This window comes from Amblyraja radiata, chromosome 20, assembly GCF_010909765.2.
Source record: "Amblyraja radiata isolate CabotCenter1 chromosome 20, sAmbRad1.1.pri, whole genome shotgun sequence".
Taxonomy (NCBI): domain Eukaryota; kingdom Metazoa; phylum Chordata; class Chondrichthyes; order Rajiformes; family Rajidae; genus Amblyraja; species Amblyraja radiata.
This window is the reverse complement of record NC_045975.1, coordinates 24,155,911-24,267,965: the sequence shown is the minus strand read 5'-3', so window position 1 is coordinate 24,267,965 and position 112,055 is coordinate 24,155,911. Positions and strand designations below refer to the sequence as shown.

The window sequence follows — 112,055 nt, the reverse complement described above, 5'->3', positions numbered from 1 at the left end:
ACGCAGACAGAAAATACATAGAATACAATGTGGACACTACCTGAGAGCAATAAATACTTAAAAAGACCAATAATTAACAGTTAAAAATTAATAATTGCAAAATGCATCCCCCTACAGCCTAGCGGTCCGAATTATAAAATCTAATGGCTGCAGGGGTGAAGGATCTCCTGAACCGCTCCATTCTACAGGGCAGTGAGAGGAGCCGGTTGTTGTTCAGAGTGCTCTTTTGACTCTCCAGAATTATATGGAGGGGCTGCCCGGGGTTTTTCAGGATGACCTGCACCTTGTGCCTCATACGCCTCTCAAGCACCTCCATCCCAGAGTTTACTCTCCCCTCCAGCACTGAGCTAGCTCGTTTAACCAGTTTGACCAGCTTCCTATTGTTTTTTGCACTAATGCTGTTGCCCCAGCAGACAACAGCGTAGAAAATAACGCTTGCGACCACTGTGTTGTAAAACATGTGCAGCATATCCTTACACGTAAATAGGAAATAGTTAGCCATCTTGTCCCTGCCTGGGTAACATTGAACCTCAGTATAACGAATCCAATCACCTTATGCTACTCTGAAATGACACAGCAAGATAATCAGTTGTTAATGATCAGAATAAACTTTGATAAGAAAAAGACAAGTAAACAGACCTTGTGGTGACAATTGGAGCTCAGCCCTGAAACCCTGTTAAACCTGTGCAAGCTGTTTCTTGGCAACCAAGCAATTAAAAGAGGGAGAAGAGTAGAACTTCTTCTTGCGTATGCCGTGCACAGCCTAAAGTTGTAGGACAACTTGTTCTATTTGATCTTATTTGATTGCGCACACCGGATTGATTGCATTCGGCGAAACAGGGCGGACCACGTGAAGATTGCAATCTTCCACCTCAGAAGAGTAGATGATATCTCCTCCAGGCAACCGTGATGCATCCCAGAACACAAACTCAAGAGGCAGCTATTTTTGAACAGGTGTCAAAACTTATTCATTCAAGTGGTTGGGTTAAAGCCATATTCTCTCGCCCCCCCCACCCCCCCCCACCCCACCCTTCCCCTCTATTCCCTGTGTCCCACGTGGACTCGCACCCATTTCTCCCTTCTCCCTACCCTTCCATAATGACGTCCTTCCTCTGGCTTCACAATTCGCACCTCTAGTTTAGTTTATTAGTTTAGGTTAGGGATTCAGCGCGGAAACAGGCCCTTCGGCCCACCACGCGCCGACCAGCGATCCCCGCAGACTAACACTATACTACACACACATTATACATACACCAAGCCAATTAACCTACAAACTTACACGTCTTTGGAGGGTGAGAGGAAACCGAGATCTCGGAGAAAACCCACGCAGGTCATGGGGAGAACGTACAAACTACATACAGACAGCACCCGTAGTCGGGATCGAACCCGGGTCTCCAGCGTTACAAGCTCTGTGAGGCAGCAACTCTACCGCTGTGCCACCGTGCCGCATTACACCTTTAGTCGTTTCATCTCTGGCCTTTATCCAACCATCTGTCTATCAAACAATCACCCCTCTCGACTGTATCCTGTTATCACTTGCCGGGCTTTGTCCTGCCCCTCCTCTCTTCCAGGTTTCTTTCCCACCTCACACCCCACCATACTGAGTCTGAAGAAGGGACCCAAAAGTCACTTATCCATGTTCTCCAGAGAAGATGCCTGACCCGCTGAGTTACTCCAACTCTTTGTGTCTTTTTTTGTAATCAAGCATCTGCAGTTCCTTGTCTCTACATTTTGATCTTTCATGTGCTAAGGATGCTGTCCCAATTTCCCCAATCCATCTGTACGTTCTCTGTGCCTGTAACATTATATTCTGCACTCTTTTTCTTTTCTCTTTTTACACTACTAGTTTAGTTTAATTTAGTTTAGTTTAGTTTAGCTTAGTTTAGCCTCTTCTTCTTGCGTGTGGCGTGCACAGCTTAAAATTGTAGGACAACTTGTTCTATTTGATCTTATTGAATTGTGCACACCAGGTTGATTGCATTCGTCGAAACAGGGCAGACCACGTGAAGGTTGCAATCTCACACCCCTTTGTTTAGCTTATTTTAGCTTATTTTAGCTCAATTTAATTTAGTTTAGTTTAGTTTCGTTTAGTTACAGCGTGGAGACAGGTCCTTCAGCCCACCGAGTCCACGCTGACCAGCAATCACCCCATACACTAGTTTTATCTTACACCGCAGGGTCAATTTACCTAAGCTGATTAACCTACAAACCAGCATGTCTTAGGAGTGTGGGAGGAAACCGGAGCACCCAGAGAAAGCCCACACGGTCACAGGGAGAACTTACAAACTCCGTACAGACAGCACCTGTAGTCAGGATTAAACCCGAGTCTCTGGCACTGTAAGGCAGCAACTCTACCGCTGCGCTACTGTGCCACCCATGTTTTACTCGTGTATGGCATGATTTACCTAGATAACCCTCTGTCCCAGTAGCAGCACCAAAGAAGCTTGTCAAAAGTATTCATTAATAGTGAAAGGTAGAAGCAATGATCAAGTTGCTGGGGAAGAGGGAAGAGGAGAAAGAACGGGCAGGTGTTGTGTAAACAGCTTTTTCTTGTAATCTTCACAGGATTTGGCTGCTTTGAGAAAATAAATTCACACATTTGACGTTTGCTACAGCTTAGACCAAAGGTCAAATAGTTCCAATATTGTTAACAGTGGTGAGAGGTGCAATAATCTTAGTCACAGCAATGTAGCTGGAGATTGCAGCCACAACCTGTGAACTACATGGAAATCTCACACAGGTTCTTTTTCACACCAGTTGAATCGGTGGCTTGGTCAAGCAATGTATGATCACTGGAATATGACATGAGGAAGGTGTTGGCTGCCCCTCCATATAGCACACAGATTGAACAAGATTCCCAACTCGCAGACGCCCCATTAAGGTGTTTGAGGCAAAGCTGCTTAAGAAATGGGAAAAAAAGGTAAAAAAACAGAGGGTTTATTTTAGTTGGTGTAACGGGTATAGCTTGGACCCAATGGCAGCACAGAATCAGGCAGGTATAGTTGGTAACAAACTTTATTACGATACTGTAACACAGAGTAGTAACACAGGAATGGGTACACCATACTCACACAGAGGCTCAGGATTGAGCGAGGGTTCCGAAGAGGGGCAGGCAGGAGACGTAGTCGGGGTAGCGGAAGGTCCGGTCACCAGGAAATCCAACACACGATGCAAACAAACCAGCGAGGGACAGACGAAAGGAGAGTCGAAGCCAGGCAGGAAGTCAGGAAATCGCTGGAGAGTCTTGCATGAAAGCTGAGAACAATCTGGCACTGTGTGAACGGTGAGGAGAGTCTATATACCGGGTTAATTGGTGATCAGAGGCAACTGAGTGCAACAGGTGAGGAGAGTTGGGCTGATGAGAGGGGAGTGGCAGGCAGGCAGGTGAGGAAAAGGAGGGACCGGTGGAAAAGTACTGGGAGGTGAAGTGGATGAGAATGAGGAGAGGGCAGACTGTGACAGTTGGGAGATAGGGCGACACAGTTAGAGTTGCTGCCTTTCAGCGCCAGAGGCCCAGGTTCGATCCTGACCATGGGTTCCGTCTGCACATAGTTTGTACGTTCTCCTTGTGACCGCGTGGGGGTTTTTCTGGGTGCTCCGGATTCCTCCCACACTCCAAAGATCAGTCTGAAGATGGGTCTCGACCCGAAACGTCACCCATTCTTTCCAGAGATGCTGCTTGTCCTGTTGAGTTACTCCAGCATTTTGTGTCTACCTCCAAAGACATATAGTTTTGTAGGTTAATTGACTTTAGTAAAATTGTAAAAGTCTAAAGATAGAGTGTGGCAACAGGCCCTTTGGCCCATTGACTTCACACTGACCATCGAGCACCTGTTCACACTAATTCTACATGAGCCCACTTTTGCATCCACTCCCTACACACGAGTGGCATTTGTTTAAACAGAGGCCAATTAATCCACAAACCTCTAAGTCCTTGGGATGTGGGAGGAAACCGAAGCAACCGAAGGGAATCCACGCGATCACAGGGAGAACATGCTAACTCCACACAGACAGCACCCGAGGTCAGGATTGAATCCGGGTCTCTGGCGCTGTGAGGCAGCAGCTCTTACCAGCTGTGGAAAGAAAGACGGAATGAAACGCAGGAAAATAAAATGAAAAATCACAGCGTGACTAAAAAGATAAAGTGAGAGACTGAACGAGGCAGACATCATTTCACACAAGTCCGATGGGGACAGAATGAATATAGGAATCAGACATAAAGGGTGAAAAGCAAAGGAGGGGAAGGAAAGAATGAAATGGAAACATAACCTGGCAGAGACTGAGATCTTGGTCAGAGAGAATGAGAAAGAAGGTTAGATAGAAAGACTGACAGATACCGAACAAACACTGTAAGCAAATGATAGATTGACCAAAAAATGTAAAAGGAAAGGAAGTCATGCTGTTAGAACGAGGGTTTAGGTTTAGGCTTATTATTGTAGTGCTGTTCCTGTGCTGTAAGGCTCTATGACTGTGAGTAGAGTGACCACAACATGTGCTCAGGCAGAGCAAATTGTCAACACCAGCCCCACATCCCTCCAAACCTTTCTTATCTATGACCCTGTCCATTAGACCTGCCACATCCACTTCCTCTGGCAGTAGTTCTCATGGAGCAATGCAGTTGGTAGATAATTGCTTAAATCTCCAATTTCATATCAGTCTCTGCAGGAAAACGTAACCCTTCAAAAGGAGGAACCACCTCACCAAAGAAGTTTGTACTAATCACTGACAAATGGGCAAATTTAGTTTAGTTTAGTTTAGATTAGAGATACAGTGCGACGACAGGCCCTTCGGCCCACCGAATCCGTGCCGTTCAGCGATCCCCGTACACTAGCACTATCCTTCACATTAGGGACAATTTACAATCTTTACCAAAGCCAATTAACCTACAAACTTGTACGTCTTTGGAGTGTGGAAGGAAACTGGAGCACCTGGGGAAAACCCTTGCAGTCACGGGGATCAAACCCGTGTCGCTGGTGCTGTAAGGCAGCAACTCTACTGCTGCGCCACCATGCCATCCTACATATTGGAAACTTGTCAATGACTTGTTCAATGCAGACTCTAAATTTAATTTTGCTGAGCTATTTTTACAGCATTCAATAGAGCTGCGTTGTATTTAATGAAATAAAGCTAAGCTAATATAATCGTGATACGCCTGAATTAGATTTGAGCCTCTGCTTTTAATTGGACAGAAGAAAATCCATCACCTAATGCTCACACTTAACTTGGTGATGATGTCAGTCATTTTATGATGGCTTTCATTAAGTTGGTCTTATTTAATGTGTAACTGGATGTGATTCATCCACCATGACTCCGACAAGAGGATTTAATCACACTTCACAACATCTAACCATATTCCACATATGGTGGGTTAGCTTTCGACAAAGATTAATAGCATTCAGCCTGTGGGCAGTCCAAATTATATTAAGCATCTTCTAAACCTCAGTGATAGATCCCAATCAAGTTACAAAGAGTAGAACATATTCACCTGATATACTTGGACTGAAAATTATTACTTATTTAGATTTAGATTCAAGAGCCCAGGATTTCCAATTGTAATGTCAATTGCAGAGTATTGTGTTAAGTTTAATTTAGTATATTGTCATGTGTACTGAGGTACAGTGAAAAGCTTTTGTTGCATGCTAACCAGTCAGCGGAAAGACAATACACAATTACAATCAAGCCATCCACAGTGTATAGATCCAGGAATAGAATAGAATACAGATATAGAAAGGGAATAACGTTTAGTGCAATTTAAAGTTCAGTAAAGTAGTTAAAAAATAGCCTAAAGGTCTCCAGTGTTCAGGACCACTCTCTAGTTGGTGATAGGATGGTTCAGTTGCCTGATAACAGCTGGGAAGAAACTGTCCCTGAATCTGGAGCTGAATCACACTTCCATACCTCTTGCCTGATGGGAGAGTGGAGAAGAGGGAGTGTCCGGGTTGAGACTCATCCATGATTATGCTGGTGGCCTTGCCGAGGCAGCGTGAAGTGTAATTGGTCAATGAAAGGGAGGTTGGTTTGTTTGATGGTCTGGGTTTCGTTCACAATTCTATGCAGTTAACATGGTTTACTGTCTGAATTACAAGCAGAAAACTAAGGCCAATATTTCTCACATGTTTTATGAAATGTTTACGTCCTTGCATTGTAAACTCCACTGCATGTTATCTCAGCATTCCTGCCTTTGTAATTAGGTATATTCACAGCACCATAAATGTGCTGGCTTTTGTGGGTTCAGGGAACACATATTCCCTATGGCTGATATGTGCTAATATGTCCATAAACTCAGATTCTTTTTTTGTATAGAACACAAAGCGCTGGAGTAACTCAGAGGTTCAGGCAGCATCTCTGGACAGTTTACATTAGCACCATCCCATACACTAGTGATAATTTACAATTTTACCAAAGCCAACTAACATACAAGGCTGTATGTCTTGGGAATGTGTGAGGAAACCAGAGCACCCAGAGAAAACCCACGCAGTCACAGGGAGAATGTGCAAACTCTGTACAGACAACACCCATAGTCAGGATCGAACCCAGGTCTCTGGCATGTCTGAAGAAGGGTCTCGACCCAAAACGTCACCCGTTCCTTCTATCCAAAGATGCTGCCTGTCCCATTGAGGTACTCCAGCATTTTGTGTCTATCTATGGCATGTAAGACAGCAACTCTACTGCTGTGCCAATGTGCCACCAGTCTCTTCAAAAGCCACATCCAGTGTTGTCCTCCTCTCACCCTGGTTTCAAAAGCAAGTTCTAAAGAGCATGGAAATTGCTGCCCACAAAAACCCCTGTCCCACGGTACGAGTTCATTCCAAGAGTTCTCCCGAGTTTGCCCTGATTCGAACTTGGAGATTTACGGTAATGGCCACTCATCAGTACTCGGGAATCTCGTGGACATTTTTCATCATGTTGAAAAATATTCACGAGTCTTCCCGTGCTTACCTGCCATTAGAGAGTCTTCCCGAGTACCTGTCGTTAGCGCTAAGAGACGTCCCCAAGCTCCGACGTACCCGCTACGTCCATTCTCCGTGCTTACCATGAGTGATTTTTTTTTAAAACTCGGGAGAGCTCTTGAATGAACTCGCACTGTGGGACAGGGCTATTATTTAGTTAAAGTGGCAACTTCTCAAGTACTCTTCACGAGCGAGTGCAGCACTAAAAATACCACCCACCTCGCCCAGATGACCTTTCCACCCACGGTCCAGTGCATTTGTTTTATTACGGGGGATTAGTGGGCTGTTTCCCATATGCCCTTTACATTTAGTGCATTTAATCTCCTCGTCTCTGCAAATCCACACGCTCGCAAGAGTTGCGGCGGGAGAATTAGAGACACATTGGGTGAGGGAAAATCTGTGAGGTAGAAATGAAAGACAGAATGAAAAATGAAAGGCTCTATCTTTCCTTGGCCATCGGTGCCGGCTTTGATTTATTCTGAACCCTTTTATACCTCCATACTTAAGAAAGGATGTACTAGCCCTGGAGGCAGTGCAGCGAAGGTTTACAAGATTAATTCCTGCAATGAGGGGATTGACATATGAGGAAAGGTTAAGTAGGCTGGAACTCTACTCTTTGGAGTTTAGAAGAATGAGAGGCGATCTCATTGAAACATATAAGATCGTGAGGGGCCTTGATCGGGTGGATGCACCGAGGATGTTCCCAATGATCGGGGAAACTAGAACTAGGGGACATAGTTGCAGAATAAGGGGGGGCTCTTTTAAAACTGAGATGAGGAAGAACTTCTTCACCCAGAGGGTGGTTAATTTATGGAATTCACTGCCCCAGGGAGCAGTGGAAGCAGAAACGTTAAATATATTTAAGTCTAAAATAGATGGTTTTTTAGCTGCCAAGGGGATAAGGGGCTACGGGGAGAGGGCAGGGATATGGACCTAGGTATGGTTAGTATAGTAAGACCTGAGTGATCTCCTGGACAAGTGTCGATCGCCTGGATTGGGGTCGGAGAGGAATTTCCCGGATTTTTTTCCCGAATTGGACCTGGGTTTTTATCCGGTTTTTTGCCTCCCCCAGGAGATCACGAGGTTCTTGGGGTGGAGAGGGGTGATAGCGGTATAAAGGGGAGGGTAGTGTCTTGTGTTCTGTGTCTTGTGTCTACTGTTTGTGGGTAAGTGTGTCTGTTTAGTGTTCAGCCATGAGCGAATGGCGGTGCGGGCTCGACGGACCTGGTGGTCTACTCTCGCACCTACTTTCTATGTTTCTATGTTTCTATGTTTCTATTCAATTCAATTCAATTCAACTTTATTGTCATTGCACAAATACAAGTATAGGTACAACTAAATGCAGTTTAGCGTCTGGTCATAGTCATAGTGCAAGATAGTAGAAGTCAAAATAAAAATACAAAGTTGGCATACAATAAAAGTAAAAAAAATACTGGTTAACAATGTGTGGATTGTGGATGAATTAAAACTGGTACATAGGCAGTTAACTGTATACAAGTGGGAGAGTCTAAGGATGGCTAGCGTTGGGACTCCGAGTTCAGCAGTGTAATGGTGTTGTTGAAAAAGCTGTTCCTCAGCCTGCTTGTGCGAGACCTGAGGCTCCTGTACTGCCTCCCTGATGGGAGGAGGGCAAACAGTCCATGGTTAGGGTGAGAGGGGTCCTTGATGATTTTCCCGGCCCGTCTCAGACACCGTTTTTCGGTGGAGGGCATCCATGGCAGGGAGGGGGGCACCGATGATGTGCTGAGCGGTTTTCACCACCCGTTGCAGTGCCTTCCTGTCAGCTGCGGTGCAGCTGCTGTACCATACCGTGAAGCAGGTGGTCAGGATGCTTTTGATGGTACAGCGGTAAAGGTTGGTCAGGATCTGGGGGGACAGGTGAGCTTTCTTGAGCCTCCTCAGAAAGTAAAGGCGCTGCTGCGCCTTTTTGATCAATTTGGTGGTATTGAGGGACCAGGACAGATCCTCTGAGATGTGTACCCAGAGGAATTTGTAGTTGGAGACGCGCTCCACCTCAGTCCCGTTTATGTGGATGGGGGTATGTCTGCCCCCTCTGTTCTTCCTGAAGTCAACAATTATTTATTTTGTCTTCTTAGAGTTGAGGACGAGGTTATTATTGGCACACCAGGCTGCCAGGTTCTGGACCTCCTCCCTATAGGCTGATTCATTGTTGTCGCTGATCAGTCCTACCTCTAGTTTCCCTCTCCCCTGAATCTCAGTCTGAAGAAGGGTATTTAAATAACTAGAAATAACAGAAGTATTTTCAGTCTGAAGGGAGTCTGAAGAAGGCAGTCTAAAGACGGCTCCTGACCCGAAATGTCACCTATTCCTTTTCTCCAGATATGCTGCCTGACCCACTGAGTTACTCCAGCATTTTGTGTCCATGTTCTGTGTAAACCAGGATCTGCAGTTCCTTCCTACTCAATGAAGAAGTAGATGCACCAAAATATAAAGGCAGAGGAAAACCAAAGATAGAATTGATTAGAATACAATGGTTCAATGGTACTTTATTGTCACATGTACCGAGGGACAGTGAAATTCATTACTCAGCTTTGTTTGGTGAGAGAAACAAATTAAACGTTTCAGGTCCTGACCCAAAACGTCAGTATCCATGTTCCCCAAAGATGAGTTACGCCAGCACTTTGTGTCTGTTTTTTGTAAGTCAGCTCCTGTAGTTCCTTGTGTCTAAAGTTTCAGGTTGACAAACCAGATCATCCTCCACTGGATGTTGCCTCACCTTTCTCTTTTTATTGTCTTTAAAGGACTTCACACTGTAAAATGGAAGTACTCACCATGACTTGTCAGTTCCAGATCTGCGTATGTGTGTGGTGTGTACGTTCATGTAAACAGAACCTCTTGAAGATCAGATTTCAATCTCCTTACAGATTTCTCTTTTTTTCTGCCATCTCAAACCCAGAATAGAAACAAACAAACTCCACCCTTCCTGAGGTTACCTGTTGCTGGCTCGAATTGGTTTGGCCTTTTCTCACCTCCAATTTATTTTCCCCCACATCTACTTCTAGTCTGAAGAAGGGTTCCAACCCGAAAATCTTTTTTCTCCAGAGATGCTGCCTGACCCATTGAGTCACTCCAGCATTTTGTGTGTCTATCTTTGATATAAACCAGAATCTGCAGTTCCTTCCTATACAATCTCTGCTAAGTGTCACTGTTTAGTGTTGTTACATAGAAACGGAAAATGTACTACCCCCGCAACTCTGCGGTGAACTGGGTATAGAGGGAGCTTCACTCCCACTCACAAACCACTTTGTCATTAGTTGGACAAGATCTGCTTCAGCATCCAGGACTGACCTCAGCACTCAGTGAGACCCATTGTTGCAGAGACCAGAAAGCACCTGTGATATAAAAATGTCACTTTTTTTTTCTTTCTCTCTTACGTATGTATAAAAAAAACTAGAAGCAGAATCAATCCACAACTGATAAAATTAATAATATACATGAAATGTTTTACCATAATATGTGTTTGCTTCTAATAAAAAAATAAAAATAAATAAAAAATGTCAGCCAATATTTCAACCCTATCCAACCTTACCTGAAGTTGAAAAGTTCTGAAGTGAGGTACAGAATTAGTTTGATGCACTTGGATAATACACCAGGGCCACAAACATGGGCCATTTACACACTTAAGAATCTTACAATCTTATAGAAACCAATTAACCTACAAACACACATGTCTTTATGATTTGGGGTGGAAACTGGAACACCCGGAGGAAACCCACGCGGTCACAGGGGGAACGTGCAAACTCCACACAGACAGCACTGGAGGTCGGGTCTCTGGCGATGTGAGGCAGCAGCTCTACCAGTTGCCACACAATGCTGCCCTAGTAACTCAAATCTTTGCAGGGACAAAAGTATATTCTAAAAGTAGACCACAGTTGAATCTGAGGAAAAGTTATGATCACATGAATTGAAAATATCTGTTAGCTTCTTATTAGAAGCTATTCCTTTGAGTCATCAAAGATCTGTTTTAAACATTTGCATCGTTAGGAAGGAACAACTATTATTTCCAATTTACTGCTTGGTGGCTCCAGCAATGATCTAATGCGAAGGCTGGAGAGGGTGCAGAGAGGATTTATGAGGATGTTGTCAGGAATCGAGGGCCTGAACTATAGGGAGAGGTTGAGCAGGCTAGGGCTTTATTCCTTGGAGCGCAGGAGGCTGAGGGGTGATCTTATAGATACAGGACCACGAGAGGAATAGATCAGGTGAATGCTTTTGTCCAGACTAGGGGAATTGAGAACACGAGGACATAGGTTTTAGGTGAGGGGGGAAAGATTTAATAGGAATTTTACACATATGTTTGTGGGTATATGGAATGTGCTGCTAAAGGAGATAGTTGAAGCAGGTACTATCATAACGTTTAAAATACATTTGGTCAGGTACATGATTGGATAGGTTTAGAGGGTTATAGGCCAAGGGTTATAGGCAGGTGGGACTAGTGTAGATAGGGTATGTTGGTCGGTGTGGGCAAGTTGGGCTGAAGGGCCTGTTTCCATGCCGTATGACTCTATAACTAGCACTGAAAAATAGTAGGACATTTTCCACTGTGTCCTGGTCATTTTTCCTATCAAAGGGCAGAAAACTTTAGTGGTTTGGGGTCCCACTATACACAATAGATTGCCAAGATTCATTACATTACTGTGGTGACCACACATCAGGAACGTTTTATTACTTTGAATATACTTTGTGAAGTCTCAATCTAATTTGACTCCTCTGCTGAATACATACAGTAAAAATTACAATAGTTTGATAGGACAAATGTTAACTGCAAAGTTATCTTCCAATTCTGTCTCTGTCTCATCCCGATATTTAATACAGTCCAATGAAGCATGGGTAGATATGCCATTGCATTTGTAAATTGATTAGCAAAGATCAGATTCTGAAACCATCATTGTTCCTTAAATCAAATCCTACATCGATTAGCTAACGTGATGAATTTATCAATCGTTGCACAACTTTTCGCTTCCCCTTGCACTGCATGAAATGGTATCTAATACAAATGGTCTACAATCTTGTGTTATAAACCTTATAAACAGGGGCTTCTGACAATGAACGGCGCAAGAGACAATATATCTACTTATCGCTATATTCGAAGCTGTACCTTTATCCAATCTAATTGTAATCTGTGCCAATTTACATTCGACCAACGAGTTATCGTATCCTTTAACACCATCACCCATGTCATTTCATCTGGTGACCTCACCAATATTTTAACCGAATTTTCTCCCCCCACGCCTGTCCATTGGTCTGCTAATCTTTGATCTATGGTAAGATACTTCAATGTACTCATCTGTCAGCCCATGTATTCAAATGGACACTAACATGATCATGTTTCGCCGAGATTTGTGGCAACCCCCCAATAAATTAAATCAACCCCTATTGCATTCGCACGACGCGGTGTGTGTCATTTAGCAGGTAGGGCGAGGAGTGACGTCCGTACACTGAAGTTGAGTTAGTTCGCTATTCCCTGCACGGGCGAGGATACCCCTGTGATAAGAGGGCGAGAGAGGAGCAGGCGATGTGTGCGTGAGACATCAGTGAATGCAACGCCGTCTTCAGGAGGACAACTGGTGAGGGAGGACCGCTTAAAGACAACTGCAATATGATGGTAAGATAATTAGATTTATTTTTAAACGAAGGGACACGGGTAGGAAAGTTTAAGTCAAAGGAATGGTTACTTTCAAACAGTTTCCCTCAATTGTCACAGAGTCATACAGCACGGAAAACAGACCCTTCGGTCCAACTTGCCCATGCCGACCAAGATGCCCCATCTACACTAGTCCCACCTGCTCGCGTTTGGCTCATCTTCCTCTGCGTTGGATCTATCTTCGGTATAAACCAGCATCTGCAGTTCCTTCCTACACATTCCCTCTAAACCTTTCCTATCCACGTACCTGTCCAAATGTATTTGGACATTTGTTGGATTCTGTTGGTTGGATTCCAGCCTATGAGGTGGTTACTGGTAGATGATTCCTGCCTTAAACTGGGGGGGGGGATGCTGATTAAGTCCCCAACACGCGTCCACCAATACAGAAGCCTCCTGGAAAAATATTTTACTTAGGCTGTGAAAACTTCGTGGAAATTCAAAAAAGATTTGAGATTCATCCCATTAAATGATTTCCCTCCAGTAACATGAACACAATCACATCAATGCGTCGCCTTGTTATGCATTGGAAATGTATTAAAAGCATCACCGTGCGGGGATGTTTACAGTAACTCGGCACTTGGTGCATGTAATTTAAAATAAATGCTCGCCTCAACAAGACTTTTCGTTATCATACCCTCCACCAATGCGGAGTAGAAAATTGGAGGTGACACGAGGCATGTGGCGCTGTGCCAGCCCCGAGTGAGACGTGACCAATGGGAATGGTATAGTAGAGAGAACACAGTGCTGGAGGAACTCAGCGGGTCAGGCAGCATCTGGGGAGGGAATGGATAAGGGACGTTTCTGGTCGGGATCCCTCTGCCTGATTCCTGTCCATTCCCTCCACAGATGCTGACTGACCTGCTGAGTTCATCCATATAACCATATAACAATTACAGCACGGAAACAGGCCATCTCGGCCCTTCTAGTCCGTGCCGAACACTTATTCTCACCTAGTCCCATCTACCTGCACTCAGACCATAATCCTCCATTCTTTTCCCGTCCATATACCTATCCAATTTATTTTTAAATGATAAAATCGAACCTGCCTCCACCACTTCCACTGGAAGCTCATTCTACACAGCTACCACTCTCTGAGTAAAGAAGTTCCCCCTCATGTTACCCCTAAACTTCTGTCCCTTAATTCTCAAATCAAATCCAGCACTTTGTATTTTGGACAAGATTCCAGCATCTGCAGTTCTCTTGTATCTCCAGATAGAGGGGAACTGGTATCTAAATGTACCTGAAATGTACTGTACCGCAGTTGTAACGATGAAATAGTGAGGCCGATAGCTCTGTGGGATGAAATAATGTAGAAAATTATCACTTCGTTCACTTTTACTGCTTTCCAAAGCAATTCGGCACGTGTTATCTGTTTTAAGGTAACTCTGGGAACAAAATGTGTTTTCTTTGCCAAAAGGAGAGCGTTTAGAGCAGAACAAAGTTTCAGCCTGGTATTCAACCTTGCATCACACGGTGCAGGCGGATCAACATCCAACCCCGTCAGTCGGAATTTAGCTTGTCCTAGTGATATAACACTTTAAAAAAATGAGGAATGTGCATTAACCACACGTTGAACTTTGAAGTTATTTAGTAAAAGTTCACGCGTTCAAATCCAATGATTCCACTCGTAACTACAGCATTGGCGAGTTAAGTCAATAGAGTTAAGTCAAGAGTGTTTTATTGTCATATGTCCCGAAACGGAACATTGACATTACTTGCAGCAGCACAGCATGTAAAACCCGTCATAAACAACAAAAAGTTGTATTATGTAAATATATCTATATACTGTATATATATATATATATATATATATAGATAGATAGAGAGAGAGAGAGAGAGAGAGAGAGGGAGGGAAGGAAGGAATGGGTGACGTTTCGGGTCGAGCCCCTTCAGATATATTTGTTACACACACACACACACACACACACACACACACACACACACACACACACGCGAAACAAATAAATAAACAATAATAGTGGCAGCTGGCTGAGCCAAGAACAAGACAGCATCCACTGCAGCGATTTAAAAATGAAAAGTAAACTTATTTTTGGATGGAGGCAATTGATGCAAATATGCACAACATGAATCACAGGTTACGGGGGAAACTTGCGGGGAAATAGATATTAGAGACTTAAGCATGAAGATAGACCATTTGGTCCAACTGCTCCATGCTGACCAAGTGCCCATTTAAACTGGACACATACGACCCATATCTGGAACAGTGCCACTCAAAACATGAACCTAACTTTCTCTCCATTGACAAAGTGCTGCAGGAACTCAGCAGGTCAGTCAGTATCTGTGGAGGGAATAGTCAGGGGACCTTCCTCAGACTGACAGACGCATGGCTGTGGTAGCCGATCTGGGTCAGAACATCGTCAGAAAGCAGTTGGAATCACATGAGTGGGAGCAGTGAGAGAGGGTTTCCCAGAACTCCCATGAGAGAGAGGAGGAAAACGTCTTCAAAGTAGCCATTCTTCGAGGAGATTTCTCAGTCGAGCAATAAAATGGAGACAGCAGATCCTGGAATCTTGAGCAAAACACAAAGTGCCGGAGGAACTCAGCGAGCTAGGCAGCATCTGTGGAGGGAATGGACAGGTGACATCTTGGGTTGGGACCTTTCTTCAGACTTAATCCATGGTGTAGTCTGGGAATTTGTCATTTTTAGGATGATAACTGCGCTCTATCTACCCGGATATAGTGGGGGCAACACAGTGTCGCAGCGCTAGAGTTGCTGCCTTAAGTGCCAGAGACATGGGTTCGATCCTGACCACGGGTGCTGCCTGGACGGAGTTTGTCCATTCTCCCTGTGACCGTGTGGGTCTTTGTCCCAGGTGCTCCGGTTTGTAGGTTTGTTTGCTTTGGTAAGTTGTAAAAAAATGTCCCCAGTACAGGATACTGAGTACAGGGTACTGATCATTGGTGGACGCGGACTCAGTGGGCCGAAAGGCCTGTTTCTGCGTTGTATCTCTAAAGTCTAAAGGGTGGCAATCTTTAGAACACATAACAATGCACTGTGTACACTATCTCATACTATTCTCTTCAATTCTCTGACCACAGAAAGCCAAGATGACAATAACCTGTGCTATTTTAATTACCTTTCTGGTGGTGGAGTCCTGTTGCACTCCGAAGGTAAGATCCTAAAACAGATCTCTTTTGTAAGATACTGTTGTGATCTGTATTTATACTTACGATTTTTTTTCTCTCTTCTTTAGAACAAAGTTACTCCAAGAATCTGGGGTCCACAGTCTATGCTATATCTTAAAGGAAGATGTAAGTGGGAAAAATAAGCAACGTTCATTGATTATTAAATGACACAGATCGAAGGGCAAAGTTCAAATGAGATGTGCGGGTTTTTTTACACAGAGGGTGGTGGGTGTCTAGAGTGCGCTGCCTGGGGGTGGTGGTGGAGGCAGATACCACAGTGGCATTTAAAAGACCTATTTCTCCCTTCCACTCACCCCCTTTCTTCCCATACCCCAAAGACATGCAGGTCTGTAGGTTAATTGGCATCTGTAAAATTGCCTATAGTGTGTCGAGTGGATGAGGAAGTTGGACAAGTGATCGATGTTTGGCGTGGAATCAGTGGGTTGAAGTGTCTGTTTCTATGCGGTATCTCTAAATTAAACCAATCTACGGCTGCGATCAGGGTGGCCCGGTGGCGCAGCGGTAGTTTTGCTGCCTTACAGCGTCAGAGATCCGGGTTCGAGACTGACTACAGGTGCTGGCTGGACGGAGTTTGTACATTCTCCCTTTGACCGTCTGGGTTTTCTCTTGTTTCCTCCTACAAAGACGTAAAAGGTTGTAGGTTAATTGGCTTCGATTAAAAAAAAAAGAAAATTGTCCTTTGTGTGTCGGATAGTGCTAGTTTATGGGGGTGATCGCTAATCGGCGCGGAGTCTATGGGCCGAAGGGCTTGTTTTCTTTTTGTATCTCTAAAGTCTAGATTAAACTCAAAGTCTACCCAACGGGTCTCCCTTGGTCTAGTTTATATTAAAAACAAAGGGCATTATATTTGTATTTGGTTATCACTTTGACCATCACATATGCTACCTGATAAAGTCACTGATGGTTAAAATGATGAAATATTAAAATTAAAATTTAATAGGTATTGTTTTCCAGATGGAAGGGGATCTACTGAGAACAATGGTTCTGAAAACCCTGAAATAAACACCTGGAACCTTCTCCTTGGAGGTAATGCACAATTTCTGCACTTCAGTCCATTAATCAGTTTGCTTTGTCTGGTAGCCTAAAGACAGGAAGCACAGCAACAGAAAAGCACACACACTAAAAGCTGCAGTGAGGCAGAGTCAGTGAATTGTACTCTGCAAATAACTTGGGCAGCTGTTTGAGCACCTGCCTCGCTGCTCCAGAGATCAGGGTTCGATCCTGCCCTCAGATGCTGTTTATGTGGAGTTAGCACATTTTCCCTGTGACCACCTGGGTTTTCTTCCGGTGCTCTGGTTTCCTCCTACATCCCAAATAAATGTAGGTTAATAGGTCCTCAGTAAATTGCCCCTAGTGTATAGTGAGTGGATGAGAAAGTGGAATATGATACATAGAATAACATTTAGAATATTGTATTCAGTTTTGGGCACCATGCTATAGGAAAGATTTTGTTGAACTGAAAAGGGCGCAGAGAAGATTTACAAGGTTATTGCCAGGACTCGATGGCCTGAGCTATAAGGAGAGGTTGAGCAGGCTAAGACTCTATTCCTTGGAGCACAATAAGATGAGGGGTGATCTCATAGAGGTGTACAAAATCATGAGAGGAATATATCAGGTAAACACATAGAGTCTCTTGCCCAGAGTAGGGGAATTGAGAACCAGAGGACATAGGTTTAAGGTGAAGTGGGAAAGATTTAATTGGAACCTGAGGGGTAAATTTTTTCACACAAAGGACAGTGGGTGTATGAAACGATCAGCCGAAGGAGGTAGTTGAGGCAGGTACATTTGCAATGTTCAAGAAACATTTAGACAGGAACATGGATAGGAAAGGTTTAGAGGGATATGGGACAAATGCAGGCAGGTGGGACTAGTGTAGGTGGGACCTGTTGGTCAGTTTGGGCAAGTTGGGCCAAAGGGCCTGTTTCCACGCTGTATGACTGTAACTAATTGATAAACGCTGCAGTTGCTGCATTCAAAACAGTTTCAATGTTTTCCCCCTTTTCCAGATGACAAAAGGACACGAGCTCTCGGAATCCGGGATCACTGGAAGCTAGTGAATACCAAAAATATCAACCCCATAAATATGAAATAGGAGTGATTCCTGAATAACCTATCGCAATACATGGACAAAAATTCATTTTATTCTAGTTAAACTTCATGAAGCATTCGTAAGAGATGGGTGGGGAAAAAATCCAAAGGTTTTATCTACAACATTGTGAGTGTATAAACATTGTATGATAAAAGTATAAATCTTCAGTTCTAAGGAACACCGGTGGTTGTAACACAACAAATCAAACTTTGACATTTATTGGGCCTGCAGTGTTATTTATTTATTTCCTTCTCATTTTATTTCATTTCGAACATAGTACATATCATTAATGTTTGGCAGTGTCTTCTTGGGTGATTCACGCTAACATTGTTATTGCTCAGAAGGTATCCAGTCAGTGACAATGGGGAAAAAATTAATGAGCAAGGGATGGTAAACATTTTTCTCTTCAAGTTTATGCCGTAATTGCAGAAGCTGATAGTAAAGTATGTAGTATTAGAGAATAGAACAGAATTAATTCCAGAAATCTGGTATAGTTTAAATGACAATAGGGCAATTTTCAAATGTATTACATTTAATATGTGGAATTAATATCTGGGGGTGGGATATTGAGGCAGGGAAGCTAAACTTTCACAAGATTGTACTGGACACGTTGATGGGGATTAAGTTTCTAGATGATGCATGAACGAAGATAGATGAGGGAGGTGAGTTAATCGATGTAATTTGTGACTTTGATCTGCAATGGGGTGGTGTCACCACAGTTGAGTTGGCAATATGTTTCCAGAATTTCACAGGCCTTTGAAACGTTCTACTCAATTCAACCAAACTGCCTCTTAAGCACCATTTCTGTGAAAATCACTGTTGTTCCATTTTCCACCAAGTGCCACAGAAAAGAAAGGTTTTGGATTACTGTACCTGGGGACTTGCTATAATGCATTGAATTTGAATTTTTGTTCGTTTAATTTCAAACAGTAGACTGCAGTATCTAGGGTGTGATTCTGGTTCATCGCTTATAACCGAGTAGAGATGGATCAACCAATTGTTGTTCATCACCAAAATGTCTGTAAAGTTGATTTCTGAAAAATTATTGTTCCTGCCTCTTCTCCAAAAAAACATTCAGGGCTTGTTGATGGTGCTGACCCACACTGTCTCACCAATGGCCAATTTAACCAACATCTCAAAAATAATGGGATATCCACTTTCAATACATGTGGAGAATTTTATTGCCATTGTATTACATTTATGAGAGCATCTCGCAAGCCGTTTATAATCACGGGGTTAATTATAATAAATGATCATATTTACAGCACTGCATGTGTTGGGTTTTATTTAACACCAAAGATTTCCTGTAATTCAGTAGGTAGTTTAGTTTAGCTTAGTTTAATTTATTGCTACGTGTATTGAGGTACAGTGAAAAGCTATTTGTTGCATGCTATCTAGTCAGCTGAAAGTCTATACATGAATACAATTGAACCGTCTAGTCAAGTCAAGTCAAGTTTATTTGTCACATACACATACGAGATGTGCAGTGAAATGAAAGTGGCAATGCTCGCGGACTTTTGTGCAAAAGGACAAACAACCAAACAAACTATAAACACAATCATAACACACATATATCTTTACATAATAAATAATGGAAGGAAAAACGTTCAGTAGAGTTAGTCCCTGGTGAGATAGGCGTTTACACTCCGAATGGCCTCTGGGAAGAAACTCCTTCTTAGCCTCTCTGTTCTCACCGCATGGCAACGGAGGCGTTTGCCTGACCGTAGCAGCTGGAACAGTGCGTTGCAGGGGTGGAAGGGGTCTCTCATGATATTGTTGGCTCTGGAGTTGCACCTCCTGATGTATAGTTCCTGCAGGGGGGCAAGTGAAGTTCCCATAGTGTGTTCGGCCGAACACACTACTCTCTGCAGAGCCTTCTTGTCCTTGGCAGAGCAATTCCCAAACCAGATGGTAATGTTCCCGGACAAGATGCTTTCCACCGCCGCTGCGTAGAAGCACTGGAGGATCCTCGGAGACACTCTGAATTTCCTCAATTGCCTGAGGTGGTAAAGGCGCTGCCTTGCCTTACTCACGAGTGCTGAGGGGTGTGATGCCCATGTCATATCCTCTGAGATGTGGACTCCCAGATATTTAAAACAGTTCACCCTATCCACAGGATCCCCATTTATCCTCAATGGAGTGTACGTCCTCGGATGATGTGCCATCCTAAAGTCCATGATCAGCTCCTTCGTTTTTTTGATGTTCAAGAGGAGGCTGTTATCCTGACACCAGAGTGCTAGATCAGCCACCTCCTCCCGGTAGGCCTTCTCATCGTTGTCTGAGATCAGGCCCACCACCACAGTGTCATCAGCAAACTTAATTATTGAGTTGGAGCTGAACCTAGCCACACGGTCATGTGTGTACAGGGAGTACAATAGGGGGCTGAGGACGCAACCCTGGGGCGATCCTGTGCTCAGGGTGAGGGACTTCGATGTATTCCCTCCCATCTTGACTACCTGGGGCCTGGCGGTGAGAAAGTCCAGGACCCAGGCACACAGGGAGGTGTTGAGCCCCAATTCCATTAGCTTCCCGGCCAGTCTGGTGGGGACTATCGTGTTGAAGGCTGAACTGTAGTCTATGAACAGCATCCTCACGTAGCCCCCCTTCTGGCTGTCCAGATGGGAGAGAGCGATGTGCAAGACCTGGGAGACCGCATCGTCCGTGGATCTGTTCGGACGGTATGCGAACTGCAACGGGTCCATGTTCCGAGGGAGGAAGGCGCAGATGTGTTTCTTCACCAGCCTCTCAAAGCATTTCATGACTACCGAGGTAAGGGCCACCGGACGGTAGTCATTCAGACAGGCTGGGGAGGCATTTTTTGGTACCAGTACAATGATAGATTTTTTGAAGCAGGCAGGGACCACTCTACAGTGTACAGATACACAACAAAGGGAATAACTTGCGGCACAAGATAGAGTCCAATAAAGTCCGATTAACGATAGTCCAAGGGTCTCTAGTGAGGTAGATAGTAACTCAGCACTGCTCTCTAGTTGTGAATAGGAACGTTCAGTTCCCTGATAACAGCTGGGAAGAAACTGTCCCTGAATCTGGAGATGTGCGTTTTCACACTTCTGTAGCTCTTGCTTAATGGGAGAGAGGAGAAGAGGAAATGTCCGGGGTGAGACTCATCCTAGATTATGCTGGTGGCCTTACTGAAACAGCGTAAAGTATAGATGGAGTCAATGGAAGGGAGGTTGGTTTGTGTGATGGTATGGGCTGCGTTTATTTTAGTTTAGAGATACAGCGCGGAAACAGGCTCTTCGGCCCACTGAGTCTGTGCCAACCAGCGATCCCCGCACACTAACACTATCCTACACATATTAGGGACAATTTACAATTAAACCAAGCCAATGAACCTACAAGCCTATACGTCTTTGGAGTGTGTGAGACAACTGGAGCACCCAGAGAAAACCTATGTAGGTCACGGGGAGAACATACAAACTCTACAGACAAGCACCCGTAGTCAGGATCGAACTCGGGTCTCTGGAGCTGTGAGGCAGCAACTCTACTGCTGGACACCGTGCTGCCCCAATTCTCGGCAATTTCTTGCAGTCTTGGATGGAGCCGTTCCCAAACCATGTATCCCGATAAAATGCTTTCTATGGGGCATCTGTAAATACCCTGCCCAAGGTAGCACACTGTCATTTGTCCAGAAAACGTCAAGGTTTGCCATTAGACTGCCGCACCTAATTCACAACGTTCCTAATTCACTACCACTCCTAATTCACACGTACACAACATTCATTCAACATCACACAAACTAGTTACCTGGTCATGTAGAAACAACAAACTTCAGATGCTGGGTTACAAAATAAGACAGAGTGATGGAGTAACTCAGTGGGTCAGGCAGCATATCTGGAGAATATGCATAGATGACCTTTCTTCAGACTGATGTCAGGCTTTGTCTTGCCTCTCCTCTCTTCCAATTTTCTCCCCTCCACATCCACCAGTGTGAAGAAGGGTCTCGATTTGAAACCCAACATAAAAAGTCATCTATCCATTCTCTCCACTGATGCTGCCTGACCCACAGAGTTCCTCCAGCACTTTGTGTTTCATTCAATGACCTAATGCTAATAGGTAGCATCTGTGGAGAACATGGATCGGGGACGTTTGCATTGGGATCCTTCTTCCTGACCAGAAACCGTGCCTATCCATGTTCGCCACAGATGCTGCCTGACCCACTGATCTGATCCAGCACTTTGTGTCTTCATCCACTTACCTGGTAATATCTACGTGCAGTTTCACTTCTACCTTTTATTGCATAACATCAAAAGTGCTTTAAGATGCCCTGAGATTGTGAAGCCAACAAATATCTAAGAGCTCTTTGCTGCTTCAACCTGAGCTGTGAGTTTGTGCAACTGAATGTCTGAGCATTGTGATAAAGGAAGTGTGATGAAACGATATCAAGTAAACATTTAGAGTTTGTGAGATGAAGTTTGTGATATTAAGCTATACCAAGTAAATACTTACATAAGATTGAATGTGATACAGCCAGGTATTTTGAGTCATTGCTTTAGTGCGGAATGGGACATGAAAAAAAGAGATTTACCCCTTATTTAAAAAAGTAACTCGTTTATTTGCATGCCCTTACAATAACTTTCTCACACTCTTTCACTTGTCACTGCCAATTAATTACCAATACATTTAAGTTCAAGTTTATCCTCAACGGTGAACAGCCACCAGAATGAGCAGCAGCAAAAGTCAGCGTAAACGGCGGAAGGAAGGTACAGCGAGATCCTCAACAAATGAACTGGGGGTTCACAATGAGAAAAAATCATCAACCGTAAATTTCACAATTTGCTTTCGGAGCAGAAATGGAGTTGTATTCCCGTTGTTTGTTTAAAGTGCCACATTCAACTCAAAAATAGCTTTTGCGTTCCACTATTCCATGGCAACACTGGCCCATGCTGTAAGTGGCTTCACACACCACCCATGCCTGAACCCAAATGGTCATTCTCCTTATGAGCACCCAAAGTGTTGGATGGTTTGTCTGTGTTGAGACTTGAGGAGTAGGTGCTTCATTTCCTGTGTTAGATATTTCATGCCAGTCCAGTGTTACAGCCCCCACTATCAAATATGAGGGTAATCCAGGCTGGAAATGGCCCTACTGGAAGGAGATACAACTACCTCCCCCACTTCTCAGTCCTCATTTACTAAACATTCACACATGATCATTGTGGGCTCATCTTTTTGCTTAATGCTTTGAACAAAGTACTTCCCTAATCACATACCTGATTATTGTATTAAAATAGAAAACAAGGAACACAGCTTTTCTTAAAAATCATAAGAGATATTCTTCAATCAACAAATTTGCATATTTCCCATTTGATGATAATGTCTACCAGATCCTTATAACAGGAGGGTGATTATTGGAGAGCTTTACAGGTTGTTGTCTGTACATCTGGAGTGCTTCTAATGGTTATTAATTGATTCAACTGAATTCATATATTTAGTGTGCAAAGCTTTAAATTCCTGTACAAATAATCTCAGCTGTGCAAACCACTGAAAATAATCTAGTTTCTCTACATCCAGTTTTGAATGCTGAATTATCTATTTCAAATGTACCCTCTACCATAAACTGATAGAAGAAATGTGAAGATAAACACAAAGTGCTGGAGTAACTCAGCAGGTCTGGAGAAAAAGGATGGGAGACGTTTCAGGTCGGAACCCTTCTTTAGAGTCACTCTGACCCAAAAGGTCACCTATCCATTTCCTCTAGAGATGTTGCCTGAGCAGCTGAGTTACTCTGTGTCTGTGTGCCTGGAGCACGTTGTGTCTATCTTTGGCATAAACTAGCATCTGCAATTCCTTTCTACACAGAAGAAATGTGAAGATGTGTTAATTTGTGGAGAGAAGCATGCAAGTGGCATACATACAGATTCTGTTCAATCTAACTTGCAGTGTAGGTTTACAATCTCATGTAAATCAGTCCGACTATTCTGGTTCACCTCCCAACCCGTTTTATTTTAGTTTGTTGGGTTTAGAGATTTCCCAGAAATGTCTTGCAACAATCTCAGTGATGTGGGGCTGAAATTCCAATTTGTTACTGTGTCTCGTGACTTGGAAGCGTGAATGGAGGTATATCGGTGTTTGGAGATTTAACTGTAACAACCTGCACTCATTTAAAGACAGCTCACCTTCTCACCCTCTGTTTACTCCTCACTGTAGACTTGGTATAACGTGGCAGCTTTGTAGTTGTAAACATTGTAGCTTGAGGCTCTAGTTTCTTTCCTCTGCCCCCAGGTCACTATGGTTTTCGGGGTCACTCGAGCTGTAGCTAAGGCTTCCTGGGGAACTAGGCTCATTGGCCTGGCTCTTTTTCTTCACCCTCCTTTTCTCCAACTTTGAACTGATCATAGCGATCGGTTTTATATTCATTCGGTCTTTCTCCGCTTCTTCCTCTTCATTGTATCTTTCTTCATCTTCCTCGGTCTCGCTGTGGTAGGGACTGGAATGGAGGGATGTGGCTGGTGATGGGGGTTTGGAGGCTGGTCTAGGGTAACAGAAACCTTCACTCTGTAATTTAAAAACAGGTTTGTTAATACAGCACTGGAAAGTAGGACCAACATACTGTGAATTCATATTTCTACATGAATGACATTGAGTGCAGGAGGATGAGGGGTGATCTTATAGAGGTGTACAAAATCATAAGAGGAATAGTTCTGGGAAATGCACAGAGTCTCTTGCATAAAGTAGGGGAATCGAGAATCAGAGGACATAGGTTTAAGGTGAGGGGGGAAAGATTTGACAAGGTCCAATTTTCTTTTACACAAAGGATGGTGGATGTATGGAATAAGTTGCCGGAGAAGGTAGTTCAGGCAGGTACTATTGCAAAGTTTAAGAAACATTTAGACAGGTACATGGATAGACTAGATTTAGGGGGATATGAGCCAAACGCAGGTAGGTGGGACATGTTGGTCGACGTGCGTAAGTTGGGCTGAAGGGCCCCTTTTTTCATGACTCTATGACAAGGGTCCCAACCCTAAATATCAACTGTCCATTCCCTCCAGAGATGCTGCCTGACCTGCCGACTTTCTCCAGCACTTTGTGTTTCCTTCAATTATCTAATGCTAATAGGTAGCATCTGTGGAGGACATGGATCAGGGACCTTTTGTGTCAAGAAGGAAAAATTGGAAGTGTCGGTGTTACAGTTGAGCAAAGGCGACTATGGAGGCATGAGGAAGGTGCTGGCCAAAGTTGACCTGAAAGAGACCATAGCAGGGATGACAGTGGAACAACAATGGCAGGTATTTCTGGGAATAATACAGAAGGTGTAGGATCAGTTCAATCCAAAGAGGAAAAAAGATTCTAAGGGGAGTAAGAGGCGAGAAGCAAAGTCAAGGACAGTAGAAAAATAAAATATAAGTATAATATAGCAAAGATGAGCAGGAAGCCAGAGGATTGGGAAACTTTTAAAGCGCAACAGAAGATAACTAAAAAGGCAATATGGGGAGAAAAGATGAGGTCCGAAGGTAATCTAGCCAAGAATAGAAAGGCGGATAGTAAAAGCTTCTCTAGGTATGTGAAGAGGAAAAAAAATAGTTAAAACAAATGTGGGTCCCTTGAAAATAGAAACAGGTGAATTTAATTTGGGGAACAAGGAAATGGCAGACGAGTTGAACAGGTACTTTGGATCTGTCTTCACTAAGGAAGACACAAATAATCTCCCAGAAGTACTAGTAGCCAGAGGACCTAGGGTGACAGAGGAACTGAAGGAAATTCACATTAGGCAGGAAATGGTGTTGGATAGACTGATGTGACTGAAGGCTGATAAGTCCCCAGGGCTTGATGGTCTACATCCCAGGGTGCTTAAGGAAGTGGCTCTAAAAATTGTGGACGCATTGATGATCATTTTCCAATGTTCTATAGATTTAGGATCAGTTCCTGTGGATTGGAGGGGAGCTAATGTTATCCCACTTTTTAAGAAAGGACGAAGAGAGAAAACAGGGAATTATAGACCAGTTAGCCTGACGTCGGTGGTGGGGAAGATGCTGGAGTCAATTATAAAAAACTAAATAGCGGCACATTTGGATAGCAGTAACAGGATTGGTCTGAGTCAGCATGGATTTACAAAGGGGAAATCATGCTTGACTAATCTTCTGGAATTTTTTGAGGATGTAACTAGGAAAATGGACAAGGGAAAATAGACAAGTGGATGTAGTATATCTAGACTTTCAGAAAGCCTTTGATAAGGTCTCACACAGGAGTTTAGTGGGCAAAATTAGAACACGTGGTATTGGGGGTAAGGTATTGACATGGATAGAAATTTGGTTGGCAGACAGGAAGAGTAGGGATCAACGGGTCCCTTTCAGAAGGGCAGGCAGTGACTAGTGTAGTACCGCAAAGCTCGGTGCTGGGACCACAGATGACACCAAGCTGGGTGGCAGTGTGAAATGTGAGGAGGATGCTATGATGCATGGCAGATGCAGTTTAATGTGGATAAATGTGAGGTTATCCACTTTGGTGGCAAGAACAGGAAGGCAGATTATTATCTGAATGGTGTCAAGTTAGGAAAAGGGGAAGTACAATGAGATCTGGGGGTCCTTGTACATCAGTCACTGAAAGTAAGCAAGCAGGTACAGCAGGCAGTGAAGAAAGCGAATGGCATGTTGGCCTTCATAACAAGAGGTGTTGGGTATAGGAGCAAAGAGTTCCTTCAGCAGTTGTACAGGGCCCTGGTGAGACCAAATTTGAGGAAGGACATTCCTATTGAGGGAGTGCAGCGTAGGTTCAGAAGGTTAATTCCCGGGATGGCGGGACTGTCATATGTTGAAAGAATGGAGCGACTGGGCTTGTATACACTGGAATTTAGAATGATGAGGGAATCTTATTGAAACATATAAGATTATTAAGGGATTGGACACGCTAGAGGCAGGAAACATGTTCGCGATGTTGGGGGAGTGCAGAACCAGGGGCCACAGTTTAAGAATAAGCAGTAGGCCATTTAGAACAGAGATGAGGTAAAAATGTTTGACCCAGAGAGTTGTGAATCCATGGAATTCTCTGCATCAGAAGGCAGTGGAGGCCGATTCTCTGGATGCTTTCAAGAAAGAGTTATGCCCCAGTCCCACTTAGGAAACCTGAACGGAAACCTCTGGAGACTTTGCGCCCCACCCAAGGTTTCTGTGCGGTTCATGGAGATTGCAGGTGGTTGCCGGAGGTTGCAAGTAGTGGAAGCAGGTAGGGAGACTGACAAAAACCTCCGGGAAATTTTATACATCTGAATATTCCTTGAAGAGACAAAAATGCTGATGCGGGAATCTTGAGCATAACACACGGTGCTGGAGAAACTCAGTGGGTCAGGCAGCATCAGTGGAGGCGCTTCGGGTTGGGACCCTTCTTCCAATCAAATTCTGTCTCGCTGAGTTACTCCAGCTTTTTGTGTCTATCTTCGGTTTAAACCAGCATCTGCAGTTCCTTCTTACAGAGTTCTTTCAGCACTTTTGTTTTCTGCCCAAGATTCCGGCGTCTGTAGTTGCAGTTTTAGGTCCCACAGACCCATCTAAAGAAGGGACCCGACTCGAAACATCACCTATCCATGTTCTCCAGAGATATTGCCTGACCCGCTGAGTTACTCCAGCACTGTGTCTATCTTTTTCACACATGGTTTTTGCTTCCTTCCTCTCTCTCCAATATTTATTAGTAATTTGCTTCGAAGTAGCTAGTCACTTGAATTATACTACAATGTACTCTGAAAGGACATTAAGTAGTGTAAAGTTTAGCACAAGGGTTCCCAACCTGGGGTAAATGTACCCCTACCCGGGGGTAAATTTCGCCTACTAAGGGGGTAAATTTGTTGATTCTGGATTTGTGCATATTTTTTCTCATTGACTGACTGTGTTTGGTTCTGGTATATCTGTTTATCTTTAGTTGTTCATAAATAAGTGAAATAACATTGTTATGTGCTATTAAAGTTGCCGGGGGTAAACGGGATGAAAAGGTTTGGCAACCCCTGGTTTAGAACAAGCAAATCTTGATTTTAGTACTAACTGCCAACATTATGAACAATAGGACAGTCACTTACCACTTCAGGCTCCCAGAGACTTGAAGTGAAGGAATCCGGAAAAGCTTTGGCTAAGGCCAGTTGTCTTGCATGGACATAATACTGAAAAGTCAATTAAAAAACTCCATTACAAAGGGACCGACTCTCCCAACGCATTTTGCTCACAATTTCATGACATTTAAGTTTAGTTTAGTTTAGTTTAGAGATACAACTTGGAAATAGCCCTTATGCCCACTGAGTCTGGGCCGACCAGTGATCACCCCATATACCAGCAATATCCAACACACCAGGGACAATTTTATAATTACCAAAACCAAATAACCTACAAACCTGTACACCTTTGGAGTGTAGGAGGAAACTGGAGCAACCCCATGCGGTCACGGGGAGAATGTACAAACTCCATAGAATCACTAGAGCCGTGAGGCGGCATATCTTCTGGCGGCATCTGCAGTTCCTTCTTAAACCTGCAAACTTGGGATAGACACAAAAAGCTGGTGTAACTCAACGAGACAGGCAGCATCTCTGGAGAGAAGGAATGGGTGACGTTTCGAGACCAGAAATGCCACCCATTCCTTCTCTCCAGAGATGCTGCCTGTCCCGCTGAGTTACTACAGCTTTTTGTGTCTATCTTTGGTTTAAACCAGCATCTGTAGTTCCTTCCTACACAACCTACAAACCTGCACGCCTTTGGGATGTGGGCAGAAACCGGAGCACCCCGGAGGAATCCCACACGGTTACAGGGAGAATGTGCAAATTCCACACAGGCATCGCCTGAAGTCAGGATCAAACCTGGGTCTCTGGTGCTGTGAGACAGCAGCTCTACCAGCTGCACTGATAGTGCCGCCCTTACAGTGTGGAGATGATGGCACAAGGAACTTCTCGTTTTAAAGGTTTTGTGATAAGTGACAATGTAGCATTGGAACTCGAGTTAAATATCTATTCCACTGAAGTTTAATCAATGTGATGATTTAGCACAGAGCCTTACCCTTCCCAGGTATTTCCAATCCAGTAGGTCGGAGAGCCGCTCTGTACGATTCCTCTGAATGATACGCTGCCGACGAGACTGTTGACAGAAGCTGTACATATAGGAGGTCAGCTGATTGCACGAGTCATCCAGTGATCTAAACCGACGGTCAAGGATGTAAATCCCTGAAGGAAAAATAGAACATGGACTGAGTTCTGACCGACAAGACAGGTCTGAGATTTGAGATTAGTTTATTGTCACGTGCAACGAGGTGACAGTGAAAAGCTTTTGTTGCGTGCTAACCAGTCAGCGGGAAAGACTATACATGATTACAATCGAGCATTCACACTGTGTACAGATACATATAAAGGGAAAGAACATGGATAATGTTTAGCGCAAAAGTCCAATAAAGTTCGATCAAAGATAGTCCGAGGGTCTCCAAAGAGGAAGATAGTAGCTCGCGACAGTTCTCTGGTTGTTGGCAGGGCAACATTAAATGTTATCCTGCAAATTAAACAACAAGTTGCTGGATAATATTAAATCAGAGAGTAGCCACAAAAATGTGCTCTTTACCATCAGCTTCTAGAATTACAATAAAGATAATGATGGGACTGAGTCTGATGAAGGGTCCTGACCTGAAACTTCACCTATCAATGTACTCCAGAGGTGCTGTCTGACCTGCTAAGTTACTCCAGCACATTTTGTTCAATACAAGATTCCAGCATGTGACTCCACACCAGTATGAAATATACATCTTCTAGATGCGCTGGCCTCTTCAATACGCTCTTCCCAGGGCACTGTCAGCTCCAGAATGATCAACTGTTTTGTCACTTTAGAGGTGATGAACATGTCTGGCAGGAGTGGTGTTGTTGTGATGTGCTGTGGAAATTTCAGTTGTTTGCCCAGATCGACGTGCAGCTGCCAGTCAGTGGCTGTGTAGAGGAGGCCAGTCCTTGTTATTGGTTGTGGTCGGGGCTTCTCTCCAGCTTTGACAAAAGTGATTGATTTATGTTGGTCACGTCTTTGTCAAACTGCAGCCATTCATTCTGGTTGCTGGCTGGGGGCCATTCAATCCGTTGCTGTGGACCTACTCTGCAGGGGTTGGGAGACTCTAGTGCGTTGAGGGACGGGGCTCTATGGGGTGAGTCCAGGCCGGGCTCCTCCTGCGTCTCACCAGGTTCAAGGCCTGTGCGCTGCACCTCTTTCTCCTTCTCCGAGCATTTCATTCTTGCCTGATGGACTTTTAGGCCACGGAGTTTTACACAGCTTTCCGCAAATGCATCTTATACAAAGGTTATGTTGGCTATGTGGTAAATGATGCATGGAAATAGTTGAGAGCTTCAAGTTCCTTGGCATTAATATTACCAACAATCTGTCGTGGACCAACCACATTGTTCTGACAGCCAAGAAGGCCTTTACTTCATGAGGAGCCTGGGGAAATTTGGCATGTCTCCAATGACTCTTACACATGTCTACTGATGCAACATAGAAAGCATGCTGTTGGGCTGTATCACAGCATTGTTTGGGAACAGCTCTGCCCAAGACAGTAACAAGTTGCAGAATTGTGGATGCAGCTCAGTCCGTCACACAGGCAAGATATCCCACCATTAGCTCCACTTCTACTTCACACTGCCTCACAAAAGCAACTAACATAATCAAACATGTCCTGAGCTGGCCAGTCCTTTCTCTTCCTGCTCCCGTCGGGCAATAGGTACAGAAGGTTGAAAGCACGCACCACTAGACTCTGGAACAGCTTTTCCCGCTGTTATCAGGCATCTAAACGTTCCTTCCATAAGTTGGGATATTGTCTGAATCGCCACTACCCGATTGCAGACATTGAACTCTGTCTCTAGAGCTCTGTTGTAAAGCACCCGTATTTTTCAGTGTAAACCTGCTTCTATTTAACTACCAGATGGAAGGTGGAGAACAAATTGTGAGCATTGCCACAGTCGAATCTTGAAGAAGCAAACTATCATAGTCATACAGCATGGAAACAGGCCCTACGGCCCAATAGGCTGGCGAAGATGCCCCATCTATGCGAGTCCCACCTGCGCACATTTGGCCCATATCCTTCTAACCCTTTTCTATCCATGTACCTGTCTAAAGATCTTCACATTTTGTCCGTTCTTCTTTATGATGACTGTATCTGCTATTGTCTCTAAAATTGAGTCCACGCGATTCCCAATGACACTATATTCATCAAAGCTCCAAAGAAGCCTTCATTGTAATTTAGCTCTTGTTAGTTTTTAATAACAATGAATCTTAGTGTGGTTGAACAATTATTCACTGGGAGGAAATGCAAGGTGTTATCCAATTTGCTCATGGCATTAGCACCATTGTGGGTAATTTTATTAACACAGATCTGGACTCTGCTGGTCCTCTCCCTAATGTCATTACACAAGCAACACGTCCCTTTTGGGCACTGCTTGCTTTCAAACTGGGCCAGATTTGATGGTGCACAGCATGTTATAAAGACCAGAGCCGTTTTTAAGTACATTAATTATATTATTGAAAGCAATGGCCTAAAAAACGGCTACACGCAGCAATCATTAATATGATTACCTCACAGAAGGAGATACCAGATAAAAGGAGCCGAGTTGAGCCAGCATTACGTACAAAAGACCAATCCGTTTTATTTCCGTGTTTTATTCAGTTAGCGAGGTGCAAGGTAGAGTGCGTCAATTCTTCTGTGCCGATTGCTCAATCTAATGACATTTTGAACAGATCATTCTTGTCAATCCAATCCATCAGTTTGTTACAACTGAAAAGGGAATTTACTTTAATTAAAGCAACTCAGTTAAGGTCATGGTGGTGGTGGTGATGGGGGGGGGGGGGGGGGGGGGGGGGGGGGGGGGGGTGGTGTAGAAAGTGCAGTTTCCCTTCTTCACACATTTCCAAATTATTGTTTCCCTGGTTCGGGTTTACTTTTTTTTTTTTAATTAGAGAAAAGACATACTTCAGAATGTTTCAGTAGTACAATGATTGCATTGTATAATGAACACTTAAACACAGTGCAGATTTATTCAGGCAGATTTTGCTTTCTTGGGGAAAACACAGAGTGCTGGAGGAACTTTGCAGGTCAGACAGCATCTATGGAGGAAATGAACATGCGATGTTTCGGGTTGGGACTCTTTTTCAGACTGATTGCAGTAGGGGGTAAGGATAAAGCTGGAAAAGAGAGGAAGGGGTGGGACAAAGCCTTGCAAGTGATACTGTAGGTGGATACAGGAGAGGAGGATTAGTTTAAGTTTAGTTTAGAGATACAGCACAGAAGCAGGCCCTTTGGCCGACTGAGTCCGAGCTGACCAGCTTACATTAATTCTATCTTACACACTAAGGACAATTTATCAAAGCCAATTAACCTACAAACCGTCGTTGGTCTGTGGGAGGAAACCGGAGTACCCAGAGAAAACCCACGCAGTCACAGGGAGAACATACACATTCTGTACACACTGCACCAGTAGTCTTGATTGAACCCAGCGCTTTGGCGCTGTAATGGCAGGAGCTCTACCGCATGCCACTGTGCCACCAATTTTGAAGCTCGAGGATAGAAATTGTGAAGCTGGAGGAAGGAACGCAGGTGGAGGGGGAGGTTTAGAGGAGAAACTGGTTCAAGGTTAGCCAGGGTTGAGGCGAGGGGAATGAGGATGAAGGTGTTTTGTGGGACATAGGGGAGGGGGAAGAGGGATATCTGTGAGTTAGTTACCTAAAATTAAAGTATTAGCATTCTCTTACTGCATGAATCTTGTTTCTCTTCTCCAATTTGCTCCAAACTGACGTATTCACTCTGGGAACTTATCATCAAGTTGCACTTGTTGAGACCGCCAAGGGGTGTGACTATAATACTGCGTCCCGTCAGGGTAAGGATGCAGGGGGTGGAAGGGAGGGAGGGGTGGAGGGAAGGAGGAGGGAGGATAGGAGGGAGGGAGGGAAGGAGGGATTGAAGGATGGAGGGAGGGAGGGAGGCAGGGACCTACCGTACGCAGCTGGATCAGCGATGTGCTGTTGCATAAAGCATCCAAAGCCGGAGAGGTTGGTGGTGATGCTGGGAATACCCATCACGGTGCACTCCGCTGTGGGGAAGACAAAGGGTCAGTCCGCGTTACACCCACACATTCCAGCCAGCAAACCGATGAAACTTCCCGGACAGTTTGATGTTTTGGTGGAGGACTTTAGACTTTAGAGATATAGCATGGAAACAGGCCCTTCGCTTACCCAGTCTGCACCGGCCCAGCGATTACCCCGTACACGAGCACCATCCTACACACTAGGGACAATTTTACCGAAGCCAATTAACCTACAAGCCCGTACATCTTTGGAGTGTGGGAGGAAACCGGAGCACTCGGAAAAAACCCATACGGTCACAGGGAGCAGGTGCAAAATCGGCACAGACAGTATCTGTAGGACCTGAAACATTACTTCAGCATTTTGTGTCCTTTTATGCCCAACTTTTAATGCTGTCGACTCCAATATCTTCCAGCTGTTATCGGGCAACTGACCAATCCTAGCACCAACTGGAAAGCAGTCCTGACCTACCATCTACCTCAAAGGACCCTTGGACTATCTTTAATCCAACTTTATTGGACTTTTTCATGCACTAAACGTTATTCCCTTTATCCAGATGTGTCATCACTGAATCAGAGACAGTGAATCAGTACGTTAAAAAATGCTTGAAGCTGTTTGAGTTAACCAAGCTGTTTAAACTACCTGACGTGGTATAATTATGCAAAGAGTAGCAATGAAATTAGTTGTTTTCATTGTATTCCATGTATAATAGAAGTAAATAATGGAATTAGTGATGATAATTTAATACAAACCATTTACATGGTGAGATTAATTGTACCCACGAAAAAGCTTTGTTTCTATTACTGGGTTCTCTCTTATATTCCCTTTCTTTATTACAACCTTCTGTCTTGTACAACGACAATAAAGATTATTATTATTATTATTCCTCTGCCTCATCATCCATTCACAGAACCTCTGAGTATGCGGTACTCGTTATTTTATTCAGTATTTTTTGCATCTGAGTAACTTGTTCATTTGGCGCTAAACTATGATGGGATATTAATAGACGAGTGAGATCTAGTCGCAGTTGAAAGTGATCTTAACTTTTTATAACTTTGATTGATGGACCTTATTGATGAACAACATTTATCTTTTGTATAAAGATGTGCCTGGATGTACCACTATACGATGCAATACAATTACCCCTCGTTATAACAGACCATAGGGAGGGGAATTGTGTCTGTTATTCCCGACTGTCGGCGATAATTGAGTAAGGAATTCTCTCCGGCACCCTCTGACAACGAGGCAGTTTCAAATACAAAGTTCTTCTTATCAGCTAAAAATGTACTTTTGTTACAGCAAGCTAAAAATACAAAAGGCTGTTTGCTTCATTGTTTAACAAAGTATCATTGAATAAGTGTCTTGTCAATTTCAAAGTCCTCCCGCAGAGTAACCAGCAGCCTGTTTTCTTAAGGAGACCGTCCTTGTTATTGAGGGAGGGCAGCGTAGGTTCACCAGGTTAATTCCCGGGATGTCGGGACTGACATATGATGATAGAATGGATCGACTGGACTTATACTTTTTGGAATTTAGAAAGATGAGAGGGGATCTTACAGAAACATATAAAATACTTTCGGGATTGGCCAGAGTAGATGCAGGAAAAATGTTCCCCATGTTGGGGGAGTCCAGAACCAGAGGTCACAGTTTAAGAATAAGGGGTAGGCCATTTAGGACTGAGATGAGGAAAAACCTTTTCACCCAGAGAGTTGTGAATCTGTGGAATTCGCTGCCACAGAAGGCAGTGGCAGTGGAAGATCACTGGATGTTTTCAAGAGAGAGTTAGATAAAGCTCTTAGGGCTAACAGAATCAAGGAATATGGGGAGAAAGCAGGAACGGGGTACTGATTTTGGATGATCAGCCATGAACATATTGAATGGCAGAGCTGGCTTGAAGGGCCGAATGGCCTACTGCAACAATTTTCTATGTTTCTATGTCAGTGATGCCTGATTACTGTGGGGGCACTCTGACCACTAGAACCAAAATCTGTTATAAAGAGGTCCATAATAACGAGGGTTGACTGGAGTCACTAAAATACTGTACACTTAATCCTCTGCTAGCAATTGAGAAGCTGCTCATTATATCATTTAGGTATTTCACTGGTATATGTCAAAGTATTTCATTCATAGCAAAACGTACTCTGTACCAATGCACTAGTGACTGTAGACAATGGAGTCATAATCACGATTTTGCATATTATATTTTATACCACACATACAGCAATGAGGAGAAGTGTTTCCCAAAGTTGAGTCATTAAGGAGGATTCACACCATTCTCCTCTCAATTACTGGTTAGGTATTGTTAGAAAAGCTGGTATGCTGTCGCCCTTCACAGGTTTGTAAGTGTGAATAATTGGGGGAGTTTTTGGTGAATAATCTGGAGAACAATAATAGGTGATGTTTCGGGTCGATCCGAAATGTCGTCTGTCTATGATCTCCAAAGATGATGCCTGACCCGTTGAGTTACTCCAGCACTCTGTGTATTTTTTTTGTAAAGCAGCACCCGCAGTTTCCTGTTTCTCGGAAGATAATTAACTCTTCTTTACAAAAATAAACCTGCCTTATACTGTTTGATAGAAAGATGGAATCATAGAATTATACAGCACAGAAACAGGCCCTTCAGCACAATGTGTACAAATGGACCTACAATTATGTCAAATTGGGTAGAGGCTGGAGGTTTCTATTCCTGAAGGATATTAGGGAGACATTTGGATTTTTTTAAACGGGCTGCCATGTCCCAGTGCTAAACTGACCAAAATGCCCCATTTATACTTGTCCATCTGCATTTGACCCATGTCCCTCTAAACCTTTCTAATCCATGTACCTGTGCAAATGTCTTTTAAATATTATAGTACATGCCTCGACTACCTCCTCTGGCAGCCTGTTCCAAATACCCACCACCCTTTGTGTGAAAATACTTTAAAGTAGAACCAAGGAACTGCAGATGCTTATTCACATCAAAGGATATAAAGGACTGGAATAACTCAGCGGGTCAGGCAGCATCTCTGGAGAAAAGGAATAGGTGACATTTCAGGTCTGGATCCTTTAGACTGCCTTCTTCAGACTGAACATACTGCTGATGTTTCTAGTTATTTAAGAACCTCTTAAATATAAAAGCTTGGTTAATTTTGTAACCTAGGCGTAGGTTGATTTACTCCACACGTCAAGGTCAGTGATAGCTCAGATAGACATGACTAAAGATTTCTCTGCTATAGAGAGTCATAGAATGATACAGCGTGAAAACAGGCCCTTCGGTCCAAATTGCCCATGCTGACTAACATGCCCCATCTACACTAGTCCCACCTGCCTGTGTTTGGCCCATATCCTTCTAAACCTATCCTATCCATGTACCTGTCTAAATATTTCTGAAACATTGCGATAGTACCTGCTTCAACAACCTCCTCCAGCAGTTCGTTCCATACACCCACCACCCTTTGTGTAAATAAGTTACCCCTTAGGTTCCTATTAAATCTTTCCCCCCTCACCTTAAACCTATTTCCTCCAGTTTTTGATTCCCATACTCTGGACAAAAGACTCTGTGCATTTACTCGATCTATTCCTCTCATGAGTTTATACGCTTCTATAAGATCACCTCTCATCGTCCTGCGCTCCAAGGAATAAATCACTAGTCTGCACAACCTCTCCCTATAGCTCAAGCCCTCGAGTCCTGGCAACATCCTCATAAATCTTCTCTGCACCCTTTCCAGCTTGACAACATCTTTCCGATAACATGGTGACCAAAACTGAACACAATACTTTAAATGTGGCCTCATCAATGTCTTATATAACTGCAACATGCCTCCCAATTTCTATACTCAATATTCAGACTGATGAAGGCCAATGTGCCGAAAATTACCCTGATCCAACTATCAACCTCAGAATAATATCCCCTTATTTTTCCATTTACCAGTTTAGTCTTTTTGTCCCATTTCTGAGCAGGATTGCCAATCAGAAGCAGATTGGTACCATAAAGCCCCAAGATAAAAAATCACTTAATCACTGTGTCAATTTTAACCAGAACTCACTGTCAAGAGGCATTGTGTGTTAATGGCTCAGAGTTTGGTAACAGGCTAATTACTCTTCTATCCTGTTTAGCACTGGGACATGGCCGCCTGTCTTATCCTCCTAAATGGCGCACTAATATCCTTCAGGCATGCAAAACTCCAACCTCCACCCAATTTTGCCTACATGTAGCTCCATGCGAACTTGTGATTTTCTCTCACTGGCTTATGAGTAAGAAATAAATGTTGACGAGGGGGAGCAAAGAACTGCAGATGCTAGTTTACAGCAAGTCACAGAGTGCTGAAGTAGCTCAGCGGGTCTGGAGAACATGGATGGGCAACGTTTCGGGTCAGGACTCTTCTTCAGACTGTTTGAGGATTGTGTTCTCACCAGTCACAACTCAAGGGGGATGTTAATTTCCTCAAAAAGACGGAACAAATACATAAGAACATGACTCAAGGCTTGGCCATTCTGCCTACACAAGCTGTAACTCACCGGGAGTGTATCCCCAAGGCTCGTAATAGGAAGGAAACACCCCCAAATGGCAACCACGCACAAACTCCTCATAATCCAAAGGAAGTAATGGGCTGGTGGACGACAGGAACTCTGGGTGAAAGATAACCTGATAAAAGACAAATGAGATCCATAAAAACACTCTTCAGAAACAAAAGATTGAATGGTTATGAGCTGGACCAGTGATTTTCTTTTCTGTTTGGTTATTTCTTGTTTGTGGACTGTTCAACAGATTTTGGGTCCATTTGTTCCCATTATTCTGTTTTTCCATGAAAATGTATAGAAAATAAGAGGGGGTAGGACCAGAAAAGTTTTTGATCTTCTTCTTACCCCTTTTGAACATGAACGATATTATTTGTATTACTTGAGTTACTTATTTGTTTGTTTTCCTTTGTGTTTTATTTTCTTTTTTTATTGCTTACAAGTTTATTTGTGTTTGTATTTTTTAACATGTTCAATAAATTAATAATAAAATTAAAAAAATGTAAAAAAATGTAGATTTAGTTTTAGAGTGGGAGAGAGAAAGAGAAATGAAATATGACAATTAAATTTACCATTTTGTCCTACTAAATGTTATCTGTGGACTTCCTGCAAGCACATCAGATGAGTGCAGAATCTGAAGAGCGACAGATTTTAACCTTTACTCTTGTTTTCTAACAGAACCCAATTTAGTGTGAGGACAATATATGTTTTTTAACTGGCGTAAAGTGTAAGGAGAGTAAGAACACATTCAGACCAGTAAGGAATTGTTGATTGCTAATGACAATTTCTACATCTAGCCAACAGGTTAATGAACGTTATGAGCTAACAACCATCTACACTTGGTACTTGAATTACAACCATCGGTCCAGTTTTATAAGCCACTCCAACTATGTTTAAAATTTGTTGAAAAATTTAACATGCGAATGAAGGAAAAAAATGTCCAGACCTTAACCCTGTCGGTTGAGCTGTTAAATAATCCAATTCTGCGGATTGCCTTCAGGATTTGATCATTGGAATCATCCAGCATGTTGTGGGTGCAGATTGGAGGCAATGAGCGGCGCTGTTAAACAAAAAAAGTATTTACATCAAGGAAGAAAAAAGAGTAACACCACTGTCAAATATATTGTACTTAGTTAATAGAGAGATTAGATTGGTCATACAGCGTGGAAACAAAGCCTTCGGCTCGCTTAGTCCGCACCAACCAGTGATCACCCCGTACAAGTAGTCATGTTTAGTATTTTGTTGCATACCCTTTGCATGCAATGACTGCTTGAAGTCTGCGATTCATGGACATCACCAGTTGCTGGGTGTCTTCTCTGATGATGCTCTGCCAGGCCTGTATTGCAGCCATCTTTAGTTTACGCTTGTTTTGGGGGCTAATCCCCTTCAGTTTTCTCTTCAGCATATAAAAGGCATGCTCAATTGGGTTCAGATCAGGTGATTGACGGCCACTCAAGAATTGAACATTTTTTAGCTTTAGCTTTGGAAAACTCCTTTGTTGCTTTGGCAGTATATTTGGGATCATTGTCTTGCTGTAGAATGAACCGCTGGCCAATGAGTTTAGAGGCATTTGTTTGAACCTGAGCAGATAGGATGTGTCCACACACTTCAGAATTCATTATACTACTACCATCAGCAGTTGTATCATCATTGAAGATAAGCGAGCCAGTACCTTCAGCAGCCATACATGCCCAGGCCAATTACCCCCACAACCATGTTTCACAGATGAGGTGGTATGCTTTGGATCTTGGGCAGTTTCTTATCTCATTCTTTGCTCTTGCCATCACTCTGATATAAGTTAATCTTCATCTCATCTGTCCACAAGACCGTTTTGCAGAACTGTAGTTGCTCTTTTAAGTACTTCTTGGCAAACTGTAACCTGGCCAACCTATTTTTGCAGCTAACCAGTAGTTTGCATCTTGCAGTGTAGCCTCTGTATTTCTGTTCATGAAGTCTTCTGTGGAGAGTGGTCATTGATATATCCACACCTGACTCTTGAAGAGTGTTTCTGATCTGTCGGACAGATGTTTGGGGGTTTTCTTTATTATAGAGAGAATTCTTCTGTCATCAGATGTCTTCCTTGGCCTGCCAGTCCCTTTGCAATTAGTAAGCGCATCAGTGCTCTCTTTCGTTTTAATGATGTTCCAAACAGTTGATTTTGGTAAGCCTAAGGTTTGGCTGATGTCTCTAACAGTTTTATTCTTGTTTCTCAGTCTCATAATGGCTTGTTTGACTTTCATTGGCACAACTTTGGTCCTCATGCTGATAAACAGCAATACAAGTTTCCAAAGGTGATGGAAAGACTGGAGGAAAGGCCGCGTGCTGAGAGCTCTCTTATACCTGCATTAAGGAGGCATTACAAACAACTGTGAAGCCATGTGTCCCAAATATTATGGTGCCCTGAAATGGGGGGACTATGTATAAACACAGTTGGAATTTCTACATGGTGAAACCAAAATGTATAAAAATACCCTTTAATAAAATCTGACTATGTGCACTTTAACCACGTGTCATTTTTTAAATTCCAAATCTCAAATTATGGAGTACAGGCAAATAAATAAACGATGAGTCTTTGTCCCAAACAGGGAGGGCACTGAATATTTTGGGCAGGAGAATTTGCGAGCTTATACCTGAAGCAGATTTTGTTTCTACCTGATGTATTGCCCACCAGTTTCCAGCAGCAGTCCTGTTTGAGACAGGTAGTTGAAAGCACCAATCATTTTCATAAGATGCCTAATCTGCGTTGAGGTTCATAGCTGTCAAATGTTTATTAAGGGATGGCGTGAAATCTAGTAAGTCTAAAGTGAATTACAATCAAATGATACTGCAGTGCAAAGGCCAGTACTGACATAAAAGTTACATATAAAAAGCTAGGAAAATTATTAGTGGAAAGTTTGCATGTGATAGCCACAACTTCCTGTAACAGTTAGAAAGGGTGCCAACTGCTGTTGGGTGAAGCATGTCTTGATACAAAATTAGATCCCTTGTACTAAAAGTTGCAAATGCGACCATATGACTGGTACAACTTCCCAAATTTTACTGAGTAACATCTCGAGAAGGAGAATTAAAAATGTATCTATTTTTGATTGACAGCAATTGATTTGAAAAAAAATTAAAAATTAAAAATAATTAAAATGTAAAGGGCAGCACAGTGGTGCAGTGGTAGAGTTGCTGCCCATGCTAAAGACCTGGGTTCAATCCTGACAATAGGTGCTGGCTGTACAGAGTTTATACAATTATCCCTGTGACCGTGTGGGATTTCTCCAGGTGCTCCGGTTTCCTCCCACCCGCCAAAGACGTGCAGGTTTGTAGCGTGTACAATAGAACTAGTGTACGATGGGGTGATCGTTGGTTGGCGCAGACTCAATGACTGAAGGGCCTGTTTCCACGCTCTACCTCTGAACTAAACTAAAAATAATTATTTTTTACATTTAAATTTTAAATTAAAAGTTTAAAATATTTTTTTTTAATTAAAAACTTAAAAGTGTACACATTGAAAAACGAAAAGTAAATTAATTTTGTTTGATTGAAAAATATATATATTTGTTTGGCAGCACATCAGTCCATTTCTGAAGCAAACAGAAAAGGGAGCAGTTAAAAACTGCCCATCAATGATCTCAACAACACTAAAGGGCCTGTCCCACCAGCATGCGATTGCATGCGTCTAGCGCGACCATACGAGGTCGCTTGAGGCGTATGGCCTCGCGGGGCCGGTCTCACTTCCAACCGTGGAGGCATCTGGAGTTGTGCGGGGTTGGTCCCGACAGTGGGATCGGCCCCGCGAGGCCGTACGCCTCAAGCGACCACGTTTGGTCGCGCTAGAAGCATGCTATCTTATGCTGGTGGGACAGGCCCTTAACTCTAGTCGGGACATTTGTGATGTTAATGTATCCATATTTCCTGGCTGTAAGTCTCTATCTCTTTCTACTGAATTATTGCCGAGCACTATCTTGCAAAAGTAACAACAGCTTATCTTATCTGTTTGCTGATTTCTAGATCAGTTAAAGTCTTAAGAATGGTAACTGTAAAGGAGAAATCCAAGTGTTCCCTCTTTCCCGAGAGTTTCTTGAGGAAGAGTTTACCTGGGTGGCATATATGGCTCTCTTCATCATAGTGAAGTCCTCACGATCTAGCATTGAGTTTATATCGGGCATCTCTCCTCTGAAAACAAATGAACACGGCTTGATTTCACACCCCATTTCCCCAACAGAAAATACCACATTTTTCTTCCTTTATTTTTGTTGTGTGGGAAGAGGAATTGAGATGCCTATTAAGGGTGGCTACCAGAGCTGGAGTACAGAAACACTTCCTTCCAATCCTGTTCAAACACAGGTAGGGTTGGTGCACATAAACATTCTCTACACTGAAAAAAAGGACACAAAGTACTGGAGTAACTCAGCGAGTCAGCAGTATCCCTGCAGACATGGTTAGGTGACGTTTAGTTTAGTTTAGAGATACAGTGCGGAAACAGGCCCTTTCTCCCTTGGGTCTGCGCCAACCAGCGATCCCCGCACATTAACACTATCCCACTAGGGACAATTTTTACATTTACCAAGCCAATTAACTTATAAACCTGTATGTCTTTGGAGTGTGGGAGGAAACCGAAGATCTCGGAGAAAACCCACGCAGGTCACGGGGAGAACGTACAAACTCCGTAGAGACAGCACCCATAGTCGGGATAGAACCCGGGTCTCCTGCGCTGCATTTGCTGTAAGGTAGCAACTCTACCGCTGCGCCACTGTGACCGCCCTGTTGGGTCTGAAGTCTGAAGAAGGGTTCCGACCTGAAATGCCACCCATCCACGTTCTCCAGGAATGCTGCCTGACCCGCTGAGTGCCCTCCAGAAGTTGAAGAGTAACTCCAGTACTTTGTTTTGTTTTGTAAACCAGTATCTGCAGTTCCTTGTTTCTCCAATCTCTTTTGCGATTTAATCTAAAAGCACAGATCTAATGGAGACATGAGAAACTGACGATGCTGCAACCTTGAATAAAAAAAGGTAGACAAAAGTGCTGGAGAAACTCAGCGGATGAGGCAGCATCTATGGAGCGAAGGAAATAGGCAACATTTCGGGCCCAAAACCCTTCTTCAGACTGATGTAGGGTGGGGTGGGGGGGGGGGGGGGGGGGGGCGGGAAGAAGAAAGGACGAGGAGCCAGAGGGCTGAGGGAGAGCTGAGAAAGGGAGGAGACAGCAAGGGCTACCGGAAATTGGAGAAGTCAATGTTCAAGCCGCTGGGGTGCAGACTGCCCAATATGAGGTGCTGCTCCTCCAATTTCCAGTGGTGCTCACTCTGGCCATGGAGGAGGCCCAGGACAGAAAGGTCGGATTCGGAATGGGAGGAGGAGTTGAAGTGCTGAGCCACAGGGAGATCAGGTTGGTTAATGCTGGAAAAGTGCTGGAGGAACTCAACAGGTCAGGCAGCAACTGTGGAGGGATGTGGAGTTCCTCCAGAACTTTGTTTTTTTGCAAAACACAAATCTCATTGTCATTTGCCAGGTGCCACACTGAATATTTTTACAACACCATTTGTGAAGTTATAAATGTTTGGTGCATTTCTTAAGATCCAAACTTTCAGTTCATTAGTGTTAACTGGAGTAAATACAATCAAAGGGTTAATCAACTGTCTCCACTTTTAAACAATATTAATTTCTAATTGACTCTGAAGCCTGTATCCACATAGCACATATGCACAAAAACAAAAATCCCAATTATTAATAATCCTTCTCATTGAAACCTACCAAATGACAAAAGGCCTGGATAGAGTGGATGTGAAGTTGATGTTTCTAGTAGTGGGAGAGTCTAGGACCAGAAGGCACAGCCTCAGAATAAAGGGACATACTTTTAGAATGGAGAAGAGGAGGAATTTCTTTAACTAGAGGCTGTTGAATCTGTGGAATTCATTGCCCCGGGCAGCTGTAGAGGCCCAGTCATTGAGTATATTTAAAGCCAAGATTTATAGTCTCTTGATTAATAAGGGCATCAAAGGTTACAGGGAGAAGATTGGAGAATGGGGTTGAGAGGGAAAAACAGATCAGCAATGATCAGATGGTGGATCAGACTCGATGGGCCAAATGGACTAATTCTGCTCCTATGACTTTTGATCTTCTATCATAGCTGTTGAATGAAGCTTGACTGCGCAATCTACCAGCATAGTAGGCAATGGGAGTATTTGAGATCAAGTGGGGAATAAGACGTGATCCTGTCTTATTCTCAGAAGTGGGGAGTGTGAGAATTTGAGATCAAAGTAGGGAATAAGAATACTTGGGGTCAAGGAGGGAAAGAGAGTCATTGGGAGGCATTATCTATGAGCTGGTTTACTTCTGCAGTTTTCCACTGCTCACAGTTTGTTTATATAATATGGAGTTCACATGTCAATCACAGGTACTTACTCCAAGAGCAACTCATAAAGCTTTTTGCCAAACTTCTCTTTGATCACATTGGCAGTGTCCCTGAAACAAAATACAGAAAATACAGATCTCAGATAATGTGGACTCCTCTCTTTCCAGCTCAGCCAGGCCTGCAGATGAGGCCACATGATAGCTTAGTTTGTTATTGTCATGTCATCGAGTCATGCCGTGTAGAATGAGGTCCATCGGCCCAACTTGCCCACCTTGACCAACATGTCCCATCTACACCAGTCTCATCTGCCTGTGTTTGGCACATATCCCTCTGACAGTATCATAGAAACATAGAAAATAGGTGCAGGAGTAGGCCATTCAGCCCTTCGAGCCTGCACTGCCATTCAATATGATCATGGCTGATCATCCAACTCAGTATCCTGTACCTGCCTTCTCTCCATACCCCCTCATCCCTTTAGCCACAAGGGCCACATCTAACTCCCTCTTAAATATAGCCAATGAACTGGCCTCAACTACCTTCTGTGGCAGAGAATTCCAGAGATTCACCACTCTCTGTGTGAAAAATGTTTTCCTCATCTCGGTCCTAAAAGATTTCCCCTTTATCCTTAAACTGTGGCCCCTTGTTCTGGACTTCCCCACTGTGGCCCCTTGTTCTGGACTTCCCCAACATCGGGAACAATCTTCCTGCATCTAGCCTGTCTAACCCCTTAAGAATGTTGTAAGTTTCTATAAGATCCCCCCTCAATCTTCTAAATTCTAGCCATGTACTTGTCTAAATATTTCTTAAACATTGTGATAATACCTGCCTCTACTACTGTACCTCCTCCGGAAGCTCGTTCCTTACACCCACAACCCTTTGTGTTAAAATGTTGTCCCTCAGGTTCGCCCCCTCACCTTAAATCTATGTCCTCTGGTTCTCAATTCCCATACTCTGTGGACAAGACTAGCCCTCTCATGATTTTATACACCTCTATCAGATCATCCCTCATCCTCCTGCGCTCAAGGTATTGAGTCCTAGCCTGCTCAAGCTCTCCTTCTAGCTCAGGCCCTCGAGTCCTGGCAACATCCTCATAAATCTTTTCTGTACCTTTTCCAGCTTGACAACATTGTACCGAGGTACAGCAAAAACCTTCTGTTTGTGTGCTATCCAAAAGAGAAAAGACTGTACATGAATAAAATCAAGCTGTCCACAGATAATGGGGCCAACATTCAGTGCAATATCTAAAATTGATAAATTAATATATCATTAATATAATACAAATCACATTTAGCAATTATCAAAATAAAGATGCAACGGAGTTCACTGAATTAATAGGTCTATAACATTAATTTGCCTGTGATACCAGTATCCTCAATCTTGACATTATTGTTATTGGTTTATTTTTTGACATACAATGAAAACAATTGTTTTGCAAGCTATCCAGGCAAATCAGACCATACACAAATTTAACGGATAGTGCAAAAGATAAATAGATTGCAGAATATAGTGTTACAGTTATAGAGAAAGTGCAGATAAAAAAGTGGGATGAAAGTGTTACAAAATGTAGCAAACTATTGACCAGACCTCTCACATGCCATGGGTTTGTCCTGAACTCTCAATCTATTTCAATGAGGTAGATTGTGAGGTTGGGAATTCACCCTAAGCATGTGAGAGTTCCGTCCATTACTCTACTAACAGCGGAGGAGAAGCTGTTCCTGAATAAGTGCTTTCAACCTATCTTCTTCCAACAGGACAGGGGAGAGGAAGGGCAGGTATGATGTGAGTCGATGGTATCTGTATTAGGTATTTACAGGCCCGTTATACTTCTGCAAGTAAGAATTTAATTGTACCATTGTCGCTACATAAGATAATTGTACACATGACAAGTGGTCTCTTATACATCAGCGAGACCAAACGTATACAGGGCGATCGTTTCACTGAACACATTTGGTCAGTCCACCTGGACCTACCTGACCTCTTGGTTGCTAAACACTTTAATTCTCCTTCCTATTCCCACATTGACCTTTCTGTCCTAGGCCTCCTCCATTGTCGGAGTGAGGCTAAACACCAATTGGAGGAACAGCATCTTTATTTTGCTCGGGCAGCTTACAGCCCAGTGGTTTGAATATCGATTTCTCTAACTTCAAGTAACATTCCCTCTCTCTCCCCCACCCTTCGCACCAGCTTCTCGTTCTCACCCAACAAACAGCTAACAATGTCCTGTTTCCTTTATCATCATTACTATTTTTGCATATCTTTCATTCATTGTTCTATATCTCTCTCCATCATCGTCTATATCTCTCGTTTCCCTTTCCTGTGACTCTCAGTCTGAAGAAATGATCTCGACCCGAAACGTCACCATTCCTTCTCTCCAGAGATGCTGCCTGTACCGCTGAGTTACTTCAGCTTTTTGTGCCTATTGACAATTAAACACTCTTGATATGGTTGATAGTCATGGGGTCATACAGCGCAGGAACAGGCCCAAAGAAGACAGCCGGTCTGGCAGCAGATCTGGAGAACATGGATAGGTGACGTTTCTGGGTTGGGATCCTCCTTAATTTGATTGAAATGTTATAATAAATTAACTTAAAAATATAAATAGAGATTTTATAGAGGGTTTGGTCTGTCAGAAGTTCAGATTACTTTGAATGTTGGAGATATTGGAGAGAATAAAACAGAAAGCGAAGAGACAAAATGACAGACCCCCTAGCTTGCTATTTCCAATACCGACCACTGCTTCTGGTGATGCCAATAATGATCTTTCCCACATTGCGACCTGAAACATCACCTATCCATGTTATTCAGTGACCCGCTGAGTTACTCCAGCATTTTATGTGCTGTGCTGTATAACTCCATGACCATATCAACCTTATCTTGTTTAATTGTACTGAAAACAGAACAATGAAATTCTTATTTGCAGCACTTGGGCGGCACGGTGGTGCAGCTGTAGAGTTGCTGCTTTACAGCGCCACAGACCAGAGTTCGATCCTGACCACGGCTGCCATCTGTACAGAGTTTGCACGTTCTCCCTGTGACCGCATGGGTTTTTTCCGGGTGCTCCGGTTTCCTCCCACACTCCAAAGATATACAAGTTTGTAAGTTAATTTGACTCAGTTTAAAAATTGTAAATTGTCTCAAGTGTGTAGGATAGTGCTAGTGTGCGGGGATCGCTGGTCGACGTGGACTCAATGGGCTGAAGGGCCTGTTTCTGTACTGTATCTTGAAACTAAACTAAGCTAAACTAAGTAGTATAACAGGCCTGTAAACATAATACAGGCTTTCAACTTTCAACACGAGGCAGAGAGCCGCGGAGGAGTAGGTGGCAATGAGTGTTTGCTGACGACTCACCACAGGAAGTGGGGAAGGAAACATGAATGTGCGGAGGCTGAGACGAGGTTTGCTGCAACTGTAGAAGCAACGAGAAATGTGAAGCGTTGCTCGTGCATGGTGATCACAATGAAGTCATCGCATTTCTTCCTTGTCACGGCCAATTTCTGGAAATAAGGTGCTGATGCCCCTGATCATGATTCTCCAGAACTTGCCTTAGCATCTGCCGCCAAACCGGATAGAAACTATATCCCCAGGTTTAGCTGTGATAGAAAACCACAGGGCTTTGGGAAATGCCTCCTTCCCACAGGCACCTTCCTGGAATTCCACATTGCTACAGTCACAGGATGATTTCAATAATAGACACAGAGTGTTGGAGTAACTCAGTGGGTCAGCAGCATCTCAGGAAAACATGGATAGGAGGCATTTCAGTTTGGGACCGGGGGGGAAGAAAGCTGGAAGAGAGGTGAGGCAGGACAAAGTCTGTGAGGTACTAAGCTGATACAGGCGAGGAGGGTTATTTGACAGGTAGATGGTTGGACAAAGGGCAGAGATGAAAAGACAGAAGGTGTGAGACAAAAGGATTGAAGAGTTATGAATTGTGAAGCTAGAGGAAGGAATACAGGTGGAAGGGGAGGAGGAGGGGAGATATAGGTGCAGGTCCAGGTTTTGTACAGGGGACGGTGAAAACAGGGGGTGGGTTATATTTTGGGAGATGAGAGAGGGGGAGGATTATGTAGTTACCTAAAATTGGAGAATTCAATGTTCATACCATTGGGTTGTTTGCTACCCAAACAGAATACGATGTGTTGCTCCTCCAGTTTGGGTGTGTCCTCCCTCTGGCAATGGAGGAGGCCAAGGACAGAAAGGTCTGTGTGGGAATGGGAGGAGGACTAAAATGGTTGGCAACCAGGAGATCCTGTAGACCTTGGCGGACCGAGGGTTTGGCAAAATGGCCGCTGTGTCTACGCTTGGTCTCGCTGATGTACAGGAGCCCACATTGGGAACACCGAATGCAGTTCTCCCTGTGACCGCGTGGGTTTTCTCCAGGTGCTCCGATTTCCTCCCACACTCCAAAGATATACAGGTTTGTAGGTTAATTGGCTTTGGTAAAAACTATAGACTGTTCCTAGTGTGTAGGATAGTGCTAATGTACAGAATAATCGCTGGTCGGAGCGGACTCGGTAGGCCGAAGAGCCTGTTTCTGCACTATATCTCTAAAGTCTCCAAAAAAAAATGAAGTACATGCATATTCATGTTTATTGTACCCTTTTATTTCCACCTTCAACGTGCTGAAGTACTGTGATAAAGTGATGATTGTAATCTAAAACGTTGACTCTGTTTTTCTCTCCCCGAACGCTTTCTGACATGCTGGGTATTTGCAGCATTTTCTGGATTAAGGCTCAAATGTCACAATGAAGTTTTTTTATGACGTTGCCCCATCCTTTGGTCAGGATTTGCATGAGTTTTTACAAGAAACATCGCTTTTTGACCAATGGGAAAATATACTTTGCTCACCACAGCTGTTTCCGAACTGCTTGGCCCTTGAGGGTTTCAACATTGAAGTTGTTGGTCTTCGCCGGCATGATGAAGAACGCAACGACGGTGACATCACTCCGGTTTGCCTGGGTGCAGATAAGCAGAAACATTCAGTATGCCATTTCCCCGTTTGCTGCGTTAGGTTATTATGTTTCCATCATAAACTCATGGACTCCACAGCTGAACTTGATTACAGTTTTGACAGACACAAAGTGCAGGAGTAACTCGGCAGGTCAAGAAGCATCTCTGAAGAGAAAGGATGGGTGACGTTTCGGGTCGGGACACTACTTCTGTCTTATGACCCGCCATGCTCTGTCCTGCCACTCCTCCTCTCTTCTAACTGTCTTTCCAACCTCCCCCTGCCAACCCTGAACTTCACCCATCCTTTTTCCTCAGGCATGCTGCCTGACCCGCTGAATTATTCCAGCACTTTGTGTCCATCTTTGGTATATACCAGCATCTGCAGTTTCTTTCCACACATAGATAATAATTTGTCCATCTCTATACCCATCATGATTTTATGTATCGGATTCCTTTGCAACCTAGAACAGACCCAACTGAAGTTCTTCATCTTTGGAATCAATCTCTTCTCCACCCTCTGTAGAAACATTGCAACTTTCCTAAAGTTTGGAGCCCAGAACTGTTCACGATACTCCAGTTGCATTGACCCATATACCTCAGAGTTATTCTGGACCGCACCCTAAGCTACAAAGACCATGTTATCAAGACAAAGGCAAAGATAGGAGCCAGAAACAACATCCTGAGAAAGCTGGCCAACTCTAAATGAGGATCAGATGCAGGAACCATCCAGAGTACTGCCCTTGCACTGTGCTATTCAGCAGCCGAATATGCCTGCCCAGTCTGGGGACGTTCTTCACATGCCAAGAAGTTGGATCCGCTGCTAAACGCAGCATGCAGAACCATCTCTGGTTGCCTCAAACCCACACGAGTTGATGACCTGTACCTGCTGTGTGGTATTGCACCCCCTCCAATCAGAAGAGCAGTGTCCTCAAAAGTGGAACGTACCAAGCAGGAGGATGACCCTCGTCACCCACTCTTCCAACACGTCCAGGCACCAAAGAGGTTAAAATCCAGAAATAGCTTCCTACATGCAGTTCAACCCCTGAGTGATAACCCCCGCACCTGTAGGATTGATGCTTGGGTGACACACCTACAATCAAAACCCCACACACTGACACTATACCCTGAGGAGTCCCTTCCATTGGGAGGGAAAGAGACATGGCCAGTGTGGCTCTGCCTCAATCGTCTCAGAACACAGGTCGGACGGGGCAAAGCCCTCATGCAGAAGTGGGGGTACAACAATGATGGATCAACCAAATGTGATTGTGGGGAGGCAACCCCAAACTATGGAGCACTTACTTACCTGCCCCCTCCTCCCAGAGCCCTGCAAACCAGAAGATCTCAAGGTCTTCAACCCATGTGCCAGAGCCTGCGTTATGCAATGGCTTGGACAAGTGTAGCGACACGACAAGAAGTGAACTGCTGTTCTGCCACATTCCTTGGTTCCTTGCTCTTGTACTCTGTTTTATAAAGCTTGGCATCATACATCCCTTTTCAATCTATGGAACTGACGCACTATAACACTGAGAATTATATTCTGCACTCTGTCATCTTCTCCTTTGCTCTATCTATTGTACTTGAGTTTGACTTGATTGTATTTATGTATAGTAATATCTGTTCTGTGTAGGAAGGAAGTGCAGATGTTGGTTGATACCAAAGGTAGACACAAAGCGTTGGAGTAACTCAGTGGGTCAGGCAGCATCTCTGGAGAAAAGGAACAGGTAATGTTTCAGGTCGAGACCCTTTTTCAGACTGAGAGTGAGGGGAGAAACTATAGGTGCAAGTTTGGTTCTGTTTGGATAGCTTGCAAAACTTTTCACTGCACCTTAATGCACAATAATGCAGAAGACAATAATTAACTGAAACCTAAACAATACTGGATGGGAATCCTTGACAGCAGACAGTCAATTATGAGGATCAGGATGACAATGGGGTAAGTGAGGTTGAGTTGTGAGAAGATTGAGAAAGTAACCCAGCCTTGTTTAACTTCACTGTGATGGCAACAGGAACATGGGGGCAGTTTGATCATGCAGGAGGCTCAGGATATTGATGAGCTTTGTGGGCAGCGAAATGTCAGCAGCAATTGCCACACGGCTTCACGGTGAACAGAGGCCGAGGCCTTGGAAGGGGTCAATGAAAGCCACAAACAGTTCCTGTTGTTGATCTGAACATTTTCACAGATTCTGCTAGTCACAAGTGTCACGCTGGCTGTTCCTCTCAATCTAAAGCCACAGTGAGGCTTCAGAAGCATTTAAAGAGAAATGTGTAGAGGTCAGTCTAAGAGAATTCAGGCAAGTAACTTCCTAGAGGTTGGGGCATGTCATGGTGGTCCTTGGAGACCGATCCCTCCTGCTGAAGGTGTGGATTTTGGCGTTCTTCAGATTAGCAGGATATTTTTAATAATTCCAGAACTGAATCATGAGGTGTAGAATTAACTCAAAATATTTCCACCTGAATTGAAGATTAGACGAGAATGGTGTACATACATTGCCTTTGATGTTTTTATTTATCAATGGCATTTAAAACGGCATATCGTGATGAATATTTGGAGATTAGCTTTGGCTGGGTGATGTGGTGGATGGAGAGAGGGGTGGAATGGTGTCACAGCGGTAGAGTTGCTGCTGTACAGTGCCAGAGATCCGGGTTCGATCCTGACCAAGGGTGCTGTCTGTATGGAGTTTGTACGTTCTCCCTGTGACTGCGTGTTTTCTCCAGTTGCTCCAGTTTCCTCCCACACTCTAAAGATGTACAGATTTGTAGGTTAATTGGCTTCTGTAAATTGTCCCTAATGTGTAAGATAGTGCTAGTTTATGGCACGATCGCTGGTCAGCGCAGACTCGGTGGGCGGAAGGGCCTGTTTCCACGCTGTATCTCTAAAGTCTGAAGTAAAGTCTAAAGATTCAATGGTGCCATCTATTCCCCACTGCTCCCTGCTTAGGACCAGTTGGAACCGCTCTTACCATTATGTGTTGATGGGCCCATTATTAACGAGGGCATCATTCTGGGGTCATAAGGGAGTTTAACGTGGAGGCTTGGTCATAGTAAGACTCTTTAGCACAAAATCAGTTCTGCACGCCATGCCTCTCCACAGACCGTTGGATTTCCCTCAATTCATCACTACACCATTTGTGATATATACATGGAAAGTTGGCAACAAGTAAGGAGGGCATTTGGACCGTCAGGTCTATGCTGGTTGAAAAAATTCTCTCAAGCTACATCCCACCTATCACATCTAGATCGTTCCTCCATCAGTACTTACTACAAGCACTGTTCAGGCATGAGAATGGTTTCTGGTTCTCCACCCATTCAGGTTGAGAGTTCCAAATCTTGATCATATTCTGGGCAAAAAAGCGTTCCTACATCCCTCGCTAATTCCTCCATTCATAACTTTAAATTTGTGCCCCTATTTTTTGACTCTACGACTGAGGGATATAGACTCTTTCTCTATACTCCATCTAGGCCCCTCATGATTTTATCCGTCCAAATTAAATCTTCCCTCAGCCTCCTCAGTCCAAAAAAACAGTTCCAGTTTATCAATTTTTTCTCATAGCTACAATTTTCAATTCTGACAACATACAAAGAATCTCCTCTGCGTTCTCTCCAGGACAAACACATCTTTCTCATCACGTCTTGACAATAGGGGGGCACGGTGGTGCGGCGTAGAGTTGCTTCCTCACAGCACCAGAGACCCGTTGAATCCTGACTACAGGTGCTGTCTGTACGGTGTTCGTACGTTCTCCCTGTAACCACATGGGTTTCCTCCAGGTGCACCGGTTTCCTACGACATTCCAAGGACGTTCAGATTTGTAGGTTCATTGGCTTTTGTAAATTGTCTGTAGAGTGCGGGATTGTGCTAGCATATGCATTGATCGCTGGTTGGCACGGACTTGGTGGGCCGAAGGGCCTATTTCTGTGCTGAATATCTAAAGTATTATTAAAGTATATAACTGAATGTGGTATTAAGTGTGGTCTAACATGCAATAAACAGATAGCTGGAGGAACACCAGGCAGCATCCGTGGAGGGAAATGGACAGACAAAGTTCCAGCATCTGTAGTCACTTCGATGTAACCAGTGTTGGATGTAGTTTGATCCAAACCTCCCCTCACTAATGAAGGAAAGCACTTTGTTCCGAGTGACAGATCCTGCCACCTTCAAGAGTTGGTTTATGCTCATTACAAGGCCCTTCATACTTCTACAGGACTCAATATTCTGCCATTTATTGTGTTCTCCATTACCCCTTCACACCACCAAATGCATCATCTAACACATCTCTTACAACAAGAACAGCTTCTTCCTTTCTGTTATCAGGCTTCTGAACAGTCCTTCCATAAGCGAAGGTACTGTTCGATTGTTCGATTCACCTCTACCCTATTGCGGACATTGGACATTGTCTCTGCAACTGATGTGCTACCACGTTGAAAATGAAATTCTGCACTCTGTAACTCCTTGGCTTTGCCTATTGTATTTGAGTTAGGCCTGATTGTATTTATGTACGGTATTATCTGATCTGTTTGGGTGGCACGCAAACAAAGTTTTTCACTGTACCTCTGACAATAATAAACCTACACCTAAACATTCGGCGCTATTGAGCTGTGAAGATGACAAAATATCTATTGCCGTCAATGTTGGACGCTTGGTTTCAAGTCGTAGATCAATCATGCCAGACTTACTAGTGAATCCACCGGAAGTGAGTAGGAGTTGGTGCTAACAATTAATTATTTTTCATGTATCAGAGGACTGTGGTGATGAGGAGGCAGCGGGGGATGTGGATAAGGGTGTGGATTTTGTCATCAGAGAGAAAGAGAGACATTGGAAACATTGAGTGTATGTGGGGATCAGGATGTAAACCATTCAGCCAGGTCACTGGATATCTGATGAACTTTAGTTCTGGTCTACAATTACTGAAATAGCCTTTTTTTTTGTCACAGGAATTCTTGCTCATTAAATTTAAAAAAGGTCAGAGTTTCAAAGACGGCTTATCTCAATAATCTAAAGAAAGATCTCCGAAGTCTGTTTTGGGCTGAGAGAATATGTAATTTTTCCATTAGTATCTGATGGAATTTGATTGAATCTTTCTCAGCACAGTCCAATCTTCTCAGTATCTGCATAAAACGATATAGTATTCATCATCGCAGGACGGAGAGTAGATGAAAGGGAAATGCAACTGTGACAGACACAAAAGCTACTTGACTGGTCTTGCCATCATATAGGTCACCGCGCTGTATGGTAGGGCGGCACAGTGGTGCAGTTGGTAAGGCTGCTGCTTCACAGCACCAGAGACCCGGGTTCTGTTCACAGTGGGTCAGGCAGCATCTCTGGAGAACATGGATAGGTGATGTTTCTTCAGACTCCACTTCCAGTGTGTGTATGTGAACAGATTGAGATGATTGACAATGCTGCCATCCTGTGGCCATGCACTGCACTGCTGGGCAATATTTGGAGCTCCTCAGACCACAGGGAAGAAGATAGTGACGAGGCTGAAGTCCAGAGTGTTTTATTTTCGTATGTGCCACCCAAGAACAATGAATTTCTCACTGGCGGTCGGATTTGCCCCCCTGTGGTTGGGGCTCTGGAACTCTGGCCCTGCAGAGCCGGCAGATCCACTGCCATAGCTGACTTTTGAGGCCAACTTTGCTGGTCGGTATTTCCTACTTTGTGGGTCTAGGCAGACTGTTCTGGTACTATAGGACTCCTTGCACAGACCATGACCTCCGTTGGTCTGGCAAAACAGATAATCCAGAAAGGGTTTAGAACCAAGGGTGGTGGAAAATTGGCGGTGGACCCGTCCTTCCAGCCCAAGCTACTGCAGAGCTGAGAGGGCTTTGTGGAGGTCTGGCACACAATGTGTGGGGTTTGATACTTTCAACACTGAGATGAGATGAGCTCTGAACCCAAATTCACACCATCAACAAATCGTTTCAGACTGAAAACAATAGGCTTTGGCCTCTCACCTTGAGCAGGTAATTCAGACGAGACAGAGATTCTAGGAATACATCAGCTCCCTTGTTTGTGAACTCGTATCTTCCCGCAATGAAAACGAAAAGGGTTTTATCCAGATCAAAGTTCAGGCATCTGCAGGAAGAAGAATGACAATTCTTTCAACGTATGATGGTGATGAAATGGGGCTTTCTCTGGTGATCCAGTGGTTTGGTCATTGACATTTCACCTCTGGTACCTGGGTGCAACTAAAACCACCTTGGCAGGTCTCTTCTTTGTGCCACACACAAACTGTGTCAGGACCCTTCTTTGGAGCGATTATAGTTGAGGTTGAAGATTTGGGGGTGGTGGGGGGGGGGGGGGGGGGGGGGGGGGGGGCAACCCATCCAGACATGCACCAATTGATTCCACTTAAGGTCTTGTTCCAGGGAATGCATCATGAACATCGTATGTGGTACCAGAGCTGAATCTAGGTTGGGTTAGCTTGACCAATACAAAAGGCTGAGTAGGTTAGATATAAATAAGTTATGCACAAACACTTGTTCATGCTTTCCCTGATCTTTTACAGACTCATACTGAAAACTAAAAAAATAGGTCCATCTTACAAACTGGCTCTGCCACCGTCAAAATTGCAAGATTGAGTATAGAAGTTGGGAGGTCATGTTGCAGTTGTATAAGACGTCGGTGAGGCCGCAATTAGAGTATTGTGTTCAGTTCTGGGCACCGTGTTATAGGAAAAATGTTGTCAAGCTGGAAAGGGTACAGAGAAGATTTATGATAAAGTTGCCAAGACTAGAGGATGTGATCTATAGGGAAAAAGTTGAGTAGGCTGGGACTCTATTCCCTGGAGTACAGGAGGATGAGGGGGTATCTTATAGAGATGTAAACGATCATGAGAGGAATAGATCATGGAAGGAAGCCATTAAGTGCATTTGTCGGCACTGGGGATAAATAAAGTTCTATCGTATCATATTGTACTTGCTGGAGTTTAGCAGAATGAGGGGTGACCTCTTTGAAACATACAGAATAGTGACAGGCTTGGATAGTGCATGTGGAGAGGATGTTTACACTAGTGGGAGAGTCTCTTTAGTCTGAGGGTGGTGAATCTGTGGAATACTTTGACACAGTAGGCTGTGAAGGCCAAGTGAGTGGATATTTTTAAGGCAGAGATAGTTAGGGATCTTGATTAGTACGAGTGTGTCAGAGATTATGAGAAGAAGGCAGCAGAATGGGGTTAGGAGGGACAGATAGATCAACATTGATTATAACCATATAACCATATAACAATTACAGCACGGAAACAGGCCATCTCGGCCCTACAAGTCCGTGCCGAACAACTTTTTTCCCTTAGTCCCACCTGCCTGCACTCATACCATAACCCTCCATTCCCTTCTCATCCATATGCCTATCCAATTTATTTTAAAATGATACCAACGAACCTGCCACCACCACTTCCACTGGAAGCTCATTCCACACCGCTACCACTCTCCGAGTAAAGAAGTTCCCCCTCATGTTACCCCTAAACTTCTGTCCCTTAATTCTGAAGTCATGTCCTCTTGTTTGAATTTTCCCTATTCTCAAAGGGAAAAGCTTGTCCACATCAACTCTGTCTATCCCTCTCATCATTTTAAAGACCTCTATCAAGTCCCCCCTTAACCTTCTGCGCTCCAGAGAATAAAGACCTAACTTATTCAACCTATCTCTGTAACTTAGTTGTTGAAACCCAGGCAACATTCTAGTAAATCTCCTCTGTACTCTCTCTATTTTGTTGACATCCTTCCTATAATTGGGCGACCAAAATTGTACACCATACTCCAGATTTGGTCTCACCAATGCCTTGTACAATTTTAACATTACATCCCAGCTTCAAACAGTTGATTGATTGGCCAAATGGCCTAATTCTACTCCTATTCCTTATGACCTTATGTGATCGGGTAGATGCACATAGTCTCTTGCCCAGAGTAGGTGAATTGAGGATCAGAGAACATAAGTTTAAGGTGAAGGGAAAACAATTTAATAGGAATCTGAGGGGTAACTTTTTCACACAAAGGATGGTGAATGTATGGAACAAGCTGCCAGAGGAGATAGTTGAGGCAGGGACTACCCAAACATTTCAGAAACAGTTGAACAGGTGCATGGATAGGACAGGTTTGGAGGGATATGGACCATCTGCGGGCAGGTGGGACTAGTGTAGCTGGAACATGTTGGCCGGTGTTGGCAAGTTGGGCTGAAAGGCCTGTTTCCACACCATATCACTCCATGACAATGACTCTATGATTCTATTGAATCTGCTACTTTGAGAAGACTCCACAAACTACGATCATTTTCCTGGGTGTACGGATACTGAGACTCATAAAAAAGAATCAGAGCAAGATTTTGCATGGACACAGTCTCTTGCAAAGAAAAATTAGCCTTGCCTTTAATTGCAGCCCACTAGTCCGGTAGGCGGCGCGACTCTCGTCAGCAGCGGCCTCTGCAGTCCGTCTGCGTTTTTATTATTTTATGTCTATGTTTTTATGTAGTTTTTGTTATTTTTTGTTGGGGTATGTGTGTGGGGGGGTGGGGGTGGTGTGGGGGGGAGGGGGTAACTTTTAAATCTCTCCCTGCACGGGAGACCCGACCTTTTCTTTGTCGGGTCTCCGTTGTCGTTGGGGCTGCAACGAGGAGCGGCCTCCAACAGGAAGACCGGGGCTGTGGTGCCGACTACTCACCTCACCGTTGCGGAGCTGGCCGAGTCCAGAGCGGGTGGAGCTGTGGTGGACGCTGCTGCGACCCGACCCCCGGAGATTCGGTGGCTGCAACTGCGGGTTTGGCGGACAGTGACACCGGGAGCCCGCGGGTCCCTGGAGGGAGACCGCTTTTCCGGGCTTCCGCAACGGCGACTTCTCCCGCCCGAGTTGCGGGGTTGAAGAGCTCCTGGAGCGGGGCCTTACAGCACCGCCCCGCGCGGCTTGGAATGGCTGCGGGTCTCTGCGAGCGCGCGCCGGGGGCTCTAACACCAAGACCCGGTGCGCAACCTTGCATCACCCGGCGTGGCTTAATGGCCACGGGACAATTCGCCATCGCCCGCCGGGGGCTTTGAATTTGACTCTGACATGGGGGGGGGGGGGGAGTGCAGTGGAGAGAAAAGTTTTTTGGCCTTCCATCACAGCAATGTGATGGATGTTTATGTAAATTATGTTGTGTCTTGGGTCTATTTGTTTGTAATGTATGGCTGCAGAAACGGCATTTCGTTTGGACCTCAAAGGGTCCAAATGACAATAAATTGAATTGAATTGAATTGAATATTGCAATGTCTATTTGGATATCTGGAGCCATTTCTCTCATGCACTTAGAGCAGAAAATAATTCCCTGGAGTGCAGGAGGATGAGGGCGATCTTATAGAGGTGTATAAAATCATGAGTGGAATAGATCATGGGAGAAACCTATGATGTGCATTTGTCAGCACTGGGGATAAATAAAGTTATATCGTAACGTATCGAACTTGCTGGAGTTTAGAAGAATGAGGGGGGTGGGGGGGGAACCCTCATTGAAACATACAGAATAGTGACAGGCTTGGATCGAGTGGATGTGGAGAGGATATTTCCACTAGTGGGAGAGTCCAGGACTAGAGGTCATAGCCCCAGAATTAAAGGGCGTTCTTTTAGGAAGGAGATGAGGAGAATTTTCTTTAGTCAGAGGGTGATGAATCTGTGAAATTCTTTGTCACAGAAGGCTGTGGAGGCCAAGTCAGTGGACATTTTAAAGGCAAAGATAGAAAGATTCTTCATTTCTCTCATGCACTCAAAGCATGCACTCTGCTTCTCCAATGATTCCACCAGTTAAAAAACTGGTATCAACTCTCCATGTTCCATGTTTCTAAATTTTGAACTTACCCATAGAAGTGCCCTCTGACAAACTCCATGATGTGACTTTTACTACGGGCATGCAGGTTTTGAAATTCGTGCATGGCGGAGAACTTCTTTATGTTGAGACCATTCGGAGTGACCACGTCTGAGTGACAGAGAAACATAATGTTTAGAATGTGCAGTAACGTTAGAATGTGCCCAGAAAATTAGGCCAGCATCTGTTAGGTACAGTGAGATCCGGGTTCGATCCTGACTACGGGTGCTATCTGTACAGAGTTTGTAGGTTCTCCCCATGACCGTGTGGGTTTTCTCCGGGTGCTCCGTTTCTTACCACGTACCAAAGACATGCAGGTTTGTAGGTTAATCGTCTTCTGTAAATTGTCCCTTGTGTGTAGGAGAAAGCTAGTGTACGGGGTGATCGTTGGTTGGCGCAGACTCAGTGGGCCAAAGGGCCTGTTTCCACTCTGTATCTCTAAAGTTCAAAGATAAGCAAAAAAACTAAGTGTTGGACGAACTCAGTGGGTCAGGCAGCATCTGTGAAGGGATGTGGGTAGTTGGCATTTCAAATCAAGACTTCTATCAGGACTGAGAGTGTAAAGGGGAGCTGGTACGCCAGCCCTCTATGTACCACCTCACCTCTTTACACTGGCTATCTCCTGTTGCAGGGTCTCAACCCGAGATTCCACTGTCCCTTTGCCTCCACAGATGCTGCCTGACCCGCCGAGTTCCTCCAGGAGTTTGTTTTTTCTATAAGCTAGGATATTGTCCAATTCATCTCTACCCCATTGCGAGTTGAAAAAGGCACAACAGAGAATGTACTTCCTGCGGCAGCTGAGGAAGCACAATCTGCCACAGGCAATGATGGTCCAATTCTACACGGCCATCGTAGAGTCTGTTCTCACCTTCTCCATCATGGCCTGGTTTGGCTCAGCCACCAAGCACGACACCTGGAGGCTGCTGCGAATCGTCCGATCACCTGAAAAGGTTATTGGCTGCAACCTTCCCTCCATTGACGAACTGTACACTGCAAGGGTCAGGAAGCGAGCGGGCAAGATCATCTCTGACCCCTCTCACCCTGGCCACAAACTCTTTGAATCACTTCCCTCTGGAAGGCGACTCCGGATTGTCAAAGCTGCCACAGCCAGACATAAAAACAGCTTTTATCCACGAGTAGTTGCTCTACTCAACAGCCAAAAATCTGTAGCCTCCCTTTGATCTGGTATTTTGTTGGTTCAAATGCTTGATCAATGGTGTTTTATCATTAATGTTTTATTATTATTATTATTATTATTATTATTATTATTATTATTATTATTATTATTAATGTTTAGTGTTTTCTGAGTCATTCGTAACTGTCACTGTATGTCATGTTGTTACATGTGGGCGGAGCACCAAGGCAAATTCCTTGTATGTGAATACTTGCCAATAAACTTACTTACTTACTTGTTTCTGTAACTGATGCACTACAATGCTGAGAACTATATTCTGCGCTCGTATCTTCCCCCTATGGTACCTGAGTTTGACCTGATTATATTTACGTGTAGTATCATCTGATTTGGTGGGATTGAATACAAAACAAATTATTTCATTGTATCATGGTACACGTCACAATAAGAAGCACTAGAAACCCAGGTTTAATCCCAGCCTCGGGTGCTGTCTGTGTGGAGTTTGCTCATTCTCCCTGTGACCACGTGGGTTTCCTACGGGTGTTCCGGTTTCATCCCACATCCCAAAGACGTGCGGGTTTGTAGGTTAATTTACTTCTGTAATTTAATTGGCCTCTGTAAATTGCCCCTAGTGTATGGGAAGTGGATGAGAAAATGGGATAGCATAGAACGAATGTGAATGAGTGATCGATGGGCTCGGTGGGGCCCAATCTCATGCTGTGTCTCTGAACTAAACGCACCAGGCTTGCGATTGAGGAGATGCTCGGCCTCCATGGCGGTGATCTCCGAGACGGTGGTGAAGACATGAGCGCAGTGAACAGCAGCTCGCTCCATACAGTAGCGGTGGTAAATCTGCCTGCTGCCCGCTTCCTTGTCAACGTCAAACTGGACCAAGAGAGGAGACAAGTTAGAAAGTAGACACACAGCTACTAGTTCGGGGAATCAGGGAATCGTTAAAAAAATGAATCACAGAGCAAGGAGGAACTGCAGAGGCTGGAATCATGGGCAAAACACAAAGTCCTGGACGGACGCGAGGAGAGGGAGAGTATAGCCTCCATCACCTTCAAGGTCGTCTGTAGGAGGCACACCCCCGAGACACAGAGGCAGACGGGCGAGGAGAAGGATGTCGGGTCACGGGCCTACAACAGCCTGGGGCTTACCTGGATCAGTGGTGCTCCAATAATTCCAACATGGGGACTTTGGACTGTTACTTTTTCTTTGTAAACAACATATGGCGACTGTGCATTTGTGGGTCATGCAAAAGAATTTCACTGTGCTGTGCATACGTGCATGGGCGGAAATCCTGGGGGGGGGGGGGGACACACACACATCCCACCCATGTTTTGAGAGGTGGGGACAATCCACCCCCCCATGTTTTAGAATCCGGATTTTGAAATTCGATGAAAACAAACTATTAAAATCTCCGCTTTCCGCAAGACAGTGGGGGTGTACTGTTCAGCGCTTGTTAAATGTCTCTATTAACATCATATTAACACGATGTGTCACCAATTGTGTTTTGACCTTCAAGTATTACGAGAATTTCTTAAAGCTGTCTGATGCGGGTACAATTACCATTTGAACTAATTGAATGTATTGGTGGATGGGAACGATTTAAACGGGTATCGGATTTAAACAGGGGGGGGGGGAGAATTTAAATAGAACTATTGAACTAAGTGGGCCAATTTATTTATCATATTATTAGTTTGTATAATATTATTTATTATATTATTATTTAATATATTATATATTATTATTTATATATAGTGCTAATTTGTCCAGTTTGGATTTACAACTACATTTATAAAGTGAAAACAAATTGTTCCACTTTAGAATATTAATGTCCAAGTTGTGTTCTTGCATTTTTATTCTCTTTAGCCTGTGAAACTCATTTTATATATAGCATTATTATATTATTTAATATCATTATTTTTTTATTACATTATTCTTTTATATATTATTATTTATATAATGTGCTAATTTGTAATTGGATTTGGATTGGATCAGATGTAAATCAGATTGGATTTACAACCACATTTATGAAGTAAAAACAAATTTCTCCATTTTAGAACATCAATTTCCAAATAATAATAATAATAATGGATGGGATTTATATAGCGCCTTTCTAATACTCAAGGCACTTTACATCGCATTATTCATTCACTCCTCAGTCACACTCGGTGGTGGTAAGCTACTTCTGTAGCCACAGCTGCCCTGGGGCAAACTGACGGAAGCGTGGCTGCCAATCTGCGCCTACGGCCCCTCCGACCACCACCAATCACTCACACACATTCACACACAGGCAAAGGTGGGTGAAGTGTCTTGCCCAAGGACACAACGACAGTATTCATGTAGTTTTATTCTCTTTAGCCTTTGAAACTCTCATTAGGACAATCAACAGAGAAAGAAGAAAGAGTAGCGGGGACTGAAGAGACAGACGTACATTTTTCAGGGTGTTGTAAAAGTCCACGTTCCCAGCGCAGAGGTAGCGTCCCAGCAGAGTTGCGTGCGTGGTGAAGATTGTTGCCACAGGTATCTTACGAATCCGGCTCAACACCAGGCCGATGCCTGACAGCCACTCATGGAAATGTGCAAGGAGAAAGATGTCCTTCTCACACTGGGCAGCAAACTAGAGAAGAAAATATGGTTTAAAATGAAAAACTGAACACGTTGCAATATGACGTCAACAACTAGAGAGCGGTCCTGAGCTACTACCTACTTCATTGGATACGCTCAGACCATCTTTAATCAGACATTACCATGCACTATACGTTATTCCCTTTATTGTGAATCTGCCCATTGTGGATGTCTCGACAGTAAACATGTATTGTCTTTCAACAGACTGGTTAGCATGCAACTATATTTTTCTCTGTACTTCGGTACACGTGACAATAAACTAAACTAAATTATTATCTATTGTAAAAACGTACATCTCTAGATTGATTGCACAGACAGGTCTAAAATTACAAACAATAGTGAGAGGATGAAGACTATGGAACAGATGTGCCACAATGCTGAGAATTATATTCTGCATTTCACCTTTACTCTAACTATTATAAAAAAATATATAGTTCTGGAGTAACTCAACAGATGAGGCAGCATTCCTAGAGAACATGGATAGGTGACGTTTCAGGTTGGGACCCTTCTACAAAGACAATACCTTCTACAAGGAATACCTTCCAGGACAAGGGGTCACAGTTTAAGGATAGAGGGGAAATCCTTTAGGACCGAGATGAGAAAAACATTTTTCACACAGAGAGTGGTGAATCTCTGGAACTCTCTGCCACAGAAGGTAGTTGAGGCCAGTTCATTGGCTATATTTAAGAGGGAGTTAAATGTGGCCCTTGTGGCTAAAGGGATCAGGGGGTATGGAGAGAAGGCAGGTACGGGATACTGAGTTGGATGATCAGCCATGATCAGATTGAATGGCGGTGCAGGCTTGAAGGGCCGAATGGCTTACTCCTGCACCTATGTTTCTACAGCTGGTAGAGCTACTGCCTCACAGCCCCAGAGGCCCTGATTCGATCCTAACCACCCCGGTACTTTTGGTGTGGAGTTTGCGCATTCTCCCTGGGACTATGTGGGTTTCCTCTGGGTGCTTTGGTTTCCTCCCACATCCCAAAGACGTGTGGCTTAATGGGTTAACTGATCAGCCGGAAGAAGGGTCCTGACCTGAAACATCACCTATCCATGTTCTCCAGAGATGCTGCCTCATCTGCTGAGTTACTCCAGCACTTTGTGTCCTTTGTTTGTTAAGCAGTGTCTGCAGTTCCATGTTTCGACTATCAATTTTACTTGAGTTTGACATGATTGTATTCATGTATGGTACATCTGATCTGTTTGGATAACATGCAAAACAGAGCTCTAGGGGCTAGCAGAATCAAGGGATATGGGGAGAAGGCCGGCACGGGTTGCTGATTGTGGATAATCAGCCATGATCACAATGAATAGCGGTACTGGCTCAAAGGGCCAAATGGCCTCTTCCTGCACCTATTTTCTATGTTTCTAAAACAATGCTTTTCACTGTACCTCGATACATGTGACTATAATAAACCTAAACCTAATGAAGTGAGCAAAACTACTGATGAGAGTTATAACAATAGAGTTCTATCATGCATGGTTTCAGGAGCACTAAATATTCCTGATGAACAGTAACCTCCTTCAGTTCTCAATGTTAGCTTTGTTCTCCAAGATGGTGTCAATGCACAGATGTTCTCTTTTTCAAAATCTCTAAACAAAATGTAGATTGTTGACTGTATTTGGTCATTTTCGGTTATGTTCTGCACTCTATTTCCAATAACAATCTACTTTGCCCCTTGGGAGTGTTGAAAACCTCAACCAATTTGCTTTATTGAATGCATTGGAAGGAACTGTAGATGCTGGTTTACACTGAAGATGGACACAAAAAAGCTGGCGTTACTCAGCGGGTCAGGCAGCATCTCTGGCAAAACGGAATAGGTGAAAAGCAATAGTCTGAAACGTCACCAATTCCTTTTCTCCAGCGATGCTGCCTGACCCGCGGAGTTACTCCAGCTTTTTGCGTCTTTCTTTGCTTCATTGAATGCTCCCTTTAATTAAGCAGAAATCAGAGTGCTGGAGGAACAGAGTGCTGTAGGCCAGGCAACATCTGTGGAGGGAGATGGACAGGCAACGTTCTGGGTAGGAATCCTTCTTCAGCAACTGCAGGCTCTTGTGCTTCTATTTTATTGAGCTTATCTACTATAAAGTTGTATTCATTTTACCCTCTGATTGTGTTCCACATGAAATCCACGTGAACATCCAAGACCGCAAGAAATTGCAGAAAATTGGAGACACAGCCCCAGACCATCACACAAACCAACCTCCCTTCCACTGAATCCATTTACACCTCACGCTGCCTCGGCAAGCCCATCAGCATAACCTAGGATAAGTCGCACCCAAACCACTCCCTCTTCTCCCCTCTCCCACGAGGTATTAGAAGTGTGAAAACGTACACCTCCAGATTCAGGGACGGTTTCTTCCCAGCTGTTATCGGGCAAGTGAACCATCCTACCAACAACTAAACAGCAGTCCTGAACTACTATCCACCTCATTGGTGACCCTTAGACCATCTATGATCGGACTTTATCTTGCACTAATGTTATTCACATTATTCCCTCTACCATGTGTCTGTACGCTGTGGATGGCTCAACTGTAATCATGTATAGTCTTTCTGCTGACTGGTTAGCACGCAACAAAAGCATTTCACTGTACCTCGGGCCACGTAACAATAAACCAACTCAAACTCAAACTTCCCAATATATAAGAGTGTTTTACCGCTCGATCTCTCCCCACCGCCACCTTTCCGCAGCAACCCGCCAAACTTCACCACCAATGAACACCTCAGTCCACTGTAACCAAAATCTGTTATATAGAGATCCGTAAATGTGAGTATTTACTGTATTTGTAACAGAATGATACTGGGGTTGCCATGGTGATAAGCTTTCTTAAATTCCATGCACTAACAACACAGCTTCCTCTCTCCCCCCCAGATCTGTCACAGGCAGTTTGAAGAAGGGTCTCGACCCGAAACGTCACACATTCCTTCTCTCCAGAGATGCTGCCTGTCCCCCCGAGTTACTCTAGCATTTTGTGTCTACAGGCAGTTATTACACGCACAGCTTCTAATGGCTAACCTAACAGGAAATGTAACTCCTCAGTGATAGCAGCCCGCAATGTACTTTTGCAATTTTGACTGCTTACCAAATTAACGACCCATAAGAGAAATCTAAGGAACTTTTACATGGCACATAGCCATTATATTTTGCAACAACGATTATGGTAAATCAGAGAAGAGTGTTTAGTTTGCTCAAGAGTTGTGTCGATAGACAGACAGACAGACAGAGAGAGATACTGTGCCAGAACAGGCCCTTCAGCCCTCCAGTTTCCTCCCACACTCCAAAGGTCTACAGGTTTGTAGTTTAGTCGGCTTTGGCAATCTTTTTTAATTGTTCCTAGTGTGTTGGATAATGTTAGTGTAAGTGGATCGTCGGTTGCCACGGAATCGGTGGGCCGAAGGGCCTGTTTCTGTACTGTATCTCTAAAGTCTATGAGGGTGCTGTATCTTTAAACAAAACTAAAATGGGAAAGATGAGCAAATACACAGAGCACGGCACAAATATGAACACAGACGACATTCACAGATTACATCACCCACTGATCATGTTCATATTTACGCCAGTGATCTAGCTTTACCATATAAAGTAAAATATATAACTATTACATAAAATAATTTGTGCCCAAAGAAATTGAAAATATTTGAGGTTAAATAACCACGAGATAGATGGAACTGCAGATGCTGGAATCTTGCAGAGAACACAAAGTGCTGGAGTCACTCAGTGGGTTAAGCAGCATCTCTGGAGGAGATGTTTAGACAATGTTTCGGGATGGGACCCTTCCATAGACTCGAGAATGGTTGCTGTTAAAGTGTTTTGACCCAAAATGTCATCTCTCCATGTCCTCCAGAGAAACCACCTGACCCACTGAGTTACTCCAGCACTGTGTTCTAATTAAAACATCTACATTGTAAAGTAGCCTGACATTTGGCTGTTTGCAAATAAAACTGATACCGAGATAAAGAAATCACAGACAAAAGATAGCCCGACTGTTTGCTGAAAATAACATTCTCAGCAGTAAAGCAAAACTGCGATAAAGCATCTGTACATTGGAACTAAGGGGCTAACTGTAAATGACTTTTTCATTGTAAATGACTTTTTCATTGTAAATGACTTTTTCATTGTAAACTTCAGAACCAGCTGGAAAGAGAAGATTTACCAGGATTTTACCAGGACTCGAGGACCTGAGCTATAGGGAGAGGTTGAGCAGGCTAGACTCTATTCCAGAAGGATGAGGGGGTAATCTTATAGAGGTGTAATCTTATGGAGGTTTGAGAAGGCTCCACTCCTTCAACATCTGCAGTATGTTAGTGTAAGTGGATCGCTGAGATGCTGCAGATGTTCTATCAATTGGCGGTAGCCAGTGCCATCTGCTTCGCTGCTGCGTGTCAGGGCAGCAGGGTGAAGAGTGCAGACGCCAATGCGATCAACAAACTCATCAGGAAGGCTGGCTCTGTCCTGGAGGTGGAGTTGGATTCATGGGAGGTGGTCATCTCAAACTGCGGAGCATCCTAGACAATACAGCTCACCCCCTCCATGACACACTGGTCAACCTGAGGAGTACCTTCAGCAACAGACTGGTTCCACCAAGATGCAGGACAGAACGCCACAGGAGATCCTTCTTCCCTGTGGCTATCAAACTTTACAGCTCCTCCCCCTTCTGTCGTGGGGTAGACTGAGACTGACTCTTCCCCCTCCCCACCCCCAATCTTTACACATCCACAAAGCCTTTTCACTCGTCACTTTAATTTGTCTATTTTATGTCTACCTTCGATTGTTCCAGCATCTGCAGTACTTTCTTAATATTTTGATTGTGTCCTCTACCTCCAACAACCCACCTGGCATCACATTCCAGGCACCCACCACCCTCTGTGTAAAATGTTCTTTAAACCTTGCCCTTCTCAATTTAAAACTATACCTTTCATTCTTTGATATTTCCACCCTGGGAGAAATATCCCGTCTACCTTACCTATGCCTCTCATCATTTTATATACTTGTATCTGGCCTCCCCTCGACCACCGTAATTCCAGAGAAAACAATCCAAGTCTGTCCCACCTCCTCTCAGGGCTGGGCTGAACGTGAACCAGGCTCTGGGTCACAGATCGGAGCGACCGGCTGGTGACCGGTGCTGGCCTCTTACCAGTTTTAATAGGGGAGAGGATAACAAGTCAAATCTCTCAGCTCGGGACCCTTCTTCAGTTGTCACTTGCGCACTCCCTCAATGGATGCTGCCTGGTCAGCTGAGTTCCTCCAGCGCTTTGTGTTTTGCTCAAGATTCCAACATCTAACTTCATAAGTTATAGGAGTAGAATTAGACCATTTGGCCCATCAAGGCTACTCCACCATTCAACCATGGTTGATCCACCTTTCCCTCTCATCTGTAGTCCCCTTTCTCATCTTCAGGTCAACTCTCTCATTTCATTCCGTACCCCTACCCATGAGCAAGCTCTGACGTACACGGGAAAAAAATCTAATTTGATCTTTCAGAAATCAGATGTTATGATCAAAAGCTCAAAATTTATGATTTAAAAAAAGGCACATTTATATTGTCCAGTAGGATCTTTAATTTGGGTTCTGACATTTCTACCATTGAAAATTGCTGCTTGTTTAGTCATTATAATTTTGAACACTTTGATAGCACTTTCAAAGAAATATCTTTTCACTTCTCACATTGAATTGAAAAGATACTCGTATACTTACTTCACCCAGAAACCACACAGTGAGAAACCCAAAGAGAACTGCGTCATTGGCCTCTTTGTCAAACCAGGGAACTCCGATATTGCACAAATCCCATAGCTCCGTCTTCCACTGATCCAGATTGCAGCTGGAAGCTGCAATGTCTAATAGTACAACGTAAGGACTCCCATCAATCAGCCACCTGCCAAAATGAACCTGCAAGACAGAACAAGTTTCATGTCAGAGACCTCTTGGATCGTACCATAAGCATTGGTCTTCACATTATGCATTTCATACGGGCGCTAGGAGTCTGAAATAAAACAGAAAAGGTTGGAAATACTCAGCAGGTCTGGTAGCTCTTCGGGAGAGGAAGTCCATGTAAGTATCATTTCACTAACCACCACATTAGTTTCATCCTCAAACATTCACTCCCGTTCTCCTAGTAGGACCGAAGAAGACACAAACTGCTGGAGTAGCTCAGTGGGTCAGGCAGCATCTCAGGACAATGATAGGTGATGTTTCAGGTCAGGAACCTTCTTCAGAACCTTATACATAGATTCTAGCCCCTAGTAGGTCCTATCCAGTAGAAATACAGGGATGCATGGAACTGCATATGCTGGTCTCCAGAGATGCTACCTGACATGCTGAGTTACTCCAGCACTCTGGTATATATTCTGGTTTGCTTTCTTCAGCTGACACAGTTCAATATATTCAGGCTTTCTTGATGAGAAGATGTATTGCTACATTTTGATGGCATTAACAACATCATGGGTCTACACAGTTCGGAAGGATTTAGATGTGGAGTTCACAGAATAACTATATCAGATTTCCCTGTGTAATGCCACACAGACTAACTGTGCTGATATAAGCATGGTGTTCAGATTAATGTATTACAAATTCTTACAGCTACCAGTAGTAAGTCTCACAGCAGCTACCTCTGATGCCAAGTATCAAAGGGATGTATCACCATACAAGCAACACTCTTCCAACTACTAGGGAGTATTGCTATCTGACAAAAAAAATACTGCAACGAAAAGTAGGAGCTCGGAGAGGGAGCTGGTGAAGGACAGTACTTCTAACTCAGCTGCAATAGGTAGAGCAAAGGGGAAGATACAGAGTGCAGAATATAGTTCTCAGCATTGTAGCGCTTCAGTTCCATAGTCAAAGTCTAATGTCTGCAATGGGATAGAACTGAATCAAACAGTCCCAAGCTTATGCAAAGGTCATTTAGAAGCCAAATAATGGAGGGAAGAAGCTGTTCCTGAGTCTGGTGGTGCGCACTATCAAGTTTCTGTACCTTCTACCTGAAGGGAGCAGGGAGAAGAAGGCATGACCGAGGTGGGACAAGTCTTTGATAATGTTGGCTGCTTTTCCAGGGCAGCATGAACAGTAAATAGAGTCATTGGTGGAGAGTCTGGTCTGTGTGATGGACTGGGCTACAGTACATCACAACTCCCTGTAATTTCTTGTGGTCTTGGGCAGAGCTGTTCCCAAACCAAGCTGCGATGCAACCCGGCTGTAAGATTTCTAGGGTGCATCTGTAGATGTATGTACGAGTCACTGGAGACATGCTGAATTTCCGCAATCTCCTCAGGAAGTGAAGACATTGGTGTGCCTTCTTGGTTGTCACATCTATGTAGTTGGTCCAAGACAGATCATTGGAAATATTAATGCCAAGGAACTTAAGGGTCCCAACCATCATGTGCAGACAGATGAGATTAGTTTAACTTGCATCATCGTGGGCCGAAGGACCTGTTCTTGCGTTGTTTTGTTCTCTGTTCTATGTTCCATTAACCAGCACCAACCTTGAGCTTCTCTCCCTCAGGAATCCCTCAAGCCAGACCTGTCCTGGGAAGTCCCTGTTTTCATCTGTGTGCTATGCAGTGGTGGAATATGTGAAGAAATGGCCTTGGCTTACTGGTGCACAATACATGCTACCAAAGCTGTTACCAAATCTTCTAGAGCCAAGCCTTGCACCAAACTAGAACCAATAAAAATAATATTGTCTCCACTTTCCAAATTACTCAAGTTGAAGACATCTGCTGTGAGCCTGCTGTGTGAGGACCAGTCTCGCTGCCTACACACTTCCAAATTAGCAACGGGCATTTAAAGCAGCACACTGGAATCGAGAACCAGAGGGCATAGGTGATTTAAGGTGAAGGGGGGAAACATTTTATATGAATCTGAGGGGTGACATTTTCACACAAACGGTGGTGGGTGTATGGAACAAGCAGTCGGAGGAGGTAGTTGATGCAGGGACTATCACAACATTTAAGCAGCAATTAGACAGGTGCATGGATAGGACAGATTTAGAGGGATATGGGCCAATGTAGGCAAGTGGGACTAGTGTAGATGGGACATGTTTGTCAGTGTGGGCAGTTATTTTAGGGATTACATTCGTCTAGATTACAGACATTTCGCGTTTACACGTGCTTGATTTTCGTGGTTTTAGAATTTTTAAAGAAAGATTTTAGAATGGCACACTTGTTTAATTACTACCAAAGTTTCATTTACTTACTCCTATTTTCAGAAAAACACGCTCAAATTTATGCCTGGCGCCATATGGCACCGTAGTCGTGTGCGGTGCCGGGCATACGTTTGATTTACGAGTTGCTTTTTAAGCTTGTAATCCCCGTGTAAAATACAAGGTGTCTGTAGAATGATTTTCAACAAGGTTTTCACACAAAACCTTTCTCACGGTTTCAATTTCTTCCCTAAATCACATGCTGTAAAGTATAATTATAAACAGCATTTCATGTGTTCGGTTTCGAATGTTAAGTGAGGAAGAGAGACGTATCTTAGGTGTGGGATGACAAAAAATGTTTTCTCTTTAAGTTCAGCCTATACCATCATAGTACAGCATATACTATCACACCAGGAGCAGCTCATTATAAGCTTTCAAAAATAAACTAAAATTACCCAAATATTCCCAACATCATACACATAATTATGTTTCAAAAACTTTGCAACTATTTCCCCAGAACGCTTTGGAGTTTCACTCTCGGAATTTAGGAGTCCCACCTAGTCAATCATTAACAATAGTATGCTCCCTAAAGACATTCTTCACCCACCTTTACCTAATCGCTCCATTCTTTCTCTGGGTTGCTGCTCGTCTCGTCCTTGGTTAGACATGTTGCAGTGTCTCAGGGCCAATAAATGAGATCACAATCACCATAAAAACACTTTATTATTTTGATATATTTAGCATAGTACCAATAATGTTTCTCAGAGGTGAAGAAGCTAAATTCTCTGCAAACAGTGCCCTCCATAATGTTTGGGACAAAGACGCATCATTTATTTATTTGCCTCTGTACTCCACAATTTGAGATTTGTAATAGAAAAAATCATATGTGGTTAAAGTGCACATTGTTGTATTTTATTAAAGGCCATTTTTATACATTTCGGTTTCACCATGCAGAAATTACAGCAGTGTTTATACATAGTCCCCCCATTTCAGGGCACCATAATGTTTGGGACACATGGCTTCACAGTATTTTGTAATTGCTCAGGTGTGTTTAATTGCCTCCTTAATGCAGGTACAAGAGAGCTCTCAGCACCTAGTCTTTCCTCCAGTCTTTCCATCACCTTTGGAAACTTTTATTGCTGTTTATCAACATGAGGACCAAAGTTGTGCCAATGATTCTCCTAAACTTCTATAAGTGCACGGTAGAGTGCATTCTGACTAGTTGCATCGTGGCCTGGTTCAGCAACTTGAACGTCCAGGAGTAAAAAAGACTACAAAAAGTTGTGACCACTGCCCAGTCCATCACCTTTATTGACCTCCCCACCGTCGAAAGGATCTATCGTAGTCGCTGCCTCAAAAAGGCAGCCAAAATCATCAAGGACCCACACCATCCTGGCCCCACACACTCATCTCACCATTGCCATCAGGAAGAAGGTACAGGAGCCTGAAAACTGTAACGTCCAGTCTCTGGAACAGCTTCTTCCCCACAGCCATTAAACACATTGAATAAGCTCTGAGCTCTGAACTGGAAAAAGACTATATTATTATTTGTTATTTGCACTATATTTGATATTTATTGAACTTTTTCTTTTTTTACCCCACGTTATGTGCTGCAGCAAGTATGTCCCCATCCGGGACATATGACAATAAAACACACTTGACTTGACTTGAGAAGCCAATATGAAACTGAGAAACAAGAATAAAACTGTTAGAGACATCAGCCAAACCTTAGGCTTATCAATACCAACTGTTTGAAACATCATTAAGAAGAAAGAGAGCACTGGCGGGCTTACCAATCGCAAAGGGACTGGCAGACCATGGAAGACCACCACAGCTGATGACTGAAGAATTCTCTCTATAATAAAGAGAAATCCCTAAACACCTGTCCGACAGATCAGAAACACTCTTCATGAGTCAGGTGTGGATTTGTCAATGACCACTGTCCGCAGAAGACTTCATAAACAGAAATACAGAGGCTACACTGCAAGATTCAAACCACTGGTTAGTCGCAAAAATAGGTTGGCCAGGTTACAGTTTGCCAAGAAGTACTTAAAAGAGCAACCACAGTTCTGGAAAAAAGGTCCTGTGGACAGATGAGACGAAGATGAACTTATATCAGAGTGATGGCAAGAGCAAAGTATGGAGGAGAAAAAGAACTACCCAAGATCCAAAGCATACTACCTCATCTGTGAAACATGGTGGTGGGGGTGTTATGGCCTGGCATGTATGGCTGCTGAAGGTACTGGCTCACTTATCTTCATTGATGATACAACTGCTGATGGTAGTAGCATAATGAATTCTGAAGTGTATATTCACATCCTATCAGTTCAAGTTCAAACAAATGCCTCAAAACTCATTGGCCGGCGGTTCATTCTACAGTAAGACAATGATCCCAAACATACTGCTAAAGCAACAAAGGAACTTTTCAAAGCTAACAAATGGTCAATTCTTCAGTGGCCAAGTCAATCACCCGATCTGAACCCAATTGAGCATGCCTTTTATATGCTGAAGAGAAATCTGAAGGGTACTAGCCCCCAAAACAAGCATAAGCTAAAGATGGCTGCAATACAGGCCTGGCAGAGCATCATCAGAGAAGACACCCAGCAACTGGTGATGTCCATGAATCACAGACTTCAAGCAGTTATTGAATGCAAAGGATATGCAACAAAATACTAAACATGTCATTTACATGACATTGCTGTGTCCCAAACATTAAGGTGCCCTAAAATGGGGGGGACTATGTATAAACAGTGCTGTAATTTATACATGAAACCAAAATGTATAAAAATGGCCTTTATTAAAATCGGACAATGTGCACTTTAACCACATGTGATTTTTTTTCTATTACAAATCTCAAATTGTGGAGTACAGAGGCAAATAAATAAATGATGGGTCTTTGTCCAAAACATTATGGAGGGCACTGTACCTGTCTAAAATCCACTTCAACACCACTATCGTGTCTGCCTCCACCACCACCACCCCTGGCAGTGTGATCCAGGCACCCACCACTCTGAATAAAAACTTTGCCCCACACTCTTTAAACTTCTGCCCTTCTCACCTTAAACCTATGCCCGCTTGTCCTTGACTTTTCCATCCTGGGAAGAAGGTTATTACTGCCTAACCTACCATACTATTCATAACTTTATACACTTCTATCGGCTGTTTAGCTATTCACAATCCTTCTTCACAACACTCTTTAAAGTTAATTCCTATGCTTCATAGTTCCCACGGTTATTTGCTCAGCAAGACTGCTTATCCCTCCCTATATATTTAACCAGTCGCATTTTGAATCACACCAAACTTGGCAGAATGAAGGACCTTACCATACCTTGCAACCCCTGGAGTTCATTAAATCGATAGTGCGTTTGACGGCCAGGTTCGGTGGATCGATCAGCTCAACTTGCGTCTTGACACTATTCTCAACGTATGGACCAATCAATATATAATTCTCTCCATGTTGATCCACCGTCAACTTTGTTTTAGTTTGGATGACAGTGTAGATACCGCCCACTGCAACAAAGAAAGGAGAATGAGAACGTGAACACAGGAATACATATTAAATCCCATCGATTCTAACCTAAAGGAAGCTGTATACAACCTCCAAAGGAAAAGCCTCTAATGGAGTCTATATCTCCCATCTGATCCTCAAAAGGAAAAGATCTGTAGAAATTCTCAATTATTTAGACTAATCATCCACTCTTTGACAGTTTTCGCCTTTGGCAGTGAGATAACTCTACATTATCCCAATCTAGAGCACAGGAGGGTGAGAGGTCATTTCATAGAGGTGTACAAAGTCATGAGAGGAATATATTGCGTAGCTGCATAGAGTCTCTTGCCCAGATTAGGGGAATCGAGAGCCAGAGAACATAGGTTTAAGATAATGGGGAAAGATTTAATAGGAATCTGAGGGATAACTTTCTTACACAAAGTGTGGTGGAATGAGGTGGTTGAGACAGGTACTTTAGCATTTTTTGAGAAATATTTAGACAGGTACTTGAATTGATAGGGTATTTAGAGGGATATGGTCCTCTAAATACAGGCAGGTGGGACAAGTGTAGATTGGATATCTCTGGGACCGTATCCACATCCAATCCTAACCAGATAATTACTCCGTCTCTTCAGTAATGTAAATTTCCCCTATTTTCCAAACAAGTCAGCTGCCTCACAGCACCAAAGACCTGGGTTCAATCCTGTCCAGGGGCGTTGTCACAAGTCATACAGCAAGGAAACAAGCCTCTCGGCCCAACTTGTCCATATTGACCAAGATGTCCCATCTACACTGGTCCCCCCCCCCGGCTGCATTTGGCCCATCTATATAATTAAAAGCCTCATCTTGACCACTTCCTGTCTGCGCTGTATATTGATTTTAGAAAAAATGCTACTGTTTTTTCTAAAAAAAAAATCTAAAAAATGCTGTGATTTTTGGCCAATTTACTCACAGTCCTCCACCGCTTAGCCAGCCCCGAGGATTTTTCCCATTGATGAAAAATATAAAAGTTATGAGTGTTTAAAAAAACTTGAGATCAGCTGGTTGGTCTTCTCGCCTGTCAATCACCTATGCCACCCTCCCCCCTCCCTCTCTCCCATTGGGCAAAAGGTATAGAAGCATGAAAACGCACACCTCTATATTCAGGGACAGTTTCTTCCCAACTGTCATCAAGCAATCGAACCATCCTACGAACATTAAGAGAGCAGTCCTGAGCTACCATCCACCTCATTGTGGACCCTCGGACTATCTTTGATCGAACCTCACTGGGCTTTATCTTGCACTAAACATTATCCATGCTACTCCCTTTATCATATATCTTTACACTGCGGACGGTTCAATTGTGATCATGTATTGCCTTTCCGCTGACTGGTTAGCACACAAGGGCTTTTCACTGTGCCTCGGTACACGTGACAATAAACTAAACTCAAACTCGGGACCCTCTCAACCAGTTGATGTGAAGGTCTGGGCTGAATTTCAAAAATAAATTCAGATCAAACTTCAGATTGACAACTTTACCCCTTGCATAAGCTTCATACCAACTATCCCAGAGATGGGGCTGTATCTCCAGGGGACTGTTTCTCAATCTCCTTCTCTGGACTGCTCTCTGTCTCTACTTTGAGAACTTCCTTAAAACGTACTGTGACTCCGCTTTTAACAATCCTCCAATTATCTCTGAGCGTCTGGCTGCGTGACAATATTTATCAGTTTGCTTTCCTGTGAATCGCCCAGAGGATCTGCTCCCTATATTACACTCAAGCTGACAGTCTCCGTCATGGATGGGTTACATCTTGCCATTTTCCGGTGCATTAACATCAGATAATATATCGCTCCAAAAAAAATTCACTGCACCCAGCAGTTGGAAAAGGTCAGCAGTTTCTGTGGGGTCGTGTGACTAAATTCCAATAGTGTATTTAAATCCATTATACAGGCGGGGATTGCGTCATTACTCTTGGGAATGGCAACTGTTCCTCCAACAAGACAGGGTCCCGATCCAAAATGTCATCTGTCCGTTTCCTCTCCAGGTGCTGCCTGGCCTGCTGAGTTCCTCCAGCACTTTACTCCAGGTCCCAGCATCTTCAGTTCCTTGTGTCTCCAGCTATTTGTCCTCGAACTATTTGTCCAACTCAGCCGGCTGAAAGCTGCTCAAGGAGATGCTAGAGAGGGCGTTAGCTTGTTGTTGGACAACATTAGTGGCAGCACAGTGACACATTTGGTAGAGCCGCTGCTTCACAGGTCCAGAGACCCAGGTTCAATCCTGACCTCGGGTGCTGTCTGTAGAGTTTGTACATTCTCCCTGTGCTCCGGTTTCCTACCACATCCCAAAGGCGTGCAGGTTTGTAGGCTACTTGGCCTCTGTAAATTGCCCCTAGTGTGTAGGGAGTCGATGAGGAAGTGGGATCATGTGGAACTGGTGTGAATGGGTGATCAATGTTCGTTGTGGACCTGGTAGGTCGAATGGCCTGTTTCAATGCTGTATCTCTAAACTAATATTAAAATGGGATGCAAGGTTTTGTTGTGAGTTATTTAATTTTCATATATTAGATTAGAGTCTGCATGGGCAAGTGGGTGGAAGGGCTTGTCTCCACACTGTATGAGAGTACATGTTATATTTAGAACAATAGTCCAGGGCCAGGGCTGGCCACTGCCTCTGCTGGTCACCCAGAGCAACACTGACATTTAAAAATGACCTTAAGCACCGTGACTCTGACGGCAGAGCTGTCACACGCACTTGTACTCAAGTCACAAACAAAATGCCAGCCATACCATGCCAGTCATGTGCAGGGAGCTTTGCATTCGATGTGTCAGGTCACCAGCCTTTCAGCAGAGGCAGATGGGTGCAGGATCCTGCAGCTGTTTCCCCAAAGGTAAGAGTTGGCACTCCTCAACTCTATCCACCCCCACTGGAGCAGGCACTGGCAGTCCAGTGGTGGTGCACTGGAACACAGACAATCCACTGGTAAGTGTTCGCAGGAACAGAGGGAATAAAGTGGTGGCATTCACTAAAAGAGGCAATCCAGTGGCAGCTTCACTGGAACTGAGGCAGTCCAGTGGTGGTATTGGAAATGGGCATTTCAGTCCACCAACTCCACGCTGACCATCTATCACCCGTTCACACTAGTTCCATGTTATCCCACTTTTGCATCCACTCCCTACTCATTTAGGGCAATTTATAGATGGCCAATTACCAACAAACCCACACGTCTTTTGGATGTGTGTGGAAACTGGAGCACCCGGAGGAAACCCACGCAGTCACAAGGTGAACATGCAAACTCCACACAGTCAACAAGGAACCCGGGCCCCCGGCACTGAGAGGCAGCAGCTTTACTCACTCTGCCATTGTGCTGTCCGCTATCTCTGACTAGTCTGTGGTTTTCTGAATGGCAATTGCTGTCTCCAAAATTTAGTTCAGAAATTCGCCCCCACCGACAGCAGGTTGATTAGTCAGAAATCTCAATACCTTTCCCCTTCTTTATATAACGGGTATCTTATTAGCCAGCTTCCATCCTGCAGCGCCATGCCCATAAGCAGAGAGGATTAGAAAATGTTGGACAAAGCATTTGCTATCTCTTGGCATAGTGCCCAGGAGACATTTTCTTCTGGATCTGATGATTTATCAGTTTAGGCGATGCTGAAACGTTTAGTACTTCCTCTCTCAGCCTGTTTATCTCATCCAATATTTCACTCTCCCTGCTTACCTGTAATGGCTGCATTGTTTAGTTTAGTCTAGAGATACAGTATGAAAACTTTGTCCTGCTGAGTCTACACCAACCATAAATCACCCATTCTCACTAGTTCTGTGATATCCTACTTTCTCGTCCACTCCTAACACACTCGGGGCAACTTACAGAGGACCAATTAACCCACAAACCCGCATGTCTTTGGGAAGTGGGCGAAAGTTAGGGACCTAAATTTTAAGAAAACATCTTTCAGCTCCAAAATCCATTTAAAGTTTTCCCATGACCTTTAAATCAATTATAAAGAAAAAATGTTCATGCTCTGAAATGTTATTTTTATTAGTGTGCCGTGTCGCTTCACAATTTGAATGTAATATAAATAATATTAGGCAAAACATATGAAAAATAGACAGTTCTACCAAGACTGATTTTATCGAACAAATATGCCTATATATATGTTATAGTGTTCATTATTTCCCACTTCTGACTTCTTCCCATCTCCAGCAATAGTAAGTAAGTAAATTTTATTTATATAACACGTTTAAATCAACTCACGTTGAAACCAAAGTGCTTTACATAGGAGAAATAATTAGATTCCGTACATCCATAGAAAAATTTGAAAAAGAAAAATGACACAACACATTAGAGAATTTAACATGAACATCCCCCCACAGCAGAATCAACATTTTCCACCGTGGGGAAAGGCACAAGATAGTTCAGTCCTCTTCCTCTGTGATCACCCGAGGTCGGGCCTCGGTGGTTACTGGAGAGAGAAAGCAGAGGACTTCACACTATATCCAAAGCCAAGAGATTTCATTCCCCAGAGACCTTTGTGGAAATTATGTAATAATACTTTTCATCTTATTATTAATTGCAGCAGCACTGCTTTCAGTCATATTAATAGAAATAACTATTCCATTGCCATTAGGATCTACAATTAAAAGATACTGAATCTAGGAGATATGGCACCACTTGTTTGTGGGATCTGTAGACTAGTTCTGTACAATTTGCTAATCGGGGATGTGCTTAGGCATGGCAATACTCTACTGGACTGTTTGTAAGAAAATAATTTCACTGTGTGTTTGCACTTTGCACATGTGACAATTAAACAACTATTGAACCATAAAGGCATGATTGAACTTGTAGCAGATTAACTCAATGGGTGTGCCAACTTCCTGAGGAAACTCGGCATGTCTCCAATGACTCTTACAAACTCCTACAGATTCACCATGGAGAGCTGACTGTCGGGTTGCATCACACCACTTTCAAAGGCTGCAAGAAATTGCAGAGAACTGTGGATATAGCCCAGCCCATCACACTGACCAGCCTCCATTGACCATTCACTCCATCCACACCATGCTACATCAGAAAAGCAGCCACCATAATCAAGGACCTTCCCCATCCTGGTCATTCCTTCCTCTCCCTGCTCCTGTCGGGCAGAAGATACAGGAGCTTGAAATCGTGCACCGCCAGACTCAGTGGCAGCTTCTTCCCCTTTGTTATCAGGCTTCTGAACATTCCTTCAATAAGCTAGGCTACTGTTCAAATGGTGGAATCACCCATGGCCACAGGTGACACCAAGTGTGGAGACTGCAAGGAAAATCCTCTGCAACTCTTCCTTCAATCTCTGCCCAACCATCACCCAGAGACCTGCTGGGAAATGAAGGAAGCAGCTTTGCCCAGCCTGAAGCTCTTAAATCTACATTGATATCTGAGTTCATATACGGAGCCTCCTGCAATTACTATTCAAGAGTCAATGTGACTTTATTATCATATGTCCCGAAACAGAACAACAAAAATTTTCCTTGTATAGGAAGGAACTGCAGATGCTGGTTTAAACCAAAGATAGATACTAAAACCTGGAGTAACTCAGTGGGTCAGACAGCATCTCTGGATAAAAGGAATAGGTGCCATTTGGCATCAAGACTCTTCTTCAGAAATTCTTACTTGCAACAGGAGAACAGATATGTAAAGAGTACCCTTAAAACCCATAACAGACTACAAAACAGTTATAAAAATCCACACATACAAATAATAGTGCAAAATCAAAAGTAATGCCCTCAAGTCTATGTAGTTCGGAGCCTATTTGGAGCTTGTAGTGTTTATAAGCCTGATGTTTGTTGGGAAGAAGCTGCTCCTGAATTTGGACGTTACAGTTTTCAGGCTCCAATATCTTCTTCCTCATGGTAGGGGTGAAATGAGTGTGTGCCCAAATGGTGTGGGTCTCTGATGATGCAGGCTGGCTTTTTGAGGCAGCGACTCCTGTAAATCCCTTCGTGGGTAGGGAGAGTACCTGCGATGGACTGGGCAGTGTCCGCCACTTTATGCAGTCTTCTGCGCTGCTGGGCCTTCGTGTTGCCGAACCAGGACATGATGCAACCAGTCAATATGCTCTCTACTATTCAATAAGCAGGTACAAAAGTGTTTTATGAAGTACTTTATTTAACAAAATGCTAGCTAATTTAGAAAAATATCATATTGACCTTTATTTAGTTCAAAAGCATTTTGGAATTATGTACATGAAGTCTTGGCCCATTAAGTGGCTGAACTATACTTAGATACACTCAAAGCTGAATGCTGTCTCAGATGTATCCTCCTGTTACAAGACGGTAATAGTTTCACACGATCATCGCCTGTGAAATGTATGTGTCATATGATGAATATCAAATGCTGATTCTGATGAAGTCTGACACCATCACCAAATTTAGGGAATTGGAATGAAGCTGCTTTAAACGGCAATTTTGATGTCACCAATCTACACACATTCCACTATAACTGAGGGAACTGAAAATTATCAGCTACTTCCCTTCCTCAGACCTCCACTTATACCGCCTTCTGTGGAACTTTAAATTAATATCAGTTTGTTGCTGGAGATGAGTCACCAGCAGTCAGCGATTTGTAGCATTGGGAGGGAAACGTTGAAAAATGAATCATGTCCTTGCAGACCGGTTTCATCTGCAATCACATTTATTGTATCCTCACACCAAATGTATTGCCCTTTCCTTTCCAGGAATCTTTGGTTCCTGCCCTTCGTCTCTGTTAACCGCACACAAAACCCCAGTGAATTATGAAATTGAATGATTGAAAGATACATAGAAACGTAGAAAATAGGTGCAGGAGTAGGCCATTTGGCCCTTTGAGCCAGCACCGCCATTCAATATGACCATGGCTGATCATCTAAAATCAGTACCCCGTTCCTACTTTTCCCCCCATATCCCTTGATTCCTTTAGCCCCAAGAGCTAAATCTAATTCTCGCTTGAAAACATCCAGTGAATTGGCTTCCACTGCCGTCTGTGGCAGAGAATTCCACAGATTCACAACTCTCAAGGTGAAAAGGTTTTTTCCTCATCTCAGTCCTAAGTGGCCCACCCCGTATTTTTAAACTCCCCCAACATCGGGAACATGTTTCCTGCATCTAGCCTATCTAATCCTTTGAGAATCTAAATGTTTCTATAAGATGCCCTCTCATCCTTCTAAATTCCAGTGAATACAAACCCAGTCGACCCATTCTTTCCTCATATGTCAGTCCCACCATCCTGGGAATTAACCTGGTGATCCTACGCTGCACTCCCTCAATAGCAGATTAACTCCCTCAAATACAGCAAATGAAACAGGCCCTTCGGCCCACCAGGTCCACGCCGACCATCGATCACCCGTTTACTCTAGTTCTATGTTATCCCATTTTGCATCCCTTCTTGCCCAAGTGCTAGAGTATTCTTGATAATAGTGGTAAAAACGTTTAGCCCTCTGCACCTTTAGCTAAATGGCTATTTAGTCTGTGGGCAATTCAACTAATGAATTAAGTTCTGTTGGCAAGTGCACTCGTCAGTATAGAGCAAAACACAACATGTTGGAGGAACTCAGCGGGCCAGGCAGCATCTGTAGAGGGAACGGTCAGTATGGAATCGATTTGCACAGATTGACAAAATTTAATGCTCTACCCTTGTTCTAGCGCTCTAGCGGTTTAGTTAATGAACAGTCACAGTCACTGTTTAGGACCACATATAAATATTCACAGTCTGGTGAAGCCCTGGAAAATAGCTTACAGCCCAACAGTATGAACATTGAGTGTAGAAAGGAACTGCAGATGCTGGCTCCCATCCTTTTATGTGCAGAGATGCTGCCTGACCCGCTGAGTTACTCTAGCACTTGTGTAGGAAGGAACTGCAGATGGTGGTTCATACTGAATATTAACACAAAAATGCTGGGGTAACTCAGCAGGTCAGGCAGGGTTTGAAGAAAAGTCTCAACCCGAAACATCACCCATCCTTTTTCTCCAGAGATGCTGCTTGACCAGCTAAGTGACTCCAGCACTTTGTGTCTACAAAGTGATTCCAGCACTGTATCACTTACCAGGCTTTGTCCCGTCTCCCACTCTATTCCAGCTCTTCCCCCCCCCCCCCCCCCCCCCCCACCCCACTATAATAAGTCTGAAGTAGGATCCCAACCCTGTCCATGTTCTCCAGAGTGCTGCCTGACCCACTGAGACTCCAGCAGTTTATGTTTTTTTAATCATGTAACTATACATTTCTGGCGCACAGGAGGTTGAAAAGCTTGTTATCACACTACAGAAAGTAACTTTGTAGCCAATTTGTTGCATCACCTGCTTCAATCATTTACGGGGAAACATTTTCATGAAACTTGAAAATGAATACATTGTTATATATACTGCAGAAGCAACCAAAAGCAACCTTTCTGATCATGGCATTATGCAAGTAAATGCTGACATTGAGAGCTCCATGCTCCTTGGTTTTCTAACTCTGTACACAGGGTGAAGTGCCAAGAAAAGGCTGGGGCACTTGCAAATGAGAGAAGGGACCTCTCAGAAAGCCTGAGAAACACTTTCACTCAGCTTTTGATAACGACACAGGATAAATTGAAGGAAAATCGTCTATTATTTTACAGGGTGGCACGTCACACTATTTGGTCTGGACATTTCCAATACGGACAGAAAATACTTCACACAGTTGACAAGTATATAAAGAGAGTTTAAAAGAAAAGTTTAAGTCATATTCAACTGTATAATGTAGTTACAAGGAACCGCAGACACTGGTTTACAAAGAAAAAGACACCAAGTACTGGAGTAACACAGTGGGATTTTCCGGGTCGGGACCCCTCTTCAGATTGAGGAAGGGTCCCATCATAAAACGTCACCTATCCATGTTCTCCAGGGATGTTGTTGCCTGACTTGCTAAGTTACTTCAGCACTGTGTCTTTTTTTTCCAACTCTATATTGCTGTTCTTTTTCCCCAGTGTTATCCCACTAATAATTATTATTTTAGAATCATACAGCATGGAGCAGGCCCTTTGGCCCAACTCATCCATGCTGACCAAGATGCCCTGTCTACGCTGCACCCATTTACCCACAAGCCTCACACCTCTCTAAACCTTTCCTACCCTTGTACTGCTGAAGTAAAATATGGACTCGGTCACTTCTGGGTGGTGACAGTCATTTTCCCAGTGGGAATGTCAGCATTCCTTGTGCAATGTTCCCTCTGGATCTCCCAGGGCACACTGGGCCACACTGTCCTGGGACAGTTCACTACTGGGCTCCCTAACCATGAAGCAGGAGGCAAAAGGTGCCTGCATGTACATGGATGGGATTTAGTTTAGTTTATAAATACAGCATAGAAACAGGCCCTTCAGCCCACTAAGTCCATGCCGACCATCAATCATCCATTCGGACTTGTTCTACGTTTCCCCACTTTCTCACCCACTCCCTTCAGTACACTGGGGACAATTTACAGAGGCCCATTAACCTACAAACCTGTACGTCTTTGATATGTGGGAAGAAACCGGAGTACCCGGAGGAAACCCAAGTGGTCATAGGGAGAACGTTTAAACTCCACACAGACAGCACCCGGTCTGGATCGAACCCACGTCTCAGATGCTGTACCCACTGCGTCATTGTGGGCTAGGCTCAACAGAAAATGCAGGGAAAGAGTTCAATCATGCTCCGTATCCTCCCCCTCAGCTTTACATTACCCATGTCAGGAGTAGGCATCAAATCATCTCCATTCAAAGTGTACGAGTACCAAAGAGGGTTTTGTTTTTTCTTTAATTTACTCAATTTCATTATTCTTTATTAAATATTTACTATTATAATCACAGTTATTGACCATTAAAATATATTCCAACTACTTTTATATGTTGGCAGAAGGGGTTTGCAGATGCTGGAATCTGAAGAAGGGTCCAGACCCAAAATATCATCTGTCCATTCCTGCCAGAGATACTGCCTGTTCCACTGAGTTACACCAGCACATTGTGGCTTTTTGTAAACCAACTATTAAAAATCCCCATCACCTGTATCCACCTATCAATAGCCAGCATTTGTCCCGCTCCCACCTCTCTCCACCTTACTATCACCACTCAAGAAGGGTTCTGACCCAAAACGTCACTTATCAATTGCCTCTACAGACAATACCTTGTGCCTTTTCATTAAAAAAACCCCTATCAACTGTATCCACCTATTACCTGTATCCACCTATCACTTGCCAGCATTTGTCCCACTCCAACCTGCAAGCTTTCCCCACCTTACTATAATCAATCTGAAGTCGGGTTCTGACCGAATGTCACCTATCCATGTTCTTCAGAGACGCTGCCTGACCTGCTGAGTTACTCCAGCACTTTAGGTTTTAAATGTATCTGGTCATCAGGAACATTTAGAAGGATTAAGGAAAGATCTTTGACAGGACCTGGTAACTCAGCCACACCCTCCTGAAAGTCACCCTGTCCCTGGTTGGCGTGTCAGAGGATAAGCATAACATAAACAGATGGTGAAGTCCAAGATTCCAGCTATAAAGCATAATTCTGTACGACTATATCAGTCTGTATGTGACCAATCCCCAAATTGGTATATCACTAAATGTTACACATGTTATCATTTCTCTGTGCACTGTGGACAACTTGATTGTATTCATGTCGTTTTTTTGTTTACTGAATAGCATGCAAACAAAAGCCTTTTATTATAACTTGGTACCAGTGACAATAATAGCTAGACTAAAAAGGGTCTCGAAGAGTTAACAAAGTTGAATGAGAATTCCAACCCGAAACATCACCTATCGATGTTCTCCAGAGATGCTGCCTGACCCGCTGAATTACTCCAGCACTTTGCCTCCTTTTGTGTAAACCAGGATCTACAGTTCCTTGTTTCCGTGTTCAAATACTTAACTATGCCAAACATGAAAAGTACATAAAAATAACCACAATAATTCTATTAGTGTAAAATTATGCAGGAGTACTTAAAGGTTAGTCACAAAACATAGACTAAACCCGGATACTATTCACTGATGTACTCAAATAGTCAGGAAACCCGAGCATCAAAGAGATTCCTCCAGCCAAGACAGTTTAGATAGAAACATTGACCTTATTCTGTCCTTGACATTTGTATTTCTGGTCTGGTGCGCAGGAGTGGAACATAATTGTCGGAGTGCACGTAAATCTTGACATTCATGCAATTATTGCAATATTAAATGGCATGAAATGTGTTAAGAGGGTGCACAGGAGGTGCAGCGGGGTGACGGTTGTGCGAGGGGGAGGTGGCTGGTTCGCCTGCCGGGCGGGAGGTGTCGCCGGGCGGCCGGAGCCCGCCCCAGAGCCCGCTGCCCCGGAGCCCCACCGCCGCCTCCTTACCTTTATTCGCCACCTCCCAGGCGATCTCGAACAGAAAGAGGTTGTCCGTCGGCAATTCATCCTCGAAGCCGGTAAGCGAACCGTACGAAGGCGAGTGGCTCAGAAACGACATGGTGGCGCCGGTGAGGGGAAGGAGCTCGGAGCCGCCGCTTGCACTGAGCACCGAACCAGCGGCCGCCGGTCTCCAGGGGTGCGCTGCTGTAATGTGGGCCGGCCGAGCCGCAGTGACGGCCGGCGCCGCCAGGGGCAGGCGGTGAGCAGTAATGTGGGCCGGCTGAGCCGCAGTTGTCACCGGCGCCGCCAGGGGGAGCATGGGGTGCGCTACTTCATCCAGGGATCCCGACAGTCCTTTCAGATGAGGCAGTAGTTCACTTGCATCTCCTCCAATCTCATGTACTGTATCTGGTGCTCCAGGTGTGAGCTCCTATATATTGGCAACACCAAGCGTACACTAACAATCATTTCGCTGAAGACTTAAGCCTTGGCCAACGCAACCTGCCGGTTGCCAAACATGTTAAATCCCCTTCCCATACAACCAAGCAGGATGACTATTGATTTCTCTAATTTCAAGTAACTCCTGCATTCCGTTCCCCACCCCACCGTAGTCGCTCCACTTGTGTCACAGTTCGCTCCTTGTATTCCTCTCATTAGCACTTCTTCCTCAGCCAACAATGGGCTATTATGGACGCCATCCTTCCTGAGGCCATCTGTTGCCAGCCCTGTTTTGCTCTGGCCTTCTCTATCTTTCAGTCAGTGAGTCAGGCAGCATCTTTGGAACATTTCTACATTTTGTATAAATCTTAACATTGTTTACATTTAAGAAGCATGTATATTAAAACAGAATGTTTAAAAAAGACCTTGCAGATGCTGGAAAAATCTAAAGAAGGGTCTCGACCTGAAACGTCGCCTATTCCTTCGTTCCATAGATGCTGCCTCACCCGCTGAGTTTCTCCAGCTTTTTTGTCTACCTTATATTAAAACAGACGTAGTTTTGTCCCCAACTAAAATGAACACTAAATTACAAAGATACCAAGGAAAGCCTTAAAGTGAGGTTGTCAACTTTGTTAGTGTTCTGATCTTCAGGAAGTGTAAAGGGCCTGTCCCACATAGGCTATTTTTAGGTGACTGCCGGCCACTGTCATAGTCGTTGCAATTCACTGAAAAACCAGTGACTGGACCCCCTTCGACATAAAATTTGAAATAGAATCATTACTTTAACAAAAACAAAACAAAGCCAGCACCGGCGACAACCTACGTCACCTGGCAACAACCTACGTTAACCTGGCGACAACTATGACAGCACCTACGTCAGGAGAAGTCAAGCTACGCTCATTGGCGTCAAACCCACTGTTGAAAATCCAGCGGCGACCAGAAAGACGTTACGGACTCTTTGGGCGACTACTCACAACCTTACAGGCGACCGAGGAGACTACTCACAACCTTACAGGCGACCATGTGGCGACAGCCTAGTCACCTGTAGTCGCTTAAAAAATCACCTAAGTGGGACAAGCCCTAAAGGACGATAGAGGTTTTTCACCTCAATCACACAGATTGCATTTTTGGCTAACTATTATTGATTGTTTATTACGTGAAAAACCAGCAAAGTTGTAAAATCATGTGAGGAATAGATCAGGTAGATGCACAGAGTCTCTTGCCCAGAGTAGGTCAATCAAGGACCAGAGGATGTAGGTTTAAGGTGAATGGGAAGAGATTTAATAGGAATCTGAACAGTAACTTTTTCACACAAAGGGCGTATGGCACAAGCTGCCAGAGGAGGTAGGTGAGGCAGGGACAATCCCAACATTTAAGAAACAGTTAGATAGGTACATGGATAGGACAGGTTTGGAGGGATATGGACCAAACGCGGACAGTTGGGACTAGTGTAGCAGGGACATGTTGGCCGGTGTGGGCATGTTGGACCGAAGGGCTTGTTTCCACACTGTATCACTCTGTGACTATGACTAAAGTTGAATTAGCCGTACAAGGTACAATCTCACACAATTATCACTGGTTTCATTTTCTAGTTTTCCAAATGTTCGTAGTTTGCTGATAAAACTAACTTGATAACATTTTGGTCAGATCATCTCCATCCATGCCATTATTGTTCATGATATTGTCTATTTATTGTCTATAAATTGCTCAATGTGAAATTGGGATGGATCCAGTAGCCAGATGGCATTGTTTAAGAGTGCTGGCTCGAAGGGCTGAATGGCCTCCTCCTGCACCTATTTTCTATGTTTCTATAATAGATACATAGAAACATAGAAATACATTGAGCATTGACAATTAAGTAAATGGTGAAAAGAAAGGGGGGGGGGGGGGGTAATTGTAATGTGAGTTAGGGTACTTAGACAGTCAATATTAAGCTATTTAACTGGAGGGATTTACAGTAGATTATTTCCATAAGAACAGAGACAAAATATAGCGAGTAATGGGCTGTGCTTATTTGTCACATTATGCTACAATTAAAACCACACAACTTTTGATTGTAAGTTTAATTTGAAAATGTAAAGACAAAAGTATACATATTCCGTTTGTGCTTGACTGCTGAATTCATCACAGATTTACATTTAAAATTCATTAAAGGTGCCGAATAAACTTTAACAATGTTGCATGCATTAAAGTGTGAACACCAAACACAGAATGTTGTAAATGTTTTTTAAAATTATCTCAATATTAATTAAAATACATTCAATTAAAATAATTTAAAAGCTGCTTCAATAAATAATTTAAAAATTGAAATAAATGAATAAATAATGTTTCCATGAATAATTTAAAATGTTTTAATGTCTAATTTAAAATGTTTCAATGTATTATTTGTTAATGACCAAAAACATGAAATGTTTTAAAATCAGTTCCTCATTTATACTTGGCTTTTAAAATATTTCATCAGTTAGCTGTTAAGAGGAAAATGTTAACAGAGAATAGCAGTAATGTGTAGTTTCCTCTGAATGATGAGTTTATGTTTTTGCTGCATGTTCACTGGCAAGATGAAGATTACAAATTGCGTGTGAATTATTAACTTGCTTTAGCAGTTTGGTTGAGACGACTTCTTCTGAGCTGCTCCCCTTCCCTTTTCAATGTATTGACGTGACCCAAGGCACTGATTCCCACTTGGACTTTGGTACAGTGGCTGTAAGTTCCTCTTCTGAGTTGGTGCAACACACTGGCTTCTGCTGGATCATAATACAAAAGGAACTGACTCCACTGTGTCTGGTACATGAGGAGCAGGCCTGGCTTAGTTGTGGTGTGATAGGAGGTCCCAATCCCCACCACTTTATAGTGTTGAGGAGCTGGGATAGGTGCAGTTCCCCCTGCCGCGGTTAATGCAGTAGCAGCCAGCTGTACATTGTAACATGTCGGTGGTGGTGGGAGTGGGGTGGGAGGCACCGCTGTGTCCTAATGTATAAGAGTCAACGTCCTTTATGGTCATGACCATGCAGAAGCAAGTGCCTGCTGCCTAAGTCTTGCCACAGGAACCAGAGGCTACTGCACTGAGATCCAGCGGGAATCAGAGGCCTTGGGTATAATATTGTATTAAATGTGGCTGAGAGATAGGAGCTTGTAATATTGTTAGTGCAACAGGGCACAGTTCCCCTTGTGTTCATTTAACAGACTCTCTCAGTTGGACTTTTATAAGCATGCTGTCTGCCTTAAATCCAAGTAATATTTCTAAATGTGTAGGAAGGAACTACAGATACTGGCTTATATCAAATATAGACACAAAATGCTGGAGTAACAGAGGATCAGGCAGCGTCTCTAGAAAACAATATGTGACACTAGTCTGAAGAAAGGTTCCAACCCAAAACGTCACCTCATTCTTTTCTCCAGAGAAGCTGCCTGACCCGCTGAGTTACTCAGCATTTTGTGCCAATCTTTAATATTTCTAAATGTTTATCATTTATGCTCCCTTTGTAAAATGTGAGATTGACTTGCATGTGGTTGAGGCAGAAGACACACTAAGGAAATTCAAGTACCTGTGGCTTAAACACTGTGTGTCTGGAGCCCAGTTGTGGTTTACATAATCTTTACATTCAACATTGATAGAAACTATGTGATATCTTTTCCCAATTCTCTAGCTCATAGACATAGTGATTACTCACCTACATACAACCTTTGTTGTATTGCTAAATCCCACACACAGAAAACTCTTTCTCAAAATGTCAGATATGCATGGTTCCATCCGCTTAGTAAGGATGAAATTCTTCCGAAACCATCTGATGATCATATGTTTCGTTGTGATTTGCTCTGATTTCTAATTGGCACAACTTTGTTGAAATGTGTTTCCATTAACTAGTGCATACATCAAATGCATACATCTGCTAATCAACTTTAAAATCAGTTAATATCCAAAACATTCTGGGTAGATAGTTATATAAGCTATTATTAAAATAGCTTCATAATTGTTAGATCTTTACCTGCAAGCATGGTTCTAACCTGTATCACAGATTCTTTAAAGCTTCAGACAATGGTTCAGGCAGTTTCTTTTTTTTAAAATAAATGCTTCGGCAGATTTTCAACAACAATCACCATACTTTCAGATCCCCCCATTTTCCCCAGCATTGGAAGGCTTTGGCTTATGAAGGTGTATAGTTCTACCATTCCCCCTCAGCCACAGGGTGTTCTTCATGTGTGAGCCCACACTGTTGGGCTACAGGGCTACCAGCATTATCTGTAGGGAGAGGAGGTTTGGGGGTTCTTGTTGTTACAGTTCTGTACAATCCATTTTGATGCATTTTTGTCCTACTACCTGCTTAGTCAGGAAAGTTGAAGGACAATCTGAAGATTAGAGAATTTCAGCAGAGTATAACATTACTTTTTACAATCTATAAAAACTACTTCCATTATATAGTAGTCAAAAGTATAGCAATGCAATTTGTTTTATAATTTTTTCTATGTATTAAGTGAAGTTATTTACCCTCTTTTATACTTTTAGTCAAATTCTAAATTAGCAAATATTTATATGAACAAATTGTTTAAATCAATTTTTAATGTTACGTGTGGCAATTTCCTCTTTTTATACTTTAGGTCAAATTCTAAATTAGCAAATATTTATTATGAAATTATTTTACGAATTTTCTATGTATTACGTGTAGCAATTTCCCTTCTTTTATACGTTTTGTCAAATTCTAAATTGGCAAGTGTTTAAGATGATAACAGAAATTTATATTTAACACATTCTTTTAAAATACTGTTGTTCAGAGCAACTAAAGGAATATTCTTGTTATGGATATTCTGAAAGCAGAGACGACTTAAGAACACCTTTAGCAGCAAATTTGAATGTTGACCGTCAACATTTTGAATGTTGAAATTTGAACGTTACTGCAAAGTAGAAACTTGTCCCAATATCCAACAGGAGAGATTGTCAAAGTGCGGTTATCTAAGCTTTGGGAAGAATGAGACTAAAAACTAGGCATCAGCTATAAATGTCATAAAGTGCCTGATGTTAAGGAGAGAATCCGTTGTTCACAAACATTGCATTTCTTTTGATTTCCAAGCTAAATGAAGAATCTGCACCAGGCAACGCCCAAATTCTTCCAGGATCATATGTTCGGCAACTGACAGGGAATGGTAAGCCTTTTCTGCCTCTTCTGCCTGGGCCAAGAGGCAGCCACAAGTTGCATCAATAACATCCCAAGTTACAAAGGTGAAAGGGTACCTGTAAATAGTCCAAAAGGGTTAATAAAACAATGGGCAACGTGAGCATTACAGTTAATAAGGTTACCTCAACAAAAGTATACTCAAGTCTTTGATCCAGAAACGTGGAAATCTTGAAATGGCCTACCTAAAAAAATTTGTTTGGAGTTACTATAAAATCATTCTCTGAGAAATGATCTATATGGTTCCAGCAATAGCAAACATTCATTGTTTCGATTATCAGTTTGATATTTTGTGGTCACTTTGTCAACAACAGACGTTGTTTCACAACGACAGTGAGGTGACTTCCTAAGACAGGTTGGTGTCTCAAAGCCTGAGGAAAGACACAGAACTGAAAGGTCACCTATCAATGTTCTCCAGAGATGCTGCCTGACCCGCTGAGTTACTCCAGCACTTTATGTCCCTTTGTTGTTTCAAACGACGTGCGGCACCCCTTACCCCATGATCACCAAAGGTTCTGAGTTTTGGCCGGGACACTTCTTCAGACTGAAGTAAATTTGTGTTGCTGTTCGGAATTCCTGTTGCTGCCTTACAGCGCCAGAGACCCAGGTTCGATCCTGACCACGGTTGTTGTCTGTACAGAGTTTGTACGTTCTCCCCGAAATTGCGTGGGTTTTCTCCGGGTGCTCCTGGTTCCTTCCACACTCAAAACATGTGCAGGTTTGTAGGTTAATTGGCTACAGTAAAATTGTTTTTTAAAAATTCCCTAGGGTGTGGGATAGTGTTAGTGCATGGGGTCACTGCTAGTATGTGCAGACTCAGTGGGCTGAAGGGGCCATTTCCGCTCTGTATCACTAAAATACTTTAAAACATGAAAACAATGGGTCAGACAGCATCTCTGGAGGGAAAGGGTACTCAATGTTTTGGATTGGGATTTTTCTTTAGCATCTGACCCGAAACTTCATCAGTTCATAGCCTCCGCAGATCCTAAGTTACTCCAGCACTTTGTGTTTCCCTCAAGATTGCAGCATCTGTAGTTTCTTGTGTTTGTATAGAATGAACTGGCTGCTTAGATTAGTCGAGCCACACCAATCATGTAACATCAAAGATGGCAGAATGGAAGCTGAAAAGCACAAAATAAAATCTGCGTAGTTACCTTTCCCTATTCATTTTCACTTGCTTTCTGTAGTTGAACATTTCCGGAAAGAGATTGGTTCTAGGCTGACAAATGCTCATGTTACTGTGATCTGGAATACTCATCAGTGTTCTTCTCTCAGGACTCTCTTCATAATTTCTGCATCCAATACACTTGCAGATAGAGGAGCACATTATTTTTGCCTGACAAAAGAAAGGGCAACATTAGCCATTATCCCCAACTCAGTGAATACTCATGAAAGCATAACACATGAAACACCATTATCATTTCATTCCACACAAACTGAACGCAGATTATTAAACCACTCCCAGACATCAAAATGGAAATTAATCTTGGAGGCACACAACAAAGTTGACTCCATCTTCACTTGATGATTTAACATAGACTGTCAATTAAAGAGGGGCTGTTGTTATGAGAAGATGTTTGCAGTTGTACAGAGCCCTAGTGAGACCACACCTGGAGTATTGTGTGCAGTTTGGGTCCCCTGATTTGAGGAAGGACATTCTTGCTATTGAGGGAGTGCAGCGTAGGTTTACAAGGTTAATTCCCGAGATGGCGGGACTGTCATATGCTGAGAGAATGGAGCAGCTAGGCTTGTACACTCTGGAGTTTAGAAGGATGAGAGGGTATCTCATTGAAACATATAAGATTGTTAAGGGCTTGGACACGCTAGAGGCAGGAAACATGTTCCCGATGTTGGGGGAGACCAGAACCAGGGGCCACAGATTAAGAATAAGGAGTAAGCCATTTAGAACGGAGACGAGGAAACACTTTTTCTCACAGAGAGTGGTGAGTCTGTGGAATTCTCTGCCTCAGGTGCAGTTGGAGGCAGGTTCTCTGGATGCTTTCAAGAGAGAGCTAGATAGGGCTCTTAAAAATAGTGGAGTCAAGGGATATGGGGAGAAGACAGGAATGGGGTACTGACTGAGGATGATTAGCCATGATCACATTGAATGGCGGTGCTAGCTCGAAGGGCCGAATGGCCTACTCCTGCACCTATTGTCTATAAAACATTGTCATTTACGTTGAACAGAAACCCTCGCATTTCCTTCATTACAAGTGCATCAAACATGATTATGTGGAGAAAGGTTTCTTTACAGTATTCCGGGACAATGTATCTTTTTTTACCAAAGCCATTTGACTGCAAACCTGTATGGATTTGGAGTGTGGGAGGAAACCGGAGAAAACCCATACAGTCACATGTAAAACGTACAAACTCCATACAGACAGCACCCGAGGTCAGGATTGAACCCGGGACTCTGGTGGTATAAGGCAGCAACTCTACTGCTGCGCCACCACAATTTATTCTAGTAAAGGTACAGATTTTGTAAACAAAGGCAAAACGATGCTGCCAAAAATATTGAGCATGCTTTGTGTCATTGACATCTCTTACTAAGGCATTAGTCTGCTGCCATCTGGAGGAAATATTTGTCCAAGAACAGTGAAGTTATGAAGTAGAATAAAAGACTTAAAAAAACTCCCCAGAAACATAGGAACTACAATAAGCAGCTTAACCTTCCAAGACTTTTCTATCACAACTGACAGCACAGTTGCACAGAGATAGATTTGCTGCCTCACAGCGCCAGAGACCTGGGTTCAATCCTGACAAAGGGTGCTGTCTTTACGGAGTTTGCATGTTCTACCTGTAACTGCTTGGGCTTTCTCTGGGAATTAACCAAATTAAATATAGCCTTATCCAAATTAAATAGCCGATTTGTAATTCTCACCTTCAAACAGCATATTCAATTCAATCAATTTATAATCGACATGAGATAAATTTTCATACACCAATTCATGCATATTTCCCAGGATTTTAAACATGCCTCCAGGCTTACTGGAATGATTTCACAGACATTCAAGAACCGTTTATAATTATTGAAAATGTAAAATACTATTAAATGTAACTAAATTAAAAAAAAATCAAACATTCAAAATATGAGGAAATAATTAAAACCAAATACATTATACAAAGCTATTGAATCTAATAAAAGGGCTTTTGAATGTCGTGCTTCTGTCCTGATCAGTTTGCACCAGGTTCAAAGAGGGGATTTTGCTGCAAAATCTGTAAACAATTGCTGCCCTCAACCAGGCTTGAGGAGTCTACCTGTGGACTACAGGTGTTCAGGGAGCAGTGACTATTTGGGCTGAGTTCAGAGATACAGCATGGAAGCAGACCCTTCGGCCCACTGAGCCCATGCCCACCCATCAATCACCCATTCATACTACTACTATGTTATCCCACTTTCGCATCCAGTCCCTACATATTAGCGGCATGTTTCTTTACAGCGGCCAATTAACCTACAAACCTGCACAGTTTTAGGATGTGGAAGGAAACCGGAGCGACAGATCCTGACCTCGTGTGTGGAGTTTGCACATTCTCTCTGTGATCACGTGGGTTTTCTCTAGGTGCTCTAGTTTCCTCCCTCATTCCAAAGACCTGTAGGTTAATTAGCCTCTGTAAAAAAAATTGCTCTTAGTATGTAGGGAGTCGATGAGAAAGAGGGATAACATAGAACTGGTGTGAACAGGGTTCAATGGTCGGCGTTGACTCATAAGTGATTGGAGTAGAATTAGGCCATTCAGCCCATCAAGTCTACTCCACCATTCAATCATGGCTGATCTATCTCTCCCACCTAACCCCATTTTCCTGCATTCTTCCCATAACCTCTGACATCTGTACTAATCACGAATCTAGCAATCTGCCTTAAAAATATCCACTGACTAGGCATCCTCAGCCTTCTGTGGCAAAGAATTCCATAGATTCACCACCCACTCACAGAAGAAATTTCTCCTCATCTCCTTCCCAAAAGAATGTCCTTTAATTCTGAGGCTATGGCCTAGACTCTCCCACTAGTGGAAACATCCTCTCCACATCCACTCTATCCAAGCCTTTCACTATTCTGCATGTTGCAATGAGGTCCCCCATTCTTCTAAACTCCAGTGAGTACAGACAGACCCAGTGCTGACAAACGCTCATCATAGGTTAACCTACTCATTCCTGGGATCATTCTTGTAAACTTCCTCTGGACCCTCTCCAGACCAAGCACATCCTTCCTCATATATGGTGCCCAAAATTGCTCACAATATTCCAAATGTGGCCTCTTGTATATAAGCCCTCTTGAAATAAATGCTACCATTGAGATTGATTTCTTTACTACCGATTCAACTTGCAGATTAACTTTTTGGGAATCCTGCACCAGCACTCCAAAGTCCCTTCACAGGTCCAATTTCTGGATTGTCTCCCCATATAGAAAATAGTGCACGTCTTTATTCCTATCATCAAAATGCACGACTCCACAATTTGCTACACTATATTCCATCTGCCACTTTTCTGCCCACTCTCCCAACCTGTCCAAGTCCTTCTGCAGAGTCCCTGCTTTCTCTACACTACCTGCCCTTCCACCTATTTTCGTATCATCCTCAAACTAGGCCACAAAGCCTTCAATCCCCTTGTACAAATCATTAATATACAACATGAAGAGTAGCGGCCCCTGCACCGGCCATTACGGAACTCTGCTAGTCACTGGCAGCCAACCAGAAAAAGCCCCCTCTATTGCCACTCTTTGACTTCTGCCATCCAGCCAACCTGCTATCTATGCTAGTATCTACCCTTTGGTAACCGTGGGCTCTCACCTTCCTTAGCAGCCTCCCGTGTGGCACCTTATCAAAGGCTTTCTGAAAATCTAAGTAAACAACATCTACTGATTCTCCTTTGTCTGCCCTGGTATTTACTTCTTCAAAGAATTCTAGCAAAGGCCGAAGGGCCTCTTTCAATCCATCAATCAATCAACCATTCAATTTTGCCTCTACTTAACATTTTGGGCACTACATCAAGCAAATATTATTTTTTAACTTGTAGAATCTTTCCTTCACTATGTTATAAGGGAGAAAGAGAAGGCATCACGTTATCATTCATCAGTATCAATTGCCTCACCTCATAACATTCACAATAATTTTTCAGGCATCCTGAGCGTTTGCAGTTGCAGCCCTTGTTATGTCGTAACTTGATTTCTCCCAGCATTCCTTTTCCTATCTTTGGCCGGAAGGCCTCTGGGTTCCGATCTAAACAGGCCTGAAGCAGCAGAAAGATGTTACTTGTCAGAAACTGGAGACTTTTCCGCTGACTTCCCTTTCACCTCCTGGGTAAGTGGTTCCAGACATTGCTGTACGTCAGGCAGTTCGGACTGTCACACATACGTGTCATTGTCTGTATTTCACCCAAACTTCCATCATCCATCATCTTGAATTTGAGAAAATAGATGAACACCAACCATTCTTCAATATCCCATTGTTCATAAATTCATGTCATAATTAGGCCATTCGGCCCATCGAGTCTACTCCACCATTCAATCATGACCTATCTTTTCCTCTCAATCGCATTTTCCTGCTTTCTCCTTGTAACCTTTAACACCCTTAAGGGCCTGTCCCACTTTCCCGAGTTATTCACAAATTCTCCCGAGTTTTCCCCTTGATTCAAACTTGCAGAATGTTTGTAACGGGTCCGTAGGAGTCCGTGGATATATCGTAGCTGCACGTTATGCCAGCCGTAGGTACTCGGGGCATCAGGTAAGTCGGGAAGTTTTTCCAGCCTGATAAAAAATGTCCATGAGTAAAAAAAGTCGTGAGGATGCTCCGAGTACCTACGGCTGACATAACGAGCCTCTACGACTCCTGCGGCCTCCTAGGGACTCATTACGAACATTCTGCGAGTTTGAATCAAGGGGAAAACTCTGGAGAATTCGTGAATAACTCGGGAAAATTCGTGAATAACTCGGGAAAGTGGGACATGCCTTAAGTAATCAAGAACCCGTTACCCTGTGTTTGTCCTTTCGAGAAACAAACAGTTCTGCACAATGTGGGAAGCAATTTGTATAAAACGATTTCATATTCATTGTAAACACAATTTAGCCTGCAAATTGGCTGCATGGATTAAATACAATACGAATACGGGCAGTTTTAATCCAGTTTCTTCTCTGTTCTACATTAATAGTTATTATTACGAGAGTAAGTCTGAGGTCATCCTTCTCGGCCCCTCGGACTCAATCAAAATGATAGCAGGCAGCCTTGGAAGCCTTACCCCACTACTCAAACCTCACGTAAATAACCTTGGCATGATATTTGACTCAGCACTGAAATTTGACAAACAAATCAATGCCGTGGTAAAAGCTAGCTCCTTTCAGCTTCGGATGATTGCTAAAATAAAACAATTCCTCCAGTTTGATGACCTGGAAAAGATCATCCACACATTCATCTCCTCCCGCCTAGATTACTGCAACTCCCTTTACACTGGCATCAGCCAAACTTCCCTGTCCCACCTGCAACTGGTCCAAAACGCCGCAGCGAGACTCCTGACGGGCACCCGAAAAAAGGGACCACATCACCCCGATCCTGGCCTCTCTCCACTGGCTCCCTGTACGGTTCCGTATAAACTTCAAGATACTCCTCCATGTATACAAAGCCCTCAATGGGCTTGCCCCCACCTACATAAAAAGTCTTCTCACCCACCACTCCACCTCCAGGCCCCTCAGATCGGCCGACTTGGGGTTGCTGAATATCCCACGGTCTAGGCATAAGCTCAGGGGCTACCGCGCCTTTGCGGTTGCAGCCCCTAGGCTGTGGAACAGCATCCCCTTTCCCATCAGAACTGCCCCCTCCATCGACTCTTTTAAGTCAAGACTAAAGACTTATCTATACTCCCAAGCCTTTCCTGACGTTCTCTGAGTGAGGGCTACATGTATATATGTATGTAGTCTGTTTTGTTGTGCTATTCTTATAACAAATGTAAAGCACTTTGGCCAACGAGAGTTTAAAAAAAAAATGTGCTATATAAATAAATGTGACTTGACTTGACATTATGCCTTGTATGTCATGTTAATGTAATGAAGCTTCTCTCCCTGGTTAGTGTTGAATTAACTTTATGGGGCAGAATAGGCACAGGAACATTGCATGGATATAGAATGGTTAAATTTAGGATAAAACTTTGGGCGGCACAGTGGGACAAAAGTAAAGTTTACCACAAAACCAATGTCTTTACCGCAGTCTCTGCTTAGAGACCGATTTCGGGGAACTCCAAGCCGCAGGAACTTCAACCTCCCCAATGCGAGAGCTTCGACTGCCGACTGCAGGAGCTTCGATCGCCCCGACTGCAGATGGTTCGACTGCCCTGACCGCAGGAGAACAAAGTTTGGACTTTTTTGCCTTCCATCACAGTGAGGAATGTGGGGAATCCACTGTGGTGGATGTTTATGTTAACTTTTATGTAGTTGTGTGTCTTGTTGCTTTTTTTCCCATATGGCTGTATGGCAATTCGCGTACCTTAATTGGTACATGTGACAATAAAAGACCTTTGAAACCTTTGACCGCATGGGTTTTCTCCGGGTGCTCAGGTTTCCTCCCACAGACGTGAAGGTTTGTAGGTTAATCGGCTTCTGTAAAATGGACCCCAGTGTGTAGGGTAGAATTAGTACAAGGGGTGATCACTGGTCTGCATGGATTCGGTCCCAAAAACAAAGATTTTTTCCTGAATAAAAGACAACATTATGGCTCAGTAGCTAAATTTACCAGGGTGCTATTTCACAGGAGAGGTTAATGCTTGGTGTCTGATGTAAAGTGCCATCATCAGCATGAGTGTGGATCGATGTCAAGTGTTAAAAATTGGCGCATTCACCGCCAGTAAATCAATGTCAACTATGAATCTGGAGAATAGAGGGAAACAGGTGCAAATCCAAGGGTCTTTTATTGTCACTTATTTAAAAGTGCAGTGAAGGCACCTTCTGTGTCCTCTAGGTGGCAGTCTCCAAGAACGCGTGGTTGTTATTAATACTTCCACAGATAGTAACTTTAGAAGCAGATTTTCATACATACGTACTTGAACTAACAAAGGACTGCGGAGGAAAGACATTTTACTGATTTTTGTCCATAATTCTATAAACTGTAGATGCTCTGCTGTTGTACTCTCTGAAAACATTGAAGAATTCGGCTGGGAGTTGGGATTCTAGGACAATAATTATTGCCATTCCCTGTACTGAGCGGAGTAGATTTTGCTGGGATTCTCATATGGTAGGTATTTCCCGATTTTCTAATTGCTGCTGTATTTCCCCAATCTCTACCTAAAAATTAACAGTCCCCACTGTGACACCATGTACAGGGATGAAAAATATATGGCTCCAGACTAGGGGTCTGGAGCCATATTCCAGGGGTCAGTATCTTCACATTCCAGGGGTCAGTATTTGAAATTTTTCGGTGGATGAGATAAATAATGCGGGGTATATTAGTTTTGTTTTCTGATCTGACGAGCCAGTTTGACTGAAACTGTTTCTTCTCTCTCTACCTTTCATGGACTCTATTCATTGGTCTTGTTGGAGTTCAGCAGAGTTGTGGATAGTGAAGAATGTGGTCAAAGGGAACACGAGATGTAGATCCATTGGAAATGTGGGTGGCGAAATGGCAGATGGAGTTTTAACTGTGAGATGCAAGAGCAGAGTAAACAATAATGGCAGGGCCTTTTAGAGCATTGATATAGATATAGAGCAATCTTTAGACTTTAGAGATAATGTGCGGAAACAGGCCACCAAGTCCGCTCCGACCAGCAATCACCCCGTACACTAACACTATCCTAGGCACCAGGGACAATTTACAATTTTTACCAAAACCAATTAACCTACAAACCTGTACGTCCTGTGTGGGAGGAAACCGGAGGACCGGGAGGAAACCCAGGCAGTCACAGTGAGAACGTAGAAACTCCATACAGACAGCACCCATAGTCAGGATCAAAACTGGATCTCTGGAGCTGTAAGGCAGCAACTCTACCATTGCGCCACCAAATCTGATGGTGACATTAGCGAAGCATTTAGACAGATATATGAATATGCAGGGAATAGAGGGTTTTTGGGCCATGTGCAGGGAAATGGGCATCATGGTCAGCACAGACATCGTGGGATGAAGGGCCTGTTCTTGGGCTGCTTTGTTCTATGTTGTCTGACCATGGAAATAGAATTACTATATAAATCTATGCAGTTGTGTCAGCCCTGCCCACCACTTTCAAAATATAAAACATCTTATGAAGTAGGGATTGAGACATGGTGGTAAATGTATTGGAGACTCTTTCTCTCATACTTCAGATTGTAGAACATTTATATAGAATGCACTCGCTTTCCCAAATGCATAATACATTGAACAGCGACAACTTATATGAAATGATTCTGAGGTAAAAAACTATCATACAAATCACAATTCCAGGGTGATTGAGTTAGAAAAGGTTAACAAACATATTTCTTATTGAAGCCATGGTACTGCATTTAATGGCATTTACAACGGCCACATTATTAGTCACCACGGCCATGGTGGAAACCCAGTCAGAAGGGTCGGTAACTTCAACAATTACTCCAATTGAGACCATGCATTTCAGTTCACTGTGTATTCTTCCTCGCATGGCACGTGGAACACGGTGTGGTGCACGGACCACAGGTGTGACTGTAGGATCCACAGCGATCTGATACTTTGTGGGCAACTTGCCAAGTCCATCATCAAACAAGTCTTTGTACTGGGATAGCAGCTGCTGTGTTGGTTCGTCTGTGAAACATAACTTATGGACAGCACGTCCAAAATACACCAGGCCCAGGTCATGGCATGCATTAACACCGAGCAGAGTCTCCGAGTTTGACTGTACGATGTAAAACTGCAGGCTTCTTGTCTGGTCGTCTACTGTGCATTTTAAATCAGCTTTTCCGAGTGGATGCAAAACCTCTCCCCCATAAGCCCGAAGCATGGGGATTTGTGCGGCATTCCGGATTTAGTTAAACTCCAGTATCGACATTACATTGACCTTTGCACCTGTATCCACTTTGGCTAGCAAAGGCCTGTTGTTTAAGAACACAGTCACTTCAGGGTCAAGTAACTCGTTAGAGGATTGTAGGAGGGAGTGAATCGCAGGGCTGCTATCAGCATTTTCAGAACGGTTCTCGTGGGAGACAGTGTTGAACTCTTGGGAGTCAGAATCTGAGAAATCTTGTTGGAGCAGGTGCCAGTTCGTCCTTGAAGTACTGGCAGTCTCACGGGAACGACAGCATTTCGCAGAGTGATTAAGCTTTTTTACAGTGATGGCAGGTTTTACCGTAAGCTACACAAAACTGGCGACCCCTTGCATGAAAATAGTTACAGTTCTGACATCGAGCAGCAGCACATCTGGGGCTTTGTTGGAGGAGTAATTAGCAAGATTGAGGGCTGAGGTTAGCAAATGGTGCAACAACCTGACATTCGACATGAATGGATCGCTTGCTCGACAGTCAGTTCAGGGTTGCGAAGGAGCTCAGCCCTCAGTTTACTATCGAACATTCCCCCCACAATCCCACTTCTGACACCATGTAATTACCGGACTCGTACATATTTGAACATACAACACATCTTTATTAAACTCTTACAGTATTGGATATGCATTGCATTACACGTCCAAGCTGCTACATCTACTGCCTGACGTATTATAAAGCATGTACTAGACTGGGCTACTACTTGCAAACACTCTAATTGGCTAGCATGCAATCTACACTTACCTTAATAGCTTTGAACCTTTCTGCTTCATGCTCAAAGTTGTTAAAACAATTAGTGCAATTGCAATTACTGCAAAATTCTCCATTGGCAAAGCAATCACAGTACCTGCCACAGAAAGCAGAATCAAAAACAAATCTATCACAAAATGGTAAGGAAAAGATAAAACTTACAGGGACAACTGTGGAACATAGTACAGTACAGCACAGGAACAGGCATTTTGGCCCAAAATGTCAATGTTGCACATGATGCCAATATAAATGAATCTCCTCTGCTTGTATGTGAGCCATAGCCCTCCACTCCCTGCATATCCATCTGCCTATCTAAAAGCCTATTAAATGCCACTATCCTATCTGTCTCCACCACCATCCTTGGCAGCACGATCCAGGCACTCACCACGCCGTGTGAAAGAAAAACGGCCTCCACATCTCCTTTAAACTTTGCCCCTCTCACCTTAAACCTATGACCTCTAATGTTTGACATTTCCACTGACTCTACCTTATCTATGCCTCAGGAATACAGAACTAAGTTTTAAAAATAACGTTAAATCTTTTTTAATTATTTTTAAACTATGAGGAGGCATTCTAGTAAACTCTTTACAACTCTTCATTGTTATCTTTCTTTGTTAAACTTTCTTCCCTTAGGCTATTTGGCTATTTAATTTACCATGTACATAAACTACTTCTGGTCTGATTTTATTGTACTCCTGCCAATTGCACCCTGCAATTAAGAAAACCCGTTCAGGTTGTTTAGCTGATAATATGAGAAAGGCGAAAATGAAAATACCACATAATTTGAGGCAGTAAATAACAAAATGTCAACCTTTTTCATGAAGGTTCACTTCCATGTACTTTCCTTCAAGCTGTTTCCAATTGCTATGAACCGTGTAGACTAAAGGGCCTGTCCCACTTGGGCGTCATTTGTGCGTCACACAAGGATTTTGAGAATCCCAAAATCCTGGGGCGCCGCAAGCTACCGCGAGTCACTGCCTACGCCACCACGTCTCACCACGCGCCATGTGCACGTAATGCATGCCATTCTCGCGTCGTGTAAATGATGTAGCATAAATGACGCGCAAATAACGCCCAAATGGGACAGGCCCTTAAATAAGAAGTTACTCATTCAAGGGTACTCCGCACCCAATCTCTGTGACATTCCTTCCCTCCTTAGATGGGGAGCTTAGTTTAGAGATACAGTGTGGAAGCAGGCCAATCAGCCCACCGAGTCCACACCCACCAACGATGGCTTATTCTATGCTACACACAGGGCAAGTTACAGAAGCCAATTAACCTACACACTTGCACATTTTTGGGATGTGGGAGGAAACCGGAGCACCTGATGGAAACCCACGCGGGCACAGGGAGAACGTACAAACTCCGTACAGAAAATGCCTGTAGTCAGGATCAAACCTGACTCTCTGGTGCTGTAAGGCAGCAACTCTACCACTGAGCTGTGCTGCCCTGTGAGTCTTCTACCCAGAGTAGGGGACATAGGTTTAAGACGAGAGGGGCATCTTTTTCACTCAGAGGGTGGTGGGTATATTGAACGAGCTTTCAGAGGAGGCAGGTACTATAGCAGCATTTAAAAGGCACTTGGACAGATACATGGACAGGAAAGGTTTGGGGCAAATGCAGGCAAATGGGATGAGCTTAGATGGAACATTTTGGCTGGCATGAACAAATTGGGTTGAAGAGTCTGATTCTGTGCTGCAAACTACATGAAGCAGTCTGTAACTGCATACACTAAAACATTGATAAGATTAAGGGAAGGGCTGATAAGTGGCAAGGAATATGACTACGATACAAATACCGGCAGTCTCTAAGAAAAGAGAGTCAAACCAGCCATCTTCGATATTTGATGGCCTTAACATAAGCTAGGGTTTGGTCATGATCTTTCACCCTACCTCATTGTGAACATTGGACTTTTTCTCTAGAACTGCCATGCCGTGTTGCTAACAAACTATATTCAGCACTCTTTTTCCTCTTTGCTCCAGCTCTTATACTTGTGTATGACTTAATTGTACTCGTGTATAATATTACCTGATTTGATTGAACAGCATGCAAACAAAAGCTTTTCACTGTATCTCCGTACACAATAACTAACCAATACCAATACTATTGCCAAGGATCGCACCATACAGATCTTAATGGTGAGGGGTGCTTTTTATTAACGTCATCATTTTGTTTTTCTGCCACGTGACACGTGTGTTCATAAATCGTATATTCCGGTACTTTTTGTGTACAAAATAAACACTGGTGATGACTGTCGAGCAGAAAGTCAAATGGGCCCACCATATACATACTGTAAATGCAAGAGCAGTCCAGAGAACAGGGATTATGCATTGATTATAAGAGTAAGTAATCATGATGCAACTCCATTGAGATTTTAGTTAGTTTAGTTTAGTTTAGTTTAGTTTAGTTTAGTTTAGAGATACAGCATGGAAACAGGAACTTCGGCCCATCGTGTCCACTCTGACCCATCGATCGCCCATTCACACTAGTTCTACATTATCCAATTCCCTAAACATTAGGGACATATTTTTCTTTAGAGTGGCCAATTCTCAAACCCGCATGTCTTTGGGATATGGGAGGGAACCCGAGGAAACACAAACGGTCACAGGGAGAATGTGCAAACTCCACACAGATAATATCTTGAGATCAGGATCAAATCTGGGTCTCTGCACTGAGGCAGCAGCTCTACCAGCTGTGCCACTGTGCCGCCTCAAATGTTAGCCCGTATTTAGAGTATTTCTTGCAGTTGTGGTCACCCCATTACAGGAAGGATGGGAAGGCTTTGCAAGAGGTTTACCAGAATGTTGCTTGGATTAGAGGGCATTAGCTATAAGGAGGTGGGACAAACCTGGAATGCTTCCTCTGGAACATCAGGGAAGACCAGATAGAAATACAGAAAATTATGAGATGCAGATGGGGTAAATAATTAGAACCTTTATTCTAGGATGGAAATGTCAAAGACTAGAGGTATAGCTTTAAGATGTGAGGGGGAAAGTTTAAAGACATGTGGGCCAATTATTTTTTGCAGAGAGGTTGTGCATGCCTAAACTGTGCTGCCAGGGGTGGTGGTGGAGGTAGATACGATAGTGGCAATTGTGAGGCTTTTAGGTGGGCACATGGATAAACAGGGTGTGAAGGGGTATGGATCACAAGCAGGTGGAGGAGATTAATTTGGCATTAGTGTTTGGGCCAAATTTGCTGTGTTTAAGGCACATTTTTGAAAGGTGGGTATGAAACTAATCATCAAAGGTGCATTTATGTTGCACACAATATTTTATCCCCACGATAAGGGCTGACGTGCATCTTCCTTATATCTCTTGTTCCAGAATGTGCAAAAACAAAATCATTTTGTGAGGCTGTTCTGGCATTTTCAGTGAGGGTCACGAGCCATATAAAAGCACCACCATTTAAATCAATAAAAAACTGCTTATTTTTCCCCATTCCCTATTGCTTTTATAAAATGAAACGGTAACATTTTCCTCACATACTTACAGTTTGAGGCAGAGGGACTTGGTGCAATTACACGGCTTTTTAGACCTTGAGTCTGTCGTCATTATGGGCAATCTAAACAAAACAAACACATTTCTCATAAAGCGCTTGTGAATTACTGTACAACTGAACTGCTGGTAGAATATTTAATTAAGAAAGCTATGTACCTCTTTCCTCTGATGACTGTTAGCAAGCATGAGTCTCTCTGCAAAGGTTCAGCAGGTGATTCTGGCAATAAATCCCACCATTGCCATTTGCACTGCTATTGTAATGACCCAAAGCAGGCCATTCATCCCAAGAGGTCCATGCTAGCTCCCAACAGAGCAATTCCATCAGTCGCTTTTCCCTCTCTCCTTATTTCCCTGCATCCCTGCAACTTACAGTATAGTGCTGGGGTAACTCAGCGGGTCAGGCAGCATTTATGGAAGGAATGGATCGGCAAGATTTTGGGTAGACACAGGGAAACCTTCAGATGCATTCCATCCTCAGATGCTGCCTGACCCGCTGAGTTCTTCCAGCACTTGGTGTTTTTATGAAGGTTCCAGCATCTGTATCTTGTATCTCCCCTGCAACTTATTTTCTTTTACATGCCTATCAACTCTCCTTTGATTATTTTTGTCACATCCCTCACTGTGGAATAATTTACATTTGACAATTCAACTATCCACATCTTTGTGAGAGATTTGGGAGAGAAACATCGCGGGAAGCTAGAGAGGAAATTGCGGGAGCCCTGGTTGAAATTTACGAGTTGTCCTTAATTACAGGAGAGGTGCTGGAGACTGGAGGGTGACAAATGTTGTGCCTCTTTTCAAGGGCTGCAGGGAAAATGCTGGGAACTATAGGCCGGTGAGCTTAACATCTGTAGTTGGAAAGTTACTAGAGAATATTCTGAGGCATAGATTATACTCTGGATGGGCATGGACTGATTAGGGATAGTCAGCATGGTTTTGTACGTGGGTGGACGTGTCTCAAAAATGTGATTGATTTTTTTGAAGACGTGATGAGAAAGGTCAATGAGGGCAGAGCTGTAGATGTTGTGTACATGGATTTCAGTAAGGCATTCAACAAGGTTCCACATGGGAGGCTGCTCTGGAAGATCATATGGGATCCAAGGAGAGATAGCTGAATGGATAGCAAATTGGCTCCATGGAAGAAAGCGGAGGGAGATGGTGGAAGGTTGCTTCTCGGACTGGAGGCCTGTGACTAGTGGTGTGCCTCAGGGTTCGGTGCTGGGCCCATTATTGTTTGTCATCTACATCAATGATTTGGATGAGAATATACAGGGCAAGATTAGCAAGTTTGCAAAATCATGAGAGGAGTCTTTTGCCCAGAGTAGGGGAATCAAGGACCAGAGGACATAGGTTCAAGATGAAGGGGAACAGATTTAATAGGAATCCGAGGGGTAACTTATTTACACTAAGGGTGGTGGGTGTATGGAACAAGCTGCCAGAGGAAGTAGTTGAGGCTGGGACTATCCCATCGTTTAAGAAACAGTTAGACAGGTACATGGATAGGACAGGTTTGGAGGGATATAGACCAAACGCAGACAAGTGGGACAAGTGTAGCTGGGACATTGTTGGCTGGTGGGGGCAAGTTGGGCCAAAGGGCCTGTTTCCACACTGTATCACTCTATGACTCTAAAAGGGAACAATCTGGGACATCCGACCGATAATCACCCGTACGCTAATTCTATCCTACACAATGGGGGCAATTTTTCAGGTCAATTAACCTACAGACCTGCACGTCTTTGGGATATGGGAATAAACAGAAGCACCTGGAGACCCCCGTGACCACGTGGGTTTACGTGGTCACGGGGAGAACGTGCAAACTCCATACAGACAGCACTCGTAGTTAGGATCTAACCCAGGTCCCTGGCGCTGTAAGGCAACAACTCTACCGCTGCTTCACCATGCCGCCCCTCTGTGATCAGTGAATTTTATGTCAAGTTCACGAGGACCTGGATTTGGTTTCCTTAAATTGAACATCCAGGATGTGCAAGTTAAAAATTCTAATAAATTGTTTGTTTTTACCCATCTAGAACTTTCCATTATGGCTACATTATAAGCTCTGAAAAGGACGCAGGCTTCCGGCGACAATCAGTGGAAGCCATCACTTGTCGCAATAGATGACGGTGGTAGCAGAATTAGCTCAGGATACTTCCAGTTTCCAGCCCCGCGACGTGGATGCTTCTGCTATGGGGACAATTCTTAAATGAAGGCATATGAAGGCCTTTCTATGTTTACCATGAATTTCTAAGTATTGATTCACAACATTAGTAATTTAAAGTGCAGGTGTTTACCTTGTTAGAGATATAGTGGAAGGGATATGCACACTTGGCTCGGAGCTAAGGTTGCCATTTTCTGTGATTGGTCCACCAGGTGTTTGTTGTAGCTGCTCAAAACAAAATGACATGATTCAAAATACAGTTCCAACATTCCTTTAGAAACATAGAAACATAGAAATTAATCTATACTATACATCAAATAATATACTTTTGCTTAGGTATGCTGACTTTAGTGCAATCTTACACTGGTCAACATGTTGAGGCCAGGGCAAAACACAAAGTGCTGGAGTAACTCAGCGGGTCAGGCATCATCTGTGGGTCAGGCAGCATCTGTGGAAGGAATTAATAGGCGACATTTAGTGTCAGGACCTTTCTTCAAGCTGAAGAAGACCATAAGACATAGGAGCAGTATTTGGACCATTCGGCCCATCGAGTTTACTCCATCATTCAAACATGGCTGATCTATCTATCCCTCTCAACCCTATTCTGCTGGCCAGAACCTATCAATCTCTGCTTTAAAAGTACCCAATGTTTTGACCTCCACTGCCATCTGTGACAAAATTCCACAGATTCACAATCCTCTGGCTAAAGAAATTCCTCCTCATCTCGGTTCTTAAAGCGAGTTCTGACCCAAATTGTCGCCTACCCATTTCCTCCATAGATGCTGCCTGACCAATTGAGTTACTCCAACACTTTGTGTTTTGCTCAAGGTTATAGCATTTGTTGTTCCTTGCAACTGTAATTTAAGACCAGGTTCCAGATTTAGGATAAGAATCTCTAAAATAAAACTCCAATGAAGCAGTTTGTAACTAAAGGAATCATGAGACCATACACTGATCCACATATTCTTTGAATTTATTCACGCCGGTTAGTTCTGCTTCTCCCCACCACCGTAGGGTAGAAGATACAAACGGTTGAAAGTATGTACCACCGGGCTCAGGAACTTCCCGTCAGTTTCTTCCCCTGTGTTATCAGACTTCTGAATGGTCCTTCCATAAGCAAGGGTATAGACCTGATCTTCCAACCTCAGCACTTTTTCTCTTGAACTTGAGACAGAGACATTCTGCAATATTCAAAGTTGCTTCCAGCACTAACAGTCAGATTGTGCTTTGCTGGCTGTCAGAGGGTGGTGAATCTGTGGAATTTATTGCCACAGACGGCTGTGGAGGCCAGGTCATTCGGTGTTTTTAAAGCTGTGATTGACAGGTTCTTCATTAGTAAGGGTTTCAAAGGTAATGGGGAGAAAGTAGGAGCATGGGGTTGAGAGGGTTCAGACAGATCAACCACGATTGAATGGCGGAGTAGAATCGATGGAGCAATTGGCCTAATTCTGATCCTATGACGTACGAACTTAATAAAAGCTTTCAGGAGTGTTTCAGAAGCTGGTGGAGAGGAGGTGGGATTAACTGTGGTGTTGGATGCCCAACCTGTACTCAGCTCTTCCCACTTAGGCCCCGCAGAATGTGTCCGCCTCATCCTGCCCTGGTGAACTCAGACAGAGGGGTGACCATATGGAGTGATAGTGAGTCTGTTCCACCAAGGTGTGAACTTTGATTTAGACGTATTCGCAGATGGCATCAAATTGGGTGGGAAATTACGCTATTTTTATTAACGCCATAATTTTGAGACGTTAAAAAACTTGCATATTTTTCTACAAAATGTTTCTAATTTTCGGGGACATTTTAAAGCTTTAAAAAATAAAAGATAATAATTATTTTTAAATTAAAATAACTGGATACAGTTATGGGTGGCAAAGGAGTAGAGCCGCTGCCTCACAGCACCAAAAACCTGGGTTCGATCCTGACCGGGTGCTGTCTGTGTGGCGTTTGTACGTTCTTTCTGTGACCACATGGGTTTCCTCCGTGTGCTCTGGTTTCTTCCCTCATCCCAAAGACGTGCGGGTTTGTAGGTTAATTGGCCTTATTGTTGGCAACTGAAATTTATTTAAGTGTGCCAAGAATCAGGAGGTCATACATTGGAAAATGAGAATCTCATTAAGAAGTAGAAAATACTGGGATCTCAGAGTACAAATCGACAATGTAGGTTAATAAGCACAATAAATTATTTCTAAGGGGATAAAATTAGCGATAAAAGTAAAAAAGTTATTATATAGCACTGGTTCCGTGTACAATTCCATCCTGCTATACTATAAATATGTCGGCCCCACAGCAGAAGCGTCCACATTGTGGGGCTGGAAACTGGAAGTTTCCTGAGCTAATTCAGCTTCCACCATCATCTATTGCAACAAGTGATGGCTTCCACTGATTGTCGCCGGAAGCTTGCGGCCTTTTCAGGATGGACGATGACAGCGAGGTCAACATTTGTAACAAGATGGACACGAAAAGAAGAAGAAGCTAAATATGTCAATAAGAGGGCGAGAAAATATCCACAAGAATTGTCTTAAACATGTCCTTATGGGAAAGGTTAAGTAGGATGAATTATTCTCATGAAAGAAAAGGTTAAGGGGTGGTCAGATATGTCTTTAAAATTATGAAGACTTTAGATAGTGGAGATAGAGTGGGTTTGCACTAAAGGGAAGGGCAAACTTAGAGGCATCACTAAGTCAGATAGGGAATTCAAAAGCGTGGATTTGTCGGTGAAACACATCACCTCAGCAAGTTAGTTGAGTGGGGTATGTGGATGCATTTAGGGAGAATAAGCCAAATAATAGGAAAAATAAGAGTGTAAAAGAGAAGAAAACAGAAGATGGAGTTAGTTAAGGAGGCTTGAGGTGCATAAATACTTACATGGATTACGTGCAGAAAAGCCTCTTTCTTTGTTGTGAACTTTGAATGGGACCATAACTGTAAAATACATCTTTCGAATAATGGAAATTGTAAGAATTGTTTCATTATCCTTGATTATGGATGTGAAAAGGATGTTTCCAGTAATGGGAGAGTCTAGAACCAGAGGGCACAGCCTCAGAATAAAAGAATGTACCTTTAGAATGGAGAGGAGGAATTGCTTTAGCCACAGTGTGGTGAATCTGAGCAATTCTTTGCCACAGGCGGCCGTGGAGGCAAAGTCATTGGGTATTTTTAAAGTGGTGATTGATAGTTTCTTGATTAGGAAGGGAAAATTACAGGAAGAGGCAGGAGAATGGGGTTGAGAGGGAAAAATAGATCAGCCATGATTGAATGGCGGAGTAGAATTGATGGGCCGAATGGCCTAATCCTGCTCTTATATCTTCAGATCTTATCTTTTGTGATAGAAACATTTCAGAAGTAAGGGGAAATTTATCATTTGTCCACTCATCATCAGAGATTAGGAAACACTGCTATTAAGCTGCTTTGTCAGCAAAACTGAAGCTTTGCAAGTACACTGTCCATGCAGACAGAGCTCACCTTGTACAGTTGAACGTACTTTTACAGGGTTCACCTTATCTGCTTAGTTAAAGAAAGGTAAATATGATAATGTTAGGTTGAAACATGAAAAGGGTAACGATAATTTGCAATTTGCTTGAGAAGGCTAATGGAAGATATGAGGTACATTTAAATAATGTTGTTTTAGCCACAATGTTTCTTGCAGGCTTGCATTGCTTGACTATAATGGGTTATATTAAAACTACAGTGTCTGTGGAACATCAATCTAAGTGATATAGATCTACTGAAGCATAAATTATATATTAGCTTCAGATTTTTAGCTCGCTTCCTGAGCATAAATTTGTTAATGTAGGTTTTTACCCATTATCGTGGTTTTTAAAGTTTCCATCAACAAGCCAGAGTAATAAAGTTCTATTAAAGCTCATAACTGAAAATTTATAGTACTGTCTGTTTCCAGTGTCTTGCACACAACCAAAGCTTTTAACTCTACCTCGACAATAAATTAAACTAAACTAAACTCTGTTTCTGTCTGCTTTGTGTTTCTGCATTTTCCAAATTATATTGCAGTTTGTCTCATGTGTTCAGATAAACCAGGTACACCAAAAATATATATTTTTAAATCACAAAGTGATGGAGGAACTCAGCGGGTCAGGCAGCATCTCTAGAGAACATGGATAGGTGAGTGCTTGGGTTGACCAACCTGAAGCTGTTTACAAATCTATGTTCTCTAGAGATGCTGACCAACCTGCTGAGTTACTCTTGCACTTTGTGTCCCTTTGGTTCTTTCTCAACAGATTTTGTTTCTTTGTGCTTAATTTCTTAATTATAGGTTCCAACAAATCCACACAAATTTGGATAATGAAAATATAATATTGTCACAAATGTGCTATATTTTGTAATAGTATAAAAGCTTAATTTAATTTTAGTTTAGTTTATTATTGCCACATGTACCGAGGTACAGTGAAAAGCTTTATGTTGCGTGTTATCCAGTCAGCGAAAAAGACAAGAAATGATCACATTCAAGCTGTCCACAGTGTACAGATACAGGATAAATGGTATTACTAAAGATAGACACAAAGTGCTGGAGTTACTCAGTGGGTCAGGCAGCATCTCTGGAGAAAAAGGATGGGTGACATTTCAGGTTGGGATCTCTCTTCAGACACGGTTAGTGCAAGATAAAGTCTGATTAAAGATAGTTCAAAGGTCTGCAGTGAGGTAGATTGGAGGTCAATGACCTATCTCTAGATGGTGGGAGGACAGTTAAGTTGCCTGGTAACAGCTAGGAAGTAATACATAGGTCACATTACATTTATGCCTGTGGCTATGGCAAGGAAATTTAGTTTAGTTTAGTTTAGTTTAGTTTGGGGATTCAGAGCGGAAACAGGCCCTCCATCCCACTGAGTCCGAACCAGCCAACAAATTAACCTACAAATCTGTACGTCTTTGGAG

The 112,055-nt window shown here is 43.3% G+C and overlaps 1 protein-coding gene and 1 long non-coding RNA gene across 2 annotated transcripts; one reads left to right on the top strand and one right to left on the bottom strand.

Moving 5' to 3' along the window:
• Window positions 1-22,427: 22,427 nt before the first annotated feature.
• On the bottom strand, window positions 22,428-85,418 carry LOC116984719 (glycogen [starch] synthase, muscle-like). The gene is made up of 16 exons (XM_033039053.1): window positions 85,203-85,418; window positions 73,734-73,915; window positions 67,966-68,157; window positions 62,076-62,261; window positions 60,376-60,520; window positions 58,497-58,614; window positions 54,636-54,756; window positions 48,582-48,688; window positions 43,787-43,846; window positions 41,481-41,559; window positions 38,345-38,458; window positions 37,399-37,525; window positions 32,817-32,912; window positions 28,861-29,024; window positions 27,897-27,977; window positions 22,428-24,388 (listed from the first exon to the last, which is right to left on the bottom strand). Exons 1-16 carry the CDS (start codon window positions 85,312-85,314, stop codon window positions 24,092-24,094), a joined length of 2,181 nt encoding a protein of 726 aa, XP_032894944.1. The 5' UTR covers window positions 85,315-85,418; the 3' UTR covers window positions 22,428-24,091.
• LOC116984721 lies at window positions 85,077-107,624 on the top strand. The gene is made up of 3 exons (XR_004415108.1): window positions 85,077-85,273; window positions 90,701-90,773; window positions 107,038-107,624. It is a non-coding gene; the product is annotated as an uncharacterized LOC116984721 (long non-coding RNA).
• The last annotated feature ends 4,431 nt before the right edge of the window (window positions 107,625-112,055 follow it).

Excerpts from the sequence above, each read along its gene's own strand:
- LOC116984719 (XM_033039053.1), bottom strand. The coding sequence starts at position 85,314 with ATGTCGTTTCTGAGCCACTCGCCTTCGTACGGTTCGCTTACCGGCTTC. Across the intron at positions 60,521-62,075 it reads TTTACAACACCCTGAAAAAT|TTTGACGTTGACAAGGAAGC; the intron begins GTACGTCTGTCT and ends CTCTTGGTCCAG. Across the intron at positions 32,913-37,398 it reads GCCTTGGGGATACACTCCCG|CGGAGTGCACCGTGATGGGT; the intron begins GTGAGTTACAGC and ends TCTTCCCCACAG.